Source organism: Madurella fahalii (genome assembly GCF_045866475.1).
Source record: "Madurella fahalii IFM 68171 DNA, scaffold_5, whole genome shotgun sequence".
NCBI classification, from domain to species: Eukaryota; Fungi; Ascomycota; class Sordariomycetes; order Sordariales; genus Madurella; species Madurella fahalii.
Genome location: NW_027263975.1, coordinates 3,121,714 through 3,228,450, shown reverse-complemented (window position 1 = coordinate 3,228,450; position 106,737 = coordinate 3,121,714). Strand labels below are relative to the sequence as shown.

The 106,737-nt window shown below is 50.2% G+C and overlaps 29 protein-coding genes across 29 annotated transcripts; 13 read left to right on the top strand and 16 right to left on the bottom strand.

The window, feature by feature from the left end:
• Positions 1 to 3,048: 3,048 nt before the first annotated feature.
• Positions 3,049 to 4,764, bottom strand: MFIFM68171_09553 (Alpha-D-glucose-1-phosphate phosphatase; the record flags this gene model as incomplete). The annotated part of the gene is made up of 4 exons (XM_071064972.1): positions 3,049 to 3,618; positions 3,700 to 3,851; positions 3,919 to 3,971; positions 4,049 to 4,764. 4 exons carry the CDS (start codon positions 4,762 to 4,764, stop codon positions 3,049 to 3,051), a joined length of 1,491 nt encoding a protein of 496 aa, XP_070921073.1.
• A 922-nt stretch (positions 4,765 to 5,686) lies between these two features.
• Positions 5,687 to 6,866, top strand: RDH1 (short-chain alcohol dehydrogenase; the record flags this gene model as incomplete). The annotated part of the gene is made up of 4 exons (XM_071064971.1): positions 5,687 to 5,767; positions 5,831 to 6,097; positions 6,170 to 6,580; positions 6,648 to 6,866. 4 exons carry the CDS (start codon positions 5,687 to 5,689, stop codon positions 6,864 to 6,866), a joined length of 978 nt encoding a protein of 325 aa, XP_070921072.1.
• A 358-nt stretch (positions 6,867 to 7,224) lies between these two features.
• MFIFM68171_09551 (Ent-kaurene oxidase) lies at positions 7,225 to 9,051 on the bottom strand (the record flags this gene model as incomplete). Its single annotated transcript, XM_071064970.1, has 6 exons — positions 7,225 to 7,652; positions 7,724 to 7,922; positions 8,002 to 8,378; positions 8,458 to 8,532; positions 8,586 to 8,802; positions 8,860 to 9,051. 6 exons carry the CDS (start codon positions 9,049 to 9,051, stop codon positions 7,225 to 7,227), a joined length of 1,488 nt encoding a protein of 495 aa, XP_070921071.1.
• A 679-nt stretch (positions 9,052 to 9,730) lies between these two features.
• MFIFM68171_09550 (Isotrichodermin C-15 hydroxylase) lies at positions 9,731 to 11,480 on the bottom strand (the record flags this gene model as incomplete). The annotated part of the gene is made up of 4 exons (XM_071064969.1): positions 9,731 to 9,890; positions 9,960 to 10,126; positions 10,211 to 11,329; positions 11,409 to 11,480. The coding sequence occupies 4 exons, from the start codon at positions 11,478 to 11,480 to the stop codon at positions 9,731 to 9,733; spliced, it is 1,518 nt and encodes a 505-aa protein (XP_070921070.1).
• Positions 11,481 to 13,478: 1,998 nt separating this feature from the next.
• MFIFM68171_09549 (uncharacterized protein) lies at positions 13,479 to 14,897 on the top strand (the record flags this gene model as incomplete). The annotated part of the gene is made up of 7 exons (XM_071064968.1): positions 13,479 to 13,628; positions 13,691 to 13,727; positions 13,787 to 13,875; positions 13,936 to 14,104; positions 14,158 to 14,265; positions 14,351 to 14,533; positions 14,599 to 14,897. 7 exons carry the CDS (start codon positions 13,479 to 13,481, stop codon positions 14,895 to 14,897), a joined length of 1,035 nt encoding a protein of 344 aa, XP_070921069.1.
• Positions 14,898 to 17,220: 2,323 nt separating this feature from the next.
• On the bottom strand, positions 17,221 to 17,619 carry MFIFM68171_09548 (uncharacterized protein; the record flags this gene model as incomplete). Its single annotated transcript, XM_071064967.1, has 1 exon — positions 17,221 to 17,619. The coding sequence occupies one exon, from the start codon at positions 17,617 to 17,619 to the stop codon at positions 17,221 to 17,223; it is 399 nt and encodes a 132-aa protein (XP_070921068.1).
• A 4,788-nt stretch (positions 17,620 to 22,407) lies between these two features.
• On the bottom strand, positions 22,408 to 24,023 carry MFIFM68171_09547 (uncharacterized protein; the record flags this gene model as incomplete). The annotated part of the gene is made up of 3 exons (XM_071064966.1): positions 22,408 to 22,749; positions 22,801 to 23,883; positions 23,934 to 24,023. The coding sequence occupies 3 exons, from the start codon at positions 24,021 to 24,023 to the stop codon at positions 22,408 to 22,410; spliced, it is 1,515 nt and encodes a 504-aa protein (XP_070921067.1).
• A 1,439-nt stretch (positions 24,024 to 25,462) lies between these two features.
• On the top strand, positions 25,463 to 26,078 carry MFIFM68171_09546 (uncharacterized protein; the record flags this gene model as incomplete). The annotated part of the gene is made up of 2 exons (XM_071064965.1): positions 25,463 to 25,535; positions 25,921 to 26,078. 2 exons carry the CDS (start codon positions 25,463 to 25,465, stop codon positions 26,076 to 26,078), a joined length of 231 nt encoding a protein of 76 aa, XP_070921066.1.
• A 21-nt stretch (positions 26,079 to 26,099) lies between these two features.
• On the top strand, positions 26,100 to 26,345 carry MFIFM68171_09545 (uncharacterized protein; the record flags this gene model as incomplete). The annotated part of the gene is made up of 1 exon (XM_071064964.1): positions 26,100 to 26,345. One exon carries the CDS (start codon positions 26,100 to 26,102, stop codon positions 26,343 to 26,345), a length of 246 nt encoding a protein of 81 aa, XP_070921065.1.
• A 1,115-nt stretch (positions 26,346 to 27,460) lies between these two features.
• MFIFM68171_09544 (uncharacterized protein) lies at positions 27,461 to 27,799 on the bottom strand (the record flags this gene model as incomplete). Its single annotated transcript, XM_071064963.1, has 1 exon — positions 27,461 to 27,799. One exon carries the CDS (start codon positions 27,797 to 27,799, stop codon positions 27,461 to 27,463), a length of 339 nt encoding a protein of 112 aa, XP_070921064.1.
• Positions 27,800 to 30,800: 3,001 nt separating this feature from the next.
• On the bottom strand, positions 30,801 to 32,623 carry MFIFM68171_09543 (uncharacterized protein; the record flags this gene model as incomplete). Its single annotated transcript, XM_071064962.1, has 6 exons — positions 30,801 to 30,917; positions 30,973 to 31,453; positions 31,520 to 31,648; positions 31,704 to 32,062; positions 32,123 to 32,319; positions 32,371 to 32,623. 6 exons carry the CDS (start codon positions 32,621 to 32,623, stop codon positions 30,801 to 30,803), a joined length of 1,536 nt encoding a protein of 511 aa, XP_070921063.1.
• Positions 32,624 to 34,488: 1,865 nt separating this feature from the next.
• On the top strand, positions 34,489 to 34,836 carry MFIFM68171_09542 (uncharacterized protein; the record flags this gene model as incomplete). Its single annotated transcript, XM_071064961.1, has 1 exon — positions 34,489 to 34,836. The coding sequence occupies one exon, from the start codon at positions 34,489 to 34,491 to the stop codon at positions 34,834 to 34,836; it is 348 nt and encodes a 115-aa protein (XP_070921062.1).
• A 1,379-nt stretch (positions 34,837 to 36,215) lies between these two features.
• Positions 36,216 to 39,242, top strand: MFIFM68171_09541 (uncharacterized protein; the record flags this gene model as incomplete). The annotated part of the gene is made up of 5 exons (XM_071064960.1): positions 36,216 to 37,425; positions 37,488 to 37,517; positions 37,643 to 38,223; positions 38,320 to 38,438; positions 38,555 to 39,242. 5 exons carry the CDS (start codon positions 36,216 to 36,218, stop codon positions 39,240 to 39,242), a joined length of 2,628 nt encoding a protein of 875 aa, XP_070921061.1.
• A 5,762-nt stretch (positions 39,243 to 45,004) lies between these two features.
• MFIFM68171_09540 (uncharacterized protein) lies at positions 45,005 to 45,934 on the bottom strand (the record flags this gene model as incomplete). The annotated part of the gene is made up of 1 exon (XM_071064959.1): positions 45,005 to 45,934. One exon carries the CDS (start codon positions 45,932 to 45,934, stop codon positions 45,005 to 45,007), a length of 930 nt encoding a protein of 309 aa, XP_070921060.1.
• Positions 45,935 to 46,254: 320 nt separating this feature from the next.
• MFIFM68171_09539 (uncharacterized protein) lies at positions 46,255 to 47,269 on the bottom strand (the record flags this gene model as incomplete). The annotated part of the gene is made up of 2 exons (XM_071064958.1): positions 46,255 to 46,510; positions 46,596 to 47,269. 2 exons carry the CDS (start codon positions 47,267 to 47,269, stop codon positions 46,255 to 46,257), a joined length of 930 nt encoding a protein of 309 aa, XP_070921059.1.
• A 772-nt stretch (positions 47,270 to 48,041) lies between these two features.
• Positions 48,042 to 49,044, bottom strand: MFIFM68171_09538 (uncharacterized protein; the record flags this gene model as incomplete). Its single annotated transcript, XM_071064957.1, has 4 exons — positions 48,042 to 48,289; positions 48,358 to 48,573; positions 48,633 to 48,749; positions 48,819 to 49,044. 4 exons carry the CDS (start codon positions 49,042 to 49,044, stop codon positions 48,042 to 48,044), a joined length of 807 nt encoding a protein of 268 aa, XP_070921058.1.
• Positions 49,045 to 50,430: 1,386 nt separating this feature from the next.
• MFIFM68171_09537 (uncharacterized protein) lies at positions 50,431 to 51,980 on the bottom strand (the record flags this gene model as incomplete). The annotated part of the gene is made up of 5 exons (XM_071064956.1): positions 50,431 to 50,845; positions 50,913 to 51,055; positions 51,112 to 51,336; positions 51,406 to 51,510; positions 51,579 to 51,980. 5 exons carry the CDS (start codon positions 51,978 to 51,980, stop codon positions 50,431 to 50,433), a joined length of 1,290 nt encoding a protein of 429 aa, XP_070921057.1.
• A 535-nt stretch (positions 51,981 to 52,515) lies between these two features.
• Positions 52,516 to 54,246, top strand: TPO5_5 (polyamine transporter tpo5; the record flags this gene model as incomplete). The annotated part of the gene is made up of 3 exons (XM_071064955.1): positions 52,516 to 52,858; positions 52,937 to 53,730; positions 53,782 to 54,246. The coding sequence occupies 3 exons, from the start codon at positions 52,516 to 52,518 to the stop codon at positions 54,244 to 54,246; spliced, it is 1,602 nt and encodes a 533-aa protein (XP_070921056.1).
• A 984-nt stretch (positions 54,247 to 55,230) lies between these two features.
• On the top strand, positions 55,231 to 56,452 carry nmt1 (Glycylpeptide N-tetradecanoyltransferase; the record flags this gene model as incomplete). The annotated part of the gene is made up of 4 exons (XM_071064954.1): positions 55,231 to 55,265; positions 55,325 to 55,427; positions 55,491 to 55,559; positions 55,622 to 56,452. The coding sequence occupies 4 exons, from the start codon at positions 55,231 to 55,233 to the stop codon at positions 56,450 to 56,452; spliced, it is 1,038 nt and encodes a 345-aa protein (XP_070921055.1).
• Positions 56,453 to 56,718: 266 nt separating this feature from the next.
• Positions 56,719 to 58,475, bottom strand: MFIFM68171_09534 (uncharacterized protein; the record flags this gene model as incomplete). The annotated part of the gene is made up of 5 exons (XM_071064953.1): positions 56,719 to 57,723; positions 57,781 to 57,869; positions 57,926 to 58,053; positions 58,112 to 58,306; positions 58,366 to 58,475. 5 exons carry the CDS (start codon positions 58,473 to 58,475, stop codon positions 56,719 to 56,721), a joined length of 1,527 nt encoding a protein of 508 aa, XP_070921054.1.
• A 647-nt stretch (positions 58,476 to 59,122) lies between these two features.
• Positions 59,123 to 60,781, top strand: MFIFM68171_09533 (uncharacterized protein; the record flags this gene model as incomplete). Its single annotated transcript, XM_071064952.1, has 3 exons — positions 59,123 to 59,268; positions 59,334 to 59,659; positions 59,718 to 60,781. The coding sequence occupies 3 exons, from the start codon at positions 59,123 to 59,125 to the stop codon at positions 60,779 to 60,781; spliced, it is 1,536 nt and encodes a 511-aa protein (XP_070921053.1).
• Positions 60,782 to 61,763: 982 nt separating this feature from the next.
• Positions 61,764 to 62,912, top strand: MFIFM68171_09532 (uncharacterized protein; the record flags this gene model as incomplete). The annotated part of the gene is made up of 1 exon (XM_071064951.1): positions 61,764 to 62,912. One exon carries the CDS (start codon positions 61,764 to 61,766, stop codon positions 62,910 to 62,912), a length of 1,149 nt encoding a protein of 382 aa, XP_070921052.1.
• A 517-nt stretch (positions 62,913 to 63,429) lies between these two features.
• Positions 63,430 to 64,098, bottom strand: MFIFM68171_09531 (uncharacterized protein; the record flags this gene model as incomplete). Its single annotated transcript, XM_071064950.1, has 1 exon — positions 63,430 to 64,098. One exon carries the CDS (start codon positions 64,096 to 64,098, stop codon positions 63,430 to 63,432), a length of 669 nt encoding a protein of 222 aa, XP_070921051.1.
• A 779-nt stretch (positions 64,099 to 64,877) lies between these two features.
• On the bottom strand, positions 64,878 to 66,241 carry MFIFM68171_09530 (uncharacterized protein; the record flags this gene model as incomplete). Its single annotated transcript, XM_071064949.1, has 5 exons — positions 64,878 to 65,026; positions 65,078 to 65,174; positions 65,232 to 65,363; positions 65,419 to 65,571; positions 66,068 to 66,241. The coding sequence occupies 5 exons, from the start codon at positions 66,239 to 66,241 to the stop codon at positions 64,878 to 64,880; spliced, it is 705 nt and encodes a 234-aa protein (XP_070921050.1).
• A 6,779-nt stretch (positions 66,242 to 73,020) lies between these two features.
• On the top strand, positions 73,021 to 74,390 carry MFIFM68171_09529 (uncharacterized protein; the record flags this gene model as incomplete). The annotated part of the gene is made up of 3 exons (XM_071064948.1): positions 73,021 to 73,789; positions 73,842 to 73,936; positions 74,037 to 74,390. The coding sequence occupies 3 exons, from the start codon at positions 73,021 to 73,023 to the stop codon at positions 74,388 to 74,390; spliced, it is 1,218 nt and encodes a 405-aa protein (XP_070921049.1).
• Positions 74,391 to 75,567: 1,177 nt separating this feature from the next.
• MFIFM68171_09528 (uncharacterized protein) lies at positions 75,568 to 75,828 on the bottom strand (the record flags this gene model as incomplete). The annotated part of the gene is made up of 1 exon (XM_071064947.1): positions 75,568 to 75,828. One exon carries the CDS (start codon positions 75,826 to 75,828, stop codon positions 75,568 to 75,570), a length of 261 nt encoding a protein of 86 aa, XP_070921048.1.
• A 5,241-nt stretch (positions 75,829 to 81,069) lies between these two features.
• On the top strand, positions 81,070 to 81,668 carry MFIFM68171_09527 (uncharacterized protein; the record flags this gene model as incomplete). The annotated part of the gene is made up of 2 exons (XM_071064946.1): positions 81,070 to 81,121; positions 81,190 to 81,668. The coding sequence occupies 2 exons, from the start codon at positions 81,070 to 81,072 to the stop codon at positions 81,666 to 81,668; spliced, it is 531 nt and encodes a 176-aa protein (XP_070921047.1).
• Positions 81,669 to 87,872: 6,204 nt separating this feature from the next.
• On the bottom strand, positions 87,873 to 88,145 carry MFIFM68171_09526 (uncharacterized protein; the record flags this gene model as incomplete). Its single annotated transcript, XM_071064945.1, has 1 exon — positions 87,873 to 88,145. One exon carries the CDS (start codon positions 88,143 to 88,145, stop codon positions 87,873 to 87,875), a length of 273 nt encoding a protein of 90 aa, XP_070921046.1.
• A 13,029-nt stretch (positions 88,146 to 101,174) lies between these two features.
• MFIFM68171_09525 (uncharacterized protein) lies at positions 101,175 to 101,435 on the top strand (the record flags this gene model as incomplete). Its single annotated transcript, XM_071064944.1, has 1 exon — positions 101,175 to 101,435. One exon carries the CDS (start codon positions 101,175 to 101,177, stop codon positions 101,433 to 101,435), a length of 261 nt encoding a protein of 86 aa, XP_070921045.1.
• Between the last annotated feature and the right edge of the window lie 5,302 nt (positions 101,436 to 106,737).

Below are 106,737 nucleotides of genomic sequence, written 5' to 3'. Positions count from 1 at the left end.
GGCCATGGCGATGGACTGGTAATAGAATCTGACTGAGTGGACGGGGGCGGAGTGATTGCTGTATGATGGACTATGCTGGCTGAAAGGGGAACTGTTGTTCTACATATCATTCGCAGCTCGACATGCATCACACAGCCCCGAGTTCAAGGACGCTTAGGTTACTGCCCCCGAGAAGGGATTGCAACACGAGCCTGCATGGATATAACTTCGACCACCAATCCCGAGAAGATCCGGTCTCTGAAATGAGTGAGATGATTCCTTTTTAATTGCCAATATTCCGTACCTAGGATCGAGTCAGCCGTCTTCTGGTGCGGATAACACAGCCGCCGTCAGCATCGACGGCTCAGAGAAAGCTAGCCATGTCAGTGGCCCTTTGAACCATGGAGGCACGGCTAAACGAGGAATGTGATATAGATGCCAAGGTGGCTGATGGTCAAGTGTACATTTGCTGTGCTGAAGCGAGTCGTGAAAGCGGGGCCGGTGTGAGCATGTAAATCCTGTGGGCTCTAGCTTGCTGCGGGCTGCTGGCCGGATATTGATTCTTCATGGTACACGAGAAAGCCCTGCCACGTTACGTAACAAGGTTAAGACTATCAGAGGTAAGCACGGCCTAAAATACTGATCTGAGGAAAGCGCAGATGTCAGATGATCTGTGCGTGGCGGCGGTTGTCAACCTTCGTGGTAGCAAATTTGCCTCAGTTTATGGACAAGAATAATACACGATGCAGGACCTCGAGATACTCCACACCGAATACTCTAGGAAGCGCTGGATTATTTGGATTGCAAAATACAAGAGGGGGGCAGGCCACATAAACGTAAATGCTGTGAGCAGAGGAGGAAATGCTCGGAAATGGTTGGATTCGTTAGCCGATTTACTCAGTATATATTTTTAGGCAGGACATGAGCTAACAACGGCACAGATAGATAAAAGAACCACTGATCTCATTGACATCCACAAGCCCCCCCTCCCTCACCTGGTCCGTCCCGCCGTTTTGATAGTACATGTATGGATAGTCGCCAGGCCAGTTCCCGTTCTCATAACTGCATATCCATGTTTCGCATGTTGATGATATCTCTGCCCGAGGCATGTAGCAGGGCGTTTTCTGTCAGGTTGAGCTGGGGTGTAGGTTGCACGGTGGCGGTAATTTCGGCGGAGACGCTATATTCGCAGACGACGAGGGCGTGGTCTTCTTCTGTGAATAGAGGGAACATGGGGAAGGTGTTTGGACAGTGGCGAGAGGGTTGGGCAGTCGAGCTTGAAGTTTGATGTTGGGGTTGTTGAGAATAAGAGTGGTAATAAGGTTGATGAAGAGAGAGAGAGTAGTATGATGCGGATGCTATTTTTGACTCTGGGTTGTTGATTCATTATCCCCAAAGGAGGTCGTGGTTTTTAGGCGATGAGAGAACCTGTGCGATTGAGGTTGAAAAGTTGGGCTACAATGGATTTTCCGCGGTTTAACACTCTCTGAAATTAGCTCTGGTACGGGCCCTAAGCTAAGCTACTATATTCCAATATAGTATACATGCTGGTATGCCTTCGCAAGGATAATGTATACTGGTATACTCTGCGCCAGTATATTATCTAATGGTACATCCTAAGTGCCAGCTTAATATGTACTATGCCATATCATGTCCTGTTATACTCAATACCGTCCCAGTTTTGGAGCCAGGGTACTATGTACTATGCCACGATTAGACTAAGAGGTCATGTAGTATCCCACATCATGTACTAGAATATGCCCGCAGTCCCAACTTTAGACTGTAGATCGCTGTGGCGACCCGGATAGCCGTCACCCTGGTCTACCGTCTCAGCTTTGGAGACGGGATACTACCTCTTATGCCACGGATTGAACTAGTTTGCCACGTACTGTCCCTCACCATGTACGGCAGTTTTCGATTTGTGCCATTGTCACGGCAGAAGCCGAAACCACCTCACCTACAACCACAAGCGGAATTTAATAGGCTCGAGGCGCCAAAGAATTAATTGGGTCAGGGATGAAACGACCTAGATGGTCCGTACCTTAAGGGGCATCATGAGGACATCGACTAGGTTGGAAATACAGTGTGTGAACAGCCTGCCGAAAATGGTAATTAGGGTGAGCAAAGGTGAGCCAGCCTGAGCGAATCCTGACTGAGTCGAGCCTGAGCGAGGGTGAGCAACGTCACGTCCGCGAAATACGAAAAAGGAAATTTGGTGTGCCCAGATTCGTCGCACATTACAAGGGGAATCAGGTCGCGCCGGCCGAGCTAGAGGCGCTGTTGATCAGCCACCCTAAGATTCTCGATGCGGCAGTAATTGGAGTGCATGCGGAAGATACCGAGGTGCCACGGTGAGCACCGTTTTCGGGCCCTGCTAGGGATTATACTGACATGAAACCTCTTCATTAGAGCATACGTCGTGGCCGATCCGAAGCAGATTACTGGTCAAGATATTGCGGAATGGGTTGCCGGCCAGTCGCAAATTACAAGTGGCTCAGAGGCGGCGTCGTATTCCTCCCGTCTATCCCCAAGAGCCCGTCGGGTAAGATCCTGAGAAAGGAATTGCGGGCACTAGCTCAAAAATCCAATGCCGACAGCAAGCTATGAGGTTGAAGCGGTGGGAGTATAGTAGCTAGGCGCAATGTTGAGATCCAGTACTAGCAGTTCAGGACCTATACGCTTTGGGTATTCGGATATTGGAAGCTTGTCAAGCCACAACACACGCCGGTCGCTCTTCAACACTTGTCTCTCGACTATGAACGGGAGTAAGCCCACCCTGAGACGAACTACTAGATTCCACGGGATATTCGGGAATGAGGCTACGCCTGATTGTTGGCTGGCTTTTGATTATTAGATACCACCATGTAAACCAGCCATTGCTCAATCCGGTGCACGAAGACCAAACGGAAGCCTTGGCCGAGTTTACACGAATGATATCAATATAGATCATCAAGGTTCGTGGTGATAGTGTGGTTAATTGACTAAATTAGCCTGAACCAAATCGAAGTAGTGCCCTGAACAGTGGTCCACGTTCCAAGCCCCAGCGGGAAAACCTCCAACTCGATATCTCTACTTCGCATCAATCAAATTGACAACCTCGCCCATACCGTTTGGCTTGCATGAACCATTCCCTTGAGCGGCGATATCTCGAGAGGAAAGCGCTGCGACTGCCATTGCTGTGGTGACCCCACGATTTCCAATCCTCACGCCCGTCGATCCGTAGCGATACATCCAACCAGGCTCCCAGCTGCCGTCTTCGCATTGCAAGTTCAGCAGAGTGCGATGATCAGCCTCGCACGCGATCCCCATCTGGGTGCACGTAATGATGCGCAAAGCCAAATCCAATGCATTGCCGCCCAGGCCGACGCGTTTACGCACTTGCGACTTCAATAGCGGACCTAGCGTCATCTGGAGATGGGGGTCGCTCGACGACCGGAGCAGGCGTCCGATGAAACCCAGGCAGCAGTCAGGAGAAGGGTAGTATCGGGTCCCCTGCATGTAGGAACAGTCTTTGAGCATCGAGTGCACGAGTTGGAGGGTACGCTCGAACTCGTGGCCACGATTGTAGGAGTAGAAGCAAGCGAGGATATTCGCGCTGACAACGGGATCAACCCGAGGTCTATCGCGGTCAAAATACGTCTGCGGAACTGTTTAGCCAAGGAGCTTCCTTTACTATATATTGTCACTCTGGCCGCGCCAACGACTTAATAGGTAGCTTACCTGGAAAGTACCATCATCGTTGACATACTCGGCCATTTTATCGAGAACTGATGAGACAGTCTCAGGTGATACCGGCCGAAGAACCTGCAGAGCGAGAGCTGTGGTGTCGAGATCATCAGGGAAATAGCCCCCTGGGACGAGTGCTGTTTTGCCTGGCAGGGTATCTTCATCAGTGGCTCCGTTGCTACACTTACTCTGACGCAAAGAAGAGTCCCTTACCAGCGAAGAAGTTCCAGGTCTTCCTTGACCCCCACCTGAGATCGATAAGGGTTCTAACAGTATAGTCTTAGGTCAGTGGCCTTGTACAACACCATCGGAATATTTGCACTCGAGGACGGTGCCAACCTACCGGTCCTGCAATGAATCCATAATCAACAATTTCGCGAAATTGTCGGCGAAGGTGACTCCACTGTCCGTGATTGAGTCACACGTCTCTGCGTTCCGGAACAGATATCTCCAGCCCTTGCCGACCGCGCTATCAAACATCTCGCGCAACACATGAATTGTCGAGCGCCCGAAGACGAATCCCGGAATGCCTGCTGCTTGTGCTGCGAGTACATTTTCCTCTTTATCATCAATGAAGACAACCTGGTGGCCGTCCAAGTCGATATGGTCCAGGACGTGACAGTAGAATTTCAGCTCCGGCTTTCGCATGCCTGCCGCTCCCGACGTGAATACGCGGTCAAAGAGCGACCAGTCCAGTTTTGTTGCGAGCTCTTCGAAGTCTTCTTTGCCCACGTTGGACATGGCGTACACTTTGATCGCAGAATCCTTCTTCAACTCACGGATGAACGCAACGATGTCATGGTCAGGCTGGAGAGACTGGCGTGCTTGGGCGAATGCCTCTGCAATCTCGGATTTGAGGAGGGAGAATTGCCGAGCACTCAGCTCATAACAGGCATCCCGAGTGATATCACCACGCTCATAACTATACCAGACGGGCGTCGAGAGAATGGCTCGCAGTTTCTTAGCCGGAATAGTCGTCGTTGTTTTAGCGGACCAACTGAGGAGGACATCGCCGAGGTCGAATATGACCCCTCGAGGAGGTGCCTGCAGAGAATCCATTTTCTTTACATTGTCATGCGTGGCTCTACGATCCCCCCGCCCCCGGAAGGGGAGTGTCAACCTGTAGATATACGTCCAGTGCTGCGCCCTTTGGTGCGGTTCTTCTCTTACCCAACGCACGGGATGGTTACCTGTAGCCAACGCGCAGTAATGCGATTTGTCACCTATCTCATCGCTGTGGTCAGCAAGATGGACAGCAGGTGCTCATCTCTGGTACCGCCTAGCCCTACCATGGGGCGCTATCGTGTTGCCCACAAGTGGTGTGTGGGAGGCTGGGATGTGATGAGAGCCAATATCATTGCGAGTCCACAGTCCTCCGCCGGAGGGACGAACACAGCCGCGCCGCAGTACCGCGTAAGTGTTGGTGATATCTCACTTTTGAACAGAAAAGCGTTATCGGCATGATGCATACCGTGGTGTCTTAGAGCTACCGTACTTAATCAGGAGCCGCAGCTTAGCTCCCTCCCTATTGGTGGCCTCGCGAGCATCGAGCGAGACCGAGAATGCAAAGTTCTTTCTACGATGAGCTTGTGCTACAGTAGAGGTCAAGACTGCGGTTTGGGAATGCGCCGCACAGTGAATGCCTGCTAGAGGTACCCCTCCCCCCCAAGCATGCTGGGTACAGTACCGTTGCCAGAACGGACCCCAACGAATGAATTTCGCTTACCTTCATGTGCCTTGGCAAACCGGCTGTTGGGGAGGGGTCCTTGTGTCACGGTGGTAATCCAGTAATGCATGCAGAGGCGGTGGGGGCCATTTACTCATGACCAACATCCTTCCAACTCTTGGCCAGGGCACCCGAGCGGGACTGGAAGTGCAGAGACTGGAGAAGACGGATCCAGTTGACAAGCGCCATAGACCGGCTCTCTCTCTCTCTCTCTTGTTGCCTTGGACTAGGAGGAATATTTGCTCCGCTTACATCATGGGAAACATCTTCAGTCAGTTTTACTTCATTCCGGCCCCACAGCTCACCGAGAAGAACTGTCCCGATCAAACAGGACGCGTCAGTGGCATCGCTTCTCCCTACCTCTGTCGCATCTCTAACGCTTGTGCTCGTCCACTGTAGGTCTTCCTCGTGACGGGTGGCTACGCTGGCGTGGGTTTCGAACTCTGCAAGATTCTCTATGCCCACAATGCGACTGTCTGGGTCGCAGGCCGCTCCGCAGCCAAAGCCCAGAAGGCCATTTCGAGCATCAAAGAGGCATCGCCCAATAGCAACGGCCGCCTCGAGTTTCTGTATCTTGACCTGTCCGACCTGTCCACCATCAAACCCGCGGTCCACTCCTTCCTCGCTCGACAGGACCGGCTCGACGTCCTCGTGAACAATGCCGGTGTACGTGTCTCCCCGCATTTCCTTCACACGCACAACCCGCCCGTCTAACCAAGCGCACTCGCGAGATCGCAGGTCATGTACCCTCCCCGTGGCAGCACCGACGCGCAGGGGAACGAGCTGCAGGTGGGCACCAACTGCCTGGGGCCGTACCTGCTGTACCAGCTGCTCCTCCCCGTCCTGGCGCGGACCGCCGCCTCCCCGTCCTCGCTGACGGGCAGCGTGCGCGTCGCATGGGCCGCCTCCATCGCCGTGCACGTCGACTCGCCCAAGCCGGGGATCGTCGTCGCCGACGACGGCTCCGGCCGGCCGACGGACCAGGGCGTGGGGCAAAACTACGGCCAGACCAAGGTCGGCAACGTGTTCCTGGCGCGCGAGTTCGCCAAGACGACGCCGCGGACGGGCGTCGTCCACGCGGCCTTCAACCCGGGCAATCTGCGCACCGAACTGCAGCGCCACTGGACCGGCGTCGGCGCGTGGTTGACGGTGAGCCGGAGCGGTCCCTGTGCTGGCATGTCTAAGTATCTTACTGACGGTTGTTGCCCGGTCGCAGGACAAATGTATCCTCTATCCCCCCATTTACGGGGCGTACACGGAGCTGTGGACTATACTTGCCCCGGAGTTGACGCCGGACAAGAGCGGGGCGTATGTCTATCCCTGGGGGAGGTTCGGCAGTCTTCCCGCAGGAGTCGAGGCTTCGATGAAAGGGGATAACGGGGTTGCAGCCAAGTTTGTGGAATGGTGTGGTAAGCAGACGGAGGCTTTTATGTAAGGTAAGTTGTAAGGCACTTAATCAGGGCGAATGGATCGAGTGCCCGCCCGAACAATGTGGCGGGTCGATCTCCAGCAGTTAGGTTATCCTTCGCTCATGCCTCCATGGATCGGCGAATAATGAGAGTACCGCAGAATAGCATGTATAGTACCTAGGTTTCCGTTGGACGGTCGGGTGCCGACCAGACTTCAATTCATTGATCAACCAAGTCGACAAGCCAAAATTGTCTCGTATGTGTATGGTAATCAAGTAGTAATAGATACCCCTGGGAAAAAAAAAAAAAAGGTCATAATCATCTTGATACTACCTAGGTATAGTTAACGTCCCAAAGTGTTCCGACAGCCGCCGATGAGTGGAATCAGGTGCTTCGCTTCTTCAGAACAATCTTCTGCCCAAAATCCGGGTGCACCTCGGTATCGTACTTCGCATTTGGCGGCCGTTCCGTCTGGCCGGGAGGAAACGAGACGTCATACTCGAGCAGCAAGTTCGCTAGGATCAGCTTGATCATGGCGGCTGCGTACCATCGCCCAGGGCAGGTGAACCTGCCATTGCCCCATGAAATATTGCCCGGCTCGATGCCCACATAGTCGTGTTGTGCGTTCGTAGAGCCTATGCCATCCTCGTCAGGGCGGTAGAAGCGGAGGCCGTCGAAGTGCTGAGGATTGTCGTAGAATGCGGGGTCGCGTGCCATGGGTCCTCCGGGCACGGCGATCGTGGCTCCACGATGAAGGACCGTCTTGCCGTCGGACAGCTCGATGGGGGCCATGACCTTGCGATCGAAGCCGACTAGATTGGGCTATCAGCTTACGAAACGGCTCTCCAAAGCGAGGGGAAGGGGGGCCCAGCATGTAGCTTACGGAAGGTGGATTGGTTCACACGCTGAGACTCCTTGAGGAAACTGTCCAGTCGACGAAGTTTCTTAATGGTGGAGAATTTCCATTCTCCATTGTCTCGAGCGAGCGCTGTTTGCGCTTCTGACCGCAAAGGCTCGATATATTCTGGCATGGAGCAGAGATCGAATATCGCGTGTGTTATCGCCATAGACGAGGTATGAAGCTGAGGATATTCGCGTGGTCAGCCACGGATGGATCGTAACAATGATTTGTCCTCGCTGGCCTATTTAAGGTAGTCTTACCGCAGCGCCCGTCAAAATCAGAAGCCTAGAGGTTATACTGTCGGGATCTGTATCCTTCCCACTTTCGATAAGCAGCTTCATCACACTGGGCTCCTCTTTGACCGCAATCTTTTCCGATGGGGGAAAGAGGAGGCCGCGCACCGCGCCACGGTGGCGGAAATTACGGTTCCGTTGCGGGATCAGGGGCGCAACGAAGCGCCGAAGAAAAGCTGGGAACGGCAGCAGGACGAACTTGGTTATTTCGACATTGATAGGTAACTCTGTCACGGCGCTCGTCCAGATCGGATTATAGCAGTATGCTTTGCCGACAAAGACCAAGGATGTAATCCGGTGAATGAAGGACAACAAGAGGTCGTAGGCGACGCAAACTACTGGGCCTTATATGTGATTTCCTCGAGTCAGTCAACCAAGGCCGCGTTGTCGCTACTTGAACATACAATGTGCGATGCGACTCACCCTCAGCCGTACTGTGGCCAAGCTGTTCCGCCATGACGGTACAAAGCTCCTCGGCCATTCGCGGCAAAAATATTGCTGCTTCATCAGCTTTCAGAACAGTCTCGCATTGTTTTCTTGACAAACCATACGTAAGCTTCTCGTGAAGGGCCCTCTGCAGATATCGTTGGTCAAGTGGTCTCGTAGAAGGATATCCACGCCGTTGTATTGGCCCATTATGCTGTCAACCAAGGCGGCAGTAGAGCTCAGCTTGGACTCGGGAAGCATGTTGAGCTCCTTGAGGAACTTGGGAGCTAGCACGACGGTATCGCCCATCAACGTCTGGATGACATAATTCGCATCTTTGGTCTTTTCGAAACGTGGTCAGTAGGCCACTTCGCCGGCGTCGGATGCCGCGCTGCGTACCTGTTCGTATGTCCGTATCACGTCTTGGTGTCCGTGTTTGAGCCATTGCCATCGAGCCCACCACGTGCGAAGGGAGAAAGGTCCCGGCTTTGCGCCAACCCTTGGCAAACCAGCTTTGGGCCGGGATAGGTTGTCGACGGTTATTGCGACTGCCCACGCCGCTCCTACGAGGATGAGAATCTCAAGCAACATGCTGGGGGCAAGCACGCAGCTTTGCAACACGCCCGGGCTGCTTTGATGGACTGTATAGAATGTGAAGGAAGATGGTCTGCAAATCTAACTGATGACGACATGGATCAGATTCAGGCAAAACCAGCACTGCGGGGTGGAGTCGAGAATTCGAGGTAGTGGTTGGTAAGTTTACCTGGGGAAGGCTGTGTGGCCAACATGGGTAACATTAAGCGTCTCATATCGAACCACGAAATGCAGGCGTGCATTACGCTTAATTAGTATCCGTGCAACGCCCGGCCCCACTTGTTTGGGCCTCTCGGAGCTCGGCGCCTTGCTGGTCCTGACAGCCACAAACGGTGCCTTTGTACTGTACAGTAGGTACCTTGCCTCCAAGTTGCTTGAAGTGTGAAGGCATGTGGAGACCTTGCTGTGCCACGCGGGGTGGAAAATACAATAAAATCGAATAAATATTGAGAATAAACATATATTAAAGAAACGTTAATTGACTCCGGAAGGATGTAACTGACAGCAGTTTTATTCTTTCCGTTCCATCGAGTTTCCTACGGCGAGAGAACCGCGGTCTGGTTCTGCACCCTGCCTAAGGTACCTTACCCATTTGTAATTACAGCACTGTCTACCTAAGGTACTTTGGGTATTGCACTGTACGGTACCTAGATACAGTACCGTACCTGTAGGTTTTTCAAGGCACTCGCTTTCGCATCAGAACAGGCAGCGCAGGCTGGATCCAGCCGTTGTAGATCCGTTGGCCCACTGCCCAGTTCTCCGTGCCCTCACCCAATTCCAAGTCGAACAGCCACAGCAGATGCGCAAGCGTCAGTTTGATGTTATATAGCGCAAACCTGCACCAGGACATGTCAATGATTGGGTTTCTGCGGCCGATCCGGGGAAAGCTGGGTTTTGTGACTTACTGCTGTCCAGGACAGTTCCGTGGTCCCACCGAGAATGGCTGGACAACCTCCCTTTTGTCGTCGGCGTACCTGGGGTCACCCATCCATCGATCCGGGATGAAGCTCATAGGATCGCGGAAGTTGCAGGCTGATGTGTTCGAGCAGTAGTGATTAATGGTGACGGCCGTCTAGGAATGGCCGTCCGTCAGTGCATCTGACCCGCAATCGCGTATGGCAATGGTATCGGGCTCGGAAGTTGTTAAATTACTCACCCCTCGTGGAACGTGTTTCCCGCAGATCACGGCTCCATCCCTCTCAGGCACCCAGCGATTGAAGCCATTGGCAAGCGGGGCGTGAATGCGCAGCGTCTCTTGCACTACCGCATCTAGGTACGGCAGCTTGGAAAGCACATGGTGCAGCTTGATATCCTCAACACTGGCAAATGTGCTCCGGATCTCTTCTTGCAGCCTCTTGTGGATATCTGGGTGCGACAGGATATGGTACACGGCCGCAGTCTCTGCCACTGACGATGTCTCGCTGCCAGCCAGGATGACGACGGTCGCTTGCGCCTCGATCTTCCTGGCTGGGAGCTGTTCCTTGTTCGCTTGCTTCAAGAAATAATACATGAAGTCGTGGCGATCCGTCTCTAGGGCCATGCGTTTCCTGACTCGCTGTAATGAAGCCGCGGTATGGTTCGCCTGCATCTTACGCATCGAGGGGGGAATGCAGAGTGCCAGCAAGCGATTCAGCGGCCAAAACTTGTGGCACTGGTGGAGGACCGTCGCGACATAGAAATAGTCAATGACAAACTTGACCCAGTCGTGATAGACGCCGGTTTTTACGCAGCCCATGTCCTCGCCAAAGCCAAAGTCGCTGTTGATATCGAACATCGAAAACGTGAACCATTTGCGCACGTCGATGGGATGCCCGTTGGCGCTGTGCTTCTCAAACTGCGCCATGAGCCGGCCGATGTGCTCTTGCATCATGGGCTCCTGTTCGACGAGTGAGCGGTGCGAGAAGGCGCTGTTCAGGCAGCGGCGGATGGGGATCGCATCCATGTCACTGGCGAGCGTGATGGTATCCCTGCCGAGCATCATTTCGTTGTAGAACAGAGGGTCCTTTGGGAAGTTTGCCCGACCTCCGCCATTCTTCTTGTATCCGTAGATGTCGGTCCATGCTTGCGGATTGATGTACGAGAGCGTCCCAGGAGCGATGCGCACAATCTCGCCGTATTTGTCGTGTGCGGCTTTGAGGGGGTACTGGCTCGTGCCAAGGAGCGAGAGGACGGCTAGTGGGATATCGGAGGCGACGAGGTAGAGCGGGCCTGGATACGATGCCAGCGGGTGGAAGTAGATATTGTAAATCAGTTTGATGGCAATGAGAAGTACACCCTAGGGAACGAGAGAGGTTAGGATGATCGAACTCTTTGTTTACAGGCGCAAAGACGACATTAAGCAAGGGACCAAATACCGCGGCGACGAAGTATACAACTACCAACTGGGGCGTCGGGTTGGGGTAAGACAAAGCCTGGATATACTCCATTTTAGATAGGTATGGACGGGCCGAGAGAGTCACGACGAGATAGGGGTAAAACGTTAACAACGAGTTGACCAAGAGTGATTCACAAGTTGCCTGCAACTATTGCACTGATCTTAACTAGGAGCTAGCAGTATTTCAGAACCCGGCAATGGCTCGCCCGGGGTTTGCCAAAAGAGCTCTAGACCAGGAATAACTTTTCGTGGACGCTAAAAGGTGTCAAGGTTGGTGAAACAAAACCACTGGAGGCGTATTTCAGCCGCTAAAGTCATCGGAATGCCACAGTCCGCCGCGGTCGCGAGGAGGCCCAGCGCTGGGCACTTCTGTTAGGCAGGGGCTGAGCAGAACAAATGCGGCGCTCCCATGGGAATGATGATAAGCGTCACATAAACTCTCTTGACCGAGATTCGCCAGGGTTATTGTAGGGAACGGCGGGCGAACGGTAGTCTGAGAACGGCAGTTAGGGAGGGCTGCGTCTATCCGCCTTATGCAGAACGGGAAGGCCAGGCATTGCTGCCGCCGCAGATGATTCGAGGTCCAGTCGGCCGTCTCGACCCCAACACACCCACTCACCCGCACAGACACACACACACACACACAGAGAGAGAGAGAGATAGACACACATAGAGCAGCATGAACCGCCGTCAGCACCCCCGCGCCCCGACATGACGGCAGGACAAGGTTCCGTGCCACGTCCCAGCCTAAGACCAACCAGACCTGGGACTACTCCGCAGTCCTCTGCAGGCTGCAGTTGTTCATCTCAATTGCTGCAGTTCCGCGGCTGGTTATCAGGCTGCGGTTGGTCATTTGGGCTCGGTTGGGGTGATTTTCAGGGTGCAGTGGCTCTCCATTGGTTCAAGATGCAGTTGGTGTAACCGGGCGTGTAACATAGTATAACCAAGTGGTCCCGAGTAAAAACAGACCCTCCCGAGGCGACGAATGATTCCTTCTGGTGGGTACCCACTTAGGGCCTCCCACACTCCGCTTGGGTACCTCAATCCTCATGGCTGCCGTCCTCTAGTACTTGCTATTTCTCATGGGTCCGTATTCTGAGCGTCCCGTCCAGCGACTTACATAGTTACCTTCAGCGTGACTATCAGATCTCTTCATTTGTGTCGCTGGCAATTTTTCCTCTCTCCAGACGAGTGGTTAAAAGGACGAATGTAACACCGCTATGAACACACCTACCATCCTATACCTCCCCTGTTTTCAAGCGTCCTGCTGTCCTCCCCACCATGTCAGCCCCGTGCCGTTTCTGAGTCGCTGCCGTGTTCCGCCTTAGATAAGCACCCTGTTCCAGTCCTTAGGACGCCGCGGTACCGCAGATGCATCGTGACAAATCCAGTGGTAGAATGGTGGGTTTGGCTCACCCTCCAAACAGCATCCAGCACACCATGGACCCGGCAGGTAGTTTGGAGCTGGCGACTGAAAATTCGCGTTGCATACAATACATTGCTCGATAAAATAACGCTATTCACTTTCCGGCATTGGCCCGGCCGGTTGCCGGATGATATCGGAACAATGCCCCTGTGATAGGGAACCGAACCAGGGATTATCAGCGTAGTGTATTGGGTTGCGAAAGAATCTGTTATATATATATATATATATATATATATTCATCACTAGATGATCACATATATCTCGGGAAGTAGCAGGCTGCCAAACTTTACTCGACGAGGCTGCAGGATCACGACCGCGAATCCTAGTCATTTTTCTCAGCGACTGGAAAAGCTTCATTCCATCAAAGGCGCTTAACAGGGGCACTGACGCCGTGCCCCTACATCAGGTCCGGATGCGAGGGCTGGAGACCACGAAGGCGCCGCTTAGGTACTTTGCTGTTGGGGGCCACAAGCAAGCACGCTGATTTAAACGATCACGTTGCCGGATAGGCACCTGGGGCACGATTCCCACTTGCATAGGAAAGTTACTTTCTTTGCTGCTCTTGCATAGGATCTGATTGCCCCACCCCTGGAAAATCTTTGTGTTCCGCTTAAGTGTGTCAACATGGAATCTGAAAGTCAACAACCGACCATATGGGGTTTAGGCATTGCCTTCACAGTTGTCGCCATCGTGGCCGTTGTGCTTCGGTTTCTGGCTCGCCGGATTAAGGGCCAGAAGTTGGGATCCGATGACTGGACCATCCTCGTGGCCCTGGTACGATATCCTTCCATCTGAGCCAATTGATGCTACTCTTTCTGACATCAGCGCATCTCTAGATACTGGCGATTGCTGTCACAGTAGACATTCTTATTAGTGAGCTACATTATGAACCTCACGGCCTACTAGCACTCTGACAAGTTACAACTCGTTAGTGACCAACCTTGGCGGTCTCGGAACCCATGCGCAATATGACAGCGACGGATTTCCTCTCGATCCTGAAGCTACCGTAATCTTTGGTAAAGTAAGCATCATTATGATATGCGACGAGGTTGCTTCGTGATCACTGATCGTATCTACGCAGACGATATACGCGCTTCAGATACTAACCTGGCCAGCGGTGGGAATGACTAAGATCAGCGTCCTCCTGATGTATAAACGCATATTCAGCACCCCAAGGTTCAAGACGATCACCTGGATTCTCATTGGGCTTAATATCGCGTGGACGATAACGTTTACATTTGCGCTCATGTGTATGTCTTCCCAGTCACCATGATGCGTCTCGTACATGAAGCTGACATTCTAGTCTCCTGCATGCCGATCGCTTCTTCGTGGGATTATACCCTGGAGTTCACCTGCGTCGACTTGAAGACACTCTTCACCACCGCCTTGGCGACAGATGTTGCCACTGATTGTAAGCATACCCAAAACGCCATGCTGCGTCTGTGCCAATAAAAGGAAAAAGAAAGAAGAAAATAGCTGACTCATGCGTTATTTAGTCCTGGTCCTCTTACTACCAATCTACAAGATCTGGCAACTGCAGATGCACTTTGCGCGAAAGATCATGATCGTTGGCATTTTCCTTCTCGGTATTTTAGTGAGCATCGTCGGCGTCATTCGAATCCACTTCTTGACTGAAATATACGGCGCCCTCGAAGGATCCCTCGAAGTGGACACTACTTGTACGTTGTTGTGAACCAAGCATTCGACGGCGGTCAGAATATGGAACGCTGACGCGGGTCTTTAGGGATCTACACCAAAGTCTACTACTGGACCATCATTGAGACCAATGTCGGCGTGTTGAGCGCCTGCCTTCCCACCCTTCGTCCCATGCAGGAACGCCTCGCACGCAAGCTCTCCTTCCCGAAGCTGCGCGGCTCGCTCACACGCCTTATCCAATCGTCAATCGGAAAAGAGAGCGACATTCGTCTCAGTTCAGTAGAAGGAGGTTTTAAAACTGGCAGTGAAGAGACGCTTCGTCGGACGGAGCGGCCGGGGGCCGTCCATCGCCCTTCAGAAAAGGCTCAACCTTGGCCCAGGGTTTAGAAGCAGAAGTTCCTCCTTCTAGAGCCGCTACCATTCGTCATCCGAGACGTGATCGTTGTAATAAAGTAGTTGGGTTATAGTCGTCGCTGTGCTCAATCAAGTTTGTAGCCTGTCCTACGATGTCGTCTAACACGCTCAGCAGCTGCTACTAAAGTGGCAAGACAATGCTGGCATACTCTTCCCGTTTTGGCATTCATATTTACCGCTGAGTGATGGTACCTTACGTTAATTAGGTCTAATCACACATCCGGTCGTCTTTCTGTTTCCGCCCGCTCGCGTAACAAGGAGGTTGGCACAAGAATCAAGCCTTTGTGGCCCAGTCTTTTTAGTCTTTTTTGTATGACTCTTCTCTTCCTGTGTTTTTTTTTTTTTTTTTTTTTTTTTTTTTTTTTTTTTTCACTTTTGTTTCCGTCCCGCCATAATCCATCCAGTTGAACAACGTATAAACCGGCTGTTGCCCTCATGGCCTTGAACGTCGATGAACTGACTTAGGGAGCACCTAACGGTGCAAATGGGATATACGAACATGCGCAGCGTCGAGTAAGTTTTGCCCATGGATGCGACATTCTGAACGCGTTTCCCCTAGCCTGCCGATGGCCTTGGTCGACTACTAGCGAACACCCGCTTATCAGACCCGGTTTTTCTCTACAATTCGAATTACAAAACGAACTCGCCGTCTCCTGCACCTGCCATTCCGAGTGTCAGCCCCATACGGTATCTAGACCAAGAGGGTATGAGGTTGGCCCGATCCCTCAGTTGCTGTAGTCTCACTCAATGCCAACAACAAAACCCGTGTTTGCCGCCACGTCAACCCAATACCCAATACACCAGTCATCATAATACCTACACAGCCTACACACTCAGCATTGCAGCCATCGTGGCTGTCGCTCCCGTCACAAGAAAAGCCACATCCCTATCCCAGCCCAACGGTTCTTCCTAATAACCGAGGTCATAGACCCTGACCAGGGCCTCAGCCCCTCCGTCGACAGTTTACCGCTCGCCATAAGCTACACAGGTGCCGCCCTTACTCAGCTGTCCTCTCCGGTTCCGGTCGCATCTTTTGCTAGAACGGCATCGCCGAGTAGTCGCGGTTCAGACAAATAATTCAACATCATTGCCAATGGCGGCATACTCGGGTTCCTGTGTGGCATCCATACCTTCTATATGCCCCGGCCAAGCTTTCGCGAAGTAGTAGTGCAAGAACACACAATTACGCCCACTAACAAAACAAAACAAAGGGAAGGGCACAGACGGCCTGCGGCCGGACAGAAAACACAGACAAGACCAGGTAACAACTCAACAAGTCGGGTCCCTACAGCCTGGACAAGGTCAAAGAAGCGGATCCAGATCGAGGTCTCTCTAGGGAGAAGGAGACTGCTTCCTACGCATGAGAAGCTCTCCAAGTGAGAAGGCGCAACGGGTATCGAAAAAGGTGTCGAATCATGTGTGCTGTCTAAAGACCAGAACTCCTGGACGGTCCTACTTCAGGTAATTATGTGCGGAATAGAAAATGCTTTCCCTGCGAGTTTTAACCTCCGGAGCGTCATCCCGGTAAAGCGACTCCCTCGGCTCCCTCCCCCTACTGCCCCTTTCCCCCTGTCATGAACCTCTACAGCCACTATCCCTCCCCTTCCAACCTCCCCTGCATCCCCGAATCCTCCAAAGCCTTCAGTACCTCAATGCTGGGAAGGCGAACGGGTCTGGTCTCGTGCGACTTTCTCCGGTGGGCGTTGGTGCTGCAGCTTGGGGGTGTCGTGTGTGGGGAAAAGGGATGGGGATGAGTGCAGCGAGGCGGTTGTGGTGGAGTTGTTGTCTGGCAAGATTACGTCGTAGAAGCACGCTTTCAAGTTGGTGTTCAAAAGGGTTGGCCGTTTGGGAGATTGGGTAAGCGGTGGACACTTATGGTGATGGTGACGGCCCTGAGGCTCTTTGAGTTGCGGATGAGCGGAAGACGACGGGTACGTCGGCCAAGATCAGAGGGTGATGGTATATAGTATCTAGTCGAAGCCCCATCTTGACATGACGATGCATAGCTAGCTATTGTAATGGCTGTAAAAGACTTATAATATTGGAACTGTCATGATGTCTGTTGCTGGCGGAAGGCTAAAGACTTAGGCTACTCCCTCGTTCGGCTGACTGAAAGCAAACGGCATCGGAATTGTATTGCACATAACGAACTGCTAGCGATCAAAAAAAAAAAAAAAAAAAGAAAAAAAAAAAAAAAAAAGCAGGCAAATTGTGGCATGAATACGATCTGGATAGAGGACGACCGATCGCCTGCTAGATGTCAAATGGTTCAAATTTAGGAAACCACTCAGCAACTTCAGAGCGAAGCTTTCGTTTCACCTATCGTCTCCCCGTCTTTCTTTGCTTTCCCAGCAGCTTCCTGCTCGCTCAAACCCAACCAGGCATTCACATCCCGGTGCGGGAACCTCTTCCGGAACTCTTCCCTTACCCAAGGGAGCGCGGCAAGCAGCGTGTCCTTGTCGCCGGCGTTGATTTGGTGGTCGTTCCAGTGGATATCGTCATGCAGCACCTCCCAGTGGCTGTATACGAAACCGGGCTGGATGTAACGTTCGCACTCGGGGCATGCACAGTGCTTCGTCTCTGTCACGTGCCTCTCGCGGTCCTCGAATGTGGGAAGCAGGTGGTCGCAGATCTCGCAGCGGTTGGGCGCTTCTTGCTTGACACGTTCAAGGTAGGCGATTTGATCGGGCCTCATGGTGTAGGCTTCGGAGTCTTTGAAGTTTGGAATGCGTGGGAACGCTGAGCGAGGGATGTGCGGCATCGCGTTGAGTGTATCTTGCGGATTTCCCGGCTTTTGGATATGTTGATGTTGAGAGTGTTGTGGTCAGGTTAAGCTGTCTGGTTTGAGGTCTTTGGGGAACTAATTAGTAATCGGCCTTGCTAGGGTGGCTATGTTGAGGGGTTTACCACCGTAAGGTAAGATCGGCGCAATCCTTACCAAGAGCACGGCGCACCATCCTCGTAGGGTCAAACGTAGCTGATTAGCACCTGGAACTCTGGGGTGATCACCCCACTGACACTTCTAGGGGTGAATGCGGTGATGATGTTGTATTAGTAACATGACCTTTTGAGACCAGACAAGAGTGCTCGTTCTCATTGAAGCGAAGCTTCAATGCCCAGCTTATAAATTAGCAAGAGGCCCTCGTAAAGTGTCCCAGACTACCAGAAATGATGAATTACTTAACCCCGTCTTTCAGGTCGGAAGCTCCCTCGCGGACCTAATACACGGCCTATACCTCAAGCGCTACGGCAGCAATATCGTCATCCTCGAACAGGACCCCAACGACGTACACAGCAGCTATCAGGCCGGTATAGCCTTCAGGCCCGCTATTAAGAAGCTTTTAAGGCAATACGACGATACAGGCGTACAGAACTACATACCGTCCGCCAGGACTTTATACACCTCAACGTCCTCAGGTACCAGACAGGTTGGGATCTGCTATACTACATCCTCCGCACTAACTTTGACAGCCTGGTATCTAATACTATTCCGAATCCGCCCCCGGGCAGGCTAGACAACGGTAGGGCAGAGTATCATACCGAGAAACAGGTTACAAAGCTAGACTACAGCTACTAAAACCAAGTTATAACAGTTAGCTTTATCGATCGGGATGGAAAGTAGGGTTCTATCACCGCCGACTTCGTCATCGGCGCCGACAATATATACTCGACAGTAAGAACCCCCTCCAGGTCCCAAGCATCAAATAATAATCAAGCTACATCAACTGGCACAGCACGGTACCCAAGATAGACGTTTCCTTAGAAACAGCCCAATACTTTGAAAACCAAATGTCAGGTGCAGGAGGGTGTCAGGTGCAGGCGGGGCACTGCCAGGGTCAGGGGCCTATAAATTACCGGCTTCGCCGGAAGTTTTAGAAGGTTCAGAGTTCAACACTGTCACCTACCACCTCCTTAGAAGCGATAGCTGCGTAGACGCTGCTCCTTCAATGCGAATCATCCTTTCACTCTCCTTTTCTCACAGCAATCCCCAATTTTCGATCTGACACGTTGAACTCTACCCTTAGAGCGGGGGACCGTTAGGATATTCGCCGAAGGAGCGCGCAGCTCACGAACAGCGATTCCCTAGCTCAGAAGCTGTCGCAGACGCTATATACGATGCGAGGAAGTCAAACCACTTCGAAGATTTGGCCAGCCTACCGAGCGTCAAGATGACGTTATTCGCAAAGTTCAGCTACCAAGCTACGCAGCTACCCCGTACGCGCTAGGATCATGCAAAAATACAAGAGAAAAAAGATGATGTAATGTAAGAAGCAGTTCCTTCAATCGTCGAGTGACGTACTATTTAGTCAGGCCTGATTACTTTCTGTTTCGATTATCCAAGTGCTTGCAGCAGGGCAGTATACTGCCTATAATTAGCTTACGTCTAGGAGCTACGTTATTGCTGGTTGAGAGCCGCGAGAAGTCCTGTATAGGAGGGAGCCCCTCTACTAGGCGATTGGTTTTGCTGTTTGAGAGCTGCAAGAAGTCCTGTATAGGAGGGAGCCCCTTTGCTAGGCAGGATTGAGTTCGCTGCTTGAGAGCTGCGAGATATCCTTGAGAGCTGCAAGAAGTCCTATAGAGGGAGACCCTCTATTAGGCAAGATCTGCTGGGCCGTTGGAGTTACTCTAACACTTAGGCGTAGCGCTTAAAAGGCGTTAAAAGGAGCAATCGGTTAACGAGCCTATTGGGTAAGCGTGAGCCTAGCGCTTACCGCCGTCAAGTAACCTTGGAGGACGATAGGGGGCAGCGAGGACAACTGGGAGCTCTGCTGTGGAGGAGCGTGGGCGCTATAAAAGAGCGTTTGGTCTTCTGAGATAACGTGTGAGTAGGCCTGCTCTTAAGCAGTATCTCTGTTCGGTGGGCCTGTACGCGGGAGCTAGGAAGGCGCAAGCACTTGCCTAGAAGGAACCTCTGCCGGGCCGTTAGGGTAGCTCTAGCGCTTGTCAGGCATAGCGCTCGGAAGGCGTTATAAAGGAGCAATCGGTCAACGAGCCTATTGGGTAAGCGTGAGTCTAGCGTTTACCGCCGTTAGGCAGCTCGGGAGGTGCGAGATAAGGGGGTAGTAATATCTAGCTAGTCTGCGGTACGGGAGGGGCAGCGAGGGCAACTGGGAGCTCTGCTGTGGAGGAGCGTGGGCGCTATAAAAGAGCGTTGGTCTTCTGAGACAACGCGTGAGTAGGCCTGCTCTTAAGCAGTATCTCTGTTCGGTGGGCCTGTACGCGGGAGCCAGGGAGGCGTACTGCAAGTGCTTGTCTTGGAGGAACAGGATTGAAGGGACGAATTCCATTATAGAGCAGTGTCGCTGCTTACGATACGTCCAAGCAGCTTCAGCGCCTGCAACTAATTTCGCTAGCCGGCAATTCAAGATATAGGTTCCAGGAGGAACCCTAGAGAGGGGGAGGTAGTCAGTCAGTTCGATTCGGCCTTCGAAGGAGAGTTAGTCGACTCGCTACAGTCAGGTAATTCGATTCAGTCTTCGAGAGATCAGTTCGTTGCAGCTACGGCAACGCAGTCAAAAAACACCTTTTATGCAGTTGCAGATGGCAGTCAGTTAGTTCGATTCGGCCGTCGAGGGAGAGTTAGTTAGCTCACTGCAGTCAGTCAGTTCGATTTAGCCTTCGAGATTGCAGATAGCAGTCAGTCAGTTCGATTCAGCCTTCGAGAGTCAGTCAGTTCATTGTAGCTACAGTCACACAGTCAAAAAGCACCTTTTACGCAGTTGCAGAGGGCAGTCAGTCAGTTCGATTCGGTCTTCGAGGGAGAGTCGGTCAGCTCGCTGCAGTCAGCGATTCAGCCTTCGAGAGTCAGTCAGTTCGTTGCAGCTACGATCGCGCAGTCAAAGAGCACCAGTTACGCAGCTAGCCAGTCGAAGAGAGCTCTATACGGGTTCCAGGAGGAACCCAAGCAAGGGGGAGTACCTTGTCAGGTGCAGGAGGATGTCAGGTGCAGGCGGGGCACTGCCAGGGTCAGGGGCCTATAAATTACCGGCTTCGCCGGAAGTTTTGGAAGGTTCAGAGTTCAACACTCACCTACCACCTCCTTAGAAGCGATAGCTGCGCAGACGCTGCTCCTTCAATGCGAATCATCCTTTCACTCTCCTTTTCTCACAGCAATCCCCAATTTTCGATCTGACACCAAACCACCCTCAACTTCCTCAAGCCGAGGCGCATATAGGCGAGCTGCGCACTTTCTACTACACCATCAAAACTATCTTCAATTGCTATACAACAACACTAGGAACTAACTACAATTACATCAGAAATAGCTGAGTCTGAGGTATCTGCAGCCTCCTGACAAGTACGCGCATTACAGCCAGGCTTGCCATACATACCACAGCACCGAACCTTCGTACGAGCTCCCCTTGCACTGCTACCATCCTGTTGTGTTTCTTGGACTACTGCCCTACCTACGGCCTTCTAGCCTAGTAGATCCTGTACATCTTGTATAGGAAGTGATTCTCCGAGCTATATACGTATTCTTTGGCCCTCTAACACTTCCTTAGTGCCTCGTTGGCCTTGTGGAGCTATGAGACCTCTGACTAAAGGAGAGCTACCTGGTGCATTATAGCTATTGTACCTTTGATAAGCTGGTTAATAACAGCCAACATCAAGTGGCTAGTACTTGTGGGAGGAGTGTACTGGCATGTAGAGTGTAATGATATGGTTCTACCGGTAGTAGAGCTCGGACTTAATCGGGCAGTGGCTTTCGTGGCCGTTAAGAATCAACAACCGGTATATACCCTTTATCCCGGGTACTATATAATGGTCGAAGTACTTGATCTATATAAGGCTAGCTACATTAGTAGTCCAGCTATTGTCAGTAGTTACAATACGCTAGATAAGTAGTAGGTTGCACTCTCGGTATTAGTTAGCGGGGTAGTATTGTACAGCTAGGTGGCTGGTGGTGGACTGGCCCAGTTCAGCTACCTTGAGCCAACTTTCAGCTCATGGCCACACCTTCTTCCTGGCACTTCTAGACCCTTTCTTTCTGAAGGATGGTGAGCTAAAAGGTATGATTTAGAAACTGGAAGTTATTTATTTAAAGGACATAACTATGGTGGCTCTCTAATATAGCCCGAGGGAGGTAAAACACATGAGTGTGCATAAAATTGCGGGAGGCAAATCATGTGTAAACATACAGATGTTCTTGACAAAACAGTATCCTCTTAAATGGAGCTAACCAATCATTGCCGTGCCTGCTCTATCTTTAGCTGCAGACACAATTAAGTACTATCATTTTAGAGCACCGATAGCGGACCTATATTTCCCTAGGCCAAATGCCCCGGCCCCATTCCTCAGGCATCTCAAATCTTCAGGCGCTTTCCATTTTATCACCTTACGAAATGATCGCGCCGAATCGCTCGCGGTCACAGGTGCCCGAGGCTTAGCAGCCGCATTATGCTGAGGTAAACGCGGCTGTATCAGAACATAACACGCAAGGAGGCACTGATATTCACGAGTCCGTTAGCCGCTAACGTCTTTTTTATCTCTTAATGAAAACTAGACCGCAGCGATGTCCCTTTGGAATCAACGTGAAATGGTCCGTCATAACCATCTCGTCATGCGTCGATTCGCTCTGCAGCTGAACAGTAAAGCGGTCCATCAACCTGGCAAGCAGCAACTTAACCTCCATCGTTGCCATATACCGGCCCGGACACACACGCGGCCCTTTTCCGCCCCACACCAGCATCATCTCCTGCATGTCGGGGGTGCCTGGATATATGGCGCCGTCGGGCGTCAACCAGCGGGACGGATCGAATTTGTCTGGGTCAGGAAAATTGGCGGGGTCTCGCTGCGTGGTCAGCGCTTGCATCGAGACGAGAGTCTATACGATATTGTCAGCACATGATCCATGCCACAATCGGGGTTGGACAACTTTTGCAGGCAACTGTAGCCCGGCAATCTCGGTGATCGGGTCGACCGTCTCCCTGGGCAGGGCGCTCGGCGCCGCGGGGTGCAACCTCTGCGTCTCCACGAAGACGGCATTCAGCAGGGGCAGCGTCTGGACAGTCTTGTACGCAAACTTTGTCTCCCTGGCGCGCGAGTTGCGGATCTCACGCTGCAGCTTCTCCTGCCACTCCGGGCTGCAGGCGAGACGATACAGCGCGTATGTTGCTGTGTTCCCGGTGGTATCGACCGCAGCAAAAGTTATGTTGGAGACCTCGGTGTCGATTTCCGAGCCCGCCAAGGGCTCGGCGCCGGTCTCGGTGTTGCCGGCGATCAGCTTCGTCAAGAGGGTGTGACGGCTCGAAGTGCGGCCGTTCAGCCCGAGGTATTCCTGCACGGCGTCTCTCCCGTAGGTGTATACGTAGTCTCCGGCGGCCAAAAACTCTTGTAGCCTCTTGATAGGAAGCCACTCTAGTGCCCGGGCCAGCCGCGGGGCAATACCCTGAAGATTCCAGACGATGAAAGCGTTGTCGAGATGGTGGACATAGACGGGGGCCGTTCCCTCGCCGTCGAATGCGCCAAAATCCTTGCCCATGAGAACTTCCCCCGCAACGTCAAGAGCCATCATGCGACACCAGTGCAGCGCGTCGACCTCCTCGCCGCAGCGCTTGCTGATGGCTGCCACGGTGCGGTCCATGACCGACTGGACCAGTGGCTCCATCTGCTGCAGCGAATTGGCGCTGAAGATGTGCGAGACGCGGCGCTGGCGCTCACGGTGCTCCTGCGGGTCCCGCATATGGAAGAGACCCTTGCGACCAAAGTTTTCGTAAGCAGCACTCTTCATCACAGTGGCCCCTAGCCCGTAGATGGACTTGACTGCCTCCTTGCAGGAAAATGACACCTCGTTGGGAGCTAGGCGAACGATAGGGCCGTATTTTCGGTGGAGCGCATCGACGGTGCGGCCACGGTATCCGGATAAGTCGACTAGGAGGATCCATTTGTGTGAAAGTCGAGCGAGAAATGGACCAGGGACTGAAGAAGGGACTGGCGATGTGACGATGTTCATCATGAGCTGCGGGGTCAGTCGGTCTTCGCACGGAGCAAGAGGTAAGGGTTCCCTACATTCCATAACACGTTTCCTACGAGCAACGTAACCAACGCCGTCGCTAACGCTGACGCGGTCAGGTAGGGTCGCGGTTCTTCGATAGCCATTGCCATTCTCGGATCAATGTGGTTTTGCATCAACCAAAGTGTAGAAATGACGATGTGACCCTGGAGACAAGATGGCTATCCCTTGGAAACCAACTTACCCCACTTCTCGGAGTTATTTCATACCTCATGCGGCTCTGCCAGCCTCGCGCTAAACATCGGATCGTTCAGACGGTAGCCTGGTTTCCGCCTGGGTGCGGGAGGATGCCAGCCTAAGGAAACTCAGGGAGGGTCGCCGAGTGCAGCCTCTACCTGGGCGAGTACACAAGACAGAGGCCCATATCATCGACCTAGTCTGGGACGGGTTCAAACCGGTGCACCGTCGGCGCGGCCCTCTCGGACCACCGCGCGACCCTTTTCCCCAGATTCGAGCGCACTTCAAATTGGTCCTTGCAAGGGGCGCTCCTGCTGTCGTGGCTCGAACTCTGCTCTTTCTTGGGCTCGCGACGCAGTACCTAGTCTTCTGTCTCCGAGAGGCCATGCCAGGCAAGGCTCAGTCTGCGCCAGGGCATGTAAGCTTTTGCATCAGTGGCTCAAATAACCATCACCTGCGCTTCCCTGGCGATAGTATTGTTCTCCGTGCCATTCATACTGTGTCTGGGTAGAAATGGTCTCTGCTGCCAGCTGGTCTTTTGATGCTGACTCACCTACCCGTCTTGAATCATAAGGGTCTGCGAATTCGGGTGCCGGTTCGTGATTCAGGCTATGAGTGAAGCTAAAGAGCCTGAGGCACGCCCCTCAACACCCAAGTCAGTTCTACTGACGATTCCTAGCTTTGCGGCGTGTGCGAGAAGCGTACGTATTGGCCCTGATGGCGCTGAAGTTAGTCGGCTGCGTCGTAGCCGAGGTTATTAAGGCGAGAAAGATATCGGGATGTGGTGTTTCTTTTTCTTTTTCTTTTCTTTTTTTTTTTTTTTTGGTTGACGAATGAGCGAGGACAGTGAGAGTGGAGAAGGTACATAATATGATAGTAGACTTGGCCAATTCCGGATCCTTGCCCCCTCAAGACTTCAAGGAGGGCCATGGCAGCCTTCGGGTCCCTTGCATCCAGTCAAGCTTATGGCGAAAGACGGCAGAGTTGTGCGCGGGCGGATCAGCGCCCAATGCGCTGCTTCAAGACCTCCGGAATTCCCGTCAGATGTCCCGGTTCTGTTTAGGTTGCGGAAGCAGAATCAACGAACTACCTAGTTATGTACCTTGCCTAATATTGATCTATACACGCTGTATGAGTCCCATCCTTGCCTACGAGCCGTCAGATTTCCACTAAATCCGGACAAGTGCTGAGGGACCCCGCATCACCCCAACCCCGTCAGCAAGCCTTTTCGTTTTCATTTAGGTCCGTCTCGCACCCTTCATTTGTTTATTCCTTCCCATGTCATCCCCGACGCTCGATCGCCAAACACTCTTAACCCGAGGGGGAAGGACAAGCCCGTGCGCCGGCTATGAGACTCCCGCTACTCCTCGCCTCGGCCTTCCGGTTATTTGGCGCATCGGTGGCCTTGGAGCGGTGTACAGGTACTATCCAGACTAGGGACGGCGTCCACTTGAAGTATATACAGAGCGGGCCGAGTAGTGGTAACTAGATCCTCTTTATCCCAGGTTGGCGCTAGGCGGCTGCTGAATGGCGTAAACAGGTCGACTATTTTGTTAGCACCGGCTTCCGAGTTATGACTTATGATATATGCGGCTAGGGTAGTTGCGAAAATCCCAATTTCGGCTACTGTATTAGTTACTTCGCCACTGACCTGAACGACGTCCGACAAGAGCTCTACCTATAAGATGTAACTATCGTTGGGTATTCGATGCGATCCTCGGTCGTGTGGGTATGGTGGGATCAGTACCCGGACGCCCACCACCGTATCAGCAGCCTCGTCGTGGCCGACTAGGCGGCTGTTATAAGTGCGCGATCCGTACTGGACCGACAAGCAAGCTGCCGCACTCTCGGCCATCTTTACCCCGGGCCAGGTATATGACATCGCCGCCGATATGGCCGCGCAGATGCCGGGCCTCGTCCGGGGCATGTTTACCGCGTCCGTGTCCGAGGCCGACTACCAGTAGGTGCTGTCGCAGAACGCCAAGATGAGCGACGCCAACGCGGCGGCGCTCCTCCTCGACCACGCCTTCCGGGACTGGCGCGACGTGCTCCCGCGCATCGCCGTCCCCGCCCTGGCGCTCGCGGGGGTCGAGTGGGTCGCGTCACAGATGCCGCGCGGCAAGCACTACACCTTCTCGACCGAGGGGAGGGGCAGCCACTTTGCGTTTTGGGAGAATCCAGAGCGGTTCAATGCCGTGGTGGAGGAGTTTCTGCGCAAGCGCGGAGCCTAGGTGCAGATAGAATGATTTGCTCGCGCTTCGGTCACAGTGATGGCGTGCCGCCGCTACTGAGTTGTTGTATACAGCATTTAAGGTGCCCGCTGCTGAATAAAGGCTGGCGGTGCTTTGAACTGAGAATTTTTTTTTTTTTTTTTTTTTGCGCAAACGGTTAACAGCATTGACTTGTGGGCTTACATTATATATAATAAGGCCTCCTTCTAATTGGAGGAAGCTCTATTTGGATATATTGTTTTAACCTTGTGTAGGTTGTAGGAACCCATTATTGTATTTTTACCTGGCCCTTTCCTATCTATCCTATTGTATACTGTACTTGCGCCTCTCCCTGATATAATATGTCTGTAGATGTAGGTGTAGATATATTTCTATACTGTTTCACTATGTCTCCTTGAAGAGGGGTTAGTAGTAGTATGAAGAGTAGTAGTTCCGTTATATGGAATGTAACTAAAACACCATGGTAACTATATAGAACATCTACGTAGATAGCGATTATATCCTAAGTGTTTTTAGGAAAGTACAATAGCAAGACAACAGGGTATAACCGTCTAGGTAAATGAACAAGAGCTGGGAAAGTTGTTCCGGCCATCTGCTTACCTAGACAGCTCTATTCTCTTCTAACGCAACATCGCGGTCTTTTTCGAGCACCGTCATGATTCTGTTAGCTAGCGTATGTATAGCTTGGTCTGTCTGGTTTGCGTCTAACTGCCTAGAAGGTGTATCCTCAACCATTCTCGGCGTCTTTACTTTTGAACTCCTTTGCGGACTCTGTCGTGTTCTGCTGTTTTCTGCTGGCCGTTTGCCATTTTTGCACTTTGTTATCCATGTGCGCCTTCATGAGGTGAAGTTTCTCTAACAAAGACTGCGCCAGAGATACCAAAACAACCATAGTAGCAGCGTGACGTCGGTTAGGAGAAGGCACAGGAGCAGATAAACCCAGGCCCAGCATGAGATGATCTGTGGCTAGCCTCCATTGCTGGCTTGGAAGTTAAAAACGCCGGTCGAGAAGACGGAGGACACGAATGTGGAGGGAAGAAAGAAGAGGGTCACCACGGCGATGGGCTTCATTAAATTCGAGTCATGCTTTGTAACGCGATTGTAGAGCACCGCCCTCATGCTCTCAAGAAGAACATGGTGGAATTCTTGAGGAACAGCTCGGCTCGGAGGATGGTGGATCTGATATCTTCCGTCGTAATCGACGGCTTGACTGACGACAGTTCATGACCAGCTGCGGCCGACTTGTAGCTTTCGATTAACTGGGCGAGTCGAAACAGAGCCGTCACTTGGTCCAGAATCGTGGAAACCGAGAGTAATGTCTCTGCGGCCTGCCTCGAGAACCAGGCAAGATCAATGTTGAGCTTGTCGTAGTCAAAAGATATTGTTTCATACCCCGTCCGCCTGAAGGTCACGGCCTGCTCTGTTACGCCAAGCCGAGACTCCATGCCGTACATATCCTTTCGCAAATTGACGTACGAGCAGACCGTACTGATAGAAGCTCAGAACACAGCTGGCAGTAAGCAGAGGGTCCCTTCCGAGCGCAACTTCATTCATCTGCAGTCATCCAACGAAATAGTCAAGAGAGAGGAGTGCATCAGTATCATAAGGTTGGTTGGGTATTCCCTTATCGTCGCCAGAGCCATGTTAATTGCAATATCTCTCCAACCCTTTGACGTCGTTGCGTACTTTGGGGATGACATCTCGCACTGCTTCATCCCATCAGTCCGGACCGGCGCTGAGCCAGTAATCAGAGGAAGCCTTCCCGACCACAATGGTTATCCAGTATTCTGACCCAACCAATCCTAGGATGGAGCGTATATGCGTCAACCATCTCAGCAGATCCTAAATCAAACCCGAGCCCTCCTCGGCGCTCATACTGCCGATATATAACCTGACATAAAGGCCGGATACAGTTACGGTCAGCAGGTATGGAACGCTTCCCATCTAGTAAAAGATCTAGCTGGTGAAGAACGGTAGGTAGCATTGGTACAAACACCTCACCAGCTTCAAATCCCCATACTCAATTTCAGGGGCGCCGAGCTCCGCCAAAAGTAGCTTCTTCAGAATGCGGGAGCTGCTACACGCTCACACTGTAAGAACACCCATAGAAATATTCTCCAGCGGAAGCTGAGCAGTGATACGTTGCCATCTAGAACGCAACTTGCACCCGAAACTGCGCAGTTATTGGAGCGGTAGCGCAGTATTCCACGAAGAAGCGGGGAAGGGGAGAAGGTCCTGGTCGATACGCATGTCTTCTCAAGTACAATGATGCGAGGCCGTGTCGGGCCGCCAATTCTGTTGACACCGACCAAGCTGGGGTACTAGTACTATATCTTACCTCTTATCAGCGTAGTCCACGCGTCATGCTGTAGCTGGTATCATGAAGATAATATTCACCTTTTTTTCCCTCTTTAACATGTTATAGTTGAAGCCCCCCAGTGAGAATGCCTCGGCAGCAGATTGACGGACCAGCCACAAGTTCTGGTAGCCATCCTCCGCTTCCACAGTCAACGCTCATTGGTGCCCGGAAGGTGTGAGGGAAAAGGGGCCGGACCGGCGGTGCCTTGTTCAAGGAGGCATTGCTGCAGCAAGTAGCTGGCGGCTACTTGCTCCATGTCCACAGCCCCGCCGATGAAGCAGTCGAGCAGTGCATCCCCGGGGTGTGGAGGGTCGCCGCTGCGAATAGCCACCGGAGGACCGATTGACTCAGGGGTCCGAGTTCGGGCAAAACAGCCTAGTTATATGAGACGAATGTGGGCACTTACAATTGCCATTGTTATTCATAATCCTGAGCTGCGGTGAGCTGTGGCTGATTTCGCCTGAGCTTCCCCGACTCTTCACTGAGCTAGGGTAACCCTCTACGTAGCCGCTGCACAGCCCCAGAGACCCGTCTTCAGTCCTTCTGGCTAAAATTTTCTTTCGAAGGATCGTGTATGACGTGCAATCTGTAGGAATCACTCCCAGACAATACGTACAATTGTCAGAAACGCTGGTCTAGCCCCTATATGTTCCTTCAATATACCACTCTTGTTAACTTAACTTGTAAGTACTGAACACCTCAACTACCTGGTAGCTTCGAACACCGCCTAGCAACATTTATCCGCCAATATCGCTTACAGCACTGCTGTGGGCGGTACCAGATCTGCAAACTAGGATACGTTCACTATACTGCATGGCTACCTACCAACGTTGTTGTAATGAGAGCCTCTGATGGAGCTTGGGGATGACCGGCCGAAGATCCGGGATGAAGTTATAGTACCTAGTAGATAAGGACTTCGTTCTCCAGCAGCACTTGCAGTTAGGTTCTTGATCCGCAAGGATTAGTCTCTATAATGAGAAGGAGGTTGTTTGTGAAGACTTCCATCTGTGTTCCCGCACTTGTCGGTATCAGACATCGTGAACCATCATCCCCAATGTACTTGAGAACAACCCCCTTTGCAGTTGTCCTAGCGTGCCAAGAGGAGCCGAGTCCCCCATCAATGGCCAGGACAGTAGTCCGTGGAAGATATTTCCGCCGGGTATGTTGAGTGTATCTTCAATGTCAAGCGTGGTCTTCGTTTCGATATAAGTCTGCCTGTGCTACTGTTATTATAAACTTCTGCATGTAATTCCAGTAGATGTGGTTTTTTCTACATAGCTTGGACTTGATGTCTTGCGGCCTTATCGCAAACCACCCCTCTATCCAACATTATATAACCTAATTAGATGACTCCTGGATCACCCTACGATCTGTGTACTTAGCTTTTGTAGTCGGGAATGGACACTTGAGTGCCCACTATTAAGACTACATTCTCCTACACAAGACATTACCACCAATTATCATACCTAATCTTTACCTTCTTCCTACGTAACACCATATTAGTGTAGTGTGTTTGTATACGTGTTTTCGTTCCGGTACGTGCTCAGTGCCAAAGTTCAATACGCAACTAATAGCTTGAACGCTTATCTCGAGCATCATTCAATTTCTCATCGGTTGGTCCCGCCCTCTTCCATCCCACCCGATGAGCCGAGCCAACAATTATTGGGCAGAAACTTGCGATTCGCAAATACCATGACAACACTTGAAAGCACGACCGCCTCGACACCCTCTCCATCTCGGTCACTCCTGTCCGTAAGCGACGATAAAAGCCGGACCCTATGTAGCAAAGTCCAAAACCATCCCTTCATCCCCCGTAATCCCTATAATCAAGGCCGTCCATCTTAATACTCGGCATAGTAAGTTCCTTGCGCATGAGCTTTACCGCTGCAATAGGCTTTTTTAGCCTCCACGCGTGACACACGTTTTCAAGGCACGTCTATACCCTACGCTGCAGAAGCGCTCTCTATTACCTTTTGTAGACGTGGCTAATCAATCGCTCTGGGTTTATTGGCGCTATTGGATGGACTTGCCGCCGTCAGCTAATTATATGGGTCGACCATTATGGTTGCATCCAGTGATTGTTATATGAGATAAATCTAGTCCCTAGCTAGCGTCGCCCTCATCCACATATCCCACTGAATTTGCACTCCGGCGCTGTAATTCTTGAAGGGGTTTGTCGGGTAGACGACGGAAAGGTCAAAGGTGCGGACGATCTGTAAAAGATTTAGAACACGCAATACCTCGGTGCTGTAGGTCTGCGCAACCTACCTCGGTAATAGCCTTGTTGAGCTCGAGTTGGGCGATATTACGGCCGAGGCACTTCCACCGCCCGTATCCGAATGTGGCCTCGACAGCGGCATTCCTTACCTGCAGCTCGCCCTCGGAACCCTCGAGGAATCTCTCCGGGCGGAATGTTTTAGCGTCATCCCCCCAAGTCTTTTTATCCATAAGCATGCCCATGACTGAGTACCCGATGGCTGAGCCGCCAGGGATGAACTTTCCGTTGTACGTATCGCCTTCCGGGGGCACGTCCTTGAGCATGATGCCAGTAATGGAGGGATAGATGCGAATGCCTTCCTTGATGACAGCCTGTAGATAGGGTAGGTTCGTTGCTTCGGCGTTTGTGATAGGTGAGCTGGGACGCGCTTTCTCGATCTCTGCGCGGAGCTTGAAGAGAATCCTCGGGTTAGAATAGATGTAAAATAGAGTCATGCGGATCGCAGTGGCCGTGGTCTCCGCGCCAGCAAGGCTAGGCGTTCCATTCTCTGTCAGCGTGCACGTCCAAAAGGCTAGTTGACGGGGGGGGGGGTTCTACATCTGCATCACCGATTCGGATTCAGCCTCTTCCCTTGTCAGGCCATGTCGAATGAAGGATCCTAGCATATCTTGATGCAGCTCCCCCTCCTTTGGGGGATACCGTTTCTCGACGATTTCGTGTGCCAGCCTAATTACGGCTTGTCAGTGATGGGAAAAGGGACAGGAGAGATCCAGCTACCAACCCCATGATGCGGCCCATGCCGACGCTGTCCCCGGCCGAGGGGAGATATTTCTTGACAGTATCCAGCCCCAGCACATACATTAGCCAGGGAAACAAGCTCAGTACCATGAAGAACGGAAATCCCTCGGCCGATGTCTTCAGATAATCGTACATATCGGTATCGTTTTCTAAGAACCCAATCGCCTTGCCAAACGCGATGTCTCCGATAGTGTCGGCGGTAAAATACTGTATCTTTTGTGCCAAGTCGAAAGCTTTCGTTTCTGTCGGCGCAGAAAGGTACGATTTCTCGATGAGCTTCACGAGAGCAACGATATTAGCATCGACCTTCTCCTCTAGGTCAACAATCTCCCTCCCGGAGTACTGCAGAGAGGTTCTGTAAGCGACGTATCTTCGGTCAAAAGGGAAATCCGAGGTACTCACGCCTGGTGCGATCTTTAACTTCAGTTGTGCGTGCACTTCATTGTCACGATGGGATCCTATATGGTCCTTGTCCGGATTGAAGCGAAAGGCCATATACCAGTTGCTTCTTTTGTATCTTGACCGAGGAGCGGCCATTCGACGCATGAGCTCGGAATCCGATGTGAGAAGGACACCGGGAGCAACGAGCGCAAGCGGACCTTTGTGCGATGAGCTGCGAGACCCCCGGTCAGCTTCTGAGCGGGACGTACCATGAGTTTCGCTGATTTCCTGAAGTTTAAGATGAACCCGGCCGCTTAAATGCCACAAGACCAAGGGGATCCGGGTCCATCTTGCCAGCTTAGGTCCGGGAAAGTGTCTTAGGCGAGCGTAGGTCAGGCATGAATGGGCGATATAGACGGCAACAGCGAAGCCGATGGCAGCCAGGAACGGTTGCGAGGTTACCGTGAGGATGACTGCCTTGGCTGTCACCGTGAGGCTTGGGGAACTGGGTACGAATGACATCAAGGCCCCCCTCCCGATAGATCCGCTCGATGTCGACTGATTAGCTCTGGATTCTGACCTACACGTCCGTTTCAATGTGAGGCGGGGTCAAGGCTATGATATAAACGGCACCTGTCATACATGAATCGATGGGACCACGAATCCTGATCATGGTGAACGGCGGAATAACCCCTCTTCTCGCTTCGTCCTAAAGCCCTATCAGGCTTATCCCAATAGGGAATGGGCAAAGAACGTTGAGCCACCACCCCTCATTTGTCGACACTCAAGGTTTCCACATAGCCCAGGATCCCACACGAAAAACCACCCTAGCAATACGATCACGTAGAGATAGGTAGACGCTTGTAACTTTACTAATTCGTTATATTCAATAGCCTTGCCAGTATTTCGACTGTACACATTGCCTCTTTATTTAATTGTGACAAAGGTGTCATATCCTGAGCCCCTGAATTACAATAACCCCTTTATTTTAATAATACTCGCTGTTCCTTTTCCAGCAACAGGTTCCGAGCTTCACTATAACCCCCCATTGTTGCTGTTGGGAAGGGCGAAAACTGTAGAGCACCTTGCTATGTGATACTTGATACCACCGAGACCTAGAAGTCAGCCTAGGGTTAAAATTCGTACCAACCTGGGACCTTAGCCTTATTTTACAGGGCCAAGGTATGAGTGTTGAAATGGTGCAGAAACACATATCTACACCCACATACCCACCAAAAACAAGGGGGAGGGCAAAGACGGCCAAATGCCCGACAGACAAGATAGACAAAACAGGCCAGGCGACACCACCACAAATCGGGTCCCTGCAGCCTAAACAAGGTCAAAACAACATGTGCAGATAGAGCTCCCTCTGATCAGAGGGAGATCGCCTTGCACACAAAGAAAGCTCGTCAATTGAGCTTGCAACAAGTGTGAAGAAAGGTGCTGAATTGATTGTCCTGCCTAAGGAGCAATGGCCAGGACGGCCCTACTTATGGTGCGAAAGAAAAATGGGCTCACGGCAAGTTCCAGCCCCCGGGGCACCATCCTAGCAACTGTGTCCCTCTGATCAGAGGGACCCTGCCCTCTGGGGACTGTTTTCCCCAACTCACTATAAGTAGGGCTGTCCTGGCCATTGCTCCTTAGACAGGACAATCAATTCAGTACTTTTCTTCACACTTATTGCAAGCTCCATTGACGAGCTTTCTTTGCGTACAAAGCGATCTCCCTCTGATCAGAGGGAGCTCTATCTGCATATGTTGTTTTGACCTTGTCTAGGCTGCAGGGACCTGATTTGTGGTGGTATCGCCTGGCCTGTCTTGTCTATCTTATCTGTCTAGTATTTGGCTGTCTTTGCCCTCCCCCTTGTTTTTGGCGGTATGTGGGTGTAGATATGTGTTCTGCACCATTTCAGTAACTCTCTTGATCTAGCTAATATACTACGCTGTCGTTAGTTTCATCAAGTTCTCCATTTTATATATATATCTCCGATTTATCGCTATGTCTAAGCTTCGTAAGGCGTATATCAGTATAATCTTTTTTTTATTTACTGTTCTTTATTATATATATCGCTGTAACTGTAGTATAGTACTAACCTCTGTACAAGATATAAGATATTATAGGCACTGTAGACAGCAAGTGCATTAACACGACGGCCTTTTCTACTATAACTCTTTCCTCGTTATAAACGCCCAGGCAGTATGAGCTAATAGCCGTTGCAGTTACATCGAGATCCAACATCGTCACCGATATCATCATCCTTGCTCTGCCGATTAAGATACTGATCGGTATCAACCGCTCCTTTAAAGAGAAGATTGCTCTAGTATGCGTCTTTCGGCGTCGGTACGTTCGCCACTATCGTGGCTATAGTCCGTCTGTATACAATCTATATGTATACGCTTACTACCGACCCTTTCCATGATAGTATCCTGGTAAACATCTGGTCCGTTATCGAGATTAACGTTGCTGTTGGCTGTGCCAGCACGCCGGCGCTCAAGCTGCTTTTTATACCCCAGACGCTTAAGAGTGCCCGCCAAGGGAGCACCCCGCCCCATCACTCCGAATACGAGTACCACGGCCGGGGCCGGTCGGGCATTAAGAGTGAGATGTTGGTTGACCAGTCGTTTGCTGCGAGGGATATTAATATGGGACCTATCGTTCCATCGAGCTACACCAGGATCAGCGGGGGCAAGCCCGACTCGGATTCAGGCAGTATACAGCAGATCCTAACTGACTAAGTGAATCAGTGGGAACAATTGATGCTCCTATGTAAGGTTAATATGTCAAATAGGATCGGTTCAAAAGCGGAAATGTTCTTAGGGGAGGACCCCGGACTGAGCAGTCTCAAACAAAGGGAAGTTTGATTTTCCCAGTTATAATTATCTATCAAATCCGGCAGGCCAATGCAATGTGTTTGATGAAAAGTGATGCGGGAGTTTCAAATCTAGGTACCTAGCTGAGCGGTCTCGAACTCTACCTAAACTTCCCCCCATATTTGCGCCGCTGAGCACTGACAGGCTGGCGGGAGGCTGTCAGCTAGAAAATGGGCCGCGGGAATAGTGGTTGTTTGTGTTTGCCTGGATACTACCGCACAACGCGGACGATCATAGCACCGTACAGTAACAATACAATCCTTGTCTCTCATTAACGCGGTTCATATGACAGGGATCCTATCCCCCGACCCCGGAAATTACAGCTTCCCAGCCGAAGGAGCCATTCCAGCACAAGAAAATTTAGAAATAAATTTTATACGAGTAGCCGGATTTTCCCTAACCGTCTTTATAAAGATTGGTGGTCGTTTCGTTGTGATAGCGATCTTGCTGCGAATTGGACTGATATGTTGTTGAGCTTGGAGGACTGAAAGTACATAGTATCAGGGTTGGTTGAATCTAGATTGGCTGTAAATGTAGGGAGGTATGTTGGAGTACATGGCCAGAATGCGGCTTAGACCCATGGGGCACATCGCGGGCAAGGAGGGAGCCTCTCTACGGAGACAGTTGTCGTCATGGGCCACACGGCCGATCACTCGAAGCTAATGTTCTAAGCTCTATCGGATGCGCAGGATTGACGCGGTAATGCCCAAGAGCCAAAGGTTTGATAGGTAAGTAGCTGAGTTATGCTACGTCCCCATGTGCAAACGCAGACTTGATTGAATCCTGGTAGAATGTCGGTACACATCATGTCTTGCTCAAGATGGATAGCTCGATGAACCTGATTCGGGCGCATACCGTGACCGAAAGCTACCAAATTGCAGGGTGCTATTCCCGGCGGCCCGGCGCATATGGATCCGGCTACAACGTACCAGTCGCTAGTATGCATGCTTCAGGCAAGTCTGAAATCGACATCCCACAGTGTGATGGTGATATCTTGTTTTACCATTGGCTCGGTTCCAACGACCAGCGATGGGGGCAATTGTTCCTCTGGCCTAAGCGGCTCTATCACATGCACTTACGAATGCATTAAATAAGTAGGTAAATACGAACCGTTTGTGACGAGGGGTGGAAACTAGGCACTACCTACCCATCTCGTGAGCACCATGCAATCGCGGCTCTAGTATCAAGACTTTGCCCCCGCCCCGCCGACCGAAGAGTTCCATAGCCTCCAAGCTACGTCCACCATGTCGCGCCTCTTCCACGCTGCGGCGGCTGTGCTGACAGTCACCTACTTCTTAGCCCATGTCGTGGAAGCTGAGCAGTTCAGCCGGCCCAACTCTACCTCCAATCCGTGGCGGATTTGGGACGATGCCACCGGAGGGAGTGACACCTTTTCAGATTTCTACCCCGTCGGGAACGGCAGACTGGGCATGATGCTCCGCGGCGACCCGCGATCAGAAATCATCAGACTCAACGAAAACTCGTTCTGGTCCGGGTCACTCCTCCACCGTGTGAATCCCGACGGGATATCGACGGTCCGGGAGATGCAGCGCCTCATTCTCGCCGGAAAGTACCAGGACGCCGAGGATCTGGGGCTCCAGGGCTACACGGGTACTCCGCTATCAACTCGCCACTACGACAAGATGGGAAATCTTCAGTTGACCCAGATGCTTCCTGACGGCCCAGTCGTCTACTACGAACGATGGTTAGACATTGACGATGCCATAGCTGGGACCTACTTTTCGGTCGGGAACATCACCTACCACCGGGAATATCTGGCCAGCTACCCGGATGACATGCTTGCCATACATCTCAAAGCCAGCAAACCCGGGTCCATCAATATCAGAGTTCGACTCGACAGGGGGTCGGATCTCAACCGCTACCAACAGTACAGCGAGCCCGCGAATGGCCATTCGACCGTCATGGGGGGCCAGTCTGCCGACGCCCACCCGCTTGTTTGGGCTGCCGGGGCACGCATAGCCTCGACCGGCGGCAAAGTGACCACCCTGGGCGACACGATTCGCTGCGAAGGCGCTGATGAGGCGACCGTTTACTTCCAGGCCTGGACCAGCTATCGAAAACCAGATCCGAAGAAGGCCGTTCTCTCCCACCTCGGCGCAGCGCCGCCTTCGAAGAGCTTCAGCAGGATACGCGAAACTCACGTCGCCGACTACCAAAAGTACGCGGGCCGCGTGTCGTTGAACTTGGGAGCCTCGACCTCTGCACAACGAGCGCTGAAGACGTCGGCCCGGATGACCAGTATGACTCCCACAACATTCGACCCCGAGTTGGCCGCTTTGTTTTTCCAGCTTGGCCGCTACCTCTTCATTTCTTCGTCACGCCCAGCATCTGGCGAGGGGAAGGATTTAAGTCTGCCACCAAACCTGCAGGGTGTCTGGAATGATGTCTACAACCCCGTGTGGGGTTCGAAGTACACAGTCAACATCAACTTGCGTATGTCGTTTCCCTCGCAACCGTCGAGTGTGGCGCATTGCTAAAGCTGGGTATATCTGCAGAGATGAACTACTGGCTTAGTTTGGCCACAGGTAAGCGGTTTCTTCCGTTACACTTATGTGCTTGGGCCCCTGGATCATGGCCTAGAGTAGCAGTATACCCCTTGCACCCTCGACCAGAGCTGACGGGAATTGTGTGCTAAACCATGACTGTCCAGGCCTCTCCGATCTGGTAGCTCCACTAAATAACCTGCTCAAAACGATGCACAAAGAGGGCACGAAAGTGGCAGCGGCCATGTACAACTGCAGCGGCACAGTCACACACCACAACACCGACATGTGGGGCGATTCGGCTCCTCAGGACAGCTACACTCCGGCTACCTTTTGGCCGATGGGCGCGACGTGGATGATTACGCACGTCATCGAGCACTATCGCTTCACGGGTGACAGGGCCGTGCTCGGGGACATGTTCCCCACGCTCAAAGCTGTCGCCCAGTTTGCCCTCTGTTTTTTGACAGAGCATAAGGGGTACATGGTGACCAACCCATCTTCATCCCCAGAGAACACCTTCCTGGTCCCTGGCAGTAGCAGAGGCCAGTCGGCAGCTGTCTCGCCCGGACCGACGATCGATAACGAGCTGCTCCGGGAGGTGTTTGGGTTCATCCCCGAAGCACAGGCGGCGCTGGGCATTGACGATGATGCCTTTGCGAAGCGCGTTATGGAGATGCGGGCTAGGTTGCCGCCATTGAGGCTGAATCAGTACGGCGGCATCGCAGAGTGGATGGAGGATTTTGAAGAGGTATGCTACCCTAGTACACATAATAGGCTCCTTATCTTCGGAGATGGTTGGAAAACTCAAACACAACACTAATACGCATCTCCCTTCCTATTCTAGGCGAACCCGGGAAACGGGCACATGTCCCATCTCGTGCCAGTATACCCCCTCTCCTACATCACATCCGCCAACGAGACGACCTTCCGAGCGGCAATCACAAGCCTCGAACACCGCCTCCAGTAGGTACCTTACTTACCCACATACCCCAGCCCCAAACAGCCTTGAAAGGATGCGTGCGACAACACCAAAACGAGACAAGACAAGGAAAGAAACTAACTACCCGGATCTAACTCAGCAATGGCGGAGGGCCGTGTGGCTGGCCGCGCGCATGGACAATCGCCCTCGCCGGCCGCTTGTTCCTCCCAGACATCGCCCACAGCCGCCTCGCCACACAGATAGGCGAATGCTCCTGGAACAAGACGATGCTCAACATGGGCGGTGCAGCGCCGTTTCAGATCGACGGCAGCCTCGGCGCGCCGGCGGCCATGGTCGAGTCGCTGCTCCAAAGCCACGAGAGCGTCCTGCCCGTTGTCGCGGCGGGCAACAACATCAGCAACAACACCAGCACCAGCGCCAGCAACAGCACGGTGCTGCTGCTCAAGGCTGCGCGGACGGGCGATGAAGGTGACAGTCACGAGCGGAAACTGCCCTTGATCCGCCTGCTGCCCAGTCTCCCCGCGGCCTGGGCGGCCAACGGCGGAGGATTTGCCAAGGGGCTGCGCGTCAGGGGCGGGTTCACTGTTGACCTGAGCTGGGACGGCGATGGTGTGCTGACGATGGCGTCGCTCACATCATCCCAGGCTGGGAATGCCGTCTATGTCACGCTGGGTCGGACGCGGGTTGGTGCGGATAGCAGTGCTGATGGAAAACCTGGCACACACATCCAAGTCAATGATGGTAGTGGTGCCGTCTCTGGTGCGTTCATCCGTGTGGAAGGGAGAAACGGGTCGGTACACAACATCACGGTGGCCGCGCAAAAATGATGGGTTGGAGCGAGACATCCAGGTGGGCTAGCAGCCAATGGAGAGGATCGGGGGATGACGAATCGGGAGGATACTCTCAATTAGGCCAAGGCCGCTCGTGGCATCCTAGTTGGCGTTGTCCTACTTACAAATACTCCGTGTCTTTGTCATTTGATGGTGTGCAGTCTGATGGCAGGACGACCTCGCCGGGTCCGAGCCCAACTCAATTAGGATCCTCCAGTTCCTTCCGGGGGGGGGGGGTGGTAATGATCGCTTTCTCTCCAGTCTCTTACCCCAGGGTAAATACATTAATCCTAGCGCGGCCAGGGCAGACTGTTTGAGGCGCCGAAACTTTTTCTGACAGATTCTAACAGCACGCCCCTGCCACCCTAGAATTATTTTACCCTGGGGAAAGGTGAACATGTGTACTGCGAACGGATCGCAAGGTATGCAAATCCTGATCTTGCCAAGATCCCGGGCCGGCATGGGATAATAAGCAGCCGTCCGGTTCCCAGGGTTGTCTGCCGTCTCACCTACCAGGGTCGCCTTTAACAGGGTTACAAAGCTGGAATATGTACTGTGCCATCCCACAAGCTCCATCCATGGTTAGTACAGCGCTACCGATTTCTACTATCTTTCGAACAAAATAACAAAATTAAACAGAGAATACCGTCCGAAATAAGCGGTTTTATCTATATATCGCAGTCTAAACTTAATTTACAACTCTAATATCTAACCCTAATGTAACCCTAATGTCGCGATCTGAAAGGGTTTAGCGCTGCCAAGAGTTAGAGCGCAGTTAGCCACAGGGGATCTCTTTTGTATATATACCGCTCAAAGTCTCCCACATATTGGGATCAAAAACAAGGCACACATTTTCTTTCTTTTGTACTTCCAACGCTCGATTCCTGAGCGCCCTTTTCGCTCCCTGCAGTGTGACACCTAATGCATAGGGCGCACTGTCTCCCGTACCTTCGCCGACGTTTTTGCGGAGTGATTAAATGGCAAAAACAGAATAGGCAAATAGCTGCGTAAGGCAAGACTAGAGACCTCGAATTAGTGCGATCAGCGGGAGCTAGACAACGTACAGTGCGTACCTGTGGACATCGGATAATTAGTTGGACCTCACAAAGCGTATCGCTGTCGATCACCTGAGCTTATTAACAATTTTATTGGCAACTTCAAGAGGATCCCTGTCTGCATCCCCTGGTTTTCGTCAAGGCTCCTAACCAATTTGGCTTATTTGCCAAGACTTGAAGGTTGATTTGGCTTGACTTGGCTTGGCTTGTCGGAAGCAAGCCAACTAGATTATCTAAGCTTGGATACAATTGTTTCGCCCCGTCCAGCCATCCTCTATCAAATATAGACATCCAGAACATCACCAACAAGAAGCGATACCTTCAAAGTTCCCTGTTTCCCAGCCAATTCTTCATACATTTTAGGACGTTGATTGAATCGCCATGCAAACTGTGTCGCTGGGTGGTGACTGTGTACTTGGCGCGACTAAATAGTCGCTCGCACTTTGAGGACATCGCTGGTATCGAGAGGTAATCGAACGCCATCAAAGAAAGCTTGGGATACTGCGTTTTCTGGGCTTTCCACCATTGAAGTGAGTTTTCTACAGGGCGTGGAGGCTTAGATATATAGACCTCAACCTCATCAACGTCTCTGGTAGGTTGCTTATAATAGCCAAAGCTTGTGATAAAGCTCTCTTCGCTACGGCTTGCTGGTTGAAAGTATAGAGGTGTGATGGATCTAACTGCGTGAGGAATCTTGCGACTAGCGTATTGCTTCTGGAACGACAGTCTGAATAGCGAAATAACGTGGTATCTCTGTTCTTTAATGGTATTGAGCTCTAGTTATCTGATTCTGTACCTAAGGTATAAGATCATCGCGAACTAGTATGTAGGCGAGTCGTCAAGCAGGTGAAGGTAATCTTAGAGCTTTGTAAAGCTAAATTCGATACTGGTTTTAATAAAGATTGAACTATCAGGTTCGTCTATTGTAAGATAATCAAATCTAGAAAACTGATAGCGATAAAGTTCTTCTTTTAGCCTGTTAACCAGCTTATGAATTATAGCGATAATCTCTAAGAAAAGCAGTCCATTGCCTTCGAAGCGCTTGGTAACCTTTACAAAGTTAGTTAAAATAGATTAAATCTAAACCAGAGTTTACTAATCATTACCAGTTAGAATATCTTAGTATAACAAGTGCTGGAACTACAGTCTATGGCACCCACTTGATCAATTAGGCTCGTTGGGCACAGATCTACACCTCCTAGAAGGTCTTTATCAATAGGCTGGGCAGTTGCCCTGTTGTTGTGTATTGTTGTGTGGTTACCCTACTGAGTTGGGGAAAACAGTCCCCAGACGGCAGGGTCCCTCTGATCAGAGGGACACAGTTGCTAGGATGGTGCCCCGGGGGCTGGAACTTGCCGAGGGCCCATTTTTCTTTCGCACCATAAGTAGGGCCGTCCTGGCCATTGCTGTCACGGGGTTTCCGTCGTGGTCCCGTAACTGGTGACCTCAAGGGCGTCAGCCTGACGTTGAGGTAGGCACTTCATGAACACTGGCATGATCTATGACAAAGTAAGATATGATGATGGCTGATTGAGTGAAGGTCCTCTGAGGACAAATCTGAGGGGTCTTTATAGACGTATGCGATGGCCTCTGGGCCGTTATCCCTGACGGGATGTGGGCCCAGATACTGCTGAGCAGTGCTGGCCTTTGCCACGTAACAATTGCTCATTAGACAGGACAATCAATTCAGCACCTTTCTTCACATTTGTTGCAAGCTCAATTGACGAGCTTTCTTTGTGTGTAAGGCGATCTCCCTCTGATCAGAGAGAGCTCTATCTGCACATGTTGTTTTGACCTTGTTAAGGCTACAGGGACCCAATTTGTGGTGGTGTCGCCTGGCCTGTCTTGTCTATCTTGTCTGTCTGGCATTTGGCCGTCTTTGCCCTCCCCCTTGTTTTTGGTGGGTATGTGGGTGTAGATGTGTGTTTCTGCACCATTTCAATAGTGCGAAAGAAAAATGGGCCTACAGCAAGTTCCAGCCCCTGGGCACTATCCTAGCAACTGTGTTCCTCTGATCAGAGGGACCTTGCCCTCTGGGAACTGTTTTCCCCAACTCACTAGTCTCGTCAAAGTTCCAGATATCCAATTTAAGGATCCTATATTTCGCAATTATATTACGAAAAAGCTTAAACTATATACCAATTATCTTTGGATCTTCGTATTTAGCCTTTTGGTAGTCGTATAGACACGACCTAATACGTCTAAGCTCTGGTTGTTGTCATACGAAGTTTGAAACCCAGTGTAGCCCAACGTGTGACGCACTATGTATCGTATGTAGCAAGTTAGCCATATTTTCCACTGTATTATAGCCTGGTGAAAATCCTTGCTTATATAGGTTAAGAACCCTTTGTACGATAATCTGCTCTTCAAGTGGATCTAGATTCCGAGAGTTGGCAATGGTATCTATTTAAGGAAGAATTCTCTTACGTCATCACTCAAGTATCTTCCGGGGCACTGAGTACTGCTTTGTAGCTGCGGAAAGGGATAGTTTCTTATCGCGTTCCATCGCTTGAACAGCAAGCTGTATTTATGCTTCATTTTGTATGACGGGCATATTTTGTTGTTGAGATATTTGCGATATTGTATGAGAGTTCAATTGAGGTGGTGAGAGTGGCCACTTGCTATACATAGCTACTCGCTATGCAATCACGTTATAATACAAATATATACGCTAATCTACCTCTGTTTTATATTTGTCTACTAAATGTTGAGTTTTATTCAAGATTAGAAAGTGTAAGTTTTCAGGGTTATATATGTAAATTGGGTGTCCCACATGTGGGGTGTCCCATAAGTGGGTACATTGACTTATCGTATTCCCGGTTAGAAACAGCAGGGTGCGACGCTTTAGAAACAGAACTTAATGGTCCGCGAGATGAATGTGGGAGTTTGACGCCAGAGAACAAGCGAACTTGCCAAAACGCCCGTTGGGCCGTTTCATATCTAACACCGCTCCCCCTTCTCCCACTCCTACGCCCCGGAGTATTCTCCATTTACCCATCAGTGCGCTTTCTCGTTTCCATATCGCGTCGCATGCGGGAATCGCCCAGTCTCTCATCCACAACGTCTTCAGAACTCGCTTGGCACTCGGCCGATCGTCCGGCCGGAATGCGAGCATCCACCTTACCATCTCGAAAAGAGCCTCCCGCTCCTTCTCCTCAAGCGTCTCCATGCCCTTCTCACGTTGGGGCCCCTGGATGCTATCCTCAAAGCGCTGGTCCCAGGACCACGGAGATCGGCCCTCCTTAGGCTGCCCATGCTCAGTAAACCTCCTTGACCGTGCCTCCCATCTCTCCCACCACTCAGGCGGCAACGGACGAAGAGCATCCACTTGATCGCTCGTGACGTCATCTTGGCTCACCAGGAAGCTATCCAGAAGAGATCTCTGACCGAGGATTGCCCAAATCGTGCACGCCAGGCTCCAGATATCGGATGCAAAAGAGAGAGGTTTTTCCGGCTCGAACCGAGCTTCTGGTGGTTGGATCTCGAGCGGCGTGTAGGACTCAAACCTCTGTTCTTGTGCGGGGCAGAAAGATACTCCAAAGTCCGTGAGAAGAAGTTTTGCTTCGGCAAGAGAGATCTTCTGGCTCGCTTCTCCGAGCCAGACTGGGGAAAATACGTGCGGAGGGACGCCTGGTGAAAGTGGTTTTCCGTCGACTCGGACGGTAGGCTCGTGATCAGGGCGTCCATATTCTCCGTAGAGCTGCTCATCTGACAGGCTTTCTGGTCTCGACGGCAACTGAAGGAGTATGTTCCCTAAATGGAGGTCTAAGGATTAACTATTAGAGCTACTATTCCCGTTCACGGCATTGGGGTGACTGCACAAGGAGAGCCCCAAAAATCAGACCCAATGCACGGCCCGAGCTAACTACGACTTACCGCCATGGACATATCCATGGTCGTGAATGTATGCCACCGCTATAGCGAGCTGAGCGGCAAGATATCGGGCAACGCCGAGCTGAAATATACCAAAGTTTGCCCCCTTTGTATCGGCAAGACTACATCCCGCTGGGGTGGTCACAAGGCAAGGATGTGTCCCGTTGGGGCCTTGAATGTTGAAGCGATCAAGCACTGAAGAAATCAATGCTCTGCCTCGATCTCCGTTTTGGCGAGCGGGGCGGGTGAGCCGAGTTAGAATGTCGTCTTCCTTATGGTCTGAGTCGGCAGTGGCCACTTTGATAGCGACATACTTCGACTGCCGTTTGTCACGGGCCAGCCACGTCGTCGAGTACGTGCCGTAGCCAAGTTTGTGCACCACATGGTTATCACCCATTAAGATGATCACCGATTTCAATTAGGTGGTATCCTCCAGGGCAGTAACGCTCGAGTCTTTCCACGTCCTCGATGTGCTCATAGACAGCTGGGGACAAGGAAACGGTTGTATGGCGCTGGCGCGAGAAATGATATGGAAGAAGTTTCCTCGTAAACCTGCGAAGAACGTGGCGGCACATGGCTACACGAACCGTGAGAAGTGCTAATACTTGCGGGTTCGCTTCAGGTTTGTGTAGTTGTTACCGCTAGTGATTTATTACGCGGTTGAAAGATTGTAAGGTACCTTAGTCATGTGGGGCGCGTGCCTTGCGAAATACGGCCGCACGCAGATACACCCCGGTTTTCGAAATCCTATTGACATTAACAATGGAAATGCCCCAACAATTCCGCTAGTATCACATCACAGGCTTAAACCAATACATCGTCTTCTTGCTCTCAGGCTCCAAGAGAGTCTCGGCCAAGCGGTGTCCATCGCCCCAGCCTTACATCCTCCTTGATCTTCCTCGCAACCTCTTCGTCGACCTCTTCAAAGTGGCCCGTTTTCTCTATCCACTCCTTCTCCGCCGCCGTCGACGGTCGCCCAAAAATGCGGTTCAGATACGGATACCGCCCGTACTGGTCGATAATCGGCTTGTGGATGTCCATCAGCATGCCCATCCAGAACGTCCAACTCTCTCTCGTGACGGCGTCACCCTGCGGCGGACCCTCCCTGTAAACCCGCGGGAAAGCATAAAGATCTGAGAGGATCTCGTCCCGCCTCGCGCGGTACGGGTCCATCAAGCCCGAGACACGTTCGACGACCGCCCTCGTCTCCCCGGTAAACCGCAGCGCGATCTCCTGGTTCTCGCGCCGCTCCGAATGCACGAACGGCGTGCCGAGCCAGAAGCGCACCCCGATCCAGTAGTCGAGCCCCGCGCCAGCCTCCCGCCACCGCTCCCAGTGGTCCGGGCGCTGCGGCCGCGGCAGCGAGTGCCACACCCTGGCGACCCGCTGCGACACCTGGCTGAAGTACGCGTACGTCCAGCGCTGGTCCACCCCCCGGAAGAGGAGGCGAGGGCAGTGGTCTAGGAGTAGCAAGAAACCCAGGCACTGCTCCGGGTAGGTGGGGTCGGTCGGCGGCGGGAGATACAATGACAGGTCTGGCATGTGCTCTAGGCCGATTTTGCTGAGGGCGATCAGGACGGGCCAGACTTTATCTTTGACGAGGGGGCCGAAGTGGTCTTCGAGAAAGATGTCTCGGCCAAAATTGGAGAAATTGATCGGTCCTTTCTTGTCGTAGGGTAGGCGGGCTTTGACGAGCAAGGCGAAGAGCTCAGGGGTCAAGATATCCCCCAGCTCGTCTGGGCTGACGGGGCCTCCGCCCATGATGGTGTCCTTGGGGGTGTGTCTGTTTTGCCGAATCCTAGGTCGAAGGAGAGGCGACCCAACAGCATTTATAGAGTTACTGCGTGCGTCCGTGCTGCGGGGTAGGCCGCCTTTGCGTTACCGAGTCTTCCGGAAGCTTGCCAGGTCATGACATAGAAATTCGATATGCGACTACAAACTGCCGATCTAAGGTGCTCTAGAGCAGCATACAGAATACGAGTCCCGTCATTCAATTCTCAATCATTTCATCATTTTCTACCTCACTTACATACCAGCGCCGGTGGAATTACCACGCGGTGATTACTACTAACTGAACTTGCTTATTTACTGGAAAGAAATTCACCGCAGACCTGCATGTACCGCTCACGCTCCTCAAAGTGCGCCATGTGGCTTGAGTTCTCCAGTGTAACCCACTTGACCCTTGGAATGTTCTTGAACCATGGCTCGACCGATAGGTTGGTAACTTCATCGTAGCGACCGTTGAGAAGCAGGGTTTCAACGTTGATGTTGTGCGCATCCTGCCAGCCCTCCCAGTCTTTGATGGAGCCTATGATGACGAACTCGGACGGGCCTTGGCTGTGTGCGTAGCGTATCTCTGTCAGCGAAAGCTGGAGTGCAGCAGCTACGTCAATGGCATCCTCGAGGGTTACTTGGCACCTACACAGTGAGATATGACGTCGGGTCCTCCTTGAGATTCTTGAAAGCAGAAAGAACATCGTCCGGGTAGGGATCGAGCCTGCACACGTGCCGCTTATAGAAGATGCTGGCTGCCTTTTCGAATGTCTCGCTCTCATGGTCACCACGGCGGTCACAGTCTTCCAGCGTCTCCCGGATGTCAGGGGGCAGCTCAGCGAGGAGGGTCTGGCAGCCCTGGACGTAGAGCGGAATGCTCGCCGGCCCGCTCGCAATGATGGCCTTTCGCAGTCCCTTTGGGCGGCGCGACGCATAGGCACCGCAGAGGACACCGCCCCAGCTTTGCCCCAGGATGTAGAAGCCCTTGTCACGGAGCTTTAAGTGGCCGATCAGGTTGTCCAGTTCTTGCAGGTAAAGATCGAAGGTCCAGAACGAGGTATCACCCATTTTTTCCTGGAAGTGCGTCGAGCGGCCACAGCCAATCTGGTCGTAGAAGACGACAGGGATTCCATAGTCGCGATAGAGATCGGTGAGGGGCGATAGGTACTGGTGGCCAGCGCCGGGGCCGCCGTGCAGAGCGATCAAGGGCGGAGAGGAGGCCGACTCCAGGCTGCCCACAACCTTGTACCACGTTTTGCATTGCTTACCGGCGCCGGGCGCGTTGTACTCGACTTCCCCTTCTGTGATAGGGATTGCGGCCATTTTAGACGTCACAATTAACACCGATCCATGCAAAGAAATGGGTGAGGAAGGTTTACAGGTCGGCGGCGAATGATCGGAGCCAAGAATTGCCGGTGATATCTAATGCGCTGACTGATGCCGATTTTCCATTTTACCCCTCTCCAAGCAGTAGACACTCGGTACCTTAGGAATCTCAGCACATGCAGTTGGCTGCATTGCAAGCACATCATGCGCGTTATAACCACTGTTTGGTCCTCAGCACGGCACAAATTTAACGTTTCAAGTGAAACCCGCGTTTGATTGGGTATCTGTATGTCCGAGGCACCTCAATGCTGCGCCAACTGGGATAGGGTATTCGACTTCGATACGGTCTGTGCAAATCCTGCCTACCCCCCTAATATCGACACCAGGCGGGGGGGTGCTTCCGAATTGCATAACTGTCATCGGAGCTCAACCGATCGGGTAACAAGTAACGTACAACGTCACGATTGCCGGTAGCTGGCATTCTCTACTGGGATTCGGTCCGATCCGTGCCGTACGTTGGCCGACATTGCACAAGGTTCGCAAGGGTACTGGTGTCGGTGTGTTCCTGTCCTGACGATCCCAATCCTTGCTCAACCAGCTGATGACGCAACCTGGACATGGGAGCCTTGACAGATTGCGCAGAGCTCATCTTTCCAGTATCGGCAGGTCACATGGGTTTGAGGCAGAGACTGCAACGGCAACCGGGGGCTTTCTCATTACCGTCCTCTGACCGGTTGGGCTACGAAAAGTCGGCAAACATCCTTCATCCTCATGGCATTGACTCATCCTTGACACGGTTGGCTTTGTACGGGCCTGAGAGATAGTGGTAATGCCCGGGGACTAGCGCTCTCTGGCGTGCCCAGCCGTTCAAGGCATCCCAGTTGACGCACGTGGTGACTGCGTCCGATCTTAGCTCCTTGTTGACAGGCGAGTGGGGATCGTCCGTCCATTCTGCCGTGTAGATGGCCGTGTTGGCGTGACACATCAGTGCCTGGCGGAGGGTATCGATGCAGTGATCTAGCCGCGCAATTAGCATGGCCTGCTTCGGTCCAGGCTAGGCCCCCAACAGGCCGCACAGTACGTACCCGAATGCTCCTTTGAGTATCCTTCTGGATGCTTGGCATTAGCTAGCCGAGGCCCGTAATAATCCCAGTGAACGACTCGGCGGAGGTTGTTGAGGCAGTGTAAATGGTGGAACACGCCGAGCACGCCGGCGTAATCGCTACCGTTGACTTGCACTCTGTTGGTTTTGTCTTCGCCGACCATATCCAGCTCGCTTGATGTGACCCTAACGTTCAAAGCTTTTGAGCGAGTTTTGGCTTCTGACTCTAGAAGCATCCATAGGGGTCATTCCACTTACCGTAGAGCAGCTCATTCCACACTGCGTCCAGTTCATCAGATGGCTCGAGATTCCACGGATGTCGTAGTCGTTCCCACTCATGCCTCTCTTCATACCGTAGGACTTCATTTGGCAAAGCTGCTTCTTTGTTAGCTAGGCACCTCAGCCGGGTCATATGAGTTGGGTACCACCGGCCCACATACTTACTGAAGTGAGTGTCTCCAACCACGCCCGGGCATCGCCGGTCAGCGGTATGAGTTGATGCCACCTGAAAGGTCAAGACGGCTGCGATGTAGACTAGAAGAGAGACTATCACAAGTTCAAGTGCAGTCTTGGGCAGCCGCCACCGACTCGGCCGGCGCTCATTGTCTTCGTAGTCAATGTTGTCATCGAGCAGGCGCTCTCTAAGATTCTCAGACGAGCTCTTCGTCATGGTGAAATGCTAGGACTAGTGTCTAGCGCAAGCTGCTTGATGAAAAACTTTGTGGATGTCGAAGGTTCCACATGTAGTTACTGTAGAGCATCGCCAAATCGCATCTGGTTCGATTTGCTCGAACCGAGTCCAGCCGGCCAAATAATACTAATCTCAACCACTGCCCATGTAATCCTAATATATCACTGTTTGTCAGCCAACAGAGTGACGGCATTGCTCACCGAAGCTACAACGTGCCAAGCTGGTAGCGTAATCACTCGGAGGTGAAGGATCGGTTCAGCCTACTGATCCATCCATGGTAGGGTTGTCTGCCTAGTCTTCTCGGCATATTTGTATCGAAGACGGGACATCCTCGTATGGTTGCTTTCACCGATAATCCATGCCGCCCAAGAGCTGCGCCTGTCTCATCTGTATCGATCCTGTGTGTCCTTTTCCGGCAGGTATCCCCAGCGGGGGGTCATTCGCATAACTGAACCAAGACGGAGTGGAGCCAGCGGTGTCGCATCCAGGAAGACTGTCGCCTTGGAGTTGGCGGCGATCGGCGGCGCTTCCGTTGGTTCATGGGCAAGGTTGGGAAGGCCGGTTACACGAATACCGGCACTCGGAGAATGCTAACGCCTCCAAGACCATCGGCCTAGCCTTTGGAGTGGCTCATCAGGCGTTCCGAATACGTATAAGATCGGTGTACTTGCCAACCGGCAATTTACGTTGATTACCTATGCAACATCTTCTCAAAGTCGAAAACAATTTTGCCGCTACGAGCTTCACGAGCTTGACAAGCCTTTCTCCATCCCGGCTAGAGTTTTTATACTTTGCTTGACGCTTGCGACTTACACGTCATTACCATGCTTCCCAAGCTTTTGATCCTGATGCTTCTAGGCTCTGTGGCCTTGGCCGTTCCAGCCAGCCTGGGTAAGGGTTAATTGGTTGATCAGGACTGAAGCATTCTGGTGCCGACGTCTTTACTACGCGCTGCTCTGCTAATGATTATTTGCTAGGCGCCCGTGACCATGTTCCCGCCGGAACCATGGATATTGTTGTTCACGATATTCCTGTGGTAGAGACTTCGGATGAATAGTCGGGCCTTCATAACTTCAGGGTTTGATCAAGGAGATGAGGGCAAATTTTGGCGTTTGAGCTGGGTGAACATAAAAGTTCGTCACACAGGAAATGTTACTTCAGGGCATTACCAAAGTCTATCGATCCTAGCATGATCTTCTAATACGCACTGCCAGTTGTGCTTCCACGTTCGATCATATCTCATTGCCCGCTCTTGTCAAGGTAATAGCTCCAGATTCACATCCACTAAGCACATCACAGCAATTTGTACATTGTAGAAGGGGAATATAAGCCTAGCATATACGATTCGTGCTCACTTTACTGCTTTCATACAGCTCTACCAATCCAACTAGGCTCTGGTGGTAAGAGATGATCATCGTTGTTGGGCATGTGGCTTGAGCTCAGCCTGTAGCCTGTGGTGATTCTGATGTAGGTTCTTCGACTCGGATTCCCAGAGTCAACGGATTCTGTCATAGCCCTTGATGCCCCGGCGCCGTGAGACCTAGAACGTTTTGACATGCTGTAATAGAAGGACGACGTTGTTGCGCCCATGTTGTCGGCCCACATGAGCCCGCTCCGAAGTGAGTTGAGGAGAGGCCAAAAGTAGACGAAGCAGGTCGTGGAAATAGCCGCAAATTGAACGACCTGGATACACATGTAGTATGGGAACGCTCGGAGGGTATAGTTATCCTCGAACAGGCGTGGGAGGTAAACCAGTTGCATGACGGTGGGTACAATAACCCTGAGAAACTGTGTTAGCTCTTACTAGGGCTGCCTCGTAGGAGTACACTGGTTCATGGGTGGCGTACAATACCCGCAGCCCAAAGAAGGAGAGCACAATTGCCCGGTTTTTTAATGGTACATTAAGAGGATATATCATGATTGCCGGAAGAGCAACTAGGGCGGCGTCGGTCAGGATATTGGTGATGCCCACGAACTCGAGAAAAGCGCGCTGTCAGACCGGTGAGCAACAAGAACGTCCCTCGACAACAAGGACATGATACTTACAAGGTTGAGACACTGCTCCGGGCTCGAATTCCACGGCATATGCGTACCACATCGAAGAGCTGATCCAAGGCAGGATGCCAGAGCCCAGAACAGTGCGATGGAACCCAGCACGAAGATCAGGCATCGATGCGCCCTGTCTGCTGAGAGCGTGAGGAGGCATACGCAAATAGAGAGCTTCGAAAACCCAAGGCCGAGAATAAATAGCAGATCCCCTGCGTACGTTGTCTTGTAAATGGGAGTCAACAACGGCCCGCCGGACTGGTGACATGATTACAAGGGCGAAAGGCTCCTTACCTGCATCATTGCCCGCAACTCCTCGGTCGAAATGTCGGCAATGTCCTTCCCCAAGCCCTTGGCTTCAGGGACAAGCACGGTTACGGACTGACCAACGCTAAAAAGCTATTCCGTTCATGTCTAAGTTTCCTGTACGCGAGCACAACAATCTGACGGTGTTGGCACAAACGTACAAATGCAGAGAAAGCCAGTATCTCCTCAACACCCAAAACTTTATTGGATCGCAGGAAGAACTTGGTAACAAGTCGAAAGCAGAACATGAGGGTTGTAAGTGCGAGGAGAAGCCATGTAGTCATCTGAATGATTGGGTTTTGATCGGTATCTGTCGCCCTGATCCCGCCGGAGCTCACGGAGCCATCACTATGTGATGATCGGTCGAATAGTTCCGCCATGGTGGAGTCGATGTTGGCATTATCGGGGAGGACGGGGAGCGGTCGGCGAGAAAGCAGAGTGAGACGCGGGTATGGCACGGGTGGCTTTTTGTGGCGTTCCGCTAGGGGCGATCCGAGTTGCGCAATGTAGATGATGGAGAGCGCCTGCAAAAAAGAGGGCGGGCTGCGGAACGTTTGGCACATGGCGAGCACCAAATCCTTGCGAATCTGGGCCTATCATGTGCAGAAGAATGGACAGCAGGCATCTCGATCAAACATCCGGTTGCAACCACACCACAAGGTAAGGCAAACGCGTGGCACAGTCGCTATGCATGAGTCCGGTGAACGCCGTGGCGCGGCAGGTCGGCTACCACTGTAGTGTCCCCCCGACCCTTTAATAATACAGTCCGGTCGTGCGGCACAGGGCACCTAACCCAATAAGGTTCAAACTTGATGCTAGTAGTAATTACTACCTAACCTGCGAGTATCTGGCCCTTCTTTTACCACCAGTCCTCGTCGGCATGCCGGCCAGTTCCGTGATCTAATCTCCTTGGTTGCTAGTGGACCGAAAGCTTGGATTTTCCACTTTCACGCCCGATCGTCTTTGGCTGTCGGGCTGATGTCCCGTCACGCTGTCGTCGTGTTCTTCTCCCCTCTTTTTCTCTAATTCTTCCTCCAAGTTTTGGCGCCATAGGCCTTCCTCTGCTCCTCGCACACAGTGGTTCTATTCTGGGGCATCATGTCTAAGGAACAGAACGCGAGGTGGGGCCCAACATGGACTGTGACGGTCGATGGAAGCGAAAAGTCGACCGAAATCGGGTCTCTGAACGATGACGCCCAGCTACAGCGATTAGGGAAGCGACCAATCCTCAATCGAAGCTTTGGCTTCATGTCCATCTTGGGGTTCTCATGTTCGGCACTCTTGTCGTGGGAAGGCGTCCTAGTCACATCGGTACCGGGGCTTCTTAACGGCGGCCCGGCAGGTGTGATATGGGGTTTTGTAGTCAATTGGATCGGCACCATATCCGTATACGCGACGATGGCGGAGCTTGCTTCCATAGCCCCGACCGCTGGTGGTCAATGTAAGCCACCTTATCCCCTCCAGCGTTAATGGTAAAACCGTGCTACAGACTGGGTTGCTGATATTTGAGCTTGGTCAGATCACTGGGTGGCTATGCTAGCTCCAGAAGCATGCGCGAACTTCCTTGTTTATATCACTGCCTGGCTTACAACAACCGCATGGCAGGCCATGGCGGTCTCGACTGGGTACATTATCGCAACGATGCTTCAGGGCATTGTCGTGCTTGCCCAACCGACGTACTTGCCTGCGAGCTGGCAAACTGTCCTCATTCTATGGGCCATCATGCTATTCGCCGTCTTTATGAACTCGACAACAAGTCAGGCACTAGCCAAATTTGAAGGCCTCGTACTCATGCTACACCTGGCGGGCTTCTTTGGGGTGCTGGTACCGCTGGTGTATTTCGCGCCACACAACGATGCGAAAACAGTGTTCACTTCGTTCGTCAACGGGGGAGGCTGGTCTACGCAGGCTTTGTCCTTTTTTGTCGGCTTTCCTACGCTAGCCACCTCACTCATCGGCGCCGATTGTGCCGTGCATATGTCAGAAGAGATCCAGTCCGCTGCTCTCGTCGTGCCGCGGGCGCTGATGTCGACTGTCTTACTCAACGGCTCCCTCGCCTTTGCCATGATTGTTGCGTTGATGTTCTGCTTGAGCGACCTGGCTTCGGCTCTAGGAGCGGCCGAAACCATGTTTTACCCCTTTCTGCAGATCTTCCACTCAGCTGTCGGGTCGACGACGGGCGCGTGCATCATGGCTGGTATTGTTCTCGTCCTGGCAGTAGCTAGCAGCGTCAGCGTCTATGCTTCCGCTTCACGCATGCTGTGGTCGTTTTCGCGGGACAAAGGCTTGCCCTTCCACGAATACTTGGTCAAAGTACGTCTCCGGTCCTTATTGTCTCTTTCCTTCTAACTTACCTCTAAAAAGCTCTCTCGAAACTCGCTCCCTGTCATCGCTATTCTTACTACCTTAACAATAACCATGCTACTGTCGCTCATTACCCTTGGCTCAGCTGTAGCCCTCAGCGCTCTGCTATCCTTGGTCATTGCTGCATTATACTCCTCGTATCTTCTGGTATGCTGTCTGCTTCTCTGGCGCCGTACCACTGGTGCGATCCAACCTCATATTAGTGGCTCCGACATCATGGATCTGGGCTTCCTTACCTGGGGAGTCTGGAGAATTCCCGAGCCACTTGGAACCATCAACAACATTGCCGCTATTCTCTACTCTATCTTTCTGCTCTTCTGGTCATTTTGGCCGCAGACGAACCCAACTACCCTGGAGACGGCAAATTGGAGTGTCCTTGTTTTCGGTTCAGTTGTCATCTTTAGCGTTCTGTGGTATGTAGTGCGGGCTCGGCATTCTTTCCGGGGCCCCATCAGGGAAGCTTAGAAGGGAGCTTGGCTACCGACAATGATGAAAAGTTCCTCCTAGACGAATCGGCGTTAAAACACCTCCACTATGATACGCTTGAGGAGTGGACAGGACGAAACACATGCGAATGCCGCCCGGTGTGTCCAATAAGAATAACTCATGAACACCAATCCGGGCATCATCCAAGGGCTTGTTGAGGCTGTTGTGTAGGTATCGCCAAGACATGATTGGTGGGCCGCGTAGCTCACGGATTTCCCGTCGCTGAGCTTTGCCACGCTTGACTCTTCGCTATAACTGTTTCTGCCCAGTACCTAAGTGCATAAGGAAAAGAGGCTGGTAAATGTAGAGATCTCACCAACACTTGGCAACAATGAATTGCGTTCCCACCCACGCCGGTCTTCGGCGCCATTCGCGGCAGCCGTCGTCTCGCCAATGGCCAATCGGCGTCGCTCCGCGTGTTTCAACCGCTTTGATAGTATCAAAATGACGCATCGCAATAGTAATGTAGTAGTATTTGTCCCACATTCGCTGGCATTTAACCCCTCACGGTTGCGTGAACGGACTTTCGGCATCTACATATAATATCGCGTCCCCCCGTTCGAAATCCTAAACCCCTAATAAGAGTTCTCTGCTCAGAGCTTACCCACTCACCATCTTTCGACCCTCTTAAGTATTTTGCCCAGACCTTTACCGGTACGAAGGTCCTACAAAGACATGGTCACTCTCGCCATGGAGCTTGCAGATCAAGGTAACGATAGCAAAGAAAGCAGCCGGGTGTTCAGCGTGCTCCAGTGTCTCTGCTCCCGCAGCATTGCCACCGCCGTCACGACCTACGTGGCAGTCGCCATGGGAGCAGGGTGCACTGGTGCCGTTGATCTGAGAAATACCGGTGAACTTGATCTGGATAATTCCAGCGGAAGGACATGCTTCTTTGGCTTCCCTCCCCCTTCCCACGTTCTGTTGTGGAACTGACTCTTGCAGCACCCCGCTTGATCTGTCAACATGTCGACTGACAAGATCACCTTCCTCACTAACTGGTAGGGTCTTCCAATGCCGGGTTATGCTGTACGGCGTGCTGAAATCGAGACAACGCCAGGCACGCCACGCCGTACCACGCGCCGCTCTATTTGGCCCAAGCTAAGGGCTACTTCAAGGATGAGGGGATCAAGGTTGCCATTCTCGAACCCAATGACCCCAGCGTAAGCTTCAATTTTATTTGACTGTGCGTTGGCCCCGACTGTTCCTGATTCGCCGAATGTTAGGACGTCACGGAGATCATTGGCACGGAGAAGGTTGATTTGGGTTTCAAGGCCATGATCCATACCCTCGCGGTAAGCTGCTCTCGACATAGACGTTTGATGTGCCGTCATCGGGCTCTGACAAGGTTGCATAGGCCAAGGCACGCAACTTCCCGGTGCTCTCCATTGGAAGCCTTCTCGACGAGCCGTTTACCGGTGTGGTGTACCTGAAGGACTCCGGTATCACGCCCGACTTCCGCACGCTGAAAGGCAAGCGTATCGGCTACGTCGGCGAGTTTGGCAAGATCCAGATCGACGAGCTGACGTCGCACTACGGCATGTCGCCTTCCGACTACACTGCTGTCCGCTGCGGCATGAACGTCTCCAAGGCCATCATCAAGGGCGAGATCGACGCCGGCATCGGTCTCGAGAACGTCCAGATGGTCGAACTCGAGGAGTGGCTTCAGTCGCAAGGCCGCCCTAAGTCCGACGTGCAGATGCTGCGGATCGATGAGCTCGCTGAGCTTGGCTGCTGCTGCTTCTGCTCCATCCTGTACATCGGCAACGAGAAGTTCCTCCGCCAAAACCCCGACAAGGTCCGCGCCTTTTTGCGGGCCGTGAAGAGGGCCACCGACTTTGTCATCGCGGAGCCCGAGAAGGCTTGGGCTGAGTACGTCGACTTCAAACCGGTCATGGGCACGGCCCTCAACCGCAAGATCTTTGAGCGCAGCTACGCCTACTTCTCCAAGGATCTGAAGAACGTGCAGCGCGACTGGGAGAAGGTCACCAAGTATGGGAAGCGGCTGGGGGTTCTGAGCGCCGACTTTGAGCCCAACTACACCAACGACTTCTTGGAGTGGACGCTTGAATCCGACTCGAAGGATCCGATCGGCGACCAGAAGAGAATGGCCGAATTGCAGAAAGACGTTGCGGCCAAGGGCGGGTTCCAACGCCTCTTCGATACTATCGCCGAGGTTAAGGGCTGAAGTTGCACGGTACTACTCCAGTTCCGAAGCGTCGGGTGGATTCAACGCTGTTGGGAATTGTCGAGTCAGTTTGTATTCTTGTCATTCATTTACTACGAGAATTGTCCCGTATTAATAGGAGGACCACCGCCATGATCGCCGCAATAAATACTGGCTGGTTCCCAACCTCGTGCCGTTGACCGCCTTTCAGTATGCCTCTACTACTAGTACTACCTTCTATCCTGAACCGTCATGATAAAATATTGACTTTCATCCGAATTTCCCGCTTATGCTTCCTTCCACCTTAACAGGGTGAAGGAGTGTTTGCCAAATGTAAACTTGCCCTTCCCATCCCAAGAACTTTCCTTGATGCCAACCTTCTGCTCTTCGGCAGTATTCGTGACGTGAATGTTGTCACCAGAAACAGTAAACACATCAACGTTGTCGGCCTTCAGCCCATCCAGCGAGACCTCGTAGTCGCGATCTTCGCTCAGATTGGCAACGGCCAAGTTGACGTATCCATCGCCACCCAAGGCAGCGCTGCAATCCAGATACGGTGTCTCGATGGTGGCGCGGATCCACGCCGGTCTCGTCCGGCCCGTGTATTCCGGAGCCCGGACGTTCAGCGCGATGGCGTGGCCGCGCATGTACTTGCTGAACAGCAGGAGCGGCCACCAGATGGTCTGCTTGACCAGGCCGTCTTTGCTCGTCATCAGCGGCGAGATGACGTTGACGGATTGCGCGATGTTGGCCATGCCCATGTCCTTGGCCTGGCGGATGAAGCCGTTCAGGAAGACGGCCACGGCCAGCGCGTCCGAGAGGGTGTATTTCTCCTCGGCGCCCTGCTCTCCCGGCGCGCGCACCGGGTCCCAGACGTTCCACTCGTCGAAGCATATTGTCTGCTTCGGGACTGTCTCGGGGACTTTGTTCTCGATGCGGGCCAGGTCGATCAGGGCGCTCGCCATCTGGATGGCGCGTTCCGCACCCCTAGGCGCCGTCGCATTCGCCAGGTGCTCCTTGTCCGCCGTGTAGACGTGGATGCTGTGCATGTCGATGAGGGACTTCGTCTTGTCGCCGCTCAGGCCGTGGACATCCCATTTTACGCACTCCTTCAGGACGTAGTAGTCCCAGGACGAGTAGCCCGACTCTCCGCACAGGATCAGGGTAATGCTGGGGTCCAACAATTTCAGGGCCTTGGCCCACTGGTAAGCCTTTTTCGCGTAATCTTCCTTGGTCATCTGCTCGACCTGCCATGGACCCCAACACTCGTTCCCAAGGGCCCAATATTTCACCTGCCCCGTGTTAATCAATGATTCACTAGACTGATTTGAGGATCTCGGGCATATTACGTTATACGGTTTTTCACGGCCGTTCTTGCGGCGAAGGTTGGCATAATATGTGTTGCGGTCCGAGTTGCAGTACTCGAGCCATCCGAGGGCTGTGGTTCAGTAATTAGTCTGGTACTTCTTTGCAGGAATCGGAGACGAAGCTGACCTTCATCCAGGGTACCAGTTCCGAAATTCAAGCAAAGGTAGGGCTCGGTGCCAACGATTTCACACCATTTCATGAACTCGTCGGTTCCAAACTGATTGAACTCGGTGCCAATCCAGGCCAGTTCCGGTCTGTTTGCAAGTGTCAGCGTATCTCTTAGACAGTTAAGACGAGGGGAAGCGACCTTACCTGCCTGGCCTGTTTTCTTTGGGACCTACGCCGTCGAGCCAGTGGTATGTGGCAACGAAATTGCCGCCGGGGTACCGAACCACAGGGACGTTCAATTCCTTGAGGGCTTCAATGACGTCTTTGCGGAAACCATTTTCGTCCGACAGGGGATTTCCAGGGTCGTAGATGCCACCATAGATGCAACGTCCCATATGCCTTAGACTTGTCAGCGAGTTCCCGGACCGGGAGGCTCAAACGAGGCACTGATCTCTTACTCTGTGAATCCGCCATAGATATTGTTGTTGATCTTGGCAATTTTGTGGGCGGGATGGATGGCGATGGAAGGGCTGTCGCCCTCCTCGACTCGAGTGAAAGTACTAGCCATGATAGGTAATACTCAGTCGACGTTTCCCAACAACTCGATCGAAAAGAGTGAGTTCGATTCAAAGAAACGGGATTGGATGGCGCCCCTTGTGAGCCCCGTGAAATGATCACCGAGAGTCGCTGCAGCGAGGTAGATCCGATTCGCGGAGAATCCCAAACATGTCTTAAGATCCCACCGGAGCCTGCGCCTAGACCTAGCCACATCAGGGTGCATGGCCCGACAGGAACACGTGAAGTCGGTTGATCGGGTGCCGAAGAAACGACGTAGGCAATTGGTGCGCATGTAGCGAGTCCCGGACATGGGGCGCTGAGTGGAACAACCGGCCCCTGGGGCGGCCCCAGATGCGGAGACGTCTTGGGGCCGGTTACTCATCCTCTAACCCGCGTTGGTCAAGCTCCTACCCCACGCGTCATCCTACATTCCAGGGTACCCATGGGGTCTATCTCCGGTAGCCTTGACGTCTCGGGGTTACGGCCGGGGCATGATTTGAGTACGACCCGGGAACCTGGTTGCCACGCGGTGATGGATAACGGGTTGTGGGCGAGCTGTCAAATGGAGTATAAAGAGCTGGTGAGCTACTCTGGTGGGTCTGTAGGCTCTGGAGCCATTGCAACCCGAACTGCTTCAGGCCTTTGTGCGCAAACACGATGCTCCCTCCGAAGTGGTACCAGTTTTTGGTCGGCGTCTTCGCCTCGCTCGGCTCTCTGTTGTACGGTTACGACTTGGGCGTGATTGCCCAGGTTATTGCATCGCAGTCTTTCAAGACCAAATTTAACCCTACTGACAATGAGGAGTACGTATTCGCATGCTAAGTTGTAGCTCTGTTACATGCGTGGTTCCCTCTAACAAGAAATTTAGAGCCGCGGTCGTGTCCGTCTTCACCGCCGGCGCCTTCTTTGGAGCCGCTGCCGCCGGTCCCATGGGCGACAAACTAGGGCGCCGTTGGACAATCTTGGCCGGTGCGCTCGTCTTCTGCCTCGGGGGTGCTCTGCAGACTGGAGCTCAGGCGCTCTCATATTTATACTCTGGCCGTGCCATTGCTGGTCTCGGTGTTGGTGTCCTCTGCATGATTGTCCCGCTCTACCAGGCCGAGCTGGCACATCCCAGCATCCGTGGCCGCGTCACAGCTCTGCAGCAGTTCATGCTTGGTATCGGTGCCTTAGCTGCCGCTTGGATCTCGTACGGTAAGCTTTGGCCCAGACCGATTGTGGCCGTTCGTTTTTCTGACTTGGTCTTTGTCAGGCACTTATGTCGGCTTCGCCCCTACCAACGACGGGCAATGGCGAACCTCATTGGGCATTCAGGTTGTCCCGGCCGTGTTCCTTGCCGCCCTTATCCTGCTCTTCCCCGAGTCTCCGCGTTGGCTTATCGACCACGGAAAGCCTGAGCTCGGTCTACAGACACTTGCCAAGCTACACGCCCATGGTGACACCAGCGATGCCTGGGTCCGAGCCGAATACCAGCAGATTCGGGAGGCCATTGCCTTTGAGCATGAACACGAGGCCAAATCCTATGCTGAGCTCTTCACGGACAAATCCTCCTTCCGTCGCCTCTTTCTTTCCTGCGCCATCCAGGCTTCCATCCAGATGACCGGTGTCTCAGCCATCCAATACTACTCGGTCACCATCTACGGTCTCATGGGGATCGAGGGAGATGACACATTGAAGTACCAGGCGATTTCGTCCATCATCGCCTTGCTCGCCCAGGCCCTCTGCATCCTGTTCATCGACCATCTCGGACGTCGCTGGCCGCTCATCTGCGGCAACCTTGGAAACTGCGTCACATTTATCATCGCCACCATCTTGCTGGCCCGGTTCCCTCCCGACCCAGAGAGGGGCAATGCGGCGGCGGCCTGGGGCTTCATTGTTGTTACCTGGGCATACAATTTCTGTTTCAGCGCCACCTGCGGACCCCTGTCCTGGATCATTCCCGCCGAAGTCTTTGACACGAAGACGCGTTCGAAGGGCGTCTCGATCGCCACCATGACATCGTTCGCCTTTAACACCATGATTGGACAGGTCACTGGGCCCGCCATGAAGACAGTCGGTTACCGTTACTACTTCCTCTTCATCATCTTCAACTTGACCAATGCCCTCTTTTTTTGGGCTTTCCTGCCCGAGACCGCCAGGCGTCCCCTCGAGGAGATGAACCGCCTCTTCACTGATGCTCCTCTCTTTGTTCCGCTCATGAACAAGCGCGATTGGGCCAGCACGGATCTGGAACACCGCGTCGAGGAGGCCAAAGCTAAGCAGGGCGATATTATGCACGCAGACGTTGGAGGACCAGTCGCCGCCAGCGGGCATTAAGCGTCTCGTTTCAGCTGAGCAGATGAGATATTGGACGCTGGGGTGTAGTCCACATAGCGAACAATAGACTGTATTTTGGGACAATGCATACTACATGATCCTCATAATGTGTCTGAACACTTTGCACTTAGAAGCAGGTCTGCAAGTGGCTGAAAGGAAGGGGGCCATTCCCAGGGCCCCCCCATGGCACCTTGAACTGGCAAGCCTGAAAGTCTTGGCGATCAGGTTCTCTGCTGGGTGATTCTGCCAGCAGCAAAACAGTGGCGCGCCGTGCGCGTATGAACGCTAATACGCTTCTGACACTTCAGAGAGCATCGTGGGATATCACGAGTCCAACATCGGGACATCACTGCTTCTAGGGCAGTGCAACTGTGCAGATAGCATCCGGGCGAAGGCTTACTACTTATCAAGAAATGTGGGCTGGAGACAAAGGAGCTGCCAATCAAAACGCAGATATAGCTTACACATTACTCGGATCTTCCTCCGTACCGCTTCTCCGGCAGACGCCTTACGGCGGATGGCTCGATATTTTTCAAGAACGTAAGCAGCTCAGTTGCTAATCGCAAGCCACCCTATCAAGCATACGGAACAGTAATGGGAGATTGGGGCGGTCAACTAACGACTGCTCGAGTTCCGAGTTGCAACGGCCTCACTAGCGTCCTCGGCCGCTCCGCCATCAACAACGCAGTCGATTCCGACGATGAATTTAACAGGCTATTGCGTTGTGACGAGTCTAAGTCCGAGTATATCGTCCGATAGCGCTGATGGACACCGCACATCCGATAGCATCGTGATGGCCCTTCGCTGCCCCATCCATGGGGATTAAATAACGCCCGTTTCCTCCATCATCATGATCCTGCCTCATCACCATCATCAGCTTCCTCGAATTCTCGTCTGAACCTACCATCGCGAAGATCTTACCAGCCTACTACATTTACAATCATTTGCAGCGCCTCGTCCGAACCAATACCGTCCCATCAAGATGCCTGATTCTCTTGAGATCCAGCTCAAGAACGAGACCAACTCAGAGGAGGTCTACGCATATGTCACGGGCCTCGCCATCCAGAGCGGCAATGCTCGCGTCCTGCTAAAGGCCGATGGTCAGGACCTCTACTTCCCGTCGTCCCCTGACGACATCATGTCCCCTCTCGAGGAGGACTGCGCCATCCCGCTCGGGCCCCCGGGGAGCACTACAACGGTGCGCATCCCCCAGCTGGCCGGCGGACGCATCTGGTTCAGCGTCGACGCGAAGCTGACCTTCTTGCTCAACCCCGGCCCGGCCCTCGTTGAGCCCTCGCCCTTCAACCCGAGCGACCCCAACGCCGACGTCGACTTCGCCTTTGCCGAGCTGACGCTCAACAACGACCAGTTGTTTGCCAACATCAGCTACGTCGACTTCGTCCCGCGCCTGCCCGTCGCCCTCACCCTCCAAACCGAGGGCGGCGAGGTGCAGCATGTGTCTGGCACGGCTGCCGACGGGCTGGACCGGGTGTGCGAGGGCCTCCGCGCGCAGGCCGAGGCCGACGGCCTGCCATGGGACAGGCTGATCATCAACCAGGGGGGCGTCGACGGGGCGGCGCTGCGGGCGCTGAACCCGACGCACGCCAACGCGGTCGGCGCCAGCTTCGACGGGTACTACGAGGCGTACGTGGACGCGGTGTGGGAGCGGTACGCGTCCGAGGAGCTCCTCATCAACACGCAGGCGTCGGCCGGCGTGGTGCCCGGGCACGTCAACGAGGACGGCGCGCTCGTCGTGGGCGACGAGGTCTTTGAGAAGCCCAGCACCCACGACATCTTTGGCTGCAACAGCGGGCCGTTCACCACCGGCCGCTCCCCGGCCCGCAACGCCATCATCCCCCGCCTGGCCGCCGGCTTTGTGCGCACGGCGCTGCTCGATGCCGCGGAGCACCCCTCCGACCCCTCCATCTTTTACCAGGCGGATCCGACCAACCACTACGCCCGCATTGTCCACGAGGTCAATCTGGACGGCAAGGGATACGCTTTTGCCTATGACGATGTTCAGCCGGATGGCGGCGCTGATCAGTCGGGCAAGGTGAACGCGGGCGACCCGGCGGTGTTTATTGTTGCAGTGGGCGGTAATGAGGCTTACGCTGGAGATGAGATGCATTGAGGCGGATGGATGAGAGTGGGAGCAATTTAGGGGGCCACTATTAACATTATATTGCCTAGCTGGTTCATCTAGTTCATTTGTATGCCTGCATAGGGATGATGAGGGGGAATGATAACGGGTTGCTGAGGAGCTTAGGGTACTGTGGTAGCTGAAATCAAGTATGAGAGAGATCGCGGTATCGAAGTATATCACAGAGAGCCTTCCAATTACCAACTATTGGTGTCATATTAACTATTGATCTATACTTATCTGCTTCAGGGCATGTACGTGTTTCCAGTACCACCAATATCGCTCGGAGTTATGACGGTTTTACTATACCAGGTAAGGGGGAGTGGAAATATCCGTTGATGTTGACACAAACAATACAACACAATACAATACTGTACAACTACGATTTGACAGACGTGCAGCAACCTAATTCATATTAAAGCTAGCCTTATTTGATGCTCGCACATACAGGCTTTAGGGAGTTATAACTAAGTTACCTTATCTAACCTCAGAAATTAAAGTACCGTACCTAGCCGCAAGACTCATCAACGACCCTGAAGCACTCCCCATCCTCCGCGTCGGGAAAGAAGGCCACGACATAGTCATCGGTCTTGATGCCATCCACTGTCATGTCGCCCCACGACATCTCGGCACTGAACCACGGAAGCGAGGCAACTCTCTCGGGAGCGAGAAAAGCGCTACAACCATCCTTCAGTTCCTCGCCGGCTTCCACATCCTGCTTCAGCTTCTTCAGACCTTGGGTAAGCCCCTCCAAGTTCTCGGTCCAGGCCCGAATGAGCTGCGGTAGGTGCTTTCGCAGATGTTCCGCCTCCTTAATGAGCTCGTTAGTGGCGAGCAACACGTCCTCTTTGGCCTTCTCGATCCGTGCTCTGTCCTCTATAAAGACGCGTGTTAGTGATAATTCAGTACGATGTTGAATGCCGGACTCGTCAGTGGTTGCGGAGACAGCGCGGGCTCCGGAGGGGGATATGCCCTCACGCACTTGCTCACGGGCCTGAAGTTCGCGATAGGTCTCGATAGCACCCAAGAGCTCGTAAAGTGGGACGGGATCCCGGTCCCAAATGAGGTCCGGGCTAGCACAGAAGTTCTCCGCACCATGGTTGGCGCTGGCAGCTTGAGTGTCGACCATCTTCTCCGCACCATGGTTGGCGCTGCCGGCTTGAGGAGTGTCGACCATCTTGGGAACCAGGTCAGCTTAGGTAAGGTAAGGTAATTAGGTAATGTTCCAGGCAATCGTCGCTGACGGAAGATTTCAGGTAATTATCGTCGCAACTATTTCTTGCCCTTGACTCGCTTCTAGGGAGGCGTATTCCGTACTGATGAGCTGGTACAAGTTGAGATATTAGGAGCGTGGTCAAGTTGCCGTAGTAGTTGTTAAAGGGCTGGTGACTATGGTAGAGAGTAATGGCGTGGGGAGCCGGCGGGAAAGGCGTTTAAATCTGCAACTTGGAGTGACCGACGATCATAGTTGGTATGAATTAGGGGTTTGGCTTTATCATAATGCTATCAAAGGAGCAGATTCATTGTAAAGGCGAACACGCTGTCTCCGCCATTGTCCCTTGGATTGATGCAATAATCGAGAAAGTTGCTGTTCGTGGCACAGGATCCAGCGGCACAGAGTGGTTGGCCCATTTTGCCTTACGACCTCCTCACCTTTGGCCTTGCCCCACACCTCTGGTGACCGCATTGTAAAGCAAGGAGGGAGGTATTGCCCCACGGCTATGCTTGGGCACATGAATCCTCATCAACGTCCTGCGTCCCTCACTCCTATCACTTCTTGCCTCTCGCTTCCCCGTAATGGCAGTTATCGATACATGTGTGGATACGCGACGACGATACTAAACGAACCATGCCGCCAAGTCCAGAGTTCCAATGTTTTCCCGACATATCCCCATTCTCGAACGAAGTCCAAACATACACGGACAACTGCGGTTGAACCGGCCGTTCCGGGTGTCCTTACACCTCATTTGACGCTCTGTCTGCTTGCTTTTTGGGCCAACGAAGTCTGTTTTGCCACCTAGAGAAAAGCATGACGACGAGCCAAGAGATGGAATTGTTGAAGCCTAGGAATAGGGACAGGAAGAGAATAGCCACCGTAGTTGGAACTACCAGTATTCGTCAGTGAATCCTTGGCCCATTTCGCCTGTGGGGCTTACACATGATGGAGAAGATCTCGCTGATCGGCCGGTTCGATTCGGGGATGATCTCATGAGCGTTCATGCTAAAGATGGCGGCGATGAAGGACAGAGGCAACTGCGTGACACCACGGGTTACTACATCGCACATTTACTTCCTTGATCAGGCGCTTACAAAGAGAATGGTAATGATTGTGAAGAGCAGAATTGTCTTCCCTTGTTTGGCTGTCTCTTTGGCCTCCTGCCTTGCAGATAGTGCTGCGGACACGCTGGCCTGTTTCTGCTTGAGATCAAGAAGGTCACACAACTGTTCATGGTTAGGTGGCTTTCTACATGGCAACAGGACCGAATTTGTGTCTCACATCCTTGTAGACTCTGTAAGCCTTTGTCTTTAGGCTTCCAATGTCGCCGTTTCTCCTAGTCAATGTTGCTAGAGTCTGCGTGTACTTCAGCTCTATGTCTTCAGGAGAGTCTTCGATGCTGTCCTGGACTCCGACACCATGTGTTGTCTCGATCTGTCAACGAGTGGATGACTGTGGAGCGAGTGACTGCCCTCGGCGAATGGTAGGTTGCTTTCGCTTCTGGTGTCCCCTTCGTTGCTTTTTCCTCCGTTTATGTTCGAATTCTTCTTCTTTTCCTCACGCTTCCTCTGCATCTTAATGTCGTCGACCATGGATTGCATAACTGCGATTTGCCGTTCGAAGATATACGAGACGCTATTGAGCTCATCAAGGATATCCTTGATACCCTTCAGGCAAGCAGTCTCCTGGGTAATATCTGCTATGGCGCGTATTTCTGGGTCGATCAAGTGCTCAATCTCGGAGATTGACCCTCGGTCTTCAGAAGACGATCACATATCACTAAATGATTGGTTGAGGAGTCTATCTTTATAGCTCTAGCTGGTTTCTGAGCCGTTTAGGCTGGCTCCATAAAGCGTCGGCCAGCTTTGTTTGCTCGCTTGCCTATGTTTCGTTAGCAACAATAGGAGTCTCTTTTCTCAGCTTAACTCACCAGCTCCCCAATAGCAAGTGCAAAGACATGTAGATCGTAGAGCTTGTCGTCGGCCTCATCAGAACGAGGGTGGAACAGGCTAGAGCATTTTTCTATGATCAAGCAAACGAAATCGGTGACGGAGACGATTTCGTCCTGGTAAGTCAGCGTACCCACATCTCGGACACCCCACATCTCGGACAGTCACATACCTAAAACCACACTCTATCAACTACTCCCTTTTTGCCCGGACTAGTATATAAGAAACCACTGAACTACTACCACTGCTACTACTCTCTAACCCACTCTCTTCATCTAGCCTATCTTCAATACAACCGATCGCCCGAGATCTCCTCGCAGTGGATGACATTAATTTAGACCAAGGATATTATTAATAAACGTACGCCTCTAATTATATATCGCATGCAAATAGGGTTATATAGAGATTGCAAAGAATTTTTTTAGCGACAGGTAGGATTGATCCTAACGTCTGTATTTTAATAATCGGTACAGGCCATTCTATCTAGCTGCTATCGGTAGGTGGGAGGATATTATGACGATGCTTTTGGCTACCGGGAAGGTTAATGTCAATGCTAAGAATAATAACGGCTATACAGTGAGGGACTATGCGATTGAGAACAATTAATTTAAGTACCTTGACTAGAAATTTAAGCTTATAAATACTCTTTGCTTTTTCTTATTGCTTTTCTCTTTGTTCTTTGCTTTTCCCTCTTCTTTCTCTTTTCTTTAACGGGTCTTTTTGGACTATAGAGAAAGTCTCTTTTAACTGTAGCCATACCTAAAAAAGGTCCGTACGCCAATACCCGCAAATACTGAATAGGGAGATACGGTTCCCAGGGATCTTGGCCCTCTGGTCTGAGGGAGGTATTTACAGGGATAACGCTCGTGAGGCTAGATGCTGCGTGGGGACCCATTTCAGTTGCAATTTAACCAGGGCCGTCTGAGCCGACGTTCCTTAGACAAGTCACACAATTACACATCTTCTTTCGCATCAGTTGCAGGCTCAACTTGAGAGCTATCTTTGTGTGCGATATGATCTCCCTCTGAGCAGAGGGAGCTCTATCTGCACATATTGTTTTGACCTTGTCTGGGCTGTAGGGACCCGATTAGTTGCGGTGTCTCCTGGCCCGTCTTGTCTATCTTGTCTATCCAGATATTTGCCCTCCCTCTTATTTTGTTGGGTATGTGGGTGTAGATGAGTTTTCTGCACCATTTCATTGGCTGGGTTATAGTACGAATACCAGGCTCTAAAAATCTAGATTGAGAATATCCGGCCTGTTAAAAGGAAGAGGGTTGAAGTAGATCCAAATACTAATTCGCTGCCTTTAACCAAACCTACCGGGCCTGAACCGAGGCTAACTGTATTGGGGATAATCTAGATGAAAAGAGCAGGTTAAAAAGTAGTAGTAATAGTGGTAGTTCAGTGGTTTCCTGTATATTAGTCTGGGCAAAAAGGAGGTAATTGATGGGGTGTGATTTTCGGTGTGGGTCTTACAGAACGTCTCGGATGTGGGGTGTCTCGCTTCTAGGTTACGGCGACTTATACCCTCTCTTATAAGACTCCGCCGCTTGATTTTCTCCTTATGCATGAAACTCATCCGCCTCTTTCCTGAACCAGTAGCTATCCTGCGATAAATTCCATGTTGCGTCGAGCCAAAATGCGCTCCTGTAATTCACACTGATCGGTGATCTTAGCCTGGTTAAAGGTCCTACCGACTGCCTGCCTGCCCTAGTATGTCATGATCTCGCATAACTGGGGAGGGGACGAGTAGTATGAGGTGACATATGACGGTATGAACAATCAGTCAGTAAAGGACAAGATGGGGCATTAAAAGATCAAGTCCTGTATAGAGCGAGCCCAGCAACATGGTCTAGACTTCTCTTTGGTCAACACCTGCTGCATCAAAAAGTCCGACTCTGTCGAATTCTCAACAGCAATCAACTCCACATTCCGCTGATACAGGAATTCGAGCGAATGCTACATGCATCCTCTCGATGTTTCAGCTGAAGGATTAGGTTGATTGAGCGATCCCCTCGCCGTGGCGTGGCGTTTTGATAAGGGGAGAGAGGGTGGTGGTGGAAAGAGGTGGGCGAATATCTACTGTACCCCACAACAGGAGACGGAAGTACCGAATTTTCAAGCATGGATTGAAGGACATGATGATTGGGAAGCGCTCTTGGATCCCGGCTAGGCTGGCAATGCGAGGGGAGTATTGGCCTCGCTTCGTTGCGGCTAGCGACTCGGTGGTCAAATGCAGTCCTGGTTTGCCCAAGTCGAAGCTCTGTGGGTCTCAGCGTATATGTAGGAGATGGTCTGCATCCCTGAGGAAGTTTCGGCGACATCGAGAGGGAAGCGTGTCTATTTTTACTGCAGCGGCGCAGAACAGTGCGAACGAGGCAGTCGGACGAGGCGTCGTACCCGACTGGGAAGGGCACCCACCCGGCGGGTACAGTACAACAGCATGTTCTCGATTACCATCTTTACTATACAGCGGCGATTCCATGTAACATTTGCTTATATGTGACGTTTGTAAATAGAACATGTTATAGAGGGATGTCGCGCTTGGGAGAGTGCTCCTAGAGCTCCCTCGTCGAGATGGGGCACTCAACAGCTCATCGCGTGAGCTCTGTCGGCCAATTTGCTTTGCACTCAAGCCAGACTCTCTTTTCCCGCTGCAGTAGATAGATTCTGCAGACTTCCAACAATTTAGTGCACTTCCACAACCTCTGCCGGGCTCCTGCAGTGCGTGACAGAAGACAGGGCCGTAATTATTATATCACCGGCGCCACACAAGTCAAACTCAAGTCCCAATGCTCGTCTCACAAAAGCAGGGCTTCGCACCTAACATAGAACACAGAAGCACTAAACCATAGTTGCAGGGTGTTCAGAACAAAGCGCTCGAAGTTCTAAAATTAAACTACATGCCGCTCAATAAATACGGTATAATTCGACTTCCTTCTCCTGTTATTGTTGATCCTTTAGCGTATCCCTTGAGACAAGCTTATTGTCGCCGTCAAACTGGCTACCTACTCCAAGTAAATAATCGCTGACGGTATTAAACCCCTTTTTAGTGCCGGCTGCCTTTATAGGAGCTTGCTCGCCGGTAAGCCCATTAGCAGCGTGTCCAGTAATAGCGAGTGTTTGACTAGCGTTGCCGGCAAGACTTGTGGACTCAATACCCCTGAGATGTGATTGCTGTTTGAGTCGGTCCATCGGGCTATATCAAGGACTATGTAAGCATGGGCTTATAGGGTCGAGATGGGTGTACATATGAAGTTAGGTACAACTCACTGCCAGTCACTGGCTTCGAGGCGCCAACCAACAATCGCCTGTGTGGCCGACATAAACGGGGGTATGATAATACGGACGGAAATGAGTTGGAATCGGAGTTGCAGTCCGGAGCCGTTGGTCCTTTCGAAATCGAGGGGGGTCCATTTAAGTAGTAGAAACCCAGCATGGGGAACCCCCTTATCTAAGATCAGAATTTCACCACCCACCATAGACGGAGCTGAAATTGTGTGTATATGTGTGGTTGGGAAGGGAAATCGGATTCCGATACTACCTATAGCACGGGACTTGAGAGTTGCGAGACAGGCACGCCCCGCTCGGGGGCTCATCTGATTCGTTGAGAGCTATACCGGTTTTAATTTAGCATTCACCGTTGTGTGTTCTGCACCTGCGACTTAGAAGAATATGCAGCATTACTGCCTCCAAGAAGGGCATTCCATCGACACAAGGCTGGGCGTCTTCACCTCGGGGTAACAACTTCCCGGTCTCGACTTGGCTTGCCAATGAGTGCACACACCGTAGGTGTTCGCACTTAAATACGTAGTAATATGGACCTCGGATTTTGAAGGCTCATACCCAGCCTCCACCTGTCGGGCTGAGCATTATAGTAAGTGTCATTAGCGAAGTAACGCTGAGAATGTAAGGAACGACTTCAGCCCAGTTTATCTGGCACAACACATGCATTAGTTATGAGGAGGCTTCAACCACTTAGACGGAAAGAACTGGATTTCAGCCAAGGGGTATAGGGATCCTGCACTCCCGGCAAGTTAAGTTTGTTGTAGGGCCCGCCAGACATCATCTTCAGAGACATGATCCCAAGCTTTCTCGGCTGTATGTCGTAAAGGAGAACCATAAAACAGTTCATCTTCCGGTTTCTGCTTGGGATTGCCACTTTCTCACACCGGTGTGGGGTACTGCCTTCCGGCGAGGCGCTGGCGAGGCACCAGCGACGCTGCACCTTCACCGGAGAAATCTATTGCGAGGGTGGCCGCGACTGTTACATAAATAGTTTCCCTTCTGGGGCCGGTGACTCTGTCGCTTTTTAACCAATAAGCTAATGAACATAGTGTGGGATGGAAGCAATCGCACGGGAGATGGGCAGATCAGATGCCTATCTTGGGCAGAATTGGTTTCTTGGCGCTGATATTCGCGTGGGGGCGGGACCGCTGCTCTGGGAGGGCCTACCCTCAACACTATGTAGTTCCATGATTGCTGACAGAAAATCGACTCATCATCTCTCATAGACCATTTCTTCCCCGGTGTACTGGACACCATCCCGATCCGGAAGTGGCAAATTCGGTGCGTTTGATGCTTCATTTCCGTTGTCAAGCCTCGCTTCACTGCCTTCTAGACCACCGAGTTCATCAGCAGAATCTAAGGCCCCTTCCAGAGCCAGGCTGGCAACCACTTGCAGCCAACGTCATTACCGCTTTCGTTGTTCGCCCCAACATCTTTCCCTATCTCCGTATAAACAAGGTTAACTATTATATTATTAGTATAATCAGGTAGTAGTAAGCAGCAGTTATTACTATAATAGTAAGTATTATGAAGTTTAGCAGATATCAATAGTATTGCTACTAGAGTTAGCTATACTATAAGCTAGACCCATACTCATTCCGCTATAGTATCTATTTTTATTTAGCTAACTGCACTATAGATAATCTACTGTCTATTAACAGAGCTATACTCGGTTCGATCAAGGTAGCTTACTAAAAGGACTGATTGTATATAGGAACAACTGTTACAACAGTGAGTTGGGGAAAACAGTCCCCAGAGGGTAGGGTCCCTCTGATCAGAGGGACACAGTTGCTAGGATGGTGCCCCGGAGGCTGGAACTTGCCGTGGGCCCATTTTTCTTTCGCACCATAAGTAGGGCCGTCCTGGCCATTGCTCCTTAGACAGGACAATCAATTCAGTACTTTTCTTCACACTTGTTGCAAGCTCAATTGACGAGCTCTCCTTGCGTGCAAAGTGATCTCCCTCTGATCAGAGGGAGCTCTATCTGCACATGTTGTTTTGACCTTGTTTAGGCTGCAGGGACCCGATTTGTGGTGGTGTCGCCTGGCCTGTCTTGTCTAGCTTGTCTCTCTGGCATTTGGCCATCTTTGCCCTCCCCCTTGTATTGGTGGGTATGTGGGTGTAGATGTGTGTTTCTGTACTATTTCAATAGTATTGAAAAGTAAAAAGAGATGAAAATGCTAGTAGGTACAGGTATAGTATGTTTTAAACTAAGGTTATAGCCTTCATCGCTAAGTGAACTGCTAGAGGTTTGGCTTCCCGATAACCTTCTGAGAATTTGGAGGTGTATACGTGCTTAAGTGTGTGCTAGGGTTTAGTACTGTGCGGGTACTGTTAACACCGAGAAGATATGTGCCCTAACCGACATGTACTTTTTGAGGTGGTCTAGACTGCTAAAACTTGAAGCCGCGCGCCTGCTAAAACAGCAGTCTAAACCGCAGCACGTGTTGTCTGGGTGGAAAATCCATTACCAAATCCCCTCGGTTAACAGGCCATCGAGCTTCCAAATAGATAGCTACCCGACTGCAAGGTGACAAAGATTAGTACATGGGCGGGGAGACTCCCTAGTAGATGCGTAGCTGTGCATCAGAGACTCAAGTAGTTTGACCTCGCCTGCCTCTCCCGTAACCTACCACAAAAGCCTCAGTTTTCACCCTTTTGCACACGGCCATGTAAGCTACCTTAACCTTAGAGGCATCCATTCGTGCCAACTCAGTTACGGAGTTGCCAACAAGGCTTGCGGAGGTCCAGCTGACTACCCACACGAGTACGGCAGTTAATGGAAGATAGGATAGGTCTAGAAGGTCCCGAATATAGAATCTCGTGGAAATGGTGAAGCTGGTAGACTCTGAAGATAAATGGGAGCCCTAGGCACCATCCGGTTGAATAAAATTAAGGACCTTTGAGGCTACAGAAGATCATCTTCGAATTGAAGCTATCACGGTCTTACCTTTCCTCCTAAGCTCTGGGGTCCGTGGCGATTTCCAAGCCCAGATACATCTGCCCTTGTCACATAATTACATCCAAGAGTACCTACCTAATTTCCTGGCCAAGAATATATCGCGTAGAAGCGTCTGTAGCGAAAATGATCACACGATGCCGCCAGCTTCTACTATACCGTCAGCAGCACAAAGAGAAACTTATCGCGAATGAGAATGTATCTGACATAGATGATTCAGAGGACGATAAATTTAAGGGTCCCCCAAGGAGAGTAGCGATAACGACGGAGCAGATAATCCAAAAACCCCCGAATAGCCTCGCAGTGAGTCAGCAACTGAGTACACGAGGGGCAACCACAATGTCACTTGCATCCGCACTCTCCTTGCTTTTGACGTTTCCTCATTTCGTAGACGCCAAAGTTGATCAAAATCTAAGCAGCGCTTCAGGACTTTTCCCTCATCACGCAGTTTCGGTTGAATTGATAGTTAAGTGGGGGTATAAAGAAATCTTCGTCACCTAATACTGCACCCCGGACCGCGGGGTCGCAGGATCGGATTCTCAAACATTGGTGGCTGCCTGCCAGTCAGAAGGACACGTCATTGGGTCTCCTAGGTGCCATCACTTGGTTATCCTATTCACGTTCACCGACACAACAACTCGTGTTCAGCAACGTCCGGCCCTACCGCGAACTGTGTGAGCATTGATCATGCAGCCCTTTTCCGTGTTTCTTTTTACCTTGTGGGATTCTTTGGTTTCATGGTCGCAACCGTGGCTTCCATTCGGGCTTGGCAGACGTTCCAACATCCCGCAGTTCATTCTCGACGCCCGCCACCCATGGATCGAGGCCAATAGGCAAGAGTTAGAAAGGACACCTGACGTTGCCGCATATCTCTGCCAGGTCGATCCAGCATTCTACATCGATAATGCCATACCGCCCAACTTATTCCAGCGCCTTGAAATCAACAACAATCGAGCGGGTATCGACCGATATGGGTGGGGGAATGCCCTGGAACGTCTTCGAGAGATCCAAAGCTGTCCTCCGGCATTAGAAGGGGTCGAGACGCTGGATGTTGATATTTTTGTGCATGAGGGCCAGGAACCAGAAAACCCTTCACTGGACTTCGTCAACCTCTTAGCCGATGTTCTCACCTCCATGCCAAACCTGAGGGCTATAGTCTGGGACATGCCATGCAAACAGACGCCACTGTTCGGGGAGGCTTTTACTTCCCGGGATCTGAAGCTGCGTTCCGTCCGGAATCTAACCGCCGGCCCGTTCTCCGAATACCTGGTCCCGCTGTGTCCGAACCTCGAGACGGTCACCTATTCCCCCAAGGCGTGGCACTGCGATTGGCATGTCCGACGCGAGAGGCCGTGTCCCAGAGAACTTCTTATTAAAGCGACAACCGGGAATAAGGACTTGACCAGTTTTAGCATGTCCGTGGGCTCGGGTATCTGGTCTCTAGACTTCCTCAAAGGTTTATTTGCATCGCAGGGCGTTAACCAAAAACCAGGCTGATCATTCTACAGAGATGCTGAGTGCGATGCCCAATCTCTCACATCTAGCAATATCCGGCCCTCTTAGAGTAGATGGGCTCGGTAGCTCAGATGAGCGAGTCCTCAAGGTACAGCCCAGTTGATAGACACCTCACCATCATGCATCATTCCGTATTACTACCTTACTAATACGGGTGTTGCGCTGGCTGACACCGGATTTCGTTGCAGAGATACCTCGAAGTTCTCGCCAGGTTTACCAACCTCCGCCACCTTGAACTCCCAGGCACCGACGACTTGGCACTTGGCTTTTACGGCTGGGCCGATTGCGGTAATGCATACTTCGGGGCCCAAGGGAGAGAATACGGCCGTCGAACCGCTAAGGAATCGGCCATGACGGCGGAGAAGGCAGGTCTTATTGCAATCGAAGCGCTACCTGACCTGGTCAATTTATCTATCGGAGGCAGCGAGGCGAATGTCACACGGGTAGATGGGGCTGTTGAACTCTCGTGGCCGTGGACTGGGCGGATGGATGAGTGGGCATATGATATTTTTCCTGACAGAGATGATAGAGAGGAGCTGTGAACACAATTGGACTTGCTGCACTTGATTTTTGCTAATTAATTTATGTTTCAACGTCTGATAATATTGGTTTCTGCGGATTAGGAACAATTGTCTATTGATCTACTGACCCCAACCTCCCATTGATCCGCAACGTCTAGGTAACATACGTAATCACCGCTCATATGACCACCTCAATACCGCAGTCTTTAACCCGGGAACACTCGTGAGCAAGAAAGAGTCAATTGTATTGCGTTCTACTGGTATCTCAGGAAAATTCTGTCCAAGGAGTGGATGTGGTTTTCTTTACATAGCCTAAGCTTAATTAATGTCGTGTAGCCTTATCACGAACCACCCTTGTATCTAACAATTCATGGGCCCTGAAGTTTCAAGGCTGCGTTAATAAGGAGACAGCATGCGCTAAAATGCGATCCGGTTACCTTAATAAGCCGCACGACAAATCATGCGTTCGGCTTAGCGCTGCTGTTCCCCCCGCCCCACCGCGCACTGCCGCTGTCCCACCTGCTCCGCCACAATCCCCCCGGTGAGGGAACCACATCAAGGTACGTTTGAAGACCGGCATCGGGAACGACAAACTCCAATCAACTTCGGAAAAATTGACCTTGTAGACCAAGGCTCTCTCTTATTAGCGACGAAGCCGCGGACAAACTACGAGTACAATGGATCCAGCCTCTCTTGACCTTGATGTTGCAGGCAATTCTACCCCTAATCACGAGGGCAATATGGAGCGCAAAGTCCTATATCGACTCTATCAAGGGAAGCTGTTGCCGATCTCATTTCCAAGCTTGAGGAGTTCTAGCTTAACATCTCCAATCTACACGTTCTCTAGAAAAGCAGCTCACTGGGTAAGGGTGATATGCGGTTCACCAGACATCTGTTCTTCTCTTTTGCTTTACTGCTTGCGAGGCAATGCTGTACGCATTTTGTAAAAAGCTACTACCTATAAAAGACTGATATACTTTGATACCTTAACTCGGAAGCCATACGGTGACGCGGTAACAAATCTCGACTACGTGCTCTGGTCCAGCACTCCCTCATAACGAATGAAACAAAGGTCGGTTTCAAGAACTGAGGAACGAACCCATCCATGAAGAGTCAATAAAGTGCCGTCAACGGAGCTCATTGGGAGGGCCTACGGAAGTAGCGACGGCCCGAGACATAGGGGCTTATGCCAAGGTACCTAGACGCCAAAGCTGAAAGAGCCGCCCTTGCCATCGCCGCCCTTGGCAGCGCCGCCAGCGTTTGCTTGAGCTTTGCCACCCTTTCCGGACATCTTGAAGTCGGCATTCGGGACCACTGTTCCGGTACCGAACCTGACGTCACCACCAGTACCGTTACCGGCAGTAACGGTTCCAGTCGGGCCGGTCCAGGTTCCACATGAAGTTGTAGCATCACCACCCTGGCCGGAGCCATCATATTGAGGTCTGGAAGCGCTGCTCATGGTGATAGGGAGGTATCGTGGCCTTGCAACGAGCAATGTAAGAGGTCTCTGTTCGTGTGTGATTGATGGATGCTTTCTGCTTCCGCACTGCCTTGGTTATACTTACTCTTACGGGAGGGATATGCACACATATTTATGTTGTGATGAGCATTTTCGTTCGGCCTCTTGGCCGAGCCGGTTCCAGTAGAGACAGCCATGAAGCTCCTATTTTCGGCGGAGGTTTTTCGACCCCCGCCTGTTCCGACGTGAAAAAGATGTCTCGCCGAGAAAAATTGAAATTAGGACGCCGCACAATAACGCCATCCTCTTCTGCCGACATCTGTAAGGTATGAGTGCTAATGCCGGCCACCCTCGTTGGCTCCGTGCTGCAAATGATGGGCACCCTGGGCGCTTGCTGGTGCACCCTCCCGCGTCCCTCGTAGTACATGCGAGCCGGTGTGGTATATAACCCAATATGGTTAGAACGGTCTGAAGATGTCGCAGAGGTCACAGGGCAGAGATGCCCGATTCAACGAGGGGCAGCTCCTTTCCTCAGGGTCCTGCCGTCTCGGAAAGAGCATTGGGCTAGTTTACTGCTTGAGGCACGCCCAATCCTGATTTCTCGCAGAAAGAGCTGCAGCCTTCACACCTTTTCTAATTCAAATACAAGCCAGGGTAGCCGCATGATCCAAGCCGGGGCTTGGAATACAACTCATGAATGCTTCCTCAACACTTTGTGTTCCAGCGAGGGATCCCGATGTGCCAGGAATCCGCTCTGGTGATCGACTCACGGGGGAAGTACTAGTACCTCCTGACCCATCGTCATAACCTTTCGAAACGCTACTTTCTTCTGCATGAGGTATATCATTCGGCGAGCTTTCATGCGGTCTTTCGGATGTCTCAAGACGCCAACACCAAGATGGAAATAAGATTGTCCGCGCCAGCCGCCATAAAGACGTACCGCAAGACCCTAACCTTAACTATCACGCCAGCCCGCGGTACCGCGATGTTGGCTCTGTCAGGATGACAAACCGTCGCTAGCGGCGGCGCAGGCCTTGACGGCCACGCGACGCTCGTCAATGGACACTTGGACAGTTCCCAGGGGTATTTGAAAGCAGGCGGCACATACGATGGGAGCACAATGTGCGGCAGTAAGGGCATTGGCAGAGGTACGAAGAGAGGGCGCGGTGGTACCGGCGCGGACCTGGGGGAATGCGTCCAACCTCTGTGCAGAAACGAAGGGCGGAAGAGGAATGTGTGGCCAGTTAGAAGCACCGAGGCTCCGGTGCAAGTGCGAAACCAGCCAAGGCAGCCAAACTAGTCGCTGCGAAGTGAGCTCTGGAGCTGGGTTGAGGGGCGTAGCTGATAGGACAGGAGCTAGGAACCTAGCTGTCTGGTACGTAATTTTTGTGACAACAATATTGAATTCTTTATTAAACATTTTTAACCCCTCAACACACTAGACATCAGGCCGTTTAGAGTCTGCAATCTAGGGAAAGGGACATCCTGGACATCCGAGTCATCCAAGTCATCCGACACCGTTGATCTCTAGTTCGAATTTATCCACGCGTGCTCGGGGATGAATTAACGTAATTCTCACGTAAGTATCTAGAGTGCGGTTCACCACGTTCAACACCCTGCCAACAGCAGCTTGCTTAGAATATAAGATGGATTTTTAATTCATTATCTTGCGTTGAAGCACGAACGAAGATAATGCAAATTTGACTTGCATATCTATCAATACGTAGTACTCTCATGAAAAAAAAAAAAAAAAAATATCTGGCGAAAGGATTTTCTGGGCCCTTATCACCGAATACAAGTCCGATGTATAGATCGCAAGCTTCCTAAGCGAGTCTAAGTTGATACGCCTGTTTCTGGTCGTTTGTTAGCCAACACCGAGGGTGGTGGCCGGAGCCGGGGGGGGGGGGGGGGGGGGGGTAGTGTTTGGTATATCGGGCTCGGGTTAAGAGGAGATGGGTTGTTAACCAATTATAACACCGTAATATAGTGCTGCGTCTATAGGTTGACAGTATCTCCTGAGAAGCGACAGATGTAGTCTGCAGCCCCAGAATTGGCACTGCTCTGACCTGGGAGAGTGTGTGTACGTGGGTCCTCTGATCCAAGCAGAGAGTGGGAGACATAATTCCCAGGCGATAAGGGTGTGGTGGCCCTGAACCTAGCCTCTCCGAGTCGGGGATGCCGCAGATTTCGATCGGTTGCGCGCCAGGGTCATGCATGGGGGTCCTACAGATGGAAGTACCCGTCGAGAGAGCTGCCTTCGCACAGATCCACACAGGAGCAATACCCGTTATCATGGCGAACACGTCACTGTGCTCCCGCGACGTGGAGCTAGCCACGCAAGTCCAAGCACTTGGTTGCCGGCCTTCCGAATTCTTGAGGGCTTAGCGGTACCACGGCGGCCTAGAGAACTGGGGTAGCGGCTTGGCGACTGCAGTCGTACTTCTCAATACCCTTTGTGCATGGTGGTGTGTGGTACAACAGGCACCCAAGGTGCCCAAAACACGGCGAGCGGCGGCTCCCCCGCCCAACCTGTCCAGTTTTGACGGATGCCGCGATACCCGCTCACTCCAACCCTATATGGGATCCCGACATAACAGAATCCCGAAAACCGAGAGCCATAATGAGATTGTCTCTGTACAGACCTGGATAGGAGCTGGGTGTGCTCAGGCGCCCCGCAGGATGCCCGGCGTATATGGGGTGCAAAGTTCCTCTCGGCCGTAACGAAGGCCTACTGTCCACACACACCAGTAAAATCTATTGTGGCATCACTTCTACCGTGATGGCCCAACTGCCGTGGTGCCCAACCCTTCGTGATGCTTGACGGATCAGTGTGGAGTTAGGTGCTCTCCGAAAGTTATTCGAGAGGAGAGGGGGATGGGTCCAGATGGATGAGCCCAAAGCACTTGAACCAAACCGACGTACAATAGAAGCGACCTACCTCCCGATCAGCTACCTTATCTAACTAGCTCCTTACCATTTGAGAGCCTACTAAGCCGTGATATCCAATAGCATGTAGTAAAACAACCAAATTTCGCGAATGAGGCCTCTGAAGCGGTGGCTAATGCTTCTAAGGATCTATGCCATATGATTCTAGCAAACATTTCATGTTACTTGCTAAGAGTGCAAGGCACAACGAATGGAAGAGGAGGCAGTTCTCATTGCCATGCTTGTTGAATTGCTTGCATTGAGCATGATATGGCCATTTGTAATTCCCTCTACGCGCTAATCACTTCCCCACAGCCATCCACGACACTCCACAACCGTATAGCTTAGTATCGCCCCAGGAGTCAGCATGGACCGTGAACCCGGTCAAGTCGATATCCGTTGCATACACCTTGACCCTGAAGTTGGTTCCGTGGAAGACATCCGCAGAACATATGCTCACCATTACCGTTGGGATGGACTTGAATCGCTTTCCAAAGCAGATACGCCCTTCCGTGTTGTGCCGGGGATTTTTCCACGGTCGAACTTCAGACGTATGCCACCCCCCAGACTCGATCACAGTACGCTGGCTAGATAACGAAGAGAGGTTCGACGCCAAAGAGGATAGCTGCTCGACTTTCTGAGACAGTGATGCGAGTTGGCTTGCCATGTCAGAGATAGGATCCCCGCCGACACCGAGACCGTTGCCGTTGACAGTTGCCGCGCCGCCCGTTCCTGACCCGCCCGCGCCCGAACCTGACCCTCCAGCGCCCGAGCCCGACCCGCCAGTGCTGTAAACATTGACTGTGACCTGAGGCCGGAAAAACAGGCGTTTTTTTTTGCCTCCTTGATCCTGCAGCCCAGGATTTTCACCATAAGCCGACTCTTCGTCGTTGATGCAGTCGAGGTGATTGTCCGCACCAACCCATACACAGTCATCGGGCCATGTCAAATGAAGACGTTCCGAAGGTTTTGGCGGCTCCACGTCCGTTGGCACCAGTACAGACATTGTGTTGAGATGACTATATATCGGTCAAAGGTAATTCCTATTGCAAGTCGATGTATGTGTGAGCATCCTGAGAATACCAATGAGTGGTGTCCTGTACTGCTTACCTGATGTCTTGATGTGATATTTTGGAGGCTAGAGCTGGTTGCGTCCTAGTAGATAAAACCGACCTACAGAGGACTGGGCGAAGGTATATTTATAAATTATCGTAAAGCCATGCCTAACGTAGTTGCGCTGCCTAATGTATTAACTAAGGGAGGGTCTTTTCGGGCTGTAAGCACATCATTTTTTCTTCTTCTCACTACTCCTAGAAGCTTCCTACAGCCCATTGTCTCAGCAACCACGTTCCCCTCCCTGCGAGCCTTCCATGTTGGCGTCCATGGAGCCGGCGCGGGTGCTACCTCTGACCGCGGAAATGGCGACGCCGCTGGCGGCGACGGCACAGCTGGTAGCATCAGGATCCGCCCTAAGTATCATGTCTCGGGCAGCGTCTTCAAAGCAACCCGCAAAGGGGGCGGTGCCACAGCCAAGTGGGGCGACACACTAAAGGTGGTAATGGCAAGGGGTGACTTCAACAAAGGTACACGTTTCTGCCCAACAACTCACCGTTCTTTCCCCTCCCCCTCCCTTCCTCCAACCATAGTCACCGGGTTTGTGTTAACCGCAGCCGCCCAGGCCGCTGTATTAGTTTGGGTACTCTTGCATCGGGGCCGGGTTGAACTCCACCAACTCATTCATGGTCACCGGGTTGGGCTACTTCCAATCGTCCGAGCACTTGCATTAGATTGGGTACAATTGCACCGGGAACGGAGTCCATCCGCCTAATCCTCATTCGAGGCATCTACATATGCCTAAGTAGGTTTAGAACATCCCATCGTTGTTCACCGGCATGGTTAGCTTGTTGAGCAGGTACATGTGCCTTTGGCGTTGTCTCTTTCTTTTGTTTCCGCTCAAAGCGCACCTATCCGAGATTTCTTACGAGCTTGCATAGCTAGTTGAATATGATACTTGCGGAGTCGATGTTTACGTGTGGCAACAGCACTGGCGTTAGGTATATCCTCCTGCGCAGCTTGAATATGCTGTGCTGCTGCCTAGCGCTGGAGGGACCATGACTATCTACGTAACCGATGAGACTGGATTGTCAATATGATTGAGCAACAAATCCACATACACGCTAAACAGCAGACTCACGAATATAAAGCCGTGCTCTTGGGGCTTCAAAATGCCTAGAGGGGGCAAATGACCTCCCTACCTCACCTGGCTGCCACGTGTCTAAGATCCAGGAGCCTTTGACGACATCCTTATCCAAGACGATGGGTTCCAGTGACCCCCAGGACATCAGCTTCCAGTATTGCGTTAGCAACGGTACACACATCTTGTTCATCATAACCGTCAAATCCCGTTCAACATGCTAACCACAACATGGGGCACAGAATGGTTCGATCGTACCGAGGAGGATGACTTGACCGTTGGGGAATTCATTGCCTGGGTCACGAATAGGCACCAGATTCCCGGCTTGGTGTCCCTTTCTTGCTCAGGCAAAACTCTCACCGACCGCTACGCTATCCTCGGTGATGTCTTGCGCGAGGAGAAAACTCTGCATGTCAACTCCGACAGGACGATTGCTGTGGCCGCCGGCGGGGTCGCTATGGGTGGTGAAGCGTATACCAAGCATGGGGTAGCTTCTGCTACCGGGGGTTTGGGTATGGGCGGACGGGTGGATGCGAGTGGTAAAGTGATTGGAGGTAGAGCTCTGGGCGGGAGAGGACAAGGAGAGAAAGGTCAGGGCGGCGAGGGTTGGGGTGGCATGGCATCCAATCCCAAGGGCGGTGAGGTTAAGAGTGGACGAGGGACAGGTGGTGAGTTCGAGGTTGCTAATGGACAGAAGGGCTGGAGCTTTCCCTGGAAATGAGGCAATTCCCAGCCTCCTCATGCACTCCGGTAGTTTAGAAGCATCATTCAATTCTACGATGGTTGCTATCATTTACCTCAAAGGTACCTATCTACCGCCGTCAGAGAGTCTTCGCATTTCATCGGCCTGAGTTGCACGCACGAGAGCACGGTGGTGGGATAATGGGGCTGAACTTATAGGAAAAAACCTCTAGGGTATTAGGTAGGGACAACAAAGCCAAAGAACGCTGGTATTATACTTAGGTATTGGATTTAAGGTTGGGGGCTGCTTGTAAGTAATTAACAGCTACCTGCCAGAACCACCCACTAAGACACGTATAGTTCCTTAATGCTGCCTATAGAATATAAGCACACATCTCTATCGGGACCAACGCTTCCAACAAGTCAAACAAGTCAAATCTGGCCCTCTATTTACCTTGATATGTTCCAGAAAAGCCAGATTTAGCTTGATTTACCAGGTTTCGATTTGACTTGTTAAGATTTGATTATTTAAATGGGTCTCGGATATAGTTATTCCGGATCTCCCCCCTCCCCCCCTCCCCTTATATCAAACTTTCCCGTGAAGATATTCCCAGTTGCCAGGTCGCTACATAGCTCAAGATATACCTCTTTGTCACGGGACCGGCTGAGGGCGCAGCCCCGGGTACGTGATATAAGCAAGTGGTGCGCAGCGTTCAATCACGGAGTGATTGAACTGGCGGATCTTTTGGTTCATTGGCAGAGTGGTTTACTGCGCGCCCTCTTACAATTGTTCAATCACTCCGTGGGTGCACTGGAGGTCCTGCGTTCAATTCGGCCAGGTGCCGCATGTCGGCGGGCGAGATGCCCTTGAGAGTGGCGATTGACGTCAGGGTTCCCCTCCTTCGTTGGCGCTCACAGTGACGTATGACATGGTGGCGGCGCGCTTCGCCCAAGGCCCTGCGGGGTGTGCGTGGTTTGGGTTCCCACCCACGGCGAGTCATACGGATCATTGGGGGTCTGACACTTGCCTGCTATCCTTAGTGGTCGGAAGCCGCCGCGAAGGAGCTCGAGGGCGAGCTCTTCCAGAGGGGAGGATAGTTGTCACGGGACCGGCTGAGGGCGCAGCCCCGGGTACGTGATATAAGCAAGTGGTGCGCAGCGTTCAATCACGGAGTGATTGAACTGGCGGATCTTTTGGTTCATTGGCAGAGTGGTTTACTGCGCGCCCTCTTACACTCTTGTTCCAGATAATGCACTTTGCGTCCAATTTTTCAAGCATTCTACTATATTAATCGTCTCTCCTTACATACTGTGCCGGTAGGTCTCAATAGTAAGCTTGACACGACTGAAAACGTACTCGTATTCTAAGGACATTGCTAGGACCAAGAGAAGATCGAAGGCCATAGTTGATAGACAAGGAAAATCTACCTTATATCCTCTCCACCACTTATGGATATTAGGAACCATCTTGACCAGCTCGGCAAGATTTTTTCTACCTCTTATTGAGCATTAGAGATGTTATCAGGTCTATTGTAATAACCCTAGATCGTAAGGAAGTTATCTTCACGTAGAGGAATGTTTAGTAACCCAATATTACTAGGTATAATGATAGAACCTCGAGATTGTTATAGCGTTCCTAGATGAACTAGTTAAAGCTAAAGATAATATAGAGCGCTTATTCGTTATCAAGATTTCTATTGATCTAGCTCGTCTTGTACCCAGGGTATAAAATTATAGTGAACTAATATATAGGTACCTCAAGTAATAATATATAATAACTATCTAGCTTCTTGATAGCAAATTAGATACTACTGCGGATAAACTTAATATTAAAATCCTCTTATACTGAGTTGGGGAAAACAGCCCCCAGAGGGCAAGGTCCCTCTGATCAGAGGGACACAGTTGCTAGGATAGTGCCCTGGAGGCTGGAACTTGCCGTGGACCCATTTTTCTTTCGCACCATAAGTAGGGCCGTCCTGGCCATTGCTCCTTAGACAGGACAATCAATTCAGTACTTTTCTTCACACTTGTTGCAAGCTCAATTGGCGAGCTCTCCTTGCGTGCAAAGTGATCTCCCTCTGATCAGAGGGAGCTCTATCTGCACATGTTGTTTTGACCTTGTTTAGGCTGCAGGGACCCGATTTGTGGTGGTGTCGCCTGGCCTGTCTTATCTATTTTGTCTGTCAGGCATTTGACTGTCTTTGCTCTCCCCCTTGTTTTTAGTGGGTATGTGTGAGGACCGGCTGAGCGGGGCCAGCGTGAGGCGCGGTCTGGAAGCCTCGGAGCCGCAGCGTAAGCGAGCCTCAGAAGCAACAACGGCACTAAGCTGGAATGGCATAAATAGCGCGTCAGATGAGCGTCGAAGGAGCGCACCAGCAAGGAGGACGACAAAGCAGCAGAGCGGGGAAGTAAGCCCTAGCGATACTGTCACGGGCATAAGAAGGAGGGCGGGAGACAGAGCTTAGGGGAGAGGCAGAGTTCAATGAGACCACCACTCAACCCCTAACGAGCACTCTGCTCCTACGTTGCGCGTGCACTGCTTGTACCCAGACACTCTGGTCTTACTACCCTTGGATCCTTGATCCTCACAGTATGTAGGTGTAGATGTGTGTTTCTGCACCATTTCAATACTTTCTCAGTAGCAATAGGCTTAGATAAGGCTATTAACATTGCTACTTATCTTCCAAGGTAGTCAACCTCGAAGTCCTCGAATCTCCTAGGGAATTCTGGCTAGCAATAAAGTTGTTGTAATAGCGTTAGCGGAGTTAGGAGCTCAATAGCTTCGAATCTACCTAATTCGATAGAGATCTCTAGCTTAGTAAAGATAACTACTTCTAAACTATCATAGAATCGCACTATATCCACCTTACGTTTTTCTTTTAATATAAACAATATAACAATAACCTTAGATAGAGTTAGACGATTACCCTCGAATTTCTTTATAGCTAGCAAGAACTTTTATAGTATTCTATTAATATATAAGCTTAGAAAATATAAAAAAAAAGCAATATATATATATCTAAGCTATAACCCTAACCCTAAGTTAATATCAACCCAGCTATATAAATGAGTCTATATATATTGCAATTAATTTAATTGATCTTAAAATAGGATTAAGATATTGAAATCTGGGTTAATAGAACTAAACTATATAATACCTGGCTTTATAGAGCCAGATCTAAGGTACCCATATTACAGTGGGTTAGATACTGATCTAGATCAATGTGATCCGATGTGATCAAGTGTAATCCGAGAGCCTAGATTACTGAGATCTATACGTCTAGACCTATATCCATGGATCTAGATCCTAGTAGTTCAATGCAAGGAAGTAAGAATAAGAGGGAGGTTCGCTCTCATCTCCAAATCCTGGATAGATGATAGTTAGCGACGCAGACGCGTACACACACAATCAAAACACACGATCAATTGTACCCACACTGAAAAAAAGGTTTTGCACCTACGATTTGAACCCATGTCAGATCGAAAATTGGGATTGCTGTGGGAAAAGGAGAGTGAAAGGATGATTCGCATTGAAGGAGCGGCGTCCACGCAGCTATCGCTTCTAAGGAGGTGGTAGGTGACAGTGTTGAACTCTGAACGTTCCAAAACTTCCGGCGAAGCCAGTAATTTATAGGCCCCTAACCCTGGCAGTGCCCCGCCTACACCTGACACCCTCCTGCACCTGACAACCCAGAACCTCTGCTCTATCTATCTACCTATCTACCACTACACGTACTAACCATACTTCTTTGTTACAGGAGTCCTCGCTCTCATAGGTTAAGTAGTTCCATTCCAACCTTCCACTTCTCACCTTGCTCTGTACTTGGTAAAAGGGAGGTCGTCACCTTCTAATGCAGAAGCTTACGAAATTATAGATATTCAACTACTGCAAATAGGATATTATAGCTAATAACCCAGTTAAGTAGGTAAGACTTGAAGCTATTGCTAAGTAACTATAATATCACTAGTATGTCCACCATAGCAGTACAGAATATCTCGAGTACCGAGCACTATTTTTTAAGAGCTAAGATGGTAGGTTCTTTACTCTCGTATTTCTAGTGCTCCTGATTGATATGGGTACTTAGTAATGACATTGCTTTAATGTTAAAGACTTGGAAGTAGTAATTGCAATACTAAAAGCGACCAATATCGTAGTGTAAGGAGTTGTTCACAGGTACGTTGAGGGAGTTGGGACACGATGTACCAGTACCAATAAGTTAATGATTATAGGTAGAAGTCTTCACGAACAGCCTCCTTCTATTGACAGAGACTGATCCTTACAGATCAGAAGTTCCCCCGTGTGTGCAGCTGCCACGTGGAGTTCTTATCTACCAGGTAACGTGACATTATTGCGGAGCATTCGCCCGGTTGTCCTAATTCCGTCAAGAGGCTCTCGTTACACGTAGCTCTTAATTACTTTAACAAGCTACCTTCCATAGAAGGATATCTACAAGGTATAAGGTCTTTTCCTATATATCTACTCTTCTAACAGATACTACTTTCCTTAGAGATTGATTTTAGGCTAGGATGTAAAATCTTTAGTGGGTAGAGCATCAAAATCCACATCGCCAAGATCCTTCAATTGGCTCTCGAGGTTTCGAGGGCTAGGACAAAGTCCCAAAGAGGGCTGGCTAGCTGAGATCTATATCTCTTCTGGCATTTTACAGTACAATATAGGAGGGTTATAGCTGTCAAAAGGATCATGTGCCAAAGGATTAAGATCACAGGATCTAGTGTGGGAGCCAAGCCCATGTACTCTATTTGAGCTAAGGAAGACTGGCAGCTAACTGCGCCACGGTACGAACGCCATCCTGTACGCGTATCTCGTCTATAAAAGGAGCAAACTCTCCAGCAAAGATAGATGGACAGAAGGCAGAACAACAAGGGACAATCAACACAATCAAGACAAGACACACAAAAATCCTAAACTGTCATTTCCCAAGATTCAGAGGTGCCGTGTTTCTGACAATAGCCAGGAAGAATATTACCAGATGGAACTTTGCTAAGTCTGGTTCTTATAACAGTCTTATACAGCACATAGAACTAGGGCTCAAATCGTTACCCAAACTCTAACAACTAAGACGTTATATAGGTAGGTCTATCGAAATCGAGCTAAATATGGCCAGTTTCAATTTGACTTGCTCAAATCATCAGATTAGCCAATTTGGTTTATTTTGTAGGGAATTGGATTGGACTTGTTTGGCTAATATTTGACTTGTTAGGAGCGCTGATCGGGACCTAGGATGATAGTAATAACCGGTTGCCTCGAAAGTTGCCTCAGTTGATTTGTGGATAGCAACGGTACCCGAGTATGTGCTTCAGCTAATTATGCCGCTTAGTTTGAACTAACATGCAGCATCCATTTATCGATTACAATGCTACGTATAATTGTTGGGCTGAATCTAGGGTCCAACCTAATCTTCTCCGACTTCTAAGTTCTGTCACACGTACAGAAGCTCGGCAGAGGTCGTGAGAAGTGCGTGGAAAGGTTGAAGTCTCTGAGGATCTATCTACTGCAGTAGAGAACTGAAGGATTAGCTTAAATACGAAGGAAAATGGTTTGGGCGAGCTCACATGATGAGCTGCTGAGCTCGGCGGTCAAGAGCCGAGCTCTACAAGTGCGATTTCCAGCGCGACAAGTTCTTACAGTTTGTATCGGAAACCTTTTGTCGTTGGTGGCAAGCAGCCACTCGGTGATGAACACGATAACGTACCTTGGCATGCATACGTTGCACACCGCATTGTGTCTGAGAGCGGGGCACGCGCACGGACTCATGGTCCAATCAACGAATTATGGACAAAAACGGTAACCTTAAGGTACTACAGAACGTCGCACCAGGCTCGAGCTCAATCCTCTCCTGCATCTACAGCAGCGCTACGACGGCAGTAGAGCAACCGGGGTAAACGGCATCCCCTTCTGCTCTCAATTCGGCGGCTAGACAACGGCTCTCGAGGCCTAGGTGGCGTTTAGATAGGGCAAGGTTGCTAGAGCGGGACCCTGATACCTAGAAGGACCGCGGATCCATCTGGTGTGAGATTGTCCGAGATATCTTCCCCCCCAGCCTTGTTGACTGACCTACAGCATCCCTATTTCCTACAGCGACAAAGTACAATGTCGTCAGCAACGTCCATCCAGACGCCCGCTACCGCTCGTGAGACAGGAACCGACGAGGCGCTAGGGGGAGCGCTAGAGACTTCGGACATCATCGGTATCGCAGTTGGTGTCCCATCGGGTATACTAGCTCTAATCAGCGCAATCATCGCCTTCTGCGCATGGAAGTACCCCAAATCCCCGATCGGGCACCTGGGTAACGCTGTTCGAGACCGGTTCGCCGCGGTTCGCGGCGGTGATGCCCGTGGCGGAGATGCAAGGGGTGACGGGGCTCGCGCTGGGGATGCTTACGGCGGACACGCCACCATCCCAGTTGTCGAGGGCGCGGTTGCGTATGGTGGGAGTGCTCGCGGCGGGGATGCTGCAGGATGTGGGGTAAGGGGGGGGGCTGGCTTCGGTGGACATGCGACGGCCGTTTAACGGCGAGGAGGCGAGAGATTTCCTGGGAGTAGCTGAGACATCTTTCACCTTGTCTCGAAGTGTTAGTGTGACAAGGGCTGAAGTTCAGAGTTGAAAACAGTTGCACACCAGTATACGAGGAATGTGAGGGTTCAGCTCGGTTTAGTCTCTGATGCAAAGCCTTCGTTTCTCTGGCTTTTCGGGTGTGGTGGGTGGCTGTGATAGATTGAACGTGTTATGGCCAAGGCGTTGTAACGTGTACATTACCGGGCATTGATCTTTAAAAGATGTCAAAAGGATCAGGTGCTTGTCCAAAGGATCAGGATCACAGGATCTAGTGCAGGAGCCAAACCCATGTACTCTATTGAGCTGAGGAAGACTGGTAGCTAACTGCGCCACTGTGCAGACGTCATCCTGTACGTGTATCTCGTCTATAAAAGGAGTAAGCTCTCCAGTAGAGAGAGGGGATAAGACAGACCAAGACAATCAAGACAAGACATACAAGATCCTCAACTGTCATTCCCAAGATTCAGAGGTGCCTGTCGGATGCACAGCACCTCTGAACGTTCGGAGTTAAATTTTAGGATGGAAATTCAGGATCGGAAATTGAGGATGGAAATTGAGGATGTCTTGTTTTTCTTCCTTGTCTAACGGAGGTGAACTTCCTTCTTATTCCCAATTTCCTAGACCACGGAGACCCGAGTTGACGGGTCTCCGAGAGATCGGATCACACTTATCCGAGTCGCACTAATCCGGATCACACTGATCCGGGTTCGTGTTTTGCAGATCCAGGATCCAGCTTCCTGACCCTTTTGACACAACCCTTTTTGATAGTGCCGTGTTTCCAACAAAAGAATGTATCTAGGTTGGCGAATCTAGAAACCTTTACTTCTATGAGGGTACTGCAAAGTGTCTTAACTGTGAGTCCGAGATTCGGTAAACCGAATGATTCACAATGATTATATAAGTGATATCTTAATAATAGTAGAAGCTGATGAGTTATATTGCTTACTAAGGAGTTCATAGATTCGTTCTAACTAGTAGCTATCTAGCTATATATATAGGTTTCATTTTACTATTCTTATTCTCTTCTTACTTGTAATTACCCCTTTTTACTAGTAATAATATATTATTACTTAACTATAGGATTTGTAGTTACTAGTAATCATATATTATTAATGTATTTTATAGGCAAATCAGATATAGAAGTGAGCTACACAATTTCTAATATGATATAACTACTCTAACTTTTATAATAATACTACTAATTTACCATAGTTTTGCTCGCCACTAAATCTAGGATTATTCTAGCTCCTGATACTCTCAAAAGAAGGCTAAATATTGGGAATAATATAGCACCTAGGATAAGAGTACAATACCTAGAACAGGGTTACAATATCTGTAACAGAGCTCTAACACTTGGAACAATGCTCCAGTATGTAGAATAAGGGCACTAACACTTGAGACAAGGCTATAACACCTAGAATAGAAGCTCTAACATCTAGAACAGAAACTCTAACACCTAGAGCAGAGCTCAACACCTCTAAATCCACTATAATCTTACTTGTAAGACGAAGGAATCTTGTATTCTGAAAGATTGACCATAATCTTACATGTGAGACAAAAGAATCTTGTATTCAAGGAGATCTGCAAAATTAGTCCTATAGTAAGCGAGAGATCTATAATAAACTCTCTATTTAATTCTCTTGAAGGTCAAAATAGCTAACAATATTAAATCTATAATAATAATGGCTTTTCTTCACTTAGAATTAATCAAGTACTTTGAAGTCTTTTCTTCACCTTTTTTCTTTTTATTCTATGTATAGCTTAGTAATTATCAACAGTTATAGTATTAGTTAGTCTGCTAGTAATTTGCTTTTTAGCTGTCAAGCTACAAAAACCTCCTTTTTACTTAGCATAAGGCAAGGTAAGAAGTGGAAGGTTGGGATAGAACTACTTAACCTATGAGAGCGGGAGACTCTTGCAATAGAGAACACGGTCAGCTGTCAAAAAGGGTTGTGTCAAAAGGGTCAAGAAGCTAGATCCTGGATCTGCAAAACACGAACCCGGATCAGTGTGATCCGGATTAGTGCGACTCGGATAAGTGTGATCTGATCTCTCGGAGACCCGTCAACCCGGGTCTCCGTGGTCTAGGAAGTTGGAATAAGAAGGAAGTTCACCTCCGTTAGACAAGGAAGAAAACAAGACATACTCAATTTTTCCGATCCTGAATTTCCATCCTAAATTTAACTCCGAACGTTCAGAGGTGCTGTGCATCCGACATCAGCAAGTACAGTGGTAGGTAGGAAGATTGACAAAGATGAGGTTTAGAGTTCAAGTCTCAAGTGCAAAGCGTTTTTTCAAAGTAAGTACAATTGATTGTGTGTGTGTACGTTGTCAAAAGGGTTAGGTGCCAGTCCAAAGGATCAGGATCACAGGATCTAGTGCAGGAGCCAAATCCATGTACTCTAGTCAGCTAAGGCAGGCTAGCAGCTGACTATGCCATGGTACAGACGTTATCTTGTACGGATATCTCGTCTATAAAAGGAGCAAGCTCTCTAGCAGAGATAGGGAGCGGGAGGGAACAGAGACAATCAAGACAAGATACACAAAATCCTAAACTGTCATTTCCCACGATTCAGAGGTGCCGTGCTTTCCGACATACGTACCAGACGTCACAACTTGCTTAACTATATAGGATTTAGAGATGAGGGCGAAACTCCTTCTTATCCTTATTTCTTTGCATTGAACTATTGGGATCCAGATCCACAGATATAGGTTCGAGCGTATAAATCACGTTTGATCGCATCGGATCACAGTGATCCGGATCTATAGTTTCAGGTTTAGGTTCCAGGTACAGAGATACGAAACTATCGCATAGACACAGATATTGATCACTGCAATCCATAACAGATCACAGCGATCCAGATCAGTGTCTGACCCAGTATGGTATAAGTGCCTTAGATCCGGTTCTATAGAGCCGGGTTTTATATAGTTTAGTTCTATAGATCCAGATTTCAATCTCTTAATCCTGTTTCAAAGTTAATTAAATTAATTGCAATATATAGAGACTCACTTGTATTGCTAAAAGGATATTAGCTTAGGGTTAGGATTATAGTTTAGAGTTATGTATAGCTCTTTTTATATTTTCTAAGCTTATATATTAACAACCTCTATATCGTCTAAACGCTTCTAGATATTAGTCAGAACCGTAGTCTATACCTCTAATAGGAGGGGAAGTTTAGGAGCGACATCTGAAGACGTAGATAAAGGACTAGTAACAATAGAGATAGTAAGCAACGAATCTATAACAACGCCGTCATTATAGTAGAGGCGTAGTATACAATTAATATAGTTAACGTTAATACGGTAGGTAGCGACCTCGGCGTACCGGGGCCAGAGGGTAGAGAAACCCTTGAAGGTATATAGAGCGATATTGCTAATCTTCTAGACCTCCTCCTCTAGACCAGTAAGCTAAAGAAAAATACCGTTAATACAAGAAATATATAGCTAAGAAGTTAAAAAAGTTTTTCCTATATCCTTACTAGTAATAGAGAACTCTATAGAGTCGAAGGTCTCTATATACCGTACTACTATATTCAGCGTCTCGAGAGGGACCTGATAAAAGTCAGACGCTGCTAATAAGTGCTGTAGAAGTAGCGTAAAATAAAAGGGAGAAGACCTACTGGAAGGTAGATATAGTTGTAGTACACGTAGTAGAAGTAACGAGTACCAGAGCTCTTCTAGTTCTTACAGCTAATAGAGGAACCCTTTTTCAGTATACAATGGAGGTATATACAGTAGCTATATACAATTAGCAGGGAGCAGTTAAAAAAGGGAGGGATATTTATAGAATAATATAGTAGGCGTCTTCAGTAAGTTTATTACAGGCCTTAGAGGTATCGATAGCGAGTAGAGAGGATGGAGTAATATCTTCTTTGGCCTAGATAAGTAGGTTAGAAGTAGCGAAGACGAGAAAAGGGAGGACCAAAAACCTACTAAAGAATTAGTGGATATAGGAGCGGCTTTAGACTTCTTAGGGGAGCTACCAAGCTTTTTATCATCTTTGGTCTGAAGAGTGGTTAGTATATATAGAAACCCCGTTGGAGCAGTAAAGGCGTTATTTACAGGACGTTTATCCGATATGGCGGACTAGATAAGAGAGAGGAGTATAGAGAGTAGAATAAAAGTAGTAGAGCGAGAGTAGTATAGCAAGAGTAGGGATAGTGACTATAATATACTAGACAGTTAATAGACCTGTTACGTGGCGGAGGCTAGCACTACTCAGTAGTATCTGGGCCCACATCCCGTTAGGGATGACGACCCAAGGGCCATCGTATATGTCTATAAAAACCCCTCAGATTTGTCCTCAAAGGACCTTCATATTCAATCAACCATCATCATATCTTACTTTGTCATAGATCATACCAGTGTTTATGAAGTGCCTACCTCAGCATCAAGGCTGACGCCCTCGAGGTCACTAGTTACGGGGCTATGACGGAAACTCCATAACAAGACCGAATTATAGGAGCGTAAAATAAGTAGCAACGGACTATAGAAGGTATAGGAAGAGGATAGTAAGATAAGGGAGTAAGAAGGGTATAACCTACGAAAGCAAGACTATAAGGAAAAAGAAAGAAAAGGAACTAGGGCGAAGAAGGTGCTCTTTATATCTAGGGTTAAGGGAGGCTCTACTTTTTCTAAAAATGAGGTTAAAACCTAGTATAAAAGAAACTCGAGATAGTTGAACTAGGAAGACTATAATAATAAAGGCAGAACTATCTCTATATTACAACTATGTAACCTGAATACAATTATCTTATACTACCAACTCTGACTTCCTTTCTTTAGTAAGATTCCCCTTCTTTCCCTACTTCTAAGTTATTAAAGCTATATATATAATATTATTGATGACTAGAGAAAGGTAATAATATATAGCTGAATAATCACCAGTACTATACAATGTAATAACCTCAATATTTCTATACTTACAACTTATAGCACTGGCATAACAACAAACTCCTACGGCTGCAAGCATATATATAGCAAGAAAGGTAAGGAAGGAGAGACGAAGCGGCAACAATTTGAGGATTGCAAAAAAGCACTACAGGCGATATCCCAACTGTTATGTGGCGGAGGCTAGTACTGCTCAACAGTGTCTAGGCCTACATCCCGTCAGGGATGACAACCCAAGGGTCATCACTTACGTCTATAAAGACCCTCAGATTTGTCCCTAGAAAACCTTCACTCAATCAACCATCATTATATCTTACTTTGTCATAGATCATGTCAGTGTTTATGAAGTACCTACCTCAGCGTCAAGGCTGACGCCTTTGACGTTACCAGTTACGGGACCACGACAGAAACCCCGTAGCACTAACAGCCAGTACCTCGAATACTATACAGAGCAGGTAAATATGCAGCTAATGCATATAAAGTCCGCGGATAAGATTATCAGCAGCACTACCTACGAAGGAACATATGGTTCGGATAGCTTCTGAGGGCAAGAGCCTGGAAGGAGGGAGGCTCAATGAGGACCAGCAGAGTAGAGCTGGTATGAGACATAATCTGGAAGCCTTAGAGCTGCAGCGTAAGCGAGCCTCAGAATCAACAACGGCATTAAGCTGGAATAGCATAAATAGCGCGTTAGATAAGCGTCGAAGGAGCATACTAGTAAGGAGGATGACAAAGCAATAGAGTAGAGAAGTAAGTCCTAATAATACTGTTATAGGTATAAGAAGGAGGGCGGGAGATAGAGCTTAGGAGAGAGGTAGAGTTTAATAATGTAACGAGAGTCTCCAGACGAAGGTCAGGAGGACCCGCCGAATGATGCTGGATGATGTCACGATACAGGATAGATAAGAACCCTGTGAGGGAACTCTCTCACGCGGGGCACTTCTGATCCGCAAGGATCAGTCTCTGTGTAGTCAATGACAATAGGAGGCTGTTCGTGAAGCTATCGCCCACTGATCAAACCCTTTTCAGTACTGAGATATCGTAGTCCATCTTCCTCAACGTGTTCCCAGAACAACCCCTTTACAAATAAGGCCACTACTTCACCCTTAACGAGCACTCTACTCCTACGTTGCGTATATACTACTCGTATCCAGTCACTCTGGTCTTACTACCTTTAGATCCTTGATCCTCACAATCTAGCTCTCATTACTAACAATTGTAGATTAATAGGCATTTAAGTGTCTAAAGATGAGCTATACTATTAGGGATAATACAGCATCTAAGTCAAGGGTACGGTACCCGGGACAGGGCTGTAACATCTGGAACAGAGCTTCGGCATTGTCAGGTGCAGGAGGGTGTCAGGTGCAGGCGGGGCACTGCCAGGATCAGGGGCCTATAAATTACCGGCTTCGCTGGAAGTTTTGGAACGTTCAGAGTTCAACACTGTCACCTACCACCTCCTTAGAAGCGATAGCTGCGCAGACGCCGCTCCTTCAATGCGAATCATCCTTTCACTCTCCTTTTCTCACAGCAATCCCAATTTTCGATCTGACAGGCATCTGGAACAGAACTCCGGCACCCGGAATAAGGCCACAACGCCTGGAACAAGGCCACAACGCCCAGAACAGGGCTCTAGTACTCGGGATAGGGCGTTGGCACCCGAAATAGAGCACTGGCACCCGGAACAAGGTCTAGCATCTCTAAACGCACTATAATCTCACCTATGGAGTGAAGGAATCTCGTATTCAAGGAGATCTTCAAAATTAGCTCCACAGTAAGCAGGTGATCTACAATAAGCCCCCTTTCCAATTATCCCGAAGGCCGAAACGGCCGACAAGATCAAATCTATAATAACTACGGTTTTCTCTCATTTAGATAGAATTAACAATTAAGCACTTCAAAGTCTTTTCTTCACCTTCCTTCTTTTCTATCATCCACTGTGTGCTTTACCTAATCAACATATACTCTTTCTCTCAATACCATAATTCTCATATTACTAATTTTCTACTATTTGTTTACCTTCTATATATATTGGTATATTTACTAGCTTGTAAAGGGGTTGTTCTAAGAATACGTTGAGAGAGATAGATCACGATATCTCAGTACCAAAAAGATCTTGTGTAGCAGACGATATCTTCACGAACAGCCTCTTATTGTTATAGAGAGACTGATCCTTACGGATCAGAAGTCCCTTGTATAAAAAGGTTTCCCACGGGTTTCTTATCTACTCTAATATTATAATATAATCTACCATGATTTGGCTAGTCTTCCTAGTCTTGCTTAGAGGCTCTCGTTACATAATTATATTAATGACAGCTGAGTTTTTTTATAATCTATAGAATAAACTCTAGCTGTATCTCTTAAACTTAGTATCGAGTCATTTTATATTGCTGGAAGAGCTAATTGTATCTAAGCTTCGTTGTTTTTTTTTTTTGTATATATTACGTTATCCTAGAAAGTAGAACAAAAAGTTGAAGATACATTTAGTGGGATTAGTAGAGCTTTCAGTATTATAGGACTTTTGCTGATAATATATATTATAGGTAAAGATAAGTAAGCTCTATAGTATAACGTATTTTATAAGCGAGCGACGTATATAAGCGAGCGACGCACTCCCCCCCACCCTACTACAATTATCTACAATTATTCTACCACAACATTAGGAAATAACAATAACTGAACCAGAAATAGATGAATCAGATAATTCTCTAGCCTCTTAACAGGTACATACATTATAGCCAGGCTTGCCGTACAGACCACAACACTGAATCTTAGTACGAGACCCCCCTTTACCACTATTATTTGGCTGTGTCTCTTGGCTTTCTGGCCTATCTACAGCCTTCTGGGCTAGTAGATCCTGTGCCTCTTGTACGGTAAGAGACTTTCCAAACCGTATACGTGTTTTTTTGGCCCTCCGTCGCTTACTTAGCTCCTCATTGGCCTTTCATAGTGCCGAGACCTCCGTACGCAAAAGGGCCACTTCGTGTATCACAGTTACCGCACCTTTAGCTAACTAGTCTACAACAGCCAGCATAGAGGTCGGAGAACTGCCTTGGTGATTAGATATACGGCCTTTGATAAGGTCCTTCTGTGAGATGGCTTCTCTGGCGTTTTGTGGCGTCTGAGATAGCCAAGGTAGTGCCGTACCTGGCTGTGAGGTTGGCGGAGTTGGAGTTTGAAGCCGTATATTCATCTTGGAAAGTACTCTTTCTGGATTATATGGTACAAGGCCAGTTCCGGCAAAGGCTCTCTAGATATTCTTATCGATAAAAGTAGTAAAAAATGCCTCTCTGAATGCGTAAAGGAATTCCAATTTGGTGATATACGAGATATACATGCGTATAAGTTCCTCGATTTAATTGCCATAGACCTTCTTTAACGGTCTAAAACAACCAATATCTAGTAGCTGGACTAGATATGAGGAATGTGGAGGTATATAGAGTGTAATGATGTTGTGCTCCTGGTAGTAAGTCTCGAATAGGTCAGAGTGGTGACTTTCGTGGCAGTCGAGAATTAAGAGCCAGTATTTCCCCTTTGTACGAGATGCTGTATGAAGATCGAAGTGCCGGATGAAATCCACGTCTTTCTCATTGGTAGTCCAGCCGTTTTCGGTTGTTCCAATATACCAGGTAGCCGGAAGACTACAATCTCGATACCAGTTCTCCTGGTAATATTTCCCCTTTAAAAGGATGAATGGCGGGATAGCCCAGCCTTGAGCATTTACTTTATGGATAACCGTAGCCCATTCACGATTACCAGGCTGGACTTTTTTAACTTTCCCATAGCCATCAGAGGTAGTAACAACTATACTAGTAGTAATCATGCCCATTATAAACCCGGTCTCGTCAAAGTTATACGTATCTTCGTCGAGGATTCCATACTTGGCTTTAGTGTTATATACGAGTGCAAACCACTCGCGAATAACATTTGGATCTTCGCATTTAGCCCTCTGGCAGTCGTATCTACGCGAAAAATACGTCCGAAGCTCTGGTTGGCGTTTAACGAAGTTGTGAGCCCAGAGTTTACAGACAGGTCGTGTTCGCGTAGCAGTCGGTTAGCCATATCTTCTACAAAACGAAGCCGAGGAGGAAATGCGCGTATACAGAACTCACTTATATACTGAACAATCGTACTCTCTTCTAGATCCGTAAGTTTTCGTGAGTTGGCTGGTGTATCGTGGCGTGCAGGTCAGCCATTGAGCCGTTGCCGGAGTGTTACTTCCGAAACATTATATATCTCAGCTGCCTTTCGTTTACTAAGTTTTTGATCTTTCTAGATAGCTCTGATAGCTAAGAGAAGCCTGGCTTCTTTTGAATTGCTGGCCATAGTTTTTGGTAGTGGAATGTGGTAAATAAGCATGGGTGGCGCGTCGCATTGAAAAGTGTGTCGCTCGCTTATATGCGTCGCTCGCTTATAAAATACGTTATCCCAAAGCTGATATCACTGAATACCTATTTAATCCTCAGTATTTGCTCTCTAGGAAGATATGAAATGCTGTTCCCTCAAGAAATAACGGATCTAACTTCACTCCAGGACCTTTTCGCAGAAGAAAGAGCCCGAAGAAAAGTATACGAAACGGAATCGAATCTGTCAAAAGGGTCAGACGCTAGTCCAAGGATCAGGATCACAGGATCTAGTACAGGAGTCAAACCCATGTATTCTAGTCAGCTAAAGCAGGCTGGCAGCTAACTGCGCCACTGTACGGACGTCATCCTGTACGCGTATCTCGTCTATAAAAGGAGCAATCTCTCCAGCAAAGATAGACGGCACAGAGAAGGCAGAAGAACAAGGGACAATGAACACAATCAAGAGAAGACACACAAAACTCCTCAACTGTCATTTTCCCAAGATTCAGAGGTGCCGTGTTTCCGACAGAATCTACTAGAAGCTCAATGCTACGACTTAGAGTCACAGTGCTGCGACCTTGCAGTCTAGATTAGTCAACAGCGGTCCTCACAGCAATATTTAGTCTGTTTAGTGAGATCCTCTTTTAAATTGTTATGCGGTTACAAGATGATCACAAAACGAGATGAAAACTTCAATTTGCGTCAAGTCCATCGAGGCGTTTTCGATCTCCCTACCCGAATTAATACATAGAGAAATATAGGAAATGCTCCCTCCTGAAAGTTAACGAACGCGCGTAACCTCGCCGGTAAACCCATCCGACCCTGGGCATACTGGTCATCGCGAGTAGCCTTGTCTATATTAGCCTCGCCACCCCAAACCCTACCGCCCACTCCATCCACACAGTCTAGTGCATCTCCGCCGTTGGCTTCTCCGCCAAACAAATTACCATCCTTGTCTACCACGCCGCTATTACCCCTACCGCCTCCCACTTTGGCTTGGCCCCCTCTTTTGGCAACGGCGACTGCTCTTATCGCGAACCCGTCGGTAACTACCGATACGCTCAGGTTGTACCTAAACTTTAGAGGACCGAGTTTTCCCGTGCTACTCTTGTGCAAGACGTATTCGACGGTAGAATTGGGGTTGGTCACTTACTTGTTCTCGAATCACACTGTTACCAGGCCCGTCATTTGTCGCACCTCGCCGGCCGTCCTGGCTTTAAGCTGTTTGATGGTTATGCTATCGTATACTTCGGGTAGCTCGCTGTTACCTTCTATCGTCTATAACGTAGCTAAGTACACCTAGTGGTTGTAACCAGTACGAACGAGACCAACCGCCGATTAAGAATAAGATACAAAAGATATATACTAGAGCAAACTTGTATTCAACTATAATCCGTTTGCCTAGGGCTATCGTTGCTTGCGGTGCTAGCCTATCGACGTGAGACACTTTGAGTTTCAAAAATATTGTTTGTAGTTGCTTCCGAAGGCGGACTTGAGGCTTTATGCCGATACAGGAGAGTTGCTCTTAGATTAACGCGCAAGCTAGTCGGATATAAATACTTTCAAAAAGCTAGAGGTAAGGAACATCAAATATAAGAGCCTAAGCCCCAGCCGCTCAGCAAGAGCAACTCATCACCGTTACGTTCGTTCGGGCACCGTTGTAAGCCTCTTTAAGACGTCATATCGCTACACCATTTTCTGGAGAAGTAAGTGCACGGATGCCCAACACCAGGAGGGTCAACAGAACGTGAATACAATCTCTGCTAGTAGAGCTGCTATCGCCCAACACGTCTACTACTGGAAAGCGTAGTAAGACCCCAGCGACTCGGGCTTTTAACGGAGTTCAGAGGTAAAGGAGGAGTGCTCAGATACGTACTTGGTACGTATCTAAGGGGGAGCGTAGGTTGGGACAGCCTCTAAGTGGACCATCTGCAAGAGAGAAGGAAAAAAACACTCCCCTCCGTATCTAACGTGGCAGCCTTAGAGCGGACCTCGAGGCAGGTGGGTATATCGGATTTTCCGAACGTTGAGTGGCGGAATGGACAGCCGTAGTCGCCCTGTATCTCCGTATTGGGGATCGAGTGGGTTGGACGGCGAGCCCATCAAGATTTCCCGCTCTTTCCGTCGCCGAACGAAATGCTGCCATCTGGCTGCATCGTCAACCGCCCTTTCATTTCTTTCAGCCTAGCCGCGGTAGCCGAGGAACAACTGCTTTCCGCAGAAAGAAAAAAAAAAACACAAACCCCCCCCTCCCCCCCCAAAAAATCATTACTTACTATTCTCCAGTACCGTTGGTTGTCTCTGCTATCTATATTAAGGTACCTAGGTACCTAGGTGATTGCGGTAGTACAGTATTGGGCTCCGTTAGGTTCCAGGCTATTACTACCTTTTGACACCCGGATAAATAGGAACCTCGCACCGGAGTGCTGTAGAGCAGCAATTGAACCTGATCATCTCGTAAGGTCCCCTGCTACGGGGAGGGCGACACAATAGGTCAAGGAGAAGCACAAATTGACACAAACGCGGAACGGCAAGGCGGCCAGGACTCTGTTTCCCGCGCTGCTACACGGCGCGCATGACCACAAGGAATGAACTAGACTGACGTAACGTAAGGCTCATGGCCCGAGGGGAGGAAGCTGATGCCCAAACCACTGGGGGAGCGGGAGCGATACCACTGTGCGCTAGCATACCTGCTGAACTGTAGGGTAGTAGAGTACTCTTCAGGGCCACCCCAACTATAGAGGGGAAGCTCGCTCCAAAAATACAATGAATGAATACCTTTTGGTACCTTAGGCACCCCACGTTGCAGACCCACCTTTTCTCGGAGTCTTTGGAGGATACCTGCAGGCAGACCAAGGATACAATCTCCGTGGCCTCTTAGCCGGTGTTTTCTGTTTCGTTAGATACCCTGCCCTTCTGCTACGCTCCCCCTCTCCACTGCGGCCACGTGCTTTCATTTTTTGGCGACCCGGACTCCGGGTTGTCGTGTCATTTCTATATCCACATGTCCCACCTCTTTAGAATAAAACTCTCCTTTCCGAAACCCAAGTAAGCCGTTTAGCTATATTGTACCTTCCTAGCCCAGTTGAGTCAGATAATACCAAAGACAGAGATAAGGACTAAATAACAGCCGCAGGCGCTAGCTCAGCAAAGCGTTGGGCACCTACCTGCTCTGGTATATCCGGCCAGTGATTTAAAAATTTTGTTGTGCGACAAGACAGCAAAAAGTGGTAGCAACGGATCTAAGGTACCCAGGTACCTCCATTAGGTATTTGCTGATTTGAAAGCATCGACCAATTACAGCACGCGTTGTCAGATTGCGGGCTATCGCGCTATCACGTCCATGGATATCAACTGACGATTTCCGCGGAACGCCTACGCACACAGGAGTCTTTGCTGCAGCTATCCAAGTCTGGTAACACCCCACATTCCTTCTCACAAGTGTCGTAGGCATCAAATGAGCAACCCTATTGGAACCTAAATTAATCCTTGTTTTTCCCCGCATTATTTCGTGTGCTGTGACCATTTCGATGGCTACCGCGGCAAAGACATTATTCTCCTCCTAATATCCGAACCCCGTTCTGTGGGGTAAATACATAAAGGAGAACACCAATCCCCTCTCCGTTGAAACAACAAAACTCTATCCTCACTTACCTACACTGCATTACACACATCCAGCTCAACGACTATCCCGACGCTCCTAGTATCCTTTTCAATACACTAGCGCTTCATTATGAGCTCCCAACCCCTTAACGTCGACATATCAGGAGAAGGCGCCAGCGCCACCCGCTCGACATGGTGGAATCCCAACGGCGCAAACGGCGAGGCCGCTACGGGCGGAGACGGTATCGGCGGTAACATCAAGATCAGTGCTCGGCACAACGTTTCGGGCGGCACCTTTAAGGCTACCGGCAAGGGTGGTACTGCCAATTCCAATTGGGCTGGTACCGCCACGGGAGGGAGTGGTAAGGGTGGGGATTTCACCCTTGAGTAGGGTATCCCATATCGGATACGCTGAGATTATTGTGTAAGGGTCTTATTAGTTCCGTCAACAGTCATAGCTAATCTCTATAGGTGATCGGTTCTGGACCTAGGAAGAGAAATGGATGGAATAGCTCGCTATGACTGAGAGAAAGACAGAGGGTTACTATCGTTACTACATCATCTTATAGCCTCCCGCATACGGGATACCTATCTTGCCTTAGCGTTGGCAGCTATATCAAGATAGTAGGTACAGTCTAAAAGAAATAAAAGCACAGCGATTTATAGGCATACTACACTTGTATGAATAGCCATCGGTATATTACTTTGATCTTCATTGATCCTTACTATCTTCCCCGTACCACTGGGAAATGGATCCTCATATTCTCTTCTATGTTATAAATCTCTGAAAGAATGTCACAAGAATAGTTAGTATTATCAGGAGGGCCGGCTATATATACAACTGCACCTACCAAGCACTCTACATACCGTAGGTGTCAGCGGCGTAGGATCCGGGCAGAGTTCCGTTATTCGCTTCCAGTAGTAGATCGCCAATAGCAATTCTGTTATTCTCAGGATTGGTTATCCTCTCGGATTGGCCATCCCTAACGGGCAAACCATATGCAAAGGTTACTCATCTTGCATGGTATAAACATATTACTGTATTCTTCTCGAGGTTTGGCCCAGCGCGTATCTGTTAAATTCTATCACTACATTCGGTCGGGAAAATTATTGTAAGAGAACATCCCGTAAACACGTAAAAGATTCTTCCCTCCACTTGTTAAATGGCCGCCCCATATCCGCCAGTAGCGGCGCCACCCCTTGCCTCATGTCCCGTCGTATCCCTACCGCAAGCGCTCCCACTATATGCAACCGCGCCCCCGGTAACTGGGACGGTAGCTTGCCCACTATAGGCGTCTCCTGCATAAGCTATATCGCCGCTTGCATCTCCGCTACGGGCGTCACTGCCCCAAATCCGGACGAACTGGTTCCGAACGGAGCTACTTAGATTCCTGATTGAAGGCTTCAGATATTTTCAGGTACAGAAGGCGATTATTACGCTGATTATAGCTAGAATGCCTGGAGGGATGCTGACTGCGATGTCGATGATGTCCGATGTGCTTAGCACTCTCCCTAGCTTCTCGGTGGTTCCTGTTTCCCTTGGGACAGTGGGTGTCGGGATAGATGTTGACGACATTGCGCCGGTCTGGGTACTGTTTGGCGGGACGGTAAGGTTAGTGAAGGCCTCGGGGCGGCGGGGATATTTCCAGTGAGCGGATGACCCTATTCAAGGTATCTGTCGGATGCACAGCACCTCTGAACGTTCGGAGTTCAATTTTGGATGCAAATTCAGGATCGGAAATTGAGGATGTCTTGCTTTCTTCTTTGTCTAACGGAGGTGAACTTCCTTCTTATTCCCAACTTCCTGGACCACGGAGACCCGGGTTGACGGGTCTCCGAGAGATCGGATCACACTTATCCGAGTCACACTAATCCGGATCACACTGATCCGGGTTCGTGTTTTGCAGATCCAGGATCCAGCTTCCTGACCCTTTTGACAGTATCTAGAGCAGCGCTCCCAACAAGTTAAATATTAGCCAAATAAGTCAAATCCAACTCCTTACAAACAAGCCAAATTGGCTAGTCTGACGATTTAAGCCAATAAAATCGAAACTAGCTCGATTTAGATAGACCTACCTCTATAGTATCTTAGCTGTTAGAATCTAGACATGAATTCGAGCCCTAGTTCCTTATACCGCATAAGACTGTTATGGGGACCAGACTTGGCAAAGTTCCGTCTAGCAATATTCTTCCCGGCTATAACCCTCCTACATTATACTATAAAATACTAGAACAGATATAGGTCTCAGCTTACTAGCCCTCTTTAGAACTTCGCTCTATCTCTCAAAGTCTTGAGAACTAACTAAAAGATCTTGGTGATATAGATTTTAATGCTCTACCTGCTAAAGATTATATATCCTAGCCTAAATCAGTCTCTAAAAAAAGTAACGTGCGTGATAAGCGAGTTAGCTGGATAAGCGAGTTGGCTACTTTCCACCACTCTACTACAACTATCCTCAATTACATAACCACAACACTAGGAAATAATAATAACTAAATCGGAAACAGATGAATCAGATGATTCTGCAACCTCTTTACACGTACGCGCATTATAACCAGGCTTACCGCATACGCCATAGTACCGAATCTTCGTACGAGCCTCCCCTATACCACTACTATTTTGTTGTGTTTCCTAGATTACCTGTTTACCTACGGCTTTCTGATCTAGTAGATCCTGTGCTTCTTATATGGTAAGTGATCCTTTAAGCCGTATACGTATTTTTGGCTCTCTATCTCTTACTAAGCCCCTTATTGGCCTTATGTAGTGTAGAAACCTCATTATATAAAATAGCTACCTCGTGCATCATAGCTATCGTTCCTTTAGCTAACAGGTCTACAGTAGCTAGTATAGATATTAGAGAGCTACTCTAATGCTTGGATATCCGGGTTTTAATAAGCTCTAACTATGAGGTAGCTTCTCGAGGGTTGTATGGTATTTGTAAGACCTAAAGTTGTTGTAAAAGGGTGCGTAGCAAACCACTCTGCCAATGAACCAAAAGATCCGCCAGTTCAATCACTCTGTGATTGAATGTTACGCACCACTTACTTATATCACGTATCCGGAGCTACGCCCTCAGCCGGTCCCGTGACAGTTGTGCTGTGCCTAGCTTTAAGCTTGGGGGTGTTGGAGTATGAATACGTATATCCAGCTTAGATATTACCCTCTCTAGATCGTACGGTATAAGACTAGCTCCGGCAAAGCCACCTTGGATATTTTCTTCTGTAGTTGAAGCAAAAAAAACTACTCTGAACCCATAGAGAAACTCCAGTTTACTGATATATGTAATACTTATCCGTATCAACTACTCAATTTAACAGCTATATACCTTCTTCAACGGTATAAAACAACTAATATACAATGGCTGAAGTAGGTGCGAGGAATGTAGAGATATATAGAGTGTAATAATGTTGTGTTCCTAGTAGTAGGTCTTAAATTCCTCGGTGTGATAACTATCGTAGCTATCTAGGATTAATAGCCACTATATACCCTTCGTACAAGATACTATATAGTAATCGAAGTGCTTAATCTAATTAGGGCCTACCATATTTGTAGTCCAGCTATTATTAGTCATTACAATATACCAGGTTGTTAGAAGGTTGTACTCTCGATATCAGTTAACAAGGTAGTATTACTTAGCTAGAATAATAAATAGTAGAATGGCCTAGCTTTAAGCATTTACTCTTTAGATAACCGTAGCCTACTTATGATTACCAAGCTAGGCCTGTTTAGCCCTACTATGGCTATCTAAGGTAGTAACTACTATAGTTAGAATGATAATGCCTATTATAAAGCTAGTCTTATCAAAATTATACGAGTCTTCGTCGAAGACACTATATTTAGTCTTAGTGTTTTATACGAGTATAAACCACTCGCAAATGATCTTTAGATCTTCGTATTTAGCTCTCTAGTAGTTGTATTTACACGTAAAACGTATATAAAGGTCTAGCTAGTATTTAACGAAGTTATAAATCTATCGTACGCTAACAAGGGGTGTATCGCATTCGCATAGTAACCGGTTGGCCATATCTTCTATATATATATGCCGGAGATGGAATACGTATATATATAGCTCAACTATATATCGTACGATTGTTTGCTCTTCTAAATCCGTAAGTTTGTGCGAGTTTGTGAGGGTCAAGAACCCAAGGGTAGCAGAACCAGAGTGCCTAGGTACTGTTGGAAACACAGCACTGTCGGATGCACAGCACCTCTGAACATTCGGAGTTAAATTTAGGATGGAAATTCAGATGTAAATTGAGGATCACTTGTTTTCTTCCTTGTCTAACGGAGGTGAGCTTCCTTCTTATTCCCAATTTCCTAGACCACGGAGACCCGGGTTGACGGGTCTCCGAGAGATCGGATCACACTTATCCGAGTCGCACTAATCCGGATCACACTGATCCGGGTTCGTGTTTTGCAGATCCAAGATCCAGCTTCTTGACCCTTTTGACAAGCACCTCTGAATCTTGGGAAATGACAGTTGAGAGTTTTTGTGTCTTGTCTTTTCTTCATTGTCTTGATTGTCTCTATGTGTCTCTATCTATGCTGGAGAGCTTGCTCCTTTTATAGACGAGATACCCGTATAGGATAACGTCTGTTCAGTGGCACAGTCAGCTGCCAGCCTGCTTTAGCTGACTAGAGTACATGGGTTTGACTCTTGCACTAGATCCTGTGATCCTGATCCTTTGGCACATAATCCTTTTGATAGGTACGAGCAGTGCAGGCGCAACGTAGGAGTAGAGTGCTCGTCAGGGGTGGGATGGTGGTCTCATTAAACTCTGTCTCTCTCCTAAGTCCTGTCTTCTACCCCCCTCTTTATGCCCTACGATGACAGCGTCTGGACTCACTTACCCCGCTCGCTGCCCCGTTATCGACCTTGCTTGTACGCTCCTTCGACGCTCCTCTGATACGATATCCTCGCCCTTCTGGCCTAGCGTTGTTGTTGCTTTTGCGACCTCGCCGGCGCTGCGGCTTCGGGGCTTCCGTCCTGCGCCCACCCCGACCTTACCCAGCCGGTCCTCACAAAAGACAGCTCCCAATGGAGCAAGCAAATCGAAAGAAAGAATTGGTTGAACTGTTGATCTTGATTGTCCTTGACTGTCGAGGTCGACAGTCAGGACAGTCTTAAATACAGAAAAAAAAGTGGGTTCTCAGTCCGATCACCTGATCCAGCCCGGAGGGCCGGGAACCCGATACCCCGGACCTACACCGCCGGACCCGAAGTCCCAGAGTTGTCTTAGAGTGCTATCCGGCCAGTGCACTATCCCCCACTTCATTACTAGATTATTTACACTAAAGAAAAACTTAAAGAGAATATAGTACAATTCTACGATAGTTTAGAAGTAGTTATCTTTATTAGACTAGCGATCTCTATCGAATTAGATAGATCCAAGACTATCGAGCTCTTAACTCTACTAACGCTATTACAACAACTTTATCATTAAATAGGATTCCCTAGGAGATTTGAGAACTTCGAGGTTGACTACCCCAAAAGATAAGTAGTAACATCAATAGCCCTGTCTGAGCTTATTACTACTAAGGAAGTATAAGAGGATTTTAACGTTAAATTCATCTATAGTAGTATCTAATTTACTATCAAGGAGTTAGATAACTATTATATATATTATTACTCGAGGTATCTATATAATAGTTTATTTATAATCTTGTATTTTAGGTATAAGACAAGGTAGAT